We start from the raw sequence: 144,179 nt of genomic DNA on the forward strand, positions 1-144,179 counted from the left end.
TCTTTGTAATAGTAGTAATTCATATTGATATTAATTTCCGTTGGTCTTAGTACGATAGGTGTTTTCTGTTTATTGATTTGTTTATTTAATTGAGAGTATCAATGATAGCTCAAATTCTATAACTTTGAATTTGATATTGTTCACATTATACAAGGCGACGAATTTTCTTCAGCAAAAGATAATTGAAAAAGATGTTAGGTGCGTGGACAGTTCAAATCAAAATGGAAACAATCGGTCAACGATGTCAAGACAATTGCTTTGTGTCACTTCATTTGATTTCAAGAGGAGGGGAATTCCACTCATTTATAAGAGCTGATATACAAATGAATTTTTATAGATTTGACGTTTACATATAGGTATTTTGTAATTTAGAGTGTTTCTTGTGTTGTACTTTTACCAGAAAATTTTCTCTAAAATAATTTGAAGTGTAATTATTATTTACTTAATAATGCATTGTTTTTATTAGTATTGTTTTTCGACTTATGTGAAGCGGTTCCTAACTTGTTTCCAAATAAATACATGTAGATTCTCTCGATGCTAAAACAAGTTCATCCTGTAACTATTCTTCCTGTAATTAGTAGAATTTTTCCCTCTTTATTTTGCAGATTCGTTTTGACTTTTTTTTTACACCCTCCCTGATCAAGGCAACTCTAGATAGCTTTTCTATAATTCCAACATCCTATTAGTTTGATTGTTCATTGTTTTGCTGTTTTCCGTCACACTCAACAATTTTTCGGTTATATGGTGGCGCCCAGTTTTTATTGGTGGAAGAGAGAACCCAGATACAATGTACCTGGGAAGAGACTACCGACCTTCCGAAAGTAAACTGCAAAACTTTCTCACTTACCGGCGCGAGCGGGATTCGAACTTGCGCCCACCAGAGGTGAGAGACCGTGTGATTTTGAGCGCGACGCTTTAATCACTCGGCTACGGAGGCAAGACTGCGGAAAATTATTGAATAACGCAATATATGAAAGTAGTTTAAATACATGTTTAAGAACTTAATTAATCAATCTTAAGATTACATAACGATATACCATTTGAAAATGAGAATAACAAATGATTTAGTAATGAGAGAAAATAAGATAAAAATGCAAGAAGTCAGGGACATACTCAATTAAATAATATAAAATACAATAAAGTACTTTAAGTCGAAATATCTTGAGAACTTGAATATTCCATTGTATTTAAGATTGTTTATTTTTTAAGCAGTTATGAGGTTTCTCTCTAACAAGATACGTATACTTGCTACAAAGTAGAACAATCTGAGAAATATTTGAGCATATGATCTATGAACATAAGAAATATTTTAAAGATTTCTGATTAGAATAGATTCATTTGATATTTTTTTTTAAGATATGAGAACTTTGAGAGTTTGATAAATCTTTATTGACTGAAAAGTTAGATGATTGAGAAGTTGAAATTACATATACAGATGTATATTTGAGATAATTTGAAGAGTAAAATACATGTACATACAGGAACAAACATGACTAACACACTCTGACTGAGTCAAGATATCTTCTGAAAACTTTAGTATTCAATGATTGATAAGGTTTTATGATTGAGAACTTTGAAACTTCAGCAATTAGAATATACGATGCATTTTTTGTTATATATGAGAAAGGTGAAGATAACGAACATTGATCAATCTCACTTCTATAAGCAATACAAAATAGAGAGTTGGGCAAACATGGACCCCTGGACACACTAGAGGTGGGATCAGGTGCCTAGGAGGAGTAAGCATCCCCTGCCGACCGAACACACCCGCCGTGAGCCCTATATCTTGATCGGGTAAACGGAGTTATCCTTAGTCAAAATCAGTGTGCCAAGAACGGCCTAACAATCGGTATGAAACAAGTCAGACGGCATTTGATCCAATGATAGGTTGTATTGGTAAACTAGATCGTTATAACGACCATAGAATTTGCGAAATGCTACCTTTAAACGAGAATGTTAAAACCCCTGCACCATCGATCAATTTGTTTGTCAGTAGCCTGCCTCGATTTAAAAACTGACCATACGTAGAACAAGCTCTTGCGTATCGAATCAGTTGAGAGATACAAACACCATATACAGGTGATAATGGAATATTGCTAAATAAATATGGGAAGTTGATGAAGGAGATGCTGAAATCATCCCGTTTGTCACAAAGCTGAGTTGTTAGTTTGCCGTTAATATCTATTTCCAATAAAATATCTAAGTATGAAGCAGACGTGGACGACTCTTTGGTGTCCTTTATTTCGAGTTCACAGGGATATATCGAATCGACATATGAATGAAAATTATTATTGTTAATAGATAATACGTCATCGATATATCTAAATGTAGAATTTAAGGCCACAGCAAGATATTTTTTCTTCTCACGTAGAAGTTTTTTAATAAATTCTGCTTCATAAGAATATATAAAGAGGTCAGCTAACAAAGGAGCACAATTCGTGCCCATGGGAATTCCAACAGACTGTTGGAAGACCTGATCACCAAAGAGCACGAAGATATTGTCAATGAGGAACTCTAGGATATTTTTTATTTCAACTTCAGATTACTTGTGCGTGGACTCAGAGTGGTGTTTAACAAAGTAGTTTTTTTTTTAATGACTGATCACTAGATATGAATATTTTCGTTTTCCTTCTTTTTTGGAAGAAGCAACTGTCTATAATATCAAAATGCCTAGTCTTTAATTCATCGTGAGGAATTGTAGTGTAAAGTATACATTTTAATGTTTTAAATTTGAGAAGTTTTGCGATTTCAAATTTACTAAAAGTTCTTAAAAATTTTATAGCATCCAGATTTGATTTACACCACTTCTGGTATATGTAGTCGTACAGTACGTTTGAAGTTTCTCCTCCACAACTGTTAATATTTTCGTGAGGAGCAAAGATAGGGGCTTGGTAGAACACTTACTGTATCCAGCAATGTATCTTTGTGGTTTTTGTTAATGAAGTTTAGGAATCCAGTATAGGTACGGTTCATATGGATTCATAAGAAATTGAGAACTATTTCAAACACATGGGACATATCTGAGATACCTTTTCATAACTTCACCAATCTATTATAATTCATTTTGAAATAACATGACAGACAACGATTTGAAAATTAAAAATCCATATAAGAATATCTTAAGCACATGATGAACAACTCATTTGAAATATCTTTTTTTTTTTTTTTTTAAAAAAACAAGTCTATAAATATGATAATCCTATTTATCAGGTAATTATATCATGAAATTAAAAAAAAGTTCATTATCTTCACCTGTAATAAGAAAAATAACATCCGTGTTTCTTCTCAGTTTGATATTTATTCTTTTCTTAAATGACACAGCATGCTAGAATTATATGGCTATTTCAAAATGGATAGGTTACGACTTTGATAAAAAGGTGAAGATAACGAACAGTGATTAATCTCATAACTCATAAGATATACAAATTAAGAGTTAGAAACACGGACCCCTGGGTATACCAGATGTGGGACCAAGTGCCCTGGAGGAGCAAACATTCCCTGTCGACCGGTCACACCTGCCGTGATTCCTATATCTTGATCAGGTAAACTGAGTAATCCCCAGTCAAAAATCAGTAGGAAAAGAACGACCTAACAATGTGGTATGAAATACGTCAGGCAACATTTGACCCATTGGCAGGTTGTTTAATATACCGTTCTTTATTTTACGAAGTGATCGTTCTCAAAGTTCTGAAATATATTCCTATAAGATCAAGAGGAAAACAGTGCATGGATGTGTGCTTCGTGTTCCTTTTATTCTCCCATGAGAAATTAAATTTCTCATTTACAAAGCATGATCTTGGGAACTGCATTTTTAAACTATGTGTACCTGTTTCTTCTATTGGATTCAATAAACTCTATGAACTCGTTTATCTTGTTTTACCATTACTGAATTATTATTAGAAAATGAATTACTATCAATGTCTCCTCATTCAGGCAGTTACTATTGTAAGGTCACCTTTGCTAAGCTTTTCCCAACCCACGCCACCATTTATCAATACTATCAGTACTTTGATTTGTATAGGGAACACGCACGCCTCGGACGACGAAAGAGTTGTCAGAACGGTCACTCACGAAGATATATCTACGACATAGTACACCAAACTAACCGTTCAGCAACCTGATTCATTGTCGGGAGCGGATCAACGCTTCGGGCTCACGCCAACGGCATCATTTTCTCCTCTAGCCACACCGACTGGGAGTGTTCAACATTAATGTCTAAGTCAGTTATGGGGCGTTTGTTAAAACAGCAAATCTATATATTGATACAATCCTTATTAATTCTCTTTTATTCCTGTTGATTTGACAACACAATGTTCAATAAATCTTGTCGATATTTCCCAAGTTAGACAACTTGAAACGGACATGTTGGAGGGCTCCGAATAATTTAATTCAAATTCACAATCTGCATAATAATATTTATAAAAATACATACATATACATGTATATAATAATGTCTTTTACACATCAACAGAACAAATATAAGAAAATAATTATTATTTATTTATTGCTGATAAACTTTTATAAAACCTTTCTGCCCTTTTTTTTTTTTTCGGAAATAAGTCAATCGGACGGGTGTGGTATTCAATAATATGTTCACTATACAAATATCCGATTTGAGTGGGTATTTTAAAGCGTTCTTAGTAATTATACCACCCTTGTCTGACTATAATACTGATTGATAACGTGTCGACTGTTATGGAGCTGTGTATTATTTCTGTAGCATGCTGTTTATTTGTTGTGATTCTTGCAGCTGTGAAACTCTATGAACTCTCAATCAAGAGACCTTTTGTGTCGAATGTCAAACTCGATGGAAAGACAGTGATTGTTACTGGAGCAAATACTGGTAGGTTGTAACTCGTATTATTTGCGTTCTATATGAAAAACTGTTAAAGCTTTTGTATACGTATACCATGCAGATAGTAATTTGATGGGATCGGGCAGCAGGCTTAGCCTATAACTAACTAACTAACTAACTATATTTTATTTCCAGTCAAGGGCCCTCAAGGGGCAGCATGAAAATACATACAAATAATGTACATATACATATACAAGTAAAGAAAGAAGTGATTACATAACACATGGTTATATACAAATACAGTGTCATATATTGTTCAAAATAAATTATGATGACAGGGTTGTCACTAATCCGATATTCCTCTGACTCTTACCCCCGCTTTTATATTGTGCACATGTCACAATATAAAAGCGGGGGTAAGTGTAAGAGGAATCTTGGATTAGGTTGTCACTAACGCAAGAATCTACATCGCACGCGTCCTAGACAGACACAGGCGCATAAGTTTCATGGATTTTGTAATAGCATAGCTTGCTGAGTCTATGAAACAAGTGGTCCTAGATGCAGAAAATTCGTTTCAGACTCAAAGATGTCTAATATCACGAGTCCCACAAACGCGTTCCCGACTCAAGTAAAAAAATCATACCAATATACATTTTTCTACAAGCTGTTATTGTGTATTATTTAAAAACCAAAGATGGCAAAACCTATGTAACATTTTATGCTCTGGTGAACCCAGAGATAATACCACTGAGTTTGATGTGCACCAGTTAGTTGTCTGTTTAGTGTCAGTCATAATGGTATATTGTACATCCACTGCTCGATTCACTTGTAGAGATGATTGCAACATTTTCATCAATCGCGTATATATCCTTTCATCTGGCTTCATTTTTTTCGGACCAAAGTTTTTCCAAATACTAGAAGATTTTGCATTTTTATTTGACTTGATATCGAAGTGTAATTGGCAGAAATGGTAATTAAAACACATGAACATTAAAAAACAATTTTTATGTTAAATCTACCTTATCTTAAATGTTTCTTTATGAAATGTAATGTTTTATATTGATTTTTTAAATTTTGATATGCTTTATTATTAATAATCAAAATTATCAAATTATCAGTTTTTAAACTTCATACATTTTACTGATTGAACAGTTGAATTGTTAGATATACCATTCATAACATCACTACAAAGGGATGATATAAAGTGAGTGACAGCATATGCAATATATTGATGTTAATTGTTTCTTTAATTATTTTCGTAAGATACATGTATATTTTTGCTTGGTGTCAATTTTATTAATATAATTTTTTTTAAAGAGTTATCAGACTTGAATATACCGATATTTGGTCTTGTGTAACTCAAAACATACTGGCACCAGAAAAATACCTGTATATCAGTAATACTTATATCATAAATCATGAATCTGGGACTCCGGGCCTTGAGAAATTCCTTAAGACTACCCTGATGATTTTTTGAACAAAGTCCGTAATCAATCAATCATATAATGAAAAACAATACATTACACTTTGAACATTTCAGTTTTGTGTTTTACTATTAGGGTTGGGATTTTGGACAGCACTAGACTTGGCAAGCAGAGGGGCTCGAGTCATTCTAGCCTGCAGAAACTTACAAAAGGCCGAGGACGCAAGAAAGAAAATCCTGAAGGAACTACAGAGTAATTGTGATGTCATAGTCAGACACTTGGATCTGAGCTCCATGAAGTCTGTAAGACAGTTTGTTCGAGAGACATTTGAACAGGAATCGAGATTAGATATTCTTATCAACAATGCTGCAGTATCAGGTGCTTTAAATGTATTTTAGAAAATTTATCATGCATTTTATGATGTAATTTAAATTTTTCTATGTTCTTTGTGGATTTTGCCCGCAGTTCCTGCTGATCCTGTATATAGGCAGCTCAGATTGTGAATCTCGATATAAATATTTTCTCTGGTAATTAGTTGGTACATGTATTGCTCTAAATAATCATATTGAAGTGAGTGTGCTTTCCAATATTAACTATTACATGTAAGTCTATTTTATGATTATGGATGGTATTAATTTATCACATATTTCTTTAAATTGTTAAAGTTAGAGAATTGGATGCATGGGGTTACTATGAATATAATTCTGATAACTCTTTTGTGTATAGGTATACCCAAAACAATAACAGAGGAGGGTTTAGAATACTCTTATGCTACAAACTATATTGGACCTTTTCATCTCACAAATCTCTTACTGGGTAAGACAATATCAGTGTTTTCTTGGATCAATGTTTAAACTGTAATGTTCACAGTGGTATATTTCAAATCATCATACATACAATCAGTATTTGATAAAATCTGTAATAAATCATAGTAAAAGTGAAATTATGCATTCAGTGCAGACTTTGAATTGTTTAATTACATATTACATCATATATATAATCATCATTTAAGGTTGTTCTACATCTATACACAGTAATGAGTGTTACTCAGTAGTACTGCCATTTAGGGACCTCTGATTTAAAAAACCAGTTATTTTTTAATGTAATTGAACGAGTAATTTTTTTAATTCCATGTATATGGTTGATGTGTGATGCAGAATTTCACTGCCTGTTCTTCAAGATGACTCATTATAGTCTTTTTTTTCTTCAGTTTGACATCCGAACGCTTTTGTTTTCACGGTGATCTATGTTTATCATCGGGAATTCCCCATTTCCCTGATACTTGATATTTCTAAGATAGTCATATAACTATACATAAAATTTCATCGTGGTCCAAGGATGGCATCCATAAAAAATTATTGAATACAATTTAGAAATGTTAAAAATTTATATTTTTACCATACTGCATCCGGTTTCAATCCATATATAATTATGCTCAAGCTGTTTCCTGCACAACACTGGATATGGATATTGATAGTATGATGCCTTATCAAAGTATTGCCAAAGTTTTATTTCATAAATATAAAATTAGATTTTCAAGGATTGACAGGACCAAACCATGCAATGTTTTGCTTTAGATCATTGTTGAAAGTTATAAATAAATATATTTCCCATGTGAAAAAAAATTCAGAAAGGTTGGGTGGAAAATGTATAATTCTAAGTAAGTTATATCTGAAATTAATTATTTTAGATAGATATATATATACATGTACATATGGTAAACAATATTCTGTGGCCAGATTTGCAAAATGATTAATTTACTAATCAGATAGTTCATCTTTACTGTGTTTTTTTTTTTTAAAGACTTGTTGAAAAATTCAGCACCCAGTAGGATTGTGAATCTGACATCAGTAATGAATACTTTTGGACATTTGAATTGTGATGATCTACAGGCCAAGGGTCACTATGATCCTTTTTCTGCTTACAAGAACACAAAACTGATGAATGTTTTATTTACCAAGGAGCTTGCTAGACGACTGGAGGGAACAGGTATGCACATGTAATACATACACATAATGCACTAAATATCAGACCATCCTAACACTCTCAAGAAGAGGAGTGTGTACACATGAACTGTAACACTATCAAGAACTAGAGCGTGACTGTACTGTCTGAACTCAGGGTAAGGAGGGTAAGGATGCACTAGCTGATACTATGGAAAACCAACTTCATTAAAAAATCTTTTTTTCACATTATTTGTCCCAAAATTTGTATGCCCTTGTCTGGAGATGAAGGAGTATATAGTTTTTGGTCTGTCTGTTTGTTTGTCTACAAACACTTTTAAATCTTGGTCATAACTTTTAAGTGAATGGTGATAGGGCTTTCATATTGCATATGTGTATTCATGTACCTTACCTTTGGTGCCAACATTTTTGACTTGTGATCTTGATCTTGGAGTTTGACTTACTTATGAAAAACTTTAGTCTTGAACATTATCAACTTTGCTGCCACACGATGGCATTACTGTGTTCTTTTAAAAAGAAATGAAGGATACATTATTATCAAATTGTACCACTTGAGATTCTATTTGCATTGTTGTATGGAAGGATATCATATAGGCCTAGTATGTATATGCATTTATTGAGAATTAGGTAAAATGGAAAAAAATAGAATATAGCACAAGAACAATTGCCAATCAATAAAATGGAGGTCACACACTGAATTAATATTTTCAAGAAACGCATGTAAACAATAGCATCTAGTAAAGTTGTAAATGAGACTTTTTTTAAAATAAGGGCTGTTCCATTAAAACATATGAGGTACCCGGGGACGGCAATTAAAAAAAAATCTATGGGTGCTTGTCATTGGTAGAAAATTGCATATATGGTGGGTACCTACTGCCGGGAAACTGCATCTGTGGGTGGTTGTTTTGATAAAATCTTTATTTTTTTTACCGAAACTGAGAGGAATGCAACAAGAGAAGGGAAGGGTTGAAAGTAGAGTGTGAAACAAACGCCGTTTTCTGTCTTCATTTTATCTCGGTCGATGAGGTTCCGCGATCCGGTTATCGTTTCCAGTTTGACTCTTAAAATTATAGCGACCGGAAATTAGGATTATCTCCCTTGTCCAAAATGGAAAACGAAACGTGCTCGTGGTCCATTGAAACGGTTTTTGATTTTTTTCTAGCTGCAATAATGTAGCCCTATCCAATTTTTTTTATTCTGACGTTTTCGGGATGAGGCTACAATTCCATAGGATCTCCGTAATGGTGCAAAATAATTTTATGAATAACCGATAATAAACTCTGCACTGTGTATTAGTCCCAAATGTTGTTTACACTTACACCAAAAGGAGTACCAACTTTGTGCTCGGGCATGTCTAATAAAGGTGTTTTTCATTAAATATAATGTACAGCATGCAAAATTCTTCGTCTGCTCGGCCATTCTTGTTATCGCTAAATCTCGTAGGTGGATCTAATGAAAAAGCTAAACATTGACAATCCGCGCGAAAATGTAGTTACTTGAGCCACTTCGACAAAGAAAGGAAAAATCATATTGTTGCAGAAAGAATTTACACTCTGCTGTTCGGTTTTTAACTTGATATTAAATTGAAACCTTTTCAATACCGACGAAATAGCTTTCGCCTCCATACTTGTCCATTGATGTAAATACTACTTTATATGACATATGCAAATGACTTGACAATCGGAAGTTGAAACTTCAGTACATCAAACATGGCGTACAAATATGAATCGAGAAATTGGAATTTCTCGAAATTGTTGAAAACGGTAGAATAGAGCCTCACAAATCTTACGTTGCAGGTTGTAAATTTATATATTGACTAAGAAACATAGAATACCATTTTATTTACGTAAAGATACACATTTTCTTGTTTTTTAATACTCAAAATACCAGTCAATTTTAAAACTTTTAATAGTTGTTTTTGAACATTTACAATACTAGACTTTTTATGAACAGGTAGACTTATAAAATTAATTTAGTTCATCATGTTTAAGAAAGACAGTCTTGATAAAATAAATTGATGGTTCTATGATCAAGCTTCATTGATGGCCAGTTATTTGAATGGTGATGACACCCAAGATACTCTTCTCTTTACTATCATGCTTGGGAACATCAGAAAATAGACCTCTATTCAGGGGAAATAAATAGTCATTCATACATACTGAATTTAAAGAAAAAGTGTATTTCACATTTATTTCACTTCTATGGGTGGTGCCGCATTATCTAAAATTGCTTCTGTGAGTGGTCCCTCATTACATTTTTATGCTTCTATGGGTGGTTACCCAAATTTTAAAGTGCCTTCCCCGGGTACCTCATATGTTTTAATGGAACAGCCCTAAGTAAACTACATGCATCTACAGGCTGGGGCTTTACAATCTAATGTTACTGGTAATTCATATTACTAGACCATTTACTGGTACATTGTTACAATTTTGATTTGAATTAATCGATATTTTTCATTCAATGAATTTATATTTTAATTAGATTTCATTCTGAAGTTTCTTTATAAGTCAGTTAATTTTCTCTTTGATTAAGGTAGCTCCACTCTCATGTAATTTATCAATATCAATGGTTCAAGGTAGAAAAAAGTGATTGATTTGCATTTAATTAATATAGTTTAATTCAATCATAAATCGAAGAAAAATATGTTGCCACCTTTTTAAAAATGTCAGGGTGACATACATATACATAAACAGATGTACACGTATAGGTCCTCTGGAGAATAATAAAACTGATACGGAGACAACACCAATGTTGGTGAAGGGCTGCAAAATTTAGGCCTACACTTGGCGCTTGTGTCTTTTGAGCAAGGAGTGATCTTTATTGTCACATGCCACACCTGCTGTGACACGGGACCTCAGTTTTTTGTGGTCTCATCTGAAGGACCGCCCCATTTAATCGCCTCTTATGATAAGCAAGGGGTACTGAGGACCTAATCTAACCAGGATCCCCATGGGGGTTAACATCAGAAAATCACACATTTTTTATTAAACAGGAAAATAGAAATACATAAAAACTGGATAAAATGACAAAATTTGTTAATTTCAACAGTTTTAAAAAAGAACTACTACTTCACAAATATGTATCAATCAATTGTGGATATCGAGAAATCATTGTATAATAGACATACAATGGAGAGAAATTACCAACAAAGGAGTTATTGTCCTTGACAACATTTTTCGCTCACCTGAGCGAAAAATAGTACAAATTGAAGTTTGCTAAAATCATGACCCCCCAGGATAATATGGGGCCGCAATAGGGTATCAAAGTTTTACATACAAATATATAGGGAAAATGTTTTAAAATCTTCTCAAAAACAACTGGGCCAGGAAAGTTGAAATTTACATGAAAGCTTCCTGACATAGTGCAGATTCAAGTTTGTTAAAATCATGGCACCCGGGGGTAAGACGAGGCGACAATAGGGGATCAATTTTTACATACAGATATATAGGGAAAATCATTAAAAATCTTCTGAAGAAAAATCACTGGGCCAGAAAAGTTTACATTCACATGAAAGCTTCCAGACATAGTCCAGATTCAATTTTGAAAAAATCATGGCCCCCGGGAGTAGGTTGGGGTCACAATAGGGATCAAAGTTTTACATGTGAATATATAGGGAAAATCTTTAAATATGAGCCAAGGTGACTCAGGTGAGCGATGTGGCCCATGGGCCTCTTGTTTTTAATATGATAGATAATATTGATTATTTATAGAATGTATGTACACATTTTAGTATCAAATTGTTTACCAAATTCTCTTATTATATCCAGTAAACCCCTAAAAGATAGACATATGTATTTCTATCATGCACACAGTCTTATGTAGGTACATATGTAATTCCGTACTTGCATTATTATCTGAAAAAAGTATAGGAAAGTGTATCATTTTCATTTATTAGAGTTCAAGCTAATGAATGATCAAATAAAATATGTAGGTCATCGCAATTTTTAAGATGCACGACATACATAAACACAATCATATATCAATTTCAGAAAATTGCAATTTTCCTTAAACAGCATTATTAAAATTTCACAAAAACTAGTTATAATGATATAATAGTATTCATAACAATTTTATGAAACTTTCTGTACAAAGTATACAAAAATATGCAAAATAAAAGAAATCTATTGCATAATAAACTTGATAAAGAAACAGAGTTTTTGTCCTTGGATTCAATATTTTAAAACATATACCGGTAATTAATTATTCAACTATAACTTAGATTTTTGAAATATTTTATGTTTAACAAGATTTTGTTTTACAATGACTATCCGAAAAGACTCCAACAGATTGATGTTCCTATCATGCACAAATCTAAAGAAATCAATAATTTTGCAAAGTCTTATAACGCCACAGGAGGGTGGAATTACTTTTCAAATAAAGATATTACAAAAATCTTTGCGTCACATAATTGTGGAGCTGCCTTAAATCAAACAAGTCATCTGTCATCATAGCTATGTTTAATTCAGTTGTGCCAATTTTTCAAATCAATTACATACATACTGTGAAAGTAAATACCCTGGTTCTATGAAATAATCATTACATCTCTAGACAGTATCATTAACATTACTGTTACTGTTATGACTTTTCAATAAAACATACTTATAACGAACATGCTTATAATGAATTCATGCTTATTGCGAAGTGACATTTATACCTCAGGGCCTATGGGAGGAAAATAACGGAAAAAAATATTGGATATAAAGAAGTTTGGTTATAACAACTGTTTTTCGCTGGGTCTGGAGATTCGCTATAATACTGTGTTCTTTGACCTCTTTATTTCTTTGCACGTAGGTGTAACAACCTCATGTGTTCATCCAGGATTAGCAGCCACGGATATCTTCCGAAGTTTAAGGATTGCCAATATAGTGGGGCCACTTATATCTTTGTTTTTTAAGGTATGTATACCAATAAAAATCTATTTAATGTTGTTTTAAATCTAAATTTATGGAAGTGAGAAAACTTATTATGTAAATGCATAAATACTTATTTTTGAAAATCCCCTTAGGTGATTTTGTGTGGAATGTAACTTTTTCAAATCTCTACATTTGTGACATGTTATCGGGAAATAAGTATGTCTTTTGTTTGATAAAAAGTTTGCCACCGTAAGATTTTCTATAACCTATTTGTTGATACAATTTTATGTGAAGCTTAGGACCTTATCGATAAGCATGCCCCCAACTTCCGTTGTATGGGGAGTAAATGTAGCCCATTGTTCGTATCGCTGATCATTGATATATATATATATATATATATATATATATATATATATATATATTCACAACGTATTTAGTCCCGTGGGGATCCGGGTTAGAATAGGTCCTCAGTACCCCTTGCTTGTCGTATGAGGTGGCTAAATGGGGCGGTCCTTCGGATGAGAAAGCATAAACCGAGGTCCCGTGTCACAGCGGTGTGGCACGATAAAGATCCCTCTCTGTTCAATGGCCATAAGCGCCGAACATAGGTCTAAATTTTGCAGCCCTTCACCGCCAGTGGTGACGTCTCCATATGAGTGAAAAAAATTTCGAGTGGGACGTTAAACAATATAAAAGCAATCATTAAAAAAAAATCGCAACACATATTAAACATGTCATAATTAGAAATAGTTTACTGCACATACCTGACATGAATGCAAACTTCTGAAATAAAGCGAAATTAGATTAGATAACAGAAATTGTAAAGGTACATTTACTTATTGATTAAATTATACATTAAAATGATTTTAATTTCTTGTTTCATTGACAGATGTTGTTTTATACAAACATGGCTCAAATTTTAAATACATACATGTACTGACAAATTGGTGTTTCATTATATCGCCGTACTTAAAAAAAAGTTTTGAAATGATTATTTCACAGTGATATTATTTTCTTTGTAGTTTATTTATATATCATTTATACATGTAGTGACTTCCAGATTAGAGTGGATACATGCATGTCTTTAACTTTCTGCAAAAAAAAAAAAAAAAAAAAAAAAAAATGCAGCGGTAAAACGGTACTTGCATGAAAATGTAAATAAGTAAAACTATTTATCTTTATCTTGTTCCAGTTTGAAAATGTCAGAAAATGGTTCTAATGGGTATATGTACTAGTAACTGCATTCACTTACAGACAGCTAAAGATGGGGCCCAGACCACTATATACTGTGCATTATCAGAAGAAATGCAAGATGCAAAGGGAGAATACATGAGTGACAGTCAGGTGTATGACAAAACAGTGTGGATAAATAAAGACGCTTATGATGAAGGGCTGTGCAAGAAATTATGGGAAACCACTGAAGCCATTTTAGAATCAATTGAAAGTTGATCCAAACCAAGCGATTGATTGGGGGAAAATGAAAGAAAACAATCAGATTTTTTGTGACATAATTTTTCAATTAAAATTAATCTATATTCATTAATGCTGTTTGCGATTGTGATTGTGGATCAGCCCAATTTGCAGTGTGATTTAGTGTAGTTTTAATGCTAGCGTTTTTGTATGTCTTTAATCATCGTATGTAAATCTTTCCGTTTGTTCTGAGGAAAGGACATGTCGTCCTGGGTCATTTTAGTGCCTTTAATAATTCTTGTGTTCATGTTTCAATCATGCTTCAGTTTTAGACACATTTAATATCCCATTCAATGGGATGGAGAAATATGAGTTGTCATACCTACATGTACAATGTATACTGGATTCCTAAACTTCATAAAAAAAAAATCTTACAAAGAAAGATACACTGCTGGATCAAGCAAATATTAACAGCTGTGTAGGAGAAACTTCTAACGTACTGTGCCACAACATATGCCAGAAGTGGTGTAAATCAAATATGGATTCTAAAAAAATTCTAAAGACATTCTAGTAAATTTTATATTGTAAATTTAAACTTTTCTCAAATCAACAACATCAAAACTTTTTTTTTACACTTTACACGATCATTCCTCGTGATACATAAAAGACTAGACTTTTTTACATCATAGACAGTTGAAACAAAAATGGAGATGGGAAATATTTGTTTTTAGTGATCAGTCACTCAAAACATTATCTTGTTAAACATCACTCTGATTCCACGCACAAGTACCCTGAAGTTGAAACTAAAAAAATATGCTGGAGTTTCTCATTGACAATATCTTCATAGTCTTTGGTGATTAGGTCTTCCAGCAGTCTGTTGGAATTCCCATGGGCACGAATTGTGCTCCTTTGTTAGCTAACATGTTTTTATATTCTTATGAAGCAGAGTTTATTCAAATGCTTATACAGTAGATGAAAAAATCTCTTGCTGTGGTCCCCTGGGGATCCGGGTTAGAATAGGTCCTCATACCCATTGCTTGTCGTAAAAGGCGACTAAAGGGGTGGCCCTTCGGATGAGACCTCAAAAGCGGAGGTCCCGTGTCACAGCAGGTGTGGCACGATAAAGATCCCTCCTTGCTCAAAGATCGTAATTTTAGCGCCGAGCATAGGCCTAAATTTTGCAGCCCTTCACCGACAATGATGACGTCTCTATATAGGTGAAAAATTCTCGAGAGACCCGTTAAACAATATTCAATCAATTAATATCTTGCTGTGGCCTTCAACTCGACATTTAGATGTATCGACGACGTTTTATTTATTAATAATAATCATTTTCATTCATATGTTGATTCGATATACATGTATCCCTGTGAACTGGAGATAAAATACACTACGGAGTCCTTTACATCTGCTTTGTAATGAGATATTTTATTAACTAACAACTTAACTTTACATTTTATTGAAATTGAATTGTACACTACTTGACAATGTCCAAGAAATCAGGCCACTGTTTATACTATATACACATGTAGGCTTTTCTGTTTGTTCATTCATATAGTGTATTGTTTTCGATTATTGCGTTTGACGAGAAGAAACGACATGTACCCATAATGTTGCCCTTATTGTCGCACTGGACAAAAATACTACACTTAGAAACACATTCGCAATACCTAGTTTCAATTTTTTTTTTTAAAAATTGTGAATAACCGTTCATTTTGTCTTTCGTCAACTATTCGGCATGACGGATTACAATTGATCTAATTTTCAATATGGAGAGAGACCCTTTATGTAACATAAGGAACATTTAATTTGGAGCTCCATTTGACTTCCTAATAATCAATTTACTTTATATGAAATCAATAGATATAACATAACTAATACACACAATTATTCAAAAATAGCTCTTAATTTCATTTGAATTTAAGATATTGTTCATTCAATTCATGTGCGCAACAATTCAAATCCGCAACTAAAAAGTCTTTCATTGCAATATTTGTGATTCCCCGCGCATGCGCGGGGTTTCATTTAGTATATATTTATATTTTGGTGCCACGTATTTTCCCCCACGCGTAATATATACATGTTGGACATGGAAAAACGCGTATTTACCCCCCCCCCCACCCCCCCCCACCCCCCCCCCCCCCCCCGTAAATAACCGCTTTTACTGTATTTCATCAGAACAAATGAAGAGTAACATGTATGACTGGCAGAGGAAGAGAGTAATATATGTTTTGATCATAATGTTTCTAATTAGACTGCAAATATTGTGTTGATGTGCAATTTTTTATATCCTGTTACGTTTCCTTCGTATTTGTTCAAATCGGCCAAGTAAACGTTATCTAACACCGCAGTACGACATGTATGAGAAATTACCTTGTTGTTATCTCTAGAGTTTATCGTTTATTTAAAGATCATTAGGTTTCCAAGATGGAACGACTATATCGAGACTTTCTTTTTGTTATCCTTGCGTTTGTTGTGGTGACTTGTATGATTAATATTTCTTCCGTATTTCGGTGCACGTCTTCAAAGCAAGATTCTTCTAATGTACTACCATGTGTTGTGTCTCCTATGTCGTGTACATCACATTCAGACAGTGCAAACCAGAGGGCGCCCTTATCGAACTTGACACTGGTGTGGGACGCGACATCAGGTGAAGATAGAATTGAACAACAAATTAATTATAAACCGGAAGTAGACCTTTCCCGTAATAGGATTATTTTGATAACTGGAAGTGGTGATTTTGACGTTCCCAGGGGACAGGAAAAGTTTATTCAAGACGGTTGTTCCATTAAAAACTGTGAAATCCACAGGGATGACAAACAGAAAGTGAAAGTCGATGCAAGACTGTTCAACATGATGATATCTTATAATGAATTATCAATAATTAAAAGAAAACCTGGAGAGATATGGATTATGTATATACTGGAGGGACCCCTGGCTACAAATGATTATGTACTATTAGGTGATGTGTTTAATTGGACAGCTTCATTTCGTCACGATTCTACTATTGTGACACCATATGAAAAATGGTTACCATACACGAACAAAAAGAATCAAACTCTTAAAAACTACGCAGCTGGGAAGAAGAAAATGGCAGCCATTTTTGTATCTAACTGCGACACCAGCAATAATAGAATGGGTTATGTCAATGAATTGCAAAAGTACCTGTCTGTTGATGTATACGGTGCTTGTGGATTTAAACAATGTGATAGGTCTTCAGAACTCCATTGTTTTGAAATGCTCAGAAAGGATTACAAATTCTATTTAGCTTTTGAGAATTCCAACTGCAGAGACTATATAACAGAAAAGTTTTTCCGGAATGCTCTGATGTAAGTACAAGCAGTTTCGAATAATACAAAATTGTGGGGAAAAAGCATAACATTTTATGTTCATCACGATTTTCATGGTTTGGTTCAGATTGTATGATTACTTAACATTATTGCTTTCTCCATCAGAATTACGAGATTGGCTCAGAGAGCATGCTTCTTTATCCACTTTTTATGGTGGTTTCCTGCCACCCATCATCTTTGTTTCATTCAACAGTTCTCTTATTTCCGATACGAATCGCCTACTATACTAATTTTGGTTTATAGTTTATGGTTAATCTGTAGCTTTATTTTATGTTAAACTTTCAGAGCCCACAACCACAATCTAAACTCAAAGTATTTGTTAGCAGACGTCACATCTACCATTGGTACAAAAATTGAAAAATACACTCATAACTTCTAGTACATCTTACTAACAATCGATCACATGAACCGTATATTTATATAAATAAATATATTTATTATTCCTAACAGAAGCCATGTGATATCATACAGCACTTTATTAGGGTGTAAAATTTGAAGAATTCAATCGATAGATACATCCCTTTATCATATACTTGGTAATGATTATGCAGATTTCGCACTGCGCGATACAGGTAAAGTCACAATAGCCGATATCAACGACCGGTCCGAAAACCCATATCACATACCTGTATGATCAGACCGGCGTGCAAAAATGCAAACCAAACCGGAAATTACGTATTCGCTCGTAACAATCAACATATCAACGTTTTCACCATGATATACCGATATAATGTATCAAAGTTTTTACTGTAGTAAATCAATGTTTGAGAGTTTTTAATCATAGTTAGATTAATTATAATTAATGTATCACTTAATGCTATCGTTAATCAATGTATCAAGGTTTTACTATAGTAACGTAATGTACCAAATAGTCCTTTATGTACCTTTGAAATGCTATTACGCAACCCGCATGCCATAAAAAGAATAGTACTCGCATCTGGTGCATCAAAATTGGTACCGTATAAGTTTCACATAAGATCAGCTTCCGAACTCTGTATCAAAATTTTAGGGGGAAAAAATCATAAACACTATATACCGTGTATATACAATATCTAACCATGAAGAAGTCCGCTACATGATGAATAGAATAGCATTTGGCCCTCGGACTGATATGACATGATATGGATTTTAGCATCTATTATTCTTTATATAATTCTGATGGCTGTAAACTTTGCGATATACATGTAGAAATATATTTATTGTATAGTTTAATATTTTCCCTATAGATTTATAGAGAACACCGATGTTTCTGAATAGGTTATTGACAAAATGTCGGGAAATTTATCTGCCCTCGATCGTTACGCGGAAGAGGATCTCGCAAGATAGATCCCCGTTACCACGCAACGATTTTAGGCAGATATAATTCCTGATATTTAGTTAATGATATAGTAATACGTTTAAAGGGGGATATAGTTAGATGGTTATCTTTTTTGTAATTCTAATGTCTGTCTGATCGATTAGATCATGTACCGTGGATGGATACAATCCTCCTAGTTGTGACCACACTACTATAACTGTGCAACAGAATGAAAGAAATAAGCAAGTAAAAATCTGTTAATAAAACATCATTTTCTTTATTTAGTATTTACGTCCATTTTTAACTAAATCATAATTTTCTGTTCTTACTTCTGGAGATTGTGTATTTAACCAGGTATGACGTACTTCCGGTGACAATGGGAGCGCATCCTGACGATTACAAAAGATCAGCTCCACCAAACTCCTTCATTCACGTGGAAGATTTTGAATCTCCTAAACACTTAGCGAGTTATCTAAAGTATTTAGACGAAAATGACGAACAATACAATGAATATTTCAAATGGAAAGGAACAGGAGATTTCATAAACACGAAATTTTGGTGTAGATTATGTGCTATGCTAAATGATCTTAAAAAACCAAATCTCGTCGTTCAAGATCTCGGGGCCTGGTGGAGAAAACCAAATATATGCATACGTGGAGACCAAAGATGGCGGAGGTGACAATGTTGTGTTTAGGTGATTCTGTCTCTGTTTAAATTCATGTATATCTTCAGTATTTCTCAATAACATTCACATCATAAAACGCTTCAGTTGTCGGTATTATCCTCAGATTTTAATTCATGATTTGTAGGAATGTACAAACCGATTTCCATTTCCAAAATGTATCAGAAAGGAAACGTGTCATATCGCATTGCAGCAGTATTTCATAGCGGTTTAAAGTGTTAACTATATGAGAAAAAACAAGTTCTTTAGCACTGTGGCCTTCAACTGGATATGTATATATTTGATGACATTTTATCTATTAATAATACTAATTTCCATTCAAATGTCGATTCGGTATATCTCATTGAACTCGAGTCCCCCCACATCTGCTTCAAACTTTGACATTTTATTGAACATAGATGTTATGGACAAACTAACAACTCAACTATATAACAAACAGGATTACTTGAGCTTCTCTTATATTTTTATAGAAATATTCCATTATCACCTGCATATGGTGTTTATGTCAACTGATTCGATACGTTTGAGCATGTTCTGCGTACAGTCAATTTTTTTTTTATCGAAGCAGGATATCGACAAATAAGTTGATGTTACAAGGTTTTAATAGTTTTGTTTGAAGTCAGCATTCCGCAAATTATATGTCGTTATAACGATCTAATCTACCAATAAAACCCTTCGTTGAATTAAATGCTGTCTGGTGTGTTTCGTAGCAATTATTGGGCTGTTCTTTTCACACCGATTTTGACTGCCGATTACTCCATTTGCCTCATCAAGATAAAGGGCTCACGGCGGGTGAACCGGTCGACAGGGGATTTTACTCCTCCTAGGCTCCTGATCCTACCTCTGATACGACCATGGGTCCGTGTTTGTCCTACTCTAAATTTTGTATTCTTTATAGGAATTATGAAATCCATCACTGTTATCGTCATATTTTTATTAAACAGCAGGTTTTTCCACATCATAGCCAGCTGATACCTGAATAAAATGGATCTCGGAAATATTCATAGACAACTGGGTACATGTAACCAAGAATGGTCAATCACATAAATATTATAAAATACAAAATAAGAGAAGGGGATTAGGGAACTAGACATATCAGAGGTGGGAGCGGGTTCTTTGGAAGAGTAAGCATACTCTATTCGCCAGTCAAACCCACCATAAACTCTGCATCTTGATAAATGGAGTAACCCGTCAAAATCAGTAGACGAAGAATGACTTAACAATTGGTATGAACACCATTATGATTCGACGCACAAGTACACTGAAGTTGTTATTAGAAGATGCTGGAGTTCCTCATTGACACTTAATATTCAGTTTTTGACGATCAGGTCTCCCAAGAGTCTGTTGGAATTCCCAGGGTACAAATTGTGATCCATTATTACCTAACCTGTTTTTGTATATGAGGCAGAATGTATTCAGAAACTTCTACATGAGAAGAAAGAAAATCAATTCGACATTTAAATACATTGATCGATTAACAATATCTTTTAAATTTATTAATGAATATAAGTTACCATACCTTGCTGGATTCCAAAACTTCACCAAAATCCTCATAAAGATACATTGCTGGATCCAGTAAATGTTCTACCAAGCCCCTATCTTTGCTCCTCACGAAAATATTAACAGATGTGAAGGAAAACATATGCTTTTCCGACTCGTATTTGTGTTGCAATATTCCAATTTCACCTGCATATAGTGTCTAATACGCAATAGCTTGTTCTGCAAATGGCCAGTTTTTAAATCGATGGGGACTACTGCCAAGTAAGTTGTAAGAAAGAACTACACTATCTTTGTAATATCAGTTTCAGAGTACTTGTGTGTAGAGTCACTTATAACGCGTAGACTGGTATTCAGCACAGTAAGTTTTGGATTCTTTGAAATGAATAATCACAAGACATGAAAATTTCTCCTTTTTTCATTTTTATTAAAGAAACAACTTTCTATGACGTCAAAAAGTCTAGTCTTTAATTTATCGTGGCCGTGTAAAGTCATACTTTTTGATGCTGCCAAGTTCGATTACAATACAGTTGCGATAACAAGCCTTGCAAACAAATACTCTGTTGCTACAAGTTTTCACTTGTCCACTCAACTCGATTACCACAATGCCACTTGGACATAAAACACTGCTCATCCTTTATGCATTTCATTAATAAATTGAACCCAAAACATACACAGTACAAATTGACAACGGTAATATCTATTACAGTTTTTCATGGTAATACGCTAGATTCACTTCCAGGGATTATGTAATTTAGCAAATATTTCTAAAAACAGTCACCTCAATCCCTCAAAAACGACAGAAATCATTCTGCAGACACAGTTTTACGGTTTGAAAACTCATATAAGAACAGACGCACTTTTGTGCGGCATGTAATAGAAGATCGTATTAACTGCTGGAAAGAAAATCAAAGAGTCTTTTCAGGGCCGTAAATTAACCTTCAATTTGGAGGAGGCAGGAAATTAGGCTGGGGGCCGCCAAGGCCCCCAGACGCTAAGCACATTTTGTGCACACTGAACACGTTTCGTGCAAAATCCTTGATTCTAGGGCCTTCTAAGATGTTACTTGACTAACTCATTCTAAAAAAAAGATTTGGAATGCTTTTTAAGGGAGGTATCATGTTCTTAGTTATTGGAAACAACATAAATTCTAATGAACTTTAAATTTAAATTTTTTTTGGCTCAAAAGTTGGAGGAGGCAGCTGCCTCCTCCGCCTCCGTGTAATTTACGGCCCTGCTTTTGCAAGACATTCTCAGATTCAAACAGATAGCATTGAGTTGGTTGTAATTCAGAGGATGGCATGCTTAGTACCATGCTTCTATTGTCCTGGGAACATTTGCATTGAAAACAAGTCTAAATTTTGAGCTGGAGCAACACCTATTTTTTATTTCAAAAACTATACACTGAGCATGCTGTCCTTTTTCACAATAATACATTTTACAATGTTAGTATTCTTTTCATATTTACATTTCCAACGCTTTTGCCTTTGTTATCTTTACAAATTGTAATGATAGCCATTTCCTCATGAACATACTGCAGTTGTGAATAATTCGCGTACGAATCTTGATAAATACGGTGCGTCTATGGCAACGGCTTGTGACGGCTATTATCCGACAGAAATGAAAGTGAAATGTAAATATAATAATTTGCATTTTTGAAAATAAATGTACATGGGGTATGAACTCCAATTCGTCACTCCGGCGTACTTTTTATAGAGTGCTAACACTCGTCACGAAGTATGACGGTGTTATAGAGCCAGACTTTCCCCCGGAAGTCTGGCTCTAGAGTGAGCCTTCCTCCCGGGGGAAAGGCCCACTCTAGAGCCAGACTCCCCCCCCCCCCCCCCCCCCCCCAGCCTTTCCCCCGCAGAAGTCTGGCTCTAAAGTGAGCCTTTCCCCTGCGGAAGTCTGGCGCTAAAATGAACCTTTCCCCTGCGGAAGTCTGGCTCTAGAGTGAGCCTCCCCCCCCCCCCTGAAGTCTGGCTCTAGAGTGAGCCTTCCCCCGGTAGTTTCGCTCTAGAGTGAGCCTTCCCCCCAGCAGACTTGCTCTGGAATAAACTTTACCCCCACGGGGAAGACTCACTCTAGAGCCATAACACCCTCTTGAAGTCTCGCTCTAGAGGGACACCCCCGCTTTCATCCCCTCCTGCGCAAACTATGAAATAAATTTTAGTTTATCGGACAGGGAATTACCTATCTACCTACTTACCCCCAGGGTGAAGGCTCACTCTAGAGCCAGGCTTCCAGGGGGAAGTCTTATCGTGGGGGAAGGCTCACTCTACAACACCGGCATGGAGTGTCACAGTTCATACCTTCATTTATTGTCAAAACTGAAATGCTCTCCCATTTCACAATGGTACATTTCACAAGCTTAGTGTTTCTATTCATATTTTGTATAACCAAAATAGCGATGTGTTAACAACAATGAACAAAAAAGTAAATTATGCGAAGCAGACCAGAACCACCGCAGATCTGTAGTAATCGAGATGATACCTTTGTGATTGTTTTCAGTATTAATTGTCTCTAAATCATGCTACAATCAAATATATTCAAACAATTTTCTTTCTAATGCATAACAATTTCAGTCTTGCAAATATAATCATCCAACAACTTTTGTCTTTGATTTAAGCTCTACTGACATGTTAAAAGGAAGTCTCCCGTATATGTTTCAGAACCTCGGTCTTACACAATAATGTATTTCACAATGTTAGGAGTCTGTTCATATTTTGTACAACAAAGGTAGCATTGTGTGAACAACGACGAACATAAAAGGGCAAATAATAATAATAATAATAATAAAACACCAGAAAACGTTAGCACTTAAGATGACATCGTAGTGTTTGACACCATATTCCACTATCAAATCTCTGTAAAGTATATCACAATGAAATATTCAAACAAACCTCTAGATTGTTCTTATGTGCCGATAGTGCATGACAATTTCAAGGAAAGAAAAAGTGAACAAGCTCACATACCCCACGCTCCAACATTGCTTGATAATGCCTCGTATAATGAATGGTAATGCTAAGCATTACTGATGGGCAATCAGACGAAAATCATAATAAAATAGTACTCATACATGTAACTGTATACACATAAATGATTAAAATTTGATGATAATAGAAAAGAGATTTTTGTTTCCATAAATTCCTTTCAGGTTTCATTGGTACATGATATTTAAACAAGTCAGAAGTCACAATTTGAAACAATATCAATTTCAAAGAAAAATTGAATGGAATTAAATTTGAATATATTTCTATTCATTGTTTAATTTTGTGTAATTTGTTACTTAAACTTCTGCGAAATAGTTCGGGCCGATAAAACGTTATTCGGACTGACAAGATTCCAAGTGTTATCAGTCCACATATCTGATAGAGAAAAAAGTTTTCAAGAACTCTGTGTGAAACTGGTTTGGCACAAGTTGTTAAAAATATTCTATTTTGGCGTAAGTTCTATGTTTGAAAGAGGCATAACTCCCAGAAAAATTAGTGAATCGGAATTTTTTGGAAATATGCATATCTACACACTGTGTCCTTATTAACTACAATGTTTCCCGAAATTCTGTTAAGCGGACTTGCAGGAGTTGCGCTGACAAAAACAGGACAGACGTGCTTGAAATTCTAAGTTTAAAAGGGGCATAACTCCCGGAAAAATTATTGAATCAAGATTTCCTGGGAATATGCACATCTACACAGTGTGTCCTTATTAACTAGAAAGTTCCACGAAATTCTGTTGAGCCGTCTCAGAGACGTTGCGCTGACAAGAAAGGGACTAATGGGCTAATGGACTGGTAAATGACATTACACCCTAAGCAACTCGTATGAGTAGTTTTGAAAATATTATGCTACAGCCATATTTGTCTTTGCTTGATGCTTAGAGGTAGAGAAAATCTAGTACATGGTTTGATTGAAGTAACATGCATTTATGTGAAATATCATTATATCTAATATCTTTGATATAACATTTTGAATGGTTCATATTGAATTTATAAGGACGTTAGCTCCTCAGATTTTGAGTACAACTGCGCAGGATGCTACAACTAAGTATTCACTGGTTCAATACTGATCCCATTGGTGCAAATATATTACACATCTGTTGCTGAACCCTATGCAGTTGAAAATTTTTGTGTCAATTCAAATTTTGAAAGGGTTTGACATGGATTATATTTTGTGACGGAAGGATTAATTAATCAAAAAGTTCTAAATCTGTATGATATTTCAGCTTCTGTTTCATCCAATATATCTTTTATTTTTATACTCCTATACGTGTATTTCAGTTTTATAATTTATGATACAAGTAGTTGAGACTTTGAGCTAATTCAAATGTTGTAATTTATTAATTTGGTTGATATATTTTTTACAAATAGAACACCAATTCTTAAAAAAGTTTAGATTGATTTACTCGAAATTTTGTATGAAAATTAGCTATTTTGGTCAATAATTAAAAAATTTGATCTCCAACCCTCATTATTTTTAGTTCCATTTTTAATTTTAATTTCAATTATAAGACAAGACCTTGAAAATTATGTGAAATTTTAGAAATTGATATTCCTTCTAATATGTTTCATATCATGAATTTTTTCGTATACATTGTATTAAGTGCAAAAAGGTCATTATTTATTTCCATTACTAGTATTAAACTATTTTACTGTATTGTTAGAAGACATGATTACATGTATGTATCTATTTTATGTAATGATTGATTTGTGTTGTTATACCCCCGCAAACGAAGTTTGGGGGGGTATACTGGAATCACTTTGTCCGTCTGTCCGTCCGTCTGTCTGTCCGTCCGTTTGTCCGTAGACGCAATTTGTCCGAAGTTTATTTCTAATACCGCTGGACATATTTCATTCAAACTTTATGAACATCTTCTATATATTATGTCATTGAAATATTTTAACAGTTATAGAAGTTACGCACATTTTCTTTTCATTTTGGGGGTTGCGCACTTTGTCCAGAGTTTAATTCTAATACCGTTGAACACATTTGATTCAAACTTTATTCTCATCTTATATATATAATGTAGTTGTGCATCTTCTATTTTCATTGAAATATTTTAACAGTTATGGAAGTTACGGACATTTTCTGGTTTGGTTGTACTTGTAGTATTAGACACAATTTGTCCAGAGTTTATTTCTAATGACAAAGTAAAGTTGGCATAACATAATGATCTTTAACAAAGTGAATATAAACTAAAGACTAGAAGAGTTGACCAGGGATTTGCAATCATACAGCCTAAAATGTGCCAAATAGTATTCATTGTTTATGTTAAGCATATTTTTAATATTTCATGTACTGCTGTACTGTAGAATATACACTTCTGCATTCACATTGATTGCCCTGTAGATAATGTGAAAATATCCAATGTGCTTGCATTAAATATTTCCCATCATGTTATATGCCCCGCGGGGGGGGGATTAGTCCCATTAGGACAGTTCTAGTTCACGTTGTGTTGACACCAACAGACAAATAAAGTTTAATTGAATGAATTTCAAGTGCAAAAAGGTCGTGTTTAGAACACTGTAGCTCAGTAACAAGTGTTGCGACCCCTGGTTTTTCTATTTAATTTCCTAATTTTCATTCAATGTAGAAATCAAATATACATTTACCAAAAAATTGACATTACTCCAAATCTCAGGTGCGAACCTCTTTAAGTGCTATTGAAATTTTCACAAAAGTGTCAATTTGTCGTCCAGTAACCAAACCTCTAGTACCTGTTTCTAGATACCATCGTGAAATATAATACTACACATCTATTTGATCCAATAACAAACTTGGGGAATCGCCATCACGGAATGAAATTCTATTGTCAGAATAACTCAGTTCTTAATGCAACCAGAAGCTCTTGGAACCTGTAATGGAGAATTGGAAAGAATGCTCTGAACAAATGTATATATAAAGGAAGAACAAATGGCTTATTTTATCTGAATCTTAAATAACTTACAATCTTGAATCATTTAAAATTTGTACTAAACTGTCCCGTACTGCACATAAGTCTAAAGATCAGGACCTATATTTTACCAGTTTTATCATTGTTGCAACTAACTCCCTAGTACTCGAGTTCTTTTAGATTTGGATAGGATTATATTCCAGCTTTTCAGATGTACAAGTGTAAACTTTCGACCGGTTGCATAGTATTAGAAAGATACAATTATTCTTATAGACGATTGCCTTTAGGATAAATGAGCATTTTGTATTTCTATACAGACGGTTTAGCTTGGCCTCACCTGCATGTCGTTCGTGGGGTACGTCATCGTTATCTGTCTGGATTGAATCTGTGTCTGTTTCCACACCCTCCACCTCAACCAACCAGTAGGTACGGACGATTCCCTTAAAGGCATTCTGAAGATCCGGGTCGTTCTGCAACATAATTTGCTCTCACTACTGCCCCAATTCCCTTAATGAACATTTTGCCTACGTGGCTTCGTTGCACAAAGAAAGTAGTTACACAACTAATACTCATAAGAAATTCTTATCTTACCAATGGATGATCAATTCTCATTTAATAATCGTAACTCACTAATGGTTAGCCATTCTCCGTAACAAAATCGTATCCTGCCAATTGATAACAAATTATCGTAACAAACTAGGTGACAAATTTTTATAACAAACCCTTGTTGCCAATATGAAAGGTGAAGATAACGAACAGTGATCAATCTCATAACTCCTAAAAGCAATACAAATTAGATAGTTGGGCAAACACGGACTCCTTGACACACCAGAGGTGGGATCAGATAGTGAGCATTCCCTGTCGACCGGTCACACCCGCCGTGAACCCTATATCTTGATCAGGTAAACGGAATTATCCGTTGTCAAAATCAGTGTGTCAAGAACGGTTTAATAATCGGTATGAAACACGTCAGACAGCATTTGACCCAATGATAGGTTGTATTGGCAAACCAGATCGTTATAACGACCATAGAATTTGAGAAATGCTGACCTTAAACGAGACTGTTGACACCCCTGTACCGTCATCATGTTTGTCAGCAGCTTGTCTCGTTGTAAAAACTGACCATACGCAGAACAAGCTCTTGCGTATCGAATCAGATGAGAGATGTAAACACCATATGCAGGTGATAAAGGAATGTTGGTACATAAATATGGGATGTTGACGACTAATTCTCCTATCAACAAACTCGTACCTTACAATATACCAATTCCAATTGGTACCCATTCTCTCGGCAAACTCGTAACTTAAATATGGGTAGATAATTCTCGTAAAAAGCTAGTGTCTTACCAAAGAGTGGCGGATTCTTATGATCACAATCTTGTACCTTAACAATGGGTTGCCAATAACAACCTAATATCTTACGAATGCGTAGATAGCTCTCGTAATAATCTCGTATCTTACTAGTGGTTTACCATTTCACATAACAAACTCGTACCTTATCAATAGGTAACCAATTGCAAGTCTCATAATAATATCATATCTTACGAATATGGGTGACCATTTCTCGTAACAATCCGTATGGATGACCAATTTTCATACCAATCTTATATCTTACCAATGGGTTAGCCAAATATTTTTTAACAATCTCGAATCATACTAATGAATGACCGCTTCTCGTAATAAATTTACCAATGATGGTTATATGTAATTTGCATACGTATCTTGGATCTTGTCAATACATGTAGGCACCCAATTCTCAAAACAATCTCGTATATGAAAAGGTTGAACTTGATATTTGGAAGAGCGGATAAAAAGGATCAGACAAATATTAAAATCTCGTATTAGACATGTTAAATTAAAAATGTGTACCATGTATCCTTTTGTGTTTAGAGAACCAGAAGTGATGAAAGGATTAGATTGGTTACATGAGGAATGTATATTGGTTTCAGCTGACAAAGCTTGTTACATAACAATATTGTCTTTATTTGTGAGATTCATTATTACAACCGTGTCTCAAACTAACTTGGTTTTAATTCATCATTTGGTAATCCAACTTATACTACAACTTCCCTTCCGAAAGGCTACATTCTTCAAAATCACGTTTCGGTTTTAAACACCTTAGACATCGCTGTGCATAGGACAAGTGCAACTGAGTTACCGTAGTCGTTTCTAACACTTCAGCTAAAGGGAAATATAACGTTAGAACGATCTAATTTACTGACTCAACCTGTCATTGATTAAAATGCTGTCTTACATGTTTCATACCAATTGTTAGACCGTTCTTTACACACTGATTTTGACTACGGACTACTCCGCTTACCAGATCCAGATATCGGACTAACGGCGGGTGTGACCGGTGGACAGAAGATGCTTACTCCTCCTATGCACCTGATCCAACCTCTGGTATATCCAGGGGTCCATGTGTGCCCTACTCTTAATTTTGTATTCTTTATATGAGTTATGAGATTGATCATCGTGCGTTATCTTCAACTTTTCACACTAGACCAATTTTTATAACAAATTGTACCTTAGCAATATTGTCCTTTCTTTCGTTCATTGTAAATCCTCCAATCGAAGCCAGGATGTCATGGGTCGTCTCGCTCAAATGCACCTTGTTAGCTGTAAATTAAATATATGATATATATTTCTATCTAATAGATGGTGTCCTTGGAATATTTGATAATTTTGTATCCGCGTAATTTACCTTTTCCGAGAGATTCCATTTTAGAGGCCACACTCACGGTTTCCCCAAAAAGACAATACCTAGGCATTTTGTTTCCAACAACCCCAGCCACCACAGCACCTAATTGTAACAACAAATTATGATCAACATTTTGTCTCCAAAACAGCGAAGTCTACTTAAGACAGTATGAAGGCTTACCGGAATGGCAACCAATACGGAGGCTGAATTTGATGCCAGGTAGATGAGGTATTTCCAAATGTCGAAGTTTTCTCATGAGGTCAAACGCCATCTTTGCAATCTCAGACGCATGCCGCTTCCCGTTCTGTCTTGGTACTCCTGTATAGAATGTAAAAGGTTCCTTGATATTGGTGTGCTATTAATATTGTATATATCTATTGACAGGTAACAATGACATGTGTTTACCTGATACAACCATGTAGGCGTCTCCTATTGTTTCCACTTTGTAAACATCGTACATCTCTATCCTCTCGTCAAAACAAGTGTACAAACTATTCAGCATGTCAACAACCTAATAGATATATATGTATAGTATATGCTTATTTTGTTTACTCATTGTGAAAAAACGTGTAAATAATTGCAGAATTCAAATATAAAATGTTCAACATTCTAGGCATTGTTTTCTCCGAACCTGAAGAGGAGAGCTGGAGGAAGATATTTTGGTGAAGCCCACAATGTCGCTGAAAAAGATGGTGGATTGGTCGTAATGCTCTGCGTCCACCTCTTCGTTGCATTTAAGGCGTTCTGCTACAGATCTAGGGAGCATCTGATAAAGAAGAGTGTCTGTTCTTCTTTTCTCCCTGTTTAATGCCTTTGTTCTTGAAAGTATGAAAAATTACGCAATTCATTTTGGGATATTTAAGTGTCATATTAATAACTCACATAGGGCATGTAGTGAACGCGATTAAGTCATTTCAAAGCGTATACAATTATGTTAGCATGGCTGATATAAAGTATTTGATATTTACCGATTTGCAATAGATATGGAATACTTCTGAATTTCCGATGTTAGAAAATATACGCCTACAATCACTAAAGGGCAAACAATAAGGACACCTCCAAAGATACAGGCGATTGTGATAATGGTGTACATATCCTCGGTGCTCCTCAAGGTCAGCATCTCATCTATCTTAGACGCTAACGATTTTTGCGTTTCTCGGACAATATCTTGATATACTGTCATATTGTCGAACCACTCCGTTGCTTGAGTTAGTGATCCAAGAAGTTGAGCACTCTTGTTTGACCGAATCTGAAGCCTCATAGACCTCACAGGGGCTAGGACCAAATCGTTTTGCAACAATTGAATCTCATAAATACTGTACGCTAACTCGGAATATCGTCGGCATGACTGAAATGTAATATTCGCAATATCCTGGGCTTCCAAAAATAGCAGATAATCTTCTTTAGTTCGAAAACCGCCGAGGGCAAAATATGACACACCCAAGCCTCGTTCTCGTCCAATATATTCGCTAGCTACGATGATTTCTTGATAGGCTACCAACGTTTTCCAAACAGAACCAGATCTAGCTTCCGATACAGCATCGTAAAGCCAGTTCATGAAAATATCAATCACATCTGTGTAGAAAAAAAGCTCTTCTTTACTCGTGCGGTTGTAGAGATCAAGCTGGTATCGATGACGGTTCAGAAATAGCAGAAAACTGTCCTTGGTTTGAAATTCTCTCCGATTATTTTTCTTACTGACAGGCCAGTAAGATAAATTCTCAAGTGCCATATCAGTTTCTGGGTATCTTTTCAGGAGGAACTCTTTAGTCTCTGGACCAATAACGCTGACGTACAGAGCGCTCATGTCTCGTTCTCTTTGGATGAAGCGCATCATTTGACCAAGTTCAATCCTGAAACAATGAGTCTCAAGGAATTTGTGATGTATTGAACATAAAAATGGATATTTTGCCTTTACGTATCACTATACACGTAGCTCTAAAATATTTCAAATATCAGGATTTTACTCTGCCTATTGAATATTAACCGCTTAATAGTTTTCCAAATCATTAACCCCTATTGCTGTTTAGCTACGCTTGTCCAATTTGATTATAATCTGTTTGACCTTTGGCGATGAATATCATTATCAATAGGTCATTTGCATACCACCATTTCAAAGAGGCGTTGCAGGAAATTATCGATAATTCAATAATATATATTTTAGAAAAGGGAGAAAGAAAAACAACATCGAAAATGAAACCACAACAATTTGTTATCATCAACATCCGGTTTTACAGAACTCTCTTTTATGAAACAGTTTTGCCAAGTACAATTCCAGAAATTTTAAGTTTTAGCCATTAATTTCTATACATCCTCAGTCTGAGGGTATTCGGGTGTTTATGATACCCTCTACACAAAATATGATTATTAATATATAATACATATCTTTAAATAAACTTACGAGAAGAAGAGAACAGTCCTTGTTTCACTCGCCTCCGAGAAGTTCCGTATCGTATATATGAAGACATTTCCCGTCATGCCCAATAGTACTGCCATTGGCAATAGAACAACTGAGAGCATTTTTAACAACTGTTTCCGCTTTCCAGACTCCGTAATAGGATTTCCTGTCATGAAAACAATAAATTAAAATGAACACCTTGACCTTGAGTCACATGAGTGATTGAAATTGTATATGTATTTACACTTAGATAGGTGTACGTGTCGTACTTAACAGTATTTTTGCGATGTTGGAAACTGGACTAGAATTTTGGCAGTACGACAAATTATATATATACGTACAATAACGGTATTTGACAATTTCCCCCAATTTTTTTGTATTAACATAGTAGTTGTCTATTCAATACAAGAGATACATATATACGTACAATAACGGTATTTGACAATTTCCCCCAATTTTTTTGTATTAACATGTTGTCTATTCAATACAAGAGAAAGTGGGTGATTTTCTAATGCATACTTTTGGAAATATTGACTTTTAAGGCGTGTGTGTGCAAGTGCGTGGGGAAGTATTATTAGAAACATCACGGAGAAGATTATTCACTTACAATATTTAGCGCATTAAAATGATTTAATTCAACTCCCCTTCGCACGTCCACAGCTCAAAGCTTAATTTAATTCGAAAGGATTAAAAATCAATCAAGCTAATTTTCTTATTTATCTATTCTTCGAGTCCAAAAATAAATACCCCATTTCACGAAATTAGAAAGTAAACAATTATGTCGATGCGAAAGTGTGGATCGCCAGCAGACTTTTTGTAATACACCACGGAATTTTACCACTTTGAGCACCACCCTCATCCAATTACGAATTATATAGAAAGTATGATCCCCCTTAAAGTTCTTGTTGTTCAATAAAATTTGAACTTTTCTAATCAAATTTTGTAAGTCTCTACCAGTGGCGGATTTATGGGGGGGGGGGGGGTGTATTCTAACGTGTTTTTAAAAAAAAAAGGGGGGGTACCGCTATGACCGTTTCGTGTCCCGGTAATTTCGCACTTCCTCGCGACGCTTGTTCATTTTCTTACCAATGACGCACCAGTGACGCACAAGAGTAATCAAAGCGCAATAACTCTGATAAGCTGGCAATGAGAAGTATATTCATCGCATTTTCGCGAGGGGATAGATAACAGAACGACGAATTCGATCAAAAAACAAATTTACAGTGTGTTATCCTGGTGATCGTTTTTGCCAGTTCATTGTGCATGAATACCTCGACAAACGTAGTCGCAACTGTTTACATTCTGAGAAAGGTTCAGCATGTCCATAATTGCCAGATTGAGTTGGGACTGAGTCATGGAACCAGCTGAACTGTTCAGAGATTTGCTGGACTTTGAAGAAGGTCGAATCTGGTTGTCCTTTTTCCTGAACCACCCCATGTTGTTCGAGTATCATCAATTCCTCTGATATCTGATTTGTAAGTACAAATACGACGGATGTCACATATAATTTCACAAACAACGTTTGATGAATGACTAATTTCTTTATCCCCCCCCCCCCTCATAAGATGTAGCTTCTCTTTCTTATTTGCTGCTTTAAGCATCATAAATGAATTCATCAAATACTAAAAAAAAAGTATTGTACCAATTAAGACTATTAAATGTTCAAAGGTGAAAGACAGAAAGACTTGCTAATCTTCACAAATTCTCTAAATATTCCAACACGAATCACTTGCTAATCTGTAGAAGACCACTATTATAATTTAGATAAAGTGAAAGACTTACTTATCAGTGGATGGGTACTAGATATTCTTTTTAAAAACGTAAAATACTCTCACTAATCTAGAAGAATCTTATAGAAGACACTTACATAAACGCGAAAGACTTACTAATCATGAAAAATTCACAATAAATTCAAATACGAAAAACTTACTGATTTATAGATGTCCACCTTTTTCAAAATTTCCCGATAAGATGCTCAAGAAAATTGTTCTAGAAATGGTTGCCATGGTAACGTCATGTACACTTCATGGCATTTTGCAAAGTGATAATCAAATAATTTTCAGCGTGACTCTTACTTCTTTTGTCTTATAAAATGTTGTCACCTTGGATACATATATGGAAACTTACCTACGTATTCTCTAACATTCTGAGTTGAAATAAGGAGAATAATTTGTCATTTGACATGCAGTACTGCTTGTCAGGAGTAAATTCAATAATTTGCGTATAACTTGAAGTATGAATTTAGAAATGATTCCAACTTAAGCTTTCATGACACTACGTTCTCCTTCCATGGCGGACAGTATGCTTGAATAAGTTTACAATTAAAGATCTTTGATCCTCCTCTTCACTCAAAATCGACTTTAAAGTTGATGATGTCATATAAGGTAATCATTTTCAATCCTTTGATTAATTATGAACTTCGTCACTGGCACTTCTGTGTTAGTGATAATTGAAATTCAATATCACCAGCTGCTGGCATTTACCTGAACACAAATTGTCAGCAAATTACGGTTATTCGGAACATGTATGAACCAATCAGAAATGTGCTTTTTGCCTTTACTAATCTACACCTCCGGTGAATGGCTTCATGGTTCTATCGTATGAAGTATGGTTTCACCATCAAAAGAGTGCTGCAAGCTTTCAATCACTTTGTACAACCTTTTTATGTTTTTATCGGAATAATGAAAACGTCTTTTGATTGCAAATAAGATATTTTAAAGTCCAAATTTTGCTGTGACTAGATGCATAATATTAGTATGAATACTTAAAAAAACATTCCAAGATTATGTAAATATTAATATATAAAACCCGAGGAATAATTACCGATCCCGCTAAAATGAATTGATAGAAAATGATAAAACAATCACATTGCTGCTTATTTGATGCTGTTGTCATCAGGAAAGTAGTTCGCTTTATAAATTCATTTCATTGTAAACCATTTTACAAAAAGGGTATGTAGTTTTCTGATTAAATGTTACCTGTTACCACTTTTCATAATTTCGATCGAGATCAATTTAGTTTTGATCGGACTTCATTCAAACAGGAAAATCGAAACATTTCTGAATTTTGGCCATTTCATTTCAATTTCTTTTTGGAATATATTTATGCAATATTTGTACATATATTATTTCTTCTATTTCACATGTTTTGTGCAGATTTTAGCCATAGATTAAATTAAAACGAAATTTGGAGATACACGTGTTTTGTTTTTGCTCAATGCTTCTTCTTCTTTACTCTCCCAGCTAAACTTGTCTGGATGATATCTCGTAAATGGTTAGGAGTAAGTTTACAATATTGCAAGGTACGGTACGCTGTAGTACCATGTTCGTAGATGATCCCAAGCAACATGTGGGAAGGAAAGTATGATATATATTTGGGGTCTCAAATGGGGGTGGGGTTTCAAATTTTACTATCGAAGTCTATGAGGAAATTGTAAAACATAATTTCTAATGCCTTAAACTTTTACACTGTCCGTTATCAATGAAATGTGTTATATAGGGGTACAACGTAAATGATGGCAAATAAATATGTGTACTTGAAATCTCCGCCTTTTTTTTAGGTCACCTGAATTCATTCAGGTGACCTATTGCTATCTGTTTTTGTCCGTCGTCGTTCGTCGTGCGTTAACATTTGAACATTTTCAGCTACTTCTCTGAAACCCCTGAACCAATTTCAACCAATTTTGGCATATAGCATCTGTGGGTGAAGGGGAACAAAAATTGTGAAATTCGAGATCCCTGCCCCCCTGGGGCCTGAGGCATGGGGCAAAAACCATCAAAATGAGTGTAATTTTAAAAAATCTTCTTTACTCCTGGACATCAAGAAGCCAAACTGTGGGCATAATTATAATGAGCATTGAGCCCTCTACCAAAATTGTGAAATTCATGGCCCCTGGGGCAGGGGTTCTTGTGTTAGGGTGGGGCTCTATTGGTCATATAGTGAAAATGGCAAAAACCATCAAAATGAGTGTAATTTTAAAAAATCTTCTTCTTTACTCCTGGACATCAAGAAGCCAAACTGTGGGCATAATTATAATGAGCATTGAGCCCTCTACCAAAATTGTGAAATTCATGGCCCCTGGGACAGGGGTTCTTGTGTTAGGGTGGGGCTCTATTGGTCATATAGTGAAAATGTAGAAATTCTTTGAAAATCTTCTCTGTCTCTGGGTATTAAGTAGACAAACTAATAGCATGGTAATGATGAGCAAGGATGCCTCTTTATACCCCCCGCAACAAGTTGTGGGGGGGGGGGGTATACTGGAATCGAGTTGTCCGTCTGTCCGTCCGTCCGTCCGTCTGTAGATGCAATGGTTTCCGGGCTCTAAAGCATTATCCTTTCCACCTACCGTCACCATATCATATATATGGACTACCCATGGGATGAAGATGTTCCCTATCGATTTTGGGGTCAAAAGGTCAAAGGTCAAGCACACTGGACATCGAAGTAGCAATATGGTTTCCGGGCTCTAAAGTGTTATCCTTTCCACCTACAGTCACCATATCATACATATGGACTACCCATAGGATGAAGATGTTCCCTATCGATTTTGGGGTCAAAAGGTCAAAGGTCAAGCGCACTGGACATTGAAGTAGCAATATGGTTTCCGGGCTCTAAAGCGTTATCCTTTCCACCTACAGTTACCATATCATACATATGGACTACCCATGGGATGAAGATGTTCTCTATCGACTTTGGGGTCAAAAGGTCAAAGGTCATGCGCTATTACCAACACCCTTTGGGAGATTGGGGTAAGCGGGGGGTATTCTTAGTGAGCATTGCTCACAGTACCTCTTGTTAAAAATTGTGAAATTCATGGCCCCTGGATCAGGGGTTCTGGTATTAGGGTGGGGCTCTATAAGTCATATAGTGAAAATGCATTATTTCTTTGAAAATCTTCTTCTCTGTCCTTGGGTATTAAGTAGACAAACCAATAGCATGATTATGATGAGCAAGGATGCCTCTTTCAAAATTGTGAAATTCATGGCCCCTGGGTCAGGGGTTCTGGTATTAGGGTGGGGCCCTATTGATCATATAGTGAAAATGCATTTTATTTCTTTGAAAATCTTCTCCTATGCTGCTGGGTATTAAGTAGACAAACTAATAGTATGATAATGATGATCAAGGATGCTTCTTTCAAAACTGAAATTTATGGCCCCTGGGTCAGGGGTTCTGGTGCAAAGGCGGGGCTGACCACATAGCTATTCAATGTTTCTTCCATCCAAAAGTAAAATTCTTATATTTAAACACAAACCTAATTCAAACATTGGAAGGTTGTTACATGATACTCAGGTGACCTATAAGGCCCCTGGGCCTCTTGTTTAAATGGAAGTCAAAACTGCGTTGAATATCCAGCGTGTTCCGCTCTCCAAGAAATTTAAACATGTAGAGATAGTTGAGCATGGCAAATAAAATGTTAAACTCGGAATTTCCATCATGGAGAAAAATTTCAAAATGACCACTGAAAACGTGACATTCTTTTAATGTTGTCCAATCTCAACATTTGATATGTAGGTAGTTGAGGATGGTGAATAAAATAATGACGTAAAATGTTCAAAATGCCCGCCAAAATGCGCCAAGTTTCTGAGTAAAATGGGGAACCCCTCCCATTTTTCCCCAGCGGATTCTGAAAATGCTTTTGAATGAATATCCAGGATTTCACTTGTCCTAGGGGATACAATCAATATCATCTAAAATCCATGTAAGTAAATGTATCATTTTAAAGCTTTAAAGGGAGTGCCATTTTCAAATTAGGTGTTTGAAACATAATTTCCAGTTGGTTTTACATGTTTCGTATGTAAAATATAATGTCTCCTTTAACTAATAACAAACCTTCTTTGCTATACATATCGGGATTTCCTTTCATTTTAAGTAATCCCAGAGGAATGGGCTTTTTTGGTTTGGAAGAGGAATGTTATGTCTAACATCAACATGCAGTTTATTTTGCAGAAAGTGGACTAACACACCCACCCCAAACAAAGTCTCTCTTAGATTGCCATGTAAACGTATTTTAATCATGTGTACAATAATTCGTTTTAGGTCTGTATGCCCAAAATTCAGATTAGTCAGAAAACTTGACTCCTTCATAAAGAATAAGACAGGACATTTATTGACAACATATAATACAATCAATAAAAGAGTCAAAACAAAATTTTACTTAAGGGTATAAAAGTGTGTTATGACTAAAACAAAATACAACTACCTTTCAATCGATGACAATAAATCAAATCACGATATATACATATACAATTTGCAAAATTTTGAAAATAATCATTTTAAAAATATCTTTAATCCGAGTTACTGTTAGTGACAGAAAAAAAATCAGATATACATGTAAAATGACATCGATTAGCCGAACGTCAGTTGCATGCGAACACAGAGAAATGTCACATCACCATATATGTACATGTATGTACTGTTTATTACAGAAGAAACATATTGAATATTCAGCAACAACACATGGCGGGGATGCAGTCTAATGAATTAGAAGGCTACTGTCTGTCACCAATCTAGATTAATTCTAAGGTTGCATTATTGGGTAAATTTTGAATTCTGAAATATTTGAGGACCGATTACTCGGATTATTTTTAGTAAACAAATCAAAACATATATACATATGTACGTAAAATAAGGAGGGATACTTAATATTCAAAGGTCTAGATAATGTTTCAAAAGTCAATGACCGAGCCGACTTCAAGTTGACGATCCTTAAAGTAAACTGTCATGTATTGTAATACGCAATGATCGTAAATATCTATTCCGACTTAGTTTTGATCATTTAAAATCTCGAAAGACCCGGATATGACCATCGTCGAAAACCCACGGTTGATTACGCTTCGTTCCTCTTTCCACCACCCGTGGGTCCATTTATTTCTACTCGCTCGTTCTCTTGAATAATTTTAAATGAGGCAATTTGATTGAGCGCTCATATCACACTCTGAGCGAACTTGTCCAAGACGCTTTTAGCTCAATTTTGGTATACAATTGTTATGAATGCTACCTTTAAACAGAAGAGTTCCGTTACTATAATGATTATTTTGATTGGACGATATTTTAAAATATTTATTCATGAGAACGAGCGAGTAGGAATGAATGAACCCACGGGTGATGGAGAGAGGAACGAAGCGTAATCAACCGTGGGTTTCCGACGATGGGATATGGCGTGAGTTTGGACAATTCTTTGTATAACGTGGTACATGTATATTTTACAAAATTCAAAGCCATGTATTCACATGTAGGCTGTTTTACGATGGTGTACTATAGCCGATCGCAATTGAATGTAGCGGGAAGAAAGGGAAACATACATGTACAATCCGAAATGAAACTACACGTTTTCCCCATTATTGTTCGCAAGGAAGCATTCATAAAAATCAGACAAAAGTGAGGACTATAATCGAATTGAGACGAGGATTTCATATTTGGCCCAAATACATGTGAAGTAAGATATTTGAAAGTATACTTTGAATTTCCATGTTTTGGCTCCGTGTCTCTTTTGCACTGCAGTAGCAAGATACACTTTTAAAAAAAGATTTGTTTAATTGCCGGCGCCAGCGATATAGTGTGTCTGCTCTTAAGTATTACGGGTTTGTATTCAATACCTCCTCAAAAGTTCCGAGTCAGGCTCAATCATGCATACTAGTAATATAAATAAATTACTAGGCAGTGCTACGATCGAGATTACCAATGTTTGAGCTACGATTGGACCCCAACGGGTATATATATATATATATATATATATATATATATATATATATACAGCCCGACTGACCATTGACTTCATTTCTTTAAAATCTAGAAAGTGAACAATGCAACCCACCAGCAATCGTGACAGATGGTAGGACATTGCAACAAAGCGTGTTTACCTCGTAAGATTGACCGGGATGATCACGATTTGGGAGCACGATTAGATGAGATATGTTGAGCTTTGTTGCGATGCAATCCGATCTGATGCGATTATAACGACTGAAAATTAATCGTGTTGATCGTAGAAAATGTTTGACAGCCAAATAATTTTCTATAATCAACGAGGCTGACGCCAAGATTTGGTAAGATTTGATACCATCACCACGGATACTAGTATTCCACGATTAAGACCCTCGAATGTGATAGTGGGAACCTAGCATTATAAAATTGCGAGCGATAGCCATCCCTTAAAAAATTTCAGTAACGAATACAATACAAATGCATGCATGTTGAAAAGGTACAAAATAATTGCCATCAATATATACACACAAATTGTAACTGAGTAAATTCTCATTATGGAGTACAATGTACTTTTCATTATAATGTATTCTTTCAGCGATTCTCCACTGACAAATTCGGCAATACCGATACTTTTAGTGGTTATATGCTTATATGTGTAAGGATTATTCGTTGTGTATTCTACGGTTTTTCTTTTAAATATCAATTGTAAATTTTAGTATTTTGTACAGCGCTTTAGAGTATTTTTAGATAAGGCGCTATATAAGTGTACTTTTATTATTATTATTATTACTTTTATCGTGTGTCGTATAAGGTGGCGATGCTTTGTCTTTTCAACCCCAACGGACGTGTCGCGGTTCTTACTAAAGTGAACCAAGAGTCATTACAAGCAATTCACATTCCAAACCACTACTGACAACATTCTGCATACAAGGACAAAATTACATCCACTAACTATGAAAATACATCTGTCACTTGTAAACGTGAGAAATAAATGGAAAAAAGCTATATCATGTAACAACATATACACAGATAGTGAGTCAACACACGAGCTAACTTGATCATAAATGTACAGATTTTTTTATTAATATTTCATTTTCCAACTTTTAGTCATTTGAATCCGTACTTACATTTCTTTACTGGGAAAGGTTTACATTTACTGCAATACATGGAAACACTAAGAACTATTCTTTATGTTTCCATTTTCAGAAAGAATTTATGGGCGTGTTGGGACAATAATTGAAATACATGGATAAAACCTTGTGTAGATAACAAAATCAGACACACTTTGTATAGTGATTTACATGTACAAGATGTTAAATGCCTCGTAGAAAGTACAGTATACATGTAACTTATACAATATTTCAACCTGTATTTGATGTATTCATGGATTAAACTGAAACACATCACAAATGTGCATTTGACAAATAAAATCCCCTGCGTTCTTCATCATATTTCAGTATTCCAGGCCTTGGCTGCAAATGGAAAACATAGGACAGCATGTAAGTAAAGCGTTTTATAAATAATGTCATGGACATGTACATGTATATCTGTACACTAATTAGATGCATGAACAGCAATTCAGTCATGGGCATGGAAGAATTACCTCCTTTGAAAATCAGGGAAACTGAATAACATTTCATCAAAGTGAAAAGGGGTGAAGATAACAGATAGTGATCTTATTGATAATACAAAATTGAGAGTAAGACAAACACGGACTCCCGGAAACACCCGAGGCGAGATCCGGTGCCGATTAGGAGTAGGCGTTCCCTGTTGGCCTGCCGTATCAGTTTTGAGCTCTCTATCTTGATTAGTTAAACTGAGAAATTCGTATCCAAAATCAGTATCTAAAGATCGGCAATTTGTATGAGAAACCTCATCCAGTATTTAGCCTATTAACAGGTTGTAATTGCAATTAAGATCGTTATAAGGATCATAGAATGAGCCAAATGTTAATTTCAAAAGAGTCCGTTGAAACCCCTCGCAAATCAAATCATTTGAGAAACATAAGCACCATTATTGAAAACGGTTACTCAATTAATAGAATTTGCATGCTCGATTAAGCGAAGTGACACGCTATTGGAACGATTGTGACTTTAGCCTCATTTAAACAAAGAAATGTTTTCTTTGTTGTTTCATCGGTTTATGAAGGTAGCAAGCATTTCAGGAAAAAAATCATAACCCGCGTTAATATTTTTTCTGCAATGATTGCCAACTTCATCACCCGATGAAACAACAAAAATAGACATTTTATTGTTTATATTTATATTATGCATTTTTTTTGGCAAAAATATTAAATAGGTTTACGTATTAAAACATAACCACAGAGTCGTCCACTTCTGCTTCATACTTAGATATTTCATTGAAAGTAGACATTAACGGCAAACTGACAACTCAACGTTATGACAAATGGGATGATTTCAGCTTCTCCGTCGTCAACAGGCGTCTTACAGTTCGGGGCTTTGGAAACAGTTGCTTTTAGAATTGTGACTGAATCTTCTCAATTAAATTTTTCTATTATCATAAGTTATTATTGATTTCTTCTGTAAAATATATCGTATTGAAAATAATGAATCGTGGCATAAGAATTGCGACATGTATTGTGAAGGGGGCGTATCGTTTCTGCCCTACATCTATGATATTTTTAACCTAGTCTTTACGTCGTTATGTGGAATGGTGTTGTAAAGTGTTGAAAAATGTTTTTGTGCTGTTGATTTTGGAAAAGATTTTAATTTTAAATTTGATGACTGTTGTTTCGTTTTGAATTCTGGAGAATCCTCATTTCATTTACATTACTTCTAGAATATGTAGTGGCACAATACGCCTGATTTTTCTCCGTCACAGCAGTTAATATTTTTATGAGGAGTAAAGATAGACTTGGAGAACATTTACTGGATAATACAATCTTTGTAAAGGTTTTCATGAAATGAAGTTTTGGAATCCAATTTAGGTACGGTGACTCAAATTCATGTGCAAGAAGTGGTAAATCAAATGCGGATTTTCAAAAGTTCCAAGGAACCTTTCGTGAAATCACAAAACGTTTCCAAAACCAACAGGGACAAAACACTTTACACCATCATTCCTCGCGATACATTGAAGACGAGGCCTTTTGACATAGACACCTACTTATCTAGATCTTGTGATCAGTCATCCATAATATTACTTTGTTTAGCATCACTCTAATTCTACACACAAATGCTCTGAATTTGACAGTAAAATGATACTGGAATACCTCATTGATAATATCTACGTAGTTTTGGTGAGGTCTTCCAACATGTTGTTGCAATTCCCATGCTCATGAAGTATGTTCCTTTGTTAGCTGTATCAACTGACCTATTTTTTATCCTGATGAGGCTGAATTTAAAAGTTTCCAGGAAATTTCTCGTTCTGTGGCATTCGACTTAACATTTAGGTAAATCAATTGCAACATATCTATTACAAATACGCACTTTCAGCCATGCTTCTCCACCCTAAACTTCCAATATTTATGATGCAATATTCCATCATTACCTGTATATAGTGTTTGTCTTTCAATTGTTTCCATACGCGAGTGCATATTCTGCGTACGATAAATTTTTAAATCGAGACAGCCTACTTAAAAATAAGTTGATATCAAAGGGTTCAACAGTCTAGATTAAATTCAGCATTTTGCAATTTCTATAGTGTAAATGAAACTTGTCTGACTCATTTATAGTTTGGATGCTGTCTGAGGATTTTCATACATTGTCAAATTGTTATTAGACCATTATTTTTCATACCAATTTTGAGCACGTATTAGTCTGTTTACCTTATCAAAATATAGGGCTCACAGCAGGTATGATCGGTCATCAGTGGATTCTTACTCCCCCTCGACACCTGATCACACCCCTGATGTGTTCAGGGATCCATGTTTGTTCAGAAATCAAAGTATTGTATTCATGAGATTGTAATCAATGATCGGTATTTTCACTTTCTCATGTTTAAACGGTACTGTGAATGCTTATCAACATTAACAAAATTCAACCAAATATACATGTACGAATCAAATTCATTCTGAATATTTCATGGAATCAAATTCGAAAATACTAAAACAAAAATCCCCAAAGTCATATTTCAGGCATTTCTAAAAATTCGTTTGGGTCTAAGGGCATAATTTTACTATACTATGGTGACATGGCTAGTAAAACAAGGACACCTACTACTATCTTGACGTGGAGTGTCTGGCATAATATATTTCATCACGTGATAAGTATCCTACTTACTTATCCTGAATTGATAGTGAAAACTAATGTTTAATGTTATGGAGGTGCATGTAAGATTCGGTTTAGGCGTCAATAAAGAATCACTTCTGTTTTTATACTGCTTACCATACACTAACAAGTAAAATGAGGATTACAAAATGAAAACACGACATGCCAGTATGCATTGTACTCACTCAAACGAGGCAGTCGATATCGTGTCGGATGGGATATCTTGCGAGCCCAAGAGCCAGTAGGTACAAACGGACCCTCCAAATGCGTTGCTCAACTCAGGGTCTATCTGAAAAATATTACATTCAAGTTAATAAATATTGTTGAATTGCTTGAACTATAAAAATATTATATATTACAGGAAGTGGCCAATCATGCTTGTACTTGAGAGAGGTTAACGTTGCAACTCTCTCTGTGTTGACTTCAGACATGAAATTAAACCCCAATCATATAAGGAAAACACGAACTTAGAACTAACCAATGATTCGTATTGATTGTACTGTGTATACTCAAACAGACATAAAGCAGTGAGACAAATGTAATCAGATTAAACGCGAATGAGATGTATTGATTGCAGTGTGTATATTCATAGAGACATAAAGCAATTGGCTTTGCGTTAAAAATATAGCTAAACTACCATTCTATAATTTTCACCAATAATTACTCTATAAAATTCAGTTGATAGCTCAAACAAATATTTCGTGAACGATTTTTGTTTGGGACTCTAATAATAAATAAAAAAAATACCCCTTGTGATAGAAGTTTTTGTCATGTAAAACTTATACGATACCAATGTTGATGCACCAGATGCGCATTTCAACAAATAATGTCACTCTCTTCAGTGATGCTCAAGCCTGTTAAATGTACACATATATTCTTTGTGCAGTTTAATAACAGTTATACCAGTAATCGAAGAAAAGTAAATAGGATATGCTAATTGGTAGATGGTTTTCTGTAATGTGTTGATGTCGCAACCCTGTGTACGGTACGTGTCAGTATCGCTAACGTGTTGAAATCGCTACACTGTGTAGATTGGTTTGTGTTGGTATCGCCACCCTGTGTAGAGGGGTTTGTACAACGTTGATGTCGCTATCTTGTATGGATGGGATTATGTAATATGTTAATTTTTCTACCTTGTGTAGATGGGATTATGTTAATTTCTCTACCGTGTGGAGGATTTATGTAATATGTTGACATCGCTATTTTTGTGAATGAAGATGGATTTGTATAACATGTGAATGTCTCTACCATATATATATATATATATATATATATGTGTGTGTGTGTGTGTGTGTGTGTGTGTGTGTGTGTGTGTGTGTGTGTGTGTGCCATGGTTACATCGCCATCACATTCTCTATATATATAGTAGTCTCATAGAAATGAACTTAAAATCTATGGCTAAAATCTTGCCGAGTGTGCAAGAAAGGCGAAGATAACGAACAGCGATCAATCTCATAACTCCTATCTGCATGAAATTCTATATCTGTACCTGTCTTACCTGAACATTGTCCATTCGTTCTTCCATTGTAAATCCGCCAATAGAAACCAGTACATCACGTGTTGTTTGACTGATGTGGACTCTATTAGCTACATTATTAAATGAATTCACAAGTTACCCTTTTGAATTTGTTTTTGTTACGCAGCTAAGCACTTTCACATGGTATATTGGTTTCAACTACTAGTATGTATTCCAAAGAATTTAAATATTCTATAACAAAACATAACGTTTCTTTTGTGGTCCTTACCTTGATACAACAAGGCGAATATACAAGACTGTAGTGAATTATGTGCCTTTAAAATTTAAAAAGCGATTTTTAAAACTTGCAAAATAAGTACTAGTAAATCCCTGAAAGTAGTTTAGTTATGTATATCAATTAAAAGTCATTAATGTAAGATAAGATATGTCCTTAGTACCCTTTCCCAACGACTCCATCTTAGACGCTGTGATGACGGTTTCTCCAAATAAACAATACCTTGGCATTTTTGTACCCACCACGCCAGCAACAACAGGGCCTGTGAAAATATGACAGAACCTTATCACACTATACACAACACGTTGAAAGGTGAAGATAACGAACAGTGACCAATCTCATAAGTCCTATAAGCAATACAAAATAGAGAGTTGGGCAAACACGGATCATTGGATATGCTAGAGGTGGGATCAGGTGCCTAGGAAGAGTAAGCACCCTCTGTCGACCAGACACACCCGCCGTGATCCCCATAGCTTGATCAGGTAAACAGGGTTATCCGTAGACAAAATCAATGTGTCGAGAACGGCCTAACAATCGGTATAAAACAATCAAACAGCATTTGACCCAATACTAGGTTGTATTGGCAAACTAGATCGTTATAACGACCATGGAACTTGCAAAATGCTGACTTAAAACGAAACTGTTGAAACTCCTGTCCCATAAACGTGTTTGTCAGTAGCCTGTCTCGATTTAAAAACTGATCAAACGCAGAGCAGGCTCTTGTGTATTGAATCAGTTGAGGTATATACACATCATATGCAGCTGATAATGGAATATTGCTACATAAATATGAGAAGGTGACGAGAAAGAAGCTGGAATCATCCCGTTTGTCATAAAGTTGAGTTGTTAAATGTGTAACAATATCACAGAACGTCTGGGGGGAAAACCCACAGTACCAGCAAAACACAGAACCTTATAGCACCATTGACAACACGACATGTACAAATATTAGAGAATCTTATCACACAAACAAGACTGTCAAAATATCACAAAACATTACCAGAACAAATTAACAGGTACAACAGGACCCGTATATATATCACAGAACTCTATCAAACTAGCAAGAAGTGGGCCTATGAAATATCATAAAATTTTACCATACCATCAAGAACAAGAAAAATATAATTGCATATCCTTACTGCATCAACAAGAACATAGTCTATAAGATATCAAAGTTTGTCATACTAATATTCCCGTGGTAGTCCGGTTTAGAATTGGTCCTCAGTAGCCCCATGCTTGTCGTAAGAGGCGACTAAATGGGGCGGTACCTCGGATGAGACCGCAACAACCAAGAAACCGTGTCACAGCAGGTGTGGCACGATAAAGATCCCTCCCTGCTAAAAGGTAGTAAGCGCCAAGCATAGGCCTAAATTTTGCAGCACTCCACCGGTAATGGTGACGTCTCCATATGAGTAAAAAATTCTCGAGAAGGACGTTAAACAAAATAAAACCAAACCAAATTAAACCTAAAACACTAATAACAATAGGATTGGTAAAATATCAGAGAACCTTATCACACCAGGGAAGACATATATAAAATAAATACAATAAATATCAGAACCTTATCATGACATGTAGAGCAGGCATGTAAAAATAAAAGAACGATATCACTGCTCCAAAAACAGTTAAATATCTCGGAATCTCTTAAAAGCAACATCAAGGCCTGTCAAATATCACAGAACCTTAATGCTTAACTGTCAGCTACAACAAAATCTGTAAAATTATCCCAGACTCATAGCATACCAGCTGCAACAGGATCTGTGAATTATCATAAATTATTATCATATCACTTACAGCGGGACCTGTGCAATTAAAAAGCGAAGATAACGAACAGCGATCAATCTCATAATTCCTATAAAGAATACAAATTTAAGTAAATTATACACCCTTATCACACCAGCTACAACACTGTCTGTCAAATATTACTGAAGGTTACATACCACTACAACTGAGCCTAGGAAATATTTCATACATGTACCAGCCACAACATTACAGAGTCTTATTACACCCGCAACGAAATGGACCTGTAAAATATCATAAATCTTTATCGCACCAGCTACAAAATGGCCTGTAAAATATCATAAATCTTTATCGCACCAGCTACAAAATGGCCTGTAAAATATCATAAATCTTTATCGCACCAGCTACAAAATGGTCTGTAAAATATCATAAATCTTTATCGCACCAGCTACAAAATGGCCTGTAAAATATCATAAATCTTTATCGCACCAGCTACAAAATGGCCTGTAAAATATCATAAATCTTTATCGCACCAGCTACAAAATGGCCTGTAAAATATCAGAAAACCTTATCGCACCAGCTACAAAATGGCCTGTAAAATATCATAAATCTTTATCGCACCAGCTACAAAATGGCCTGTAAAATATCATAAATCTTTATCGCACCAGCTACAAAATGGCCTGTAAAATATCATAAAACCTTATCAAATAATACCAGCAAGAACCGGAAGTGTACAACAGGCAAGAAATCTTATATGACATGAACAACTACATGGCCTTTAAAAGTGTATCAAAGAATACTATCCTTCATAATTACTCGTATGTATTTTATATTTGCAATGATTAAAACATTTTTATAAAGAGAAAGTGTATGTAACATTTTACCAGGAGATTTGTATGAAAATATAATTTCTTTTAAATATATTTTGATAAAACATGACCTTCCCATAGACTTTGAACAATGTAAAATTCTAGGTGAAATAAATCAAACAGTAATCAAAATTTAGAAAATTTCTATGGTGGATTATTTTTATTTGATGAACCTATCAAACTGATACAATGAATACAAAAATCCCACTATCGATTTACTAGATATGAAGTATGGTTGTTATACATTGAATACCTTAAGCCCCCCCCCCCCCCCCCCTAAAGATAATAAATAACCAAATAGTGTCCTTTTCCAATCACAACTCGTCATACACTAATATTCAACTGTAAAACAGTGTCCTCTGGACACATCGGGAAGATATATGTTTTAAACGGACACCTCCTCCTGAGTAGGAACTGCGTAACCATGTGGATTAGCAATTAAACACCACGCATTTCAGCCCAAATACCATAAAAGCTCGAAGACGAAGAACTCAATGCTCTTAGATACCGTATGTACGTTTACAGCATTGCCCCTTTGACAAACCTATCCTGAAATTGAATAATTACGCGTATGGTAAACTACATGTACCCTAAAATGGAATAAAATGGGATATTTACCCGTATGACAACCTATCCTCAGACGAAATGTCATGCCAGGAAGGTGAGGTATTTCCAAGTCCTTCACAGTGCGCAACAAATTAAGCGCCATTATTCCAATCTCTGCTGCATGACGATTTCCGTTTTTGCGAGGCACACCTGTAATTTGATATGTTCATTTTGTATCACATGTATTTCGTTCATTGCTTTAAAAAACGTTTTTATAACATGCAGTGCAATGGTCAACAATAAAAAAAAAATTAATGCTTCCGATGAAATCCCCGAAATATCAATGATACACCAAATATTGCTAATATACATAAAGTCCCTGTACACTTGAGCGGTGAGCGAATGGTGAACCAACGGTGAAGGTATGGTGAATGTACGCTGAGTGAAAGCTGAACGCAACTTGGTGAGCGATAAGTGAACGGTGGGCGAACGCAGATTGCAAACGGATCGCAACGCAATTTCAGTCAATAATCAAGATACTTTGTGATTGAAATTTATATTTCTGATGTACATGTAATTTGAAAGTTTCTTCCACTCTTGCCTACGTGTTCCTTTTTTATTTTGTCCTCGTTGCAAAGACTGATCCTTTCTCTTTGGAGTTCCGAATGACAATTCAAAGACAAAAAGGATGAACGCTGAATGAATGGTGAGCGAACGATGAACACTTTGTGAACGGTGTAGGCAAAACTGCTGTGAATCGTGGGCGAACGGTGAGCGCATAGGGAATGCAGGGAAACGAACGGAAACCTTTAAAGGTCTGCATCTTACCTGACACAACCATATAGGCATCGCCTATTGTTTCCACTTTGTACACGTCATACATCTCGATCTTCTTATCGAAACATGTGTAGAGACTGTTCAACATATCCACAACCTTAAATGCAACATCGTACAATTTACTCTGTTAGCTACAATACAACAATGGGAGAGAGAGAGAGACAGACAGAGAGAGAGAGAGAGAGAGAGAGGAGAGAGGGTCTACAGACCTGATATGGAGAGCTGGAGGCAGCTATTTTGGTAAATCCTACGATATCACTGAAGAATACTGTTGATTCAGAAAAGTGTTCAGCTTCCACTATCTCGTTACTCTTCAGACGTTCTGCCACAGACTTTGGTAGCATCTGGTAGAGCAATGTGTCAATTCTTTTCTTTTCTTTATTCAAATCCTTTGTTCTACAATTATACATTAATTATAACATTGCAAGTCAATTCGTTCAACCCAGCCTGAAAGTTGCGTTATTGTTAAAAGAATGAATCGGAATCATACCTGTTTGCAATCGTTTGTGAGTAGTTTTGAATCTGCACAGTCAGTCTATACACGCCTAGAATTACCAAGGGGCATACCATTAAGACGACACCAAATATGCAACTGATGGAAATGATGACCTGCAGGTCCTCTTTTTCTCGAATAGACAATTGGTCGTCAATTTTCTCTGCCAGCTTTTTTTGAGTTTCTCTGACCGTCTCTTGGTAGTAAGTCATGTTTTCGAACCAGTAATTAGCGTTGTCAAGAGATGCGTTCAGTCGGCTGCTCTTGTTAGACCTAATCATAAGCCTCATATTGGTGATTTGGCGTAGTAATGAAGCCTTCTTCCGTAGCTGATCCTCATATATCTCATATGCCATTTCTGAGTAGCGTTTACAGGATTGAAAGGTAATATTTGAATTTATCTGAGCTTCTAGAAAATATAAATAGTCTTGTTTACTTTCAAATCCACCTCTGGCGAAATAGGTGACTCCCAGTCCTCTTTCACGTCCGATGTATTCACTGGCAACAATGATCTCCTGATAGGCCACTAGGGTTTTCCATACCGCGCCAGTACGAGATTCTGATACAGTCTCATACAGCCACGACATGAATCTTTCTATCAAGCTTGTATAGAACTCGATTTCTTGCTTCGACGTTCGGTTATGTTGATCCAGCTGGTAACGATGTCTATTGAGATAAAGTAGAAACTTTTCCTTGGATTCGAATTCTTGTTTTTGATTGTTCAGTCTCACAGGCCAGTATGACATGTTGTCTACTGCAGCATCAGTATCTGGGTATCGTTTTAGTAACAAACCTTTGGTGTCTTTACCAATGGCGCTAACATACAGAGCGCTCATGTCGCGTTCTCGCTGGAGGTAACGCATCATTTGACCAAGCTCCACACTGAAGCCAAATGAATGAATTTTTGAATATCCGAATTCTTTCAATATTTGTGAGTACAATAGATATACAGATGATAAACTCACCAGAGTACTCAATATGTTTTACATGGGATGAATTGTACATATTCGTAATGCATCTTATAAGTTATAGTTCCATACTTTATGCATACATACTAGTTTCACAGTATTATCAATAATATCAATAATATAAAGCATCAGATAAATAATTTCAAAATATAAGTACATGCAATACACTTCCCTATATCTGTAATTTGAAATAAAACGAGGAATGGTCATTTGCAAATACATTGATTAACACGAAATTACTTGATACTTCGCTGTCTTGGTCTTTTGTGTTTTATTTTTATGCAATTTAATACATGGTGTTTTCTTACGACTTACGAGAAGAAAAGTGACGTCCGGATCGAAGAAGCTTCGACATAATTCTTGACGACCGAGACGAAAACATTGCTTATCATTCCCATGAGAATCCCCATCGGAAGGAGAACGATCATCAGCATCTTTATCAACTGCTTCCGTTTTCCGGTATTGGTGATAGGGTTGTCTGAAGGTTAAATGCACAGGTTTTACGTGCAATATATGCAAAAGAAAATTTTCAATGATCTTGTTGTTTTCATACCTGCAATACTGATTCCTATAAACATTACTCCTCTAATTGAAGAATTTATTGGAAAGTTTTTTTTATAATCAACTATTTTTCGTAAAATGCATGAAAACTAGTTATCATTTTCTAAAAGATGGTTAATGAATCTAACATTTCCCCCGCTTCACCTTAGCTGCAGAGGTAAAGATCTGCAGCTAGCCTCACCTCTACACAAGGAGTCGCATGAGTTTTTTGCCTGAGGCAAAGATAACATGTTCATGATAAGCGAGTTGAGCTGAGACGCCGTCATTGAACCCGTGGAGCTGTTGATGGAGTCAGCAGTCTTAGACTCTGGACGAATCTGACTTTTCTTCTTAAAGAATAACATGGCTGTTTCCGTCTATAGAAAAGACAATTGTGCATAGAATCACACTTTTTGTTCACAATATTTCAAATTACCATATTTCAAAAACAAAACGAATAAATGATAAGTTGAATATTGGAATAATTATTAAGAATAAATTCAAAGTTTTTCATGTTTGTAAAACAATTCTCTAAAACATTTTGATTTACCCTTATAATACTGGCCACTATTTGAAGACTAGAAAATTTTGGCCATATGAACATGTACTTGCAATCCACATAGCTGTTTCAGAGTGGATAAGCTTACCTATGGACCAAATTACCTCAAAGTCGAACAATGGTGAAAACTTTAAAAACTCATGTAGCGATTCTCAAAGATCGCAGATATGCAGATACCTTCAATAACAATAAGTTAGTGTTTGGTTTTATGTAATAAATGTCACAGATTGCAATCATCCCAAAGATTAGAATATACCGTAAAACTGTATAGATTCATTATACCTATATACATGTACCTGAAAAAGTGAAGATAACGAACAGTGACCAATCTTATGAATCATTTAAAGAATAAAAATCTAATAGTAGGGCAAACTAGGTGGGATCAGATGTTTAAGATACGTAAGCATCACGTGTTGACCGGTCAAACCCGCATTAAGCCCTATATTTTGAGAAGGTAAACGGAGTAATACGCAGTCAAAAACTATCATGTGAAGAACGGCCTAACAATTGGTAATCGGATCAGATACATTTTGTCTATTAAAAATGCCCTTCGGTCTTGGGGAAAATCTATGATCATTGACTTGCCTGAGTTGATGTTGATCAACTCTGAAGAGCAAATATGTTCAATGTTCTGAAGCAAATCAAATGTGAAAAGAGAGGCAAAACTTATTCAAATATCTAGACTAGAACATTGCTGGAACCTAACTTTTGCATCTTTTTACACGGAAATCAATTGATATATACATGTATTTATTAAATATGTTTGCGTCTGAATTTTGTAGTATTGTCAATTTTGTGGGAAGCATATTTCAACTTTCAACTGGAAAGATTTAACTTAAAGTATATTAAATATATATTTTGGAGCAATATGATAAGTATTGAATCACTATCTACACAATTATAGCATTCTGCGCAGCTGAGGAGCTAACTTCCTAACTTCCTTAACTAAATATATGAGATCGATCAGTTTGTTTTCTTGACCTTTTCATCAGCTACAATTTCAAGTATATTGTGACTTTCAAGTGTAATAGGACATTATCATATTATATTGCTCTTGTCCTTTATCCATAGAATTCAGTATTTGAAATAATTTTTTAAAAAACATATTACATTCACAATGGTTTAAGGAAAGTGGTTTTCCGTATTCCTTAGTGATGTCACTGTGTATGTTACTTCTTTCATGTCATTCACCTCTCCTACTCTTATTTAAAATGCTTGAAGATAAACTTTCATTGTGAGTACATATATTTCGTTCCATAGGCAATACGTCGGTGGACATAAGTTACTCGTTCAAAATAGTTGATTTTATCTAGTAAGTATTGTCATCAGAGAAAGTATCTTAATTCTGATGTACATACATGGTGCACACTTTCTGAAAACCACAATAATCCGCATATCCAAAAAATCATATTTTTATCAACAAAATATACTTTTTGCCATACCATTACATATAATTCTGTGGCTCTTTGTTGAACCATATTTTTGTATAAAAAGTCTGCAATACAAGTGATAGTCAGTTATGTCTTCTTACCTTGGCGGTCTATACCAAACTTAAAGTTAAAGATGTTCCTGTCGGAGGCAGCTTCTACTGGATAAAGACATCCGAGAAACATTGCAATCGTTATATTAACCAATGGTATTTGATTATACATTCCATGACGTCATAGATCAATTTTTCATTCGTTGAACTTTATCCAGAATCAAATCTACAGCTTGATTCTCTAATTAACACATCAAGTTGTTGCATCATTATCGGAGACTGAATATTATGTAGGATGGTACCAGATAATTACTAACAATACATGTAATACCATCCTTCGTCAGATAATCTGTGTCCAAAGCTAATTAGTTTGAATTTAAGTTATTATACATGTATCACATTAAATTTCGCTGTACTAGTAATTAACAGTTATATCATATGGTATTACTGAGATAGCACAGTCAGTAGAGATATAGTTTCCTGTGCGCTGGGGGGGGGGGGGGGGGGATCGATGCCTGAACGTGGCAAACTTTTTTTTATTACAATAGACTGCGATCATTACAAGCGATAGTCGCGGATCTTTTAGATGATCTATAAATGCTGAGGCCCCATATCACGGTAAGCTTTGAAACAACAAAAATCAGCATTGTTAAATGGTCTTGAATGCTGAAACAGATACACATTTTGTCGCTTAACGTAAACTACCTACATACATGTATCTGAATGAGTTACAAATTCCCTACGGAACTTAAGACTACAATCAATCAATTCAATATATTACATGTAGATAATGGTCATCTCGGCAAGATATAATGTTTTCGTTCGGTTTGTGCGTGTATCTATGTGTGGGAAACATTATATGAAAAACCTATAAATATTAGATTTCAGAAAAAGATGCATTTTTGATGACCTACAAGAGCTGTGTGTGGAGGAGATTAGTTACAAATAAAGAGAGACTGGGAGTGTTGGCGGGGGTTTCTGGTCTCTCAAAGGATTTTTGTTTAGGTTGTATTCTAAAGGAGAAGACAAGACCTCCCTGTGCGATCTATCCAACAGCAATCTCTGTCAGGGTAAATTTCACTTATAGTATCAAAACCTTGTATTAATAAAAATGCAAAGTTTGAATTCTTTGATTAATGTTGATAAATACTGCAAAACGATTATTGTTTAGAATTATGTATGATTGAATAGCTTAGTGTATGTAAAACTTATACGGTACCAATTTTGATGCACCAGATGGGCATTTCAACAAATAATGTCTCTTTAGTGATGCTCAACCGAAATTTTTGAAATCCGAAATAACAATAAACTTTTAAGGGCTATTTTAGGGGAAAACAGAGTGCCAAAACCTGGAGTCGAATTCGTCTAAGGATAAGAGCTATGCATGAAATGAATTTCTAAATTTTATCACAGCAATTAAATATACATCCGTATTTTCAAGCTAGAAACGAAGTACTTAGCTACTGGGCTGTAGAGACCCTCGGGGACTCTACATGGAAATCCACATGGAAAAAGCAGTGGAGAATGTACAGGATATTTTGAAGTATTAAGAATTTTTGCAGTTGTAGCTGATCAATGATGTTAACGGTATTTAGTTCCAATGTGATTTTATTGTAGTGTTCTGTACCACATGCATACTGAATATTGCATATCACATACTGAATATTGCATATCACATACTGAATATTGCATATCACATACTGAATATTGTATATCACATACTGTATATTGCATATCACATACTGTATATTGTATATCACATACTGTATATTGCATATCACATACTGTATATTGAATACCACATACTGTATACTACATACTTATATTACATACTGTATACCGGTACTGGTAAATAACAGGAAAGACACACAACGGAAGAATATTCACAATGTGTACATATTCATACAATGACAGTCTGATCTACACAATAACAGGGCAACATTTGCATCAACAAATGATATAATTCAATATTTTTAAAATAACCCCGATTTACTTTTATTGAAAGAGAATACTGGTAAACAAATTGGAATGTCTAAGTCACAGACATTGAAAACGGTAAATAGCTCGAGGAGGATGGATCACTTGGTGTCCTTGACGAAAAAAAAAAAAAGATGACAAAAACCAATTACTTACACACTGCAGGGAGGCATTAAAGTATAATCTCAAACAAGTTAAAAGGTGCTTAGAGCAACCAAAACAAAGTAAGAACTACGATTCAGTCGCCTCATTTGCAAACATAGTGTAAGAGAGATAACTTAGTTATAGGCTCTGTGAACACTAAACACAAGAGGAGATCCGAAAGATCGCACAAGGCCCACCTCCGTCGTGAATCTTGCTTTACAAGTCGAATTGGGGCGATACGTGGTTGAACCACTGAACGAGATACCGTGGATATTGTGTGACCGACAAAGCATGAAAATTGAAAATCCTTTTTGTGTTTGAATGTCCCTCATATAATCAATTCCGAAGGACATTCTCGGTGAGCTGCTAGAATCGGCAGAACTTTCGGGCAGTGATACATTATATAATTCGCCAAAAACAAACTCAAATAAAACTGTTAGTGACACAAATTAGATGAAGTATAAGTATAAGAAATACCATAGAACCAATATACGTTATTCTATTGATCGCGGCAGCTCGGTGGTAGAATGTTCGCTTCAAAACCGGAAGGTGATTGTTCGAGCACCGCTCATGTCTTGGCTGTGTGAAACATAAGACGTATATAAATATAAGTAGTGACTGTTTCTTCACCAAGCGTTCGGCATTTAGAAGTGAGAATCATGGGTCTTTTGGATATGACCTTAAAACAGAAGTCCCGTCTCACAGCAAGCGTTGGTACGTTAAAGAACACTCACGGCTACGACCGTAAGCGCTATGCTAAATTAGTGGTACATCACTTACAACAGTTGACGTCTCAAAATGAGTAAAAAATTCTCGGCGAGACGTAAAACAAACAAACAACTTTATTCTTTGTCACATTTTCATTAACAAACCAAAATAATGTTTTTGAAAAATTACACATTTTTGCACTTGAGAATCCAAGTAGGTTTGTGGAGAAGAACATTAATTACAACTGACATACAAAACAAAATCTATCTACCCATAACACACACACACACACACATGTACACACACACACACACACACACACACATTATATAATCTAATGTAAGAAACATTTACCATTACCGGTGTGAATTCAAGTTTTCCGAGAAATAAACTATAGTGTCAGTCTACAATATCCGTAGAATCCACAAACGGCGATAACATAACTGTAGAAGGGGCCTCAACGACTACGTCATCGCCATTACAGACTTTCAAGGTGACATTGATATGACAATTTACTCTACAGCAGTGCTTGTCTGTACCATTTTATATGATGCATATGTGTATAGTACATGTATATATTGTATTGCATTCGTGGTAAAACATGTCATTATTTGATATAACTTAATTATTATTGTGTTCATCGGTGCTGAGACCGTTCCGATGGTACCTGTAACTTGTAGATATTACACTGGTGTTCATGTCTGCAATATAAATCTCACTACCAGCTGGTCCACCTTTGAATTCCTATTGGATTTAATGAACATAGGAGTATTGAATTCTAATAGAGTGAGGGAGTTTCCGACTCAAAGTATGTCGTTTCCACCAAGATTTCAATGGGAAAGTGATGACGTCAATGTTGCTGCTAAAAGGTATGCTAATTTAAACAAGAGGTCCATAGGCCTTGTAAGTGACCTGGGTAATAGTTAAAGGCAACACTAAATCCAAGGGCTACAACGTCTATAAGTTTGGAAAAGACCTTCACACTTTGTTAAGTATGTATTCACTCTTATTCAACATCAACACAAGAAGAAAATATTCAAACTTTATATACATTACATATAACTGAGCTTGTTCCTGAGTCAGAACTCATGTCACGAGTTCAGAAAATTTACAAATAAAATGTTGGTGGGGGCTTTCCAGATCGTCTACAATACATTTTACTATACTGTGCATATTATGACGATATTATATTTGCCTTGTTCTTGAGCCTGACTCTAACTGAGGTGCAATGAATTTTATAATTTAAAGTAGAGGTCGTTTAATACGGTATAACGAAACATACATATGACTGACTGACCATTTTCTGTTCCTCCTAAACATTCATTTTGTTGGTAAAACTAATAAGATTTTATTACCTGTAATGGGCATTAACAGTACATGTATATGACAATATTGATCCCGCCTGTGACCTGGTACCTCTACAGAACCTAGGGTTGCGATATTCACAATTTGGTATATCCTTTTCTTCTTTCCCTATATATGCATGTAGTATTCATATAGCACCAGCAAGATTAAAGAAGTCTTTCAAATGATACAATATTTAATCACCATGACCATCTTGGCTCAACCCTGGCAACACATCCTCTAACCCTGCATGCTGGGATCATGAAAATTACATTTTTTGTAAAGGACAACCTGCTCCTTATACATACCCACTTAGTTCCAATTTAATATCAAAAGCATTAAATAAGTTTTACACATAAACACTATATTCCAAGAATATGGACCTATAGCCCGGGGATCATGAAATTCACGATTTTGGTAGAGGCCTTCCTGTTCTATATGATTAAGCATTTATTTTGCCAACAGTATGTGGTTGTAAAGAAGACAATTTTTTTATATTGGTCAATTTTGGTAGTGTACTTTGCGTTTGCCCCGAACTTAAGGCCCCGGGGTGCGAGAGTCCTAAAATTTACAATATTTCCCTCGTCTATAAGATGCGTCATACCGAATTTGAAAAGAATTCCAAGAGTAGTAATCAAGGAGCTAGAAATGTTCAGCTGTTTACGCACAACGGACGAGGATGGACGCAAATTAATAGAAATAGGTCACCCGAGCGCCCTCAGCCCTGGGGATAATAAAAAACACTATTTTGGAAGAAGAGTTCATCCGTTTCCTACATTTTTCTTTTTGTAACCATGCAATTAGTTGTGCAGGAAAAGATTTTTGTAATTATTTACATTTCCACAATATAACCATTTTGGTCCCGGTCTTGAGGAATAACCTGTCATTATAAACACTATTTAGGGTTCAGGTTCTTCCTCAGTATATATGGATTTACTTTTCCATCAAGTTGTACAGGAGTAAAATAGAAAAATTTTCTAAGTGTATGTATACTTGGTACTTTCATTATATGACCATTCCTGTTCTTCCTTGACGACAGAGTCCATGCCCTAAAGAACACTTCAACTGTTGTAGAGAGCTCAATGTTCCTCGCAAATGCATTTAGTTTTCCTTCAAGATGTGTGGAAGTAGAGAAGAAGATATTAAGAAATTCTGGTTATCATAGGGGTTTCCCCAGCCCAGGAGTCCCAGGGTTGCAATGATTACAAAAATCACAATTTATGTTCCTCTTATCTGTATCATGTTTCATATTGAATTTGAAGACAACTGACCCAGTGATATTAAAGATGTTCAGTTACGGACGACGACCAATGACAATAGTGTCCGCAGTCAAAATCAGTATGTAAAGAACGACCTCACAATTACTATAAAACACGCCAGACGGCACTGGATCTAATGAAAGGATGTATTTGCAAATCAGATCGTTATAAAAACCGTAGACTTTGTGCAATGCTAATTTTAAACGAGACTACTGAAACTAGTACTTAGTAAATTCCAACTTCTTGCTATATACACAAGTGTATACAATTGTAATTGAACCTTTTTTTGGTACAGTAAACCACTAGTATTTTCTATTCTTATATTCGATTCGGTATTTCGTAATTCATTCTATGTTTACTGACAACTGCTGTAAGCAGCATGACAACTGAAGCATATATTACGACCTTGACATTTCAGTGATTACATCAATGATTTCTAATTTTAAAAAAACCCAAACAACCCAATATTATGTAAACATAAATCAAGCATTCGGTCTATATATGATACAAAATAATAAATATTAATTTATCTCATAATGACGTCAGTCCACCTCTGGTTTATACAAAATAGCAATGCTTGTATTGGCATAATTATACATTGACAGTCATTTCCCCAGTAGAATTTGCCAATATACATGTAGTTTTACAATAAATGAAATTCCGTTATTTTTGTAGTAGAAAGAAACATTATTTCACAGATCTTTATTCAAAATTTAAAATTATGCATGTTTAACCTATCTTGGTAAAGTGGCTGTTCTAGAAATCCATCAAATGCGTCCATTACATCCTTCTAAAAATAAACCACTACCTGACCTTGAAAATTAGAACGAACCTTACATCATATCATAAATCGAAAACGCCACAACCACTTCAAAATCGTATTCCATAACACTACTCCATTTGCGATGTGGGGATACATTTTCAATCAGAAAAAAGTGTCTTCCAAAACAATTATTCTAAGATTCATACTTTGTTCTATACATTCTGATTTTGACTACAGATTACTCTGCTTACCTGATCAAGATATAGGGCACCCGGTGCGTGTGACCGGTCAACAGAGGATGGTTACTCTCATTATACACCTGATCTCTTGTCTGATGTGTTCAGAGGTCCTTGTTTATCCTCTTAAATTTGTATTCTTTATAGGAATGCTGAGATTAATAACTGTTCGTTATCTTCACTTTTTCATACATTATTACTGTATATTCTTTACAAAAGCAGTCGGTTTATAAGATGTAAGCAAGGTGAGAAATTGTAAATAATGTTCTTGGTTTGTTTTTGATGTTTTATTCAAGTGAAATAACATGCATGGCATTTCAAACGAAATAACAAATGAAAAGTCTCTCGAACCATTGTCTCGCCGTTTCAATTGTTTACAATTTATTATATCACATTTACAAAATATCACCTTTTTACATTTATTCACTTTTCGAGCTATGGTATATTGCACAGAACATAAATCAAAACCGATAGGGGTACATCTAATTACAATAATCATTCAACTGATCAAATAATCATTGAGAGCATTGGATGTAAACCCCAAAAATATAACATAGTTATGAGCTGTATCAGAAGTAAACAGTTATTTCTGGTCTCTCTTTTGAAATCTGTTCCTCTGGAGCAATGATCTGAAAGAGCAGACGAAAGTAAGAGCACAGTTAAATCACAAGCAAGCGATTTTTAAATCATGAGAGCACAATCTATCTTGCCTACCAAAATCATGGTTATCAATGTTGAATGTATATATCTTTGTATTAGCGTTTTTTCCCCCTAATTGTTGGCAATTTGACTTTCTCTTCATATATGGATTTCAAAGCATACATTCAAATTTAGAAATTAAAAAACGACAATGCGTGATTAAAAAAGAAAGACATGCAAAAAAGTTAATAGAATGCCCCGTGCAACGACTGAAAATATGCAGGAATCCGTAAAAATAAAAGTTTCAAAATAAAATATAGCTTAATACACGATTCGCATGCATTTACCTATTGACAGCGATAATACGTCATCATTAATTTCTTCTGCAAAAACGTAAATCAAATTACATGTAAAACTGTCGTACTTATTTCCGGGTTGAAATATTTTCAGGTTTTAGACTAGTAAAGACAATACCGAGTGTACTTACGTCTGATCCAAATGTAGAAGATGGCGGATTTGATCCCGCCCATGATAATGAATTTGCATTTCCTCTCGGATTATTTCTGTGTTTTTCCATTAACACTTTATGACTGTCACCTGTGCTATCACTAGTATCACTATTACTGTTCTCTTCCACATGAAAAGTTCTCATATTTCCATCATGATAATCATGATAATTATCAGTATATGGTGTCACTGCAGTCTCTATTTGAATGTCGCCGTTCTGACGAGCAATATTCAGTCTATATTTGAGAGGGTTCTCCTGTATTGTAGTATGGCTGTCTACATCTGATGTTTCCTCCCATTCTCCCTCAATATTAATGTCCAGTTTGGAAGAAGGGTCCGGGGAGGGGTCGCCTCTCTGGTATGTTAAGCCACGAGGATCCATGCCCTGTCGTGTTTTTGCTCTATCAAGGTGTTCCTCTACATATCGCCGTCTTCCATTTAAAAAAAAAACAATTTCAAAATTTTGATATTAACTAAGCAGATACACTTTATTAACTTCACCCAAATTTCAAGATTGTAATGAAGAGTGTTGTAAATATACTGAAGAATGAACTTGTACTTATTGGAAGAAAGATCGTTCGAATTAATTCTGCATTGTGCTTTAGAGATAAAAAACAAAAACAAAAAAACAAAGTAGAGTTAGAAATGAGCATACCTGCGAATGATATAAATGACCAGAAAGATGATGACAAAAAGAAGTATGGCTGCTACAACTCCTAAGATAATCGCAATTAGGTCTTTGCTGGATGCCATATCTAGAGACCCGGTGTCCTTCACAACCCTTGCAGGAAACGCAACAGTTACCACGGCGATAGTTTCACGCTGGGGAGTTCCGTTATCTTTTACACTTATGACTACGATGTATTCGTCGCTAACATAGTCCCCCTCACTTCCGGTTAGCGAAACTATACCTTCTTGTGATACGGCAAAAAGACTGAAATTAGACAAACGACTCTTAAAATGTTATAATGGCTACACTCAAAATTCGATGTTTTTCTACAGATACAAAATCCAAACACAGCCTTCTAGGATAGCCTCAAGACTGGAAAGCTTTCTCAAAAGTTGGATTGGTGCACGAATGTACTCACGACAACTCAAAACAGTCTGGTGATATTGTCAGTACAGGGGGATATAGATCCACACGGTCATACACAAATATGCGTCTGTATTTATGGTTGAATGTTATAATGTAACTTATTCAGACACACGTGTATGCAAATATTCCGTGTAACATCAATTGACTTGATTTGCAATACATTATTCCACGGCGTGTTTTAGGTCTTGCCTTTGTTGCATATCCACAGGGTAGATCAAATGTGCTCACGCATGATTTCGTTTTACCACCCCAAACCGACACTGTTTAAATCTTTGTTTAGCCGTAATCGTAATTACCAAAAACATTCCATTAATTCATATCACCACAGCAGAAAGAGTATAATGCCTTCATTAATTTCTCAAAGAAGAGTGCATAGAAGTTTTAAAAAGAAATTATGTCATAATAAAATCATGCTTCCACTATTATAAATTTCTAAGTATACACATGATGAAAAGATTCACATTATATGTAGTAGTTATTGTGTTATTTACCTTTTGTGGGTCACGACAGTATACGTTAGTGAAGTGTTTAGGTCTTTGTCCACGGCCTGAAATTAACATTTTCTCACACTTAAATCGGTATATCGAAGACGCCCTCGTACATACAAATAATTCAGAGCATTTCTACTTAATTAATACGTACATCAATAGAACCAATGTACTGTAGAATCATTTTAATTCGTGGGGACCAATGTTCGTGGGTAAGCAAAATTTTGTTTGTTCGTGGGGACGTAATTTCGTAGGTAAGCGATACGATGTCACTAGGAGAGATAACTCTACTTGGTTTAAAAAATGTTCAAGGACATGTAAATTCGTTGGTAAGAGTGACCCACGAAATCAACGAACATCAACCCCCCACAAACAATGACGAGTCCACAGTATACCAATTTCATCTGACAAATCAGAAAAGACAAGAACGGGTTCAACATACATCTGTAACAAACAGTTATGAAGAATGTATCAAGTCCAACGTATATAAGCCTTGTACATGTAAACATACCTTTACAACAGCGATCTGCGCTCCCTTGACCCTCTTGGTGTTCACGGTGATCTCCCTTTTCAGTATTTCAGGACCATTGTCATTGACATTGCTTACAGTTATTGTTATTGTGGTCCACGTCGACTGTAAAACACGCAAATGTTGCAAAAGTCTCATTCTTGTATTAAACATAAAAGGGATTATGGGAAACCGGAAATAATCAAGGACAGAAGGGGTTCAAATAAATAATACGATTGAAAAGTTTTGAACATATTGTCAAACCCCAACAATACCTATTTCTCAAAGGCTTCAACTACACAGTCCGTTACTTTAGAGTTTTCAAATCTTTAGTTTCGGATACTTACATAAAACTCATCTGAAGCTGTTAAATTGAAGATAAATTGTCTTTGTTCTTCATAGTTCACTTTCCTGGTCAGTACGATATTCCCACTGTGTACAAATAGAATATATTCTTCAGAAAATTTTCAGCATTTTGAAAAACGAAATGCCTTATATAGCAGTGTTGTGTATAGCATTTGGTCAGCCTTAAAACAGAAAGTTATTTTAAGTGGATCCCTAAACCAAAATTGTATTTAAATAGCTCGCTAAAACTATTGTATGACGTACGAAAGAGAGATACAAAGCTTTCAATTACTTTGTGCGTTTTACAGAGTAATAAAAGTGATATTTTGTTTGAAAATTAAATTATTTTTAAAGTCCATATTTCGCTGTGATACCGGTATGATGCATGATATAAATATCTAATAAGACTTAGATTAACGCTCATCATTTTTAAATTTAAAAAAAAAAATGATTTTGGAAATCAAAAATGTTCTTTATTAATATTTCTAAATCTACGACTAAAATATTCAATAAAGATGCCAATTGGAAGAAGGATGTATCAGACAAACATATTTTAAAAAGAAATTCAAATGAAATCACCAAAATCAAAACTGTATGATCCGATCTTCATGTATTATTTTTATCAACTTTCCCTTAATTTCATGCTTGAAAACATTTGCATGTAAAAGAAAAGAGAGAGAGAGAGAGAGAAGACTATTTTAACGTAAATATAGTGGGCACATACACATTATCTGTTAGGCGTCTATAAATAGCCCCACGAGCGTCAGGGGAATACCGATATGATGTATATAATTCACACACAACTGTCTATTTAAGATTGAAAGAGCATAAAACAACAAATTAGTCAGAGGTATTCCATATTCTTTATTTCTCTTAAACTTATGGCATGGAACTAATACGGAACTTTCGAGATACGGATCCCTTCTGACTTTCATCGTGCGTTGAACGTAATTTGTAGGGTATGTGACTTCCGGATTACAATAACAACTTAGTAAACAAGATGGAATACTTCAATTGCTATCAAATTCCTGCATTTAAATTTTACCATTGAAAGAAAGGAATCACTACAACCATTTTATATGAAAATGCATTTGATTAAATCATATGGCGAGGGAAATAAATCTAGGGAGTATCTTGAGGATATTGGTAAAACTTCACGTCTTGCATCCAACGATACGCGTCTAAATTCGCCTTTTCCCTTCCACCTAATTTACACCCAGGTACTAAGCACCAATACTGATTTGGATCGTCATTGTAGGACTGCGCCTCGCTCTTTACAGACCGTCTGCTAGCGAAACACCAATTGTACCTATGTCAACTTTGCCCTACAATTGGTTATTATCACGTGACCATGGTGTATAAACGTCAAATATAATCGGTCGTTCCGGCACATTCCGAAAGTTCCGTATTGTAACAAAATACACATCTTTACAAAGATAAGACCACCAATGATCTGAAAGTCTGAACTAAACACGTTACTGTTATTTCAATTGGCCGAGTGACGGTTGTTTGTAAACACCGATTTAAAATCAAATAAGTTTGGTTAAAACAGTTGAAATAATGCATGCCATGTCGTACAACCTCATGAATAAGTACTTTCGATGATTTAACCGAGTTTTATAGGGCCATGGACACGATTTGAGCTGAAATTTTTCAAATTTTATTTTTCCATTTTTATTGTTTACATTGATTAACTAAAGTATTTCTAATGGTCTACCAAAATTTGAATATCATTCTTTAAGTTACAAGTGAGATACAGCACTCACACTTCTTTGTTATGTAAACAAGGCTCTGTCATGTTTTTGTTTACATTAGACTGTTTAATAAAAATAGCGTGTTTAAAACAAAATGAAATGTGCCAAACACTAGAAACTATTTAATTGTGTTAAGAATTCACTTATAAATGGAAAAAAAAATCTGCTTTAAACGCAACTTTTACAAATTTATTTAACCTATGTAAACAAAAACATGGCACGAGCCTTTTTTACACAACAAGGACTTGCCCATGTACCTTGACTACTGGCATTAAATTTTTTGCTGATCATTAGTAATACCTTAGTTATGCATTCTAAAGATTAAAAATCAAAAAATAAAATTTGAAAATTTTCAGCTCAAATCGTGACCATGTCCATTTAATAAGGTGGAGAAAAATTGTCGAAATTCGGACCATACAACTTTTAGAAATATTGCAATTTTTTATACAAGCTGCTTTAATTAAAGAGTCATTAAATATTATTTTGGTGTGGAGATTCACTCCAATCCGCTTTTTATGAATTACTTACTTGTTGTTAACAGCGAAATGTGTCTGAGTCCCAATAGAGTATGACAGCGATGTCCACTGCAAAAACAAATATTCACAAAAAAAACCAATAAACAAAACTTATTTTGGTTTACTATGGTCAAAATGTTCACCTTTGTACTGGTTTAGAGTAACAACCTACCTGATTATGATCAGTCACCGTAACGGTGATTACGGTCGTTCCTATGGCCTCATTTTCAGAAACAACGCCGTGGTAACGAGGCTGTGCAAATGATGGTCCCATATCATTTCCCTTACCGATAATAGTAAGCTTCAGTAACGCAATGCCCTGCCGTATTGGATTATCTCTCTGTGTTGCCTGAAAGTCATTATCAGTATATTTTACAATATTCTGCAGTTGTCTCCATATTTATTCTTCGCAATAAGTGGAACCAGGAGGGACTACATTATATTATATGTATATGTTTCCATTTCGTTTCCGTGTATATCCTTCCGTCTGATAATAATTACTTTATAGTATTTAAACGCCCTACATGTATAAGTACTTCGGTTTTTTTTGTATTTGCTTCGTTATGCACTCAATCATATATAAGATTTGATACGATAATATTATATGAAATTTTATACAAATTGTGGACTTTGGTAATTGGGGGTAATTCATTGTTTAGCATTACTCTCAGAAGTCTTGCTAGTTGTAGATATTTCTAAAGTAATAAATTGAGATTTTTGCAAATTTTGTTACCATTATGATGCTCCGAATATAGTTCAAATGATTTGTTGAGAAAATGAAATTTTCGCTGCAGGTATCTCAAAATAAAACTTACGAACAAAATCAATTGAAATGCTTAATGTACATGAAAGGCGAAGACAACGAACAGCGATCAATCTCACAACTCCTATAAGCAATACAAAACAGATAGTTGGTCAAACACGGACATACGTTCTAAAATCTTTTCTGTGTCCAAATTAACATATCTAATTCATCTATAATAGTAATATATAATAACTTATGCAACGTAAGCTATTTGTTTTTATCCTAGATGACAGGAATATATCGCATTTTTTGTTCATTTTGGACTAATGAAATGATGAAGATACCGTGCAGTGATTAATGAAAGGTGAAGATAACGAACAGTGATCAATCTCATAAATTCCATAAGCAATACACAATACATAGCTGGGCAAACACGGACCCCTGGGCATACCAGAAGTGGGATCAGGTGCCTAGGAGGAGTAAGCATCCCCCGCCGACCGGCCACGCCTGCCGAGAGACCAATCAGACATCTTCGGTTGGCCTTTATATTTCGCTAATTAATCCGATAACTTCTATAACGAACACAAAATTAAGAGTTGGACAAACACGGACCCCTGGACACACCAGAGGCGGAACCAGCCGCCCAGGAGGAGCAAGCATCCCCCGCCGACCGTACTGTAGTATTAATATCTGTATGAAAATCTACATGTACCATAAAAACTAGAGCAAATATACCCTCAAAGGGGTGTGACCACGATTACGTAAACTTACTTGGATATTTGATTGATAAAATGACAGTATTTGATACGCAACACATAACAACTATCTTATTTGAAACATCTAAACTTTTCCAAAACAAGTCACGAGCCCTGTTTATGTTGCATGTTACGTGACTCAACGATCAGCAAGGCGTCAAAGTTGGCCGCTTCGGTGAAAGAAAAACTTTCCGACGAAAAATATTAGTTCTTCCTTCTTCCTGCTTGCTCTCTAAGTTGATTTCAGATTAACCTGTGTCAAAATGTTCAACCCTACATACATGTAGAAATCTTGGATTTTTTCACTTATGTGTGTAGTTTCCTAGCTAATGACAAGTATTTGTGAAATAAACGAAATGTCAAAATGGCCATATCAACATTATTTTCTCAATCAAAATAAGATAGGTTATGAAATAGGCCCAACGTGAATATTTTGTTTTTGCATTATATGATACCATTCAAGTATATGCTCTAGTGGGGAAAAGATGAGAATATATAAACCTTTAACACTAGAGTGGACTGTCCGTCTGATAGCTTAGCATTCACGCTGACGTCAGCTGTGGTAGCGTCAATAACAAAATGGTTCTGCAGATCTGGAAAAGAAAAGATAATGTAACAATCTACCAAATCCCAATAAGTCTGAACCCGACATACATACAATTTGATGCTAGCTAGCTTTCAATTTCTAGTAAACTTAGTATGTACTTACCAACAAGTTCGTATTTTATAGAGGCATTCAAACTATCTCCGTCGTAGGCTCTGATTGGTGGCTTTACTGCGACTATACTGCCCTGTAACAATACGGGGTGTTTGTTACTCTTATTCAGAGAAATCACATACATTATAATAACAGAATTGACCTGTTGACAGATATCTTAATTATTTTTTCAGATGAATTTTGTTTAAAATATCCCCCCGAGTTGAATTCACGATTATGTATACATGTATATGCATGTATGTCTGAATTTACTTACAAGCTGAGTTTCGGCATCCAGTTTGACGGAGTACTCATCCCTCGTAAACTTCGGATTGAGGTCATCCACATCCAGGATGTTAAATGTCAGAAAAGCTTTAGATTTGAGAGATTCGCCTTTTTCCGGATTATCCTTGTTTACAGAAAGAAAAAAATGCTCATGTAAATACAGAAAAGTACGTCGGTCTTTGTGGACGAAGGAAAAGGAAACGATTGATTGATTTTATATTCTTTAACGTCCCTCTCGAGGATTTTTCACTCATATGGAGACGTCACCCATACCGGGGAAGGGCTGCAAAATTTAGGCCTATGCTCGACTCTTACGGCTTTTGAGCAGGGAGTGATCTTTATCGTGCCACACCTGCTGTGAAACGGGGCCTCGATTTTTGCGGTCTCATCCGAAGGACCGCCCCATTTAGTCGCCTCTTACGACAAGCAAGGGGTACTGTTCAAAGACCTATTCCAACCCGGATCCCCACCAGAAGAAAAGGAAACGAGAAAAATCTAGAAAGACTGACTGGCTAATTATTACATATGTACATTCCGGGGGTCAATGAATCCGGGCAATAAGGGCACTTGTAATCTCAGCTGAGATTCGGCTCAGCTGAATATTTGGACTGACGCCTTCACCGAATCTCTTAGCAGTCCTCTTCATCATTCTTTGTCTGAAAATTTACTTTCAGCTTCGGCCGGTTCTAACAATTAATGTGTACTTATGTGTCACTGATGTTCTCATGAAATAAGTTAGTTGACTATTGACTATTAAACCAACTCTCTATCACTATCACTGCTGCAATACTAACCGTCTAAGTATGTAAATTCCATAAAATAAACTAACACTAAATTTCCCGTTCAAATGATGGCTTTCATGGCGCAAGATCTTATCTTCCGAAATTGAAGAGTTCCTATAGATTAGTGATATACAAGTAGGTATGTGGAGATACTATGTGTCAGTAATTTGATCAAACAGACTATAGAAACCCTTCAATTTCAGAGGATGAAATATTGTGCCATGGAAGTCATCATTTGAACGGAAGATTTGTTGACTGTTTTCATTTTGGTATTTTCGTACTTAGATGATAAGCAATGCAAATTTAATAGTGATAGAGAGTTAGCTGAACAGTCAACACACTTGTGTGAAGTGAACAGCAGTGTCACCTAAGTGCACATTAATTGCTAGAACCGACCGAAGCTGAAAGCAAATTTCCAGACATGAATGATGAAGGACTGCTCCGAGATTCGGTGAAGGCGTCAGTCTAAATACTCAGCTGAGCTGAACCTCAGTAAGATTAGGACACTTGGGCTGAATCTCAGTGAGATTGGGACACTTGAGCTGAATCTCAGTGAGATTAGGACACTTGAGCTGAATCTCCGTGAGATTAGGACACTTGGGTTGAATCTCATTGAGATTAGGACACTTGAGCTGAATTCCAGTGAGATTAGGACACTTGAGCTGAATCTCAGTGAGATTAGGGCACTTGAGCTGAATCCCAGTGAGATTAGGACACTGGAGCTAAATCTCAGTGAGATTAGGACACTTGAGCTGAATCTCAGTGAGATTAGGACACTTGGGTTGAATCTCATTGAGATTAGGACACTTGAGCTGAATTCCAGTGAGATTAGGACACTTGAGCTGAATCTCAGTGAGATTAGGGCACTTGAGCTGAATCCCAGTGAGATTAGGACACTGGAGCTAAATCTCAGTGAGATTATGACACTTGAGCTGAATCGCAGTGGGATTAGGACACTTGAGCTGAATCTCAATGAGACTAGGGCATTTGCTACAAAACAATGGATACATGGGTTGATATAAATTTCGGGGCCTTACTTTGGTTGTTATAATTACAAATATAAAATTCCTACAAAAAGAAACTTGTAAATTTTCTCTGATTTTCAAATGTTGAGATACATGTACAAAGGATATTTAACCCTGCCTATAAATAACTCTATACAAATTTCCACACTGTTTGGACTCAATTGAGAGATCATGGTAATAAATTATGGTAAACTGTATTCATTTTACGTACAAAAACACAATTTTTTTTAAAAAAATTTATTTTTATTTCTCCCCAAAACTTTTGTTTGCAGCAAGTGTGGTTAAATGAATTACAGATGCTGGATATCTCGTGCTTACCTTCGCCTCTATTTCTATAAGCATGGAGTGAACAGTCTCGTAATCGAGCGGCTTTTGCAATCGAACTTCAGTTCTCAATATGTGTATGTCAAAATAATCCTGGAAGAAAATATACCGCTCAAAATTCCCATTGCATGTGACAGATTAGGTATGTGGATTAGGTATGATATACATATAGATTATACCGAGTACGACCCTGGCAATATACGGTAGTGAATACGATCATTCCCCGAGCCCGAGCCGTCCTTGTCGGTGACATTGACATCAGTAAAGACCACCGTGCCTACCGGAGTGTCCTGAATAAAACATCCAAAACATGAAACCTAATTACAGTTAATTCAAAACATTATATTTTACTAGTAATCTCATTAATAACATGACATTTTATATTATGAAATTACTGGTCAAATATAATTGGCATATTACCTCTCGTAAATTGATCATGTAGTGATTTTTGGGAAATGTCGGTCTGTGTTCATTGACATCTTCGAGAAGAACTCTGACTGTAAGCGAACTCTGGAATATGAATATGATATAATTATACAAAAGATGACGCTGCATGTTAGGATCAGATTAATTACCACAATAATTGCAATGGAAATGCTACATTAAAAGGAAAATTATATATTCATCATCACTGGGCTTCAAAAGTGCGATATCCTCTCGCTAGTACCCTTTTTCATATATATATATATGCTATTTTTTGTAATTCACTTTACATAGAGAGTTTATAGAGAGAGAAAAAATTAATACTGCTTGAATTATTTGAAAGATAGTTATATTCGCAATGTGCTGAGTTGAGCAACCATACTAATGAAATGATTTAGAACCCCCCCCCCCCCCCCCCCGGATTCCTACTAGTGATTATCTGAAATGTTTACTGTACTATATTTAAGTAAAACAGGAGTTTGGCATGTGCAAATGTTTATTTTTTAAAATGTTAATTTGAATCTCTGAAATATCAGCTATACGCATGTACAACATGACTGAAAATAGCTAACTTGAACAAGTGCAAGACGCCATTCCATTGTATACTTTGTGCATGTGCAATTAATTTTAAAAAAGGTCATTAAAATCATGACGATTTAGTCCCTGTCATATTTGTTTAAATTCCATGTGTATGTTCACTAGAGATCAATGTCTTCTATGAAGATGAGTGTGTGAATGGGCATTTATGGGATATCATTAAATGTTATTACAGCAATACATTCATGTTTCACTGCGCATACGGTAAGCTCTATCTTGAACAGATACCTGGCCTGTTTTATTTTGATTGTAGACGAATAAAATCACAATAACTACTCATAAAACGGTGTAATGAATCCCTTCCAATAGGGATACTGTGTAAGCCTTATTAAGTCAAAACAACACTTTACTGCAGTCAATTGCAAACTCCTGACGTTTCAATTAAAAAACGTCAAACTATGGGTAAATGGAGAAGAGGGGCTGTCTGGAGGACATTGTCTCGTTTTCGTGGTATTCAAAAAGAAGATAGAAAAATTCCGGTATCAAATTTGAATTTCTCGGCCAATACACACAGATATTCCTTTTTATCAAATTCCCAAGCATATCATCTCCGGGTCCCTATAGGTTTGAAGTTTACAAAGATTTTACTTTTCGAGTGGTGTCATTCTGATTCTTACTGACTTTCTGGTGTTGACATTCTAAGACTTAATTAAGTTACTTTTCCAGCTAGCTAGTGGTGAAATTCTAAGACTTACTTTTCCGGTTGTGACAATCAAAGACTTACAGTGTAGTACTATTCTAACATTACTTTTCTATTGGTGTCATTTTAAAATCTATTTTTCTATTGGTGTCATTCTAAAAGTCCTTTTCTACTAGTTACAAATACGACTTGCATGCTTTTCCAGTGGTGAAATTCTGAGACTTAATTTTCCAGTGGTGAAATTCTAAGATTTACTTTTCCAATGGTGAACTTTTATCTAGTGATGCCAATTGAAGTTTTATGTTTCTAGTTGTGCCATTCTAAATCTTAAGATGCAATTTTACAATTTTCTTTTCTAGTGGTGTCATTTTAAGACGTACTATTCTGGTGGTGACAGCGGTAACATTCTTTGACTTACTTTCCTGCAGCGACATTTGTTAGTTACCTTTTCCGTAATAATCTTTGACTTGTAATACTAATCCTGTAGCAACGCTTGTTACTTACTTTTTCGGTAGTGATCTTTGAATTACTTTTTCGGTAGTGATCTTTGACTTACATTTTTCGGTAGTAATCTTTGACCTACTTTTTCGGTAGTAATCTTTGACTTACTTTTTCGGTAGTAATCTTTGAATTACTTTTTCGGTAGTAATCTTTGACTTACTTTTCGGTAGTAAACTTTAACCTACCTTTCGGTAATGACATCCTTTGACTTACCTTTCTAGTGGTACCCGTTGGCACACAAATCACTTGCAGGATGACGTCAGACATCAGCTTGTTGCCATTATCGTCTTTGTCTGTGTTAAGTTCCTTAATGAGCGATATGTTCCTGGACTCCACGTCTAAGTGGAGGTAGGGGTTTGCCGTCTGTGTTAGACTAACCTCACCCTGGTTCCCATTTAGGGGCAGAACACCTATCACTGACCCTGAAAACAGGATGGGTCCGTATCAATGTGATCCAGTAACATTTGATATAAATGAAATATTTTGAATTACTATATTATAAATCAACAGACATTTAGTAAAGTATGATACGACAGGTTCACATTATAAATTTGATCCGATTTAATCAGGTAACGGTAGGTAATCCTTGTTTATAGGTAACAGTAGGTAATCCTTGTTTATAGGTAACAGTAGGTAAGCCCTGTTTATAGGTAACAGTAGGTAATCCTTGTTTATAGGTAACAGTAGGTAAGCCCTGTTTATAGGTAACAGTAGGTAATCCTTGTTTACAGGTAACAGTAGGTAATCCTTGTTTATAGGTAACAGTAGGTAATCCTTGTTTTTAGGTAACAGTAGGTAATACTTGTTTTTAGGTAACAGTAGGTAATACTTGTTTATAGGTAACAGCGTATAAGTCTTCTAATCAGGTAACAGCGGGTAAGCCTTGTTTACAGGTAACTGTGGGTAATCCTTGTTTATAGGTAACAGCAGGTAAATCTTGTCTACAGGTAACAGTGGGTAAGGCTTGTTTACAGGTAACAATAGGTAAACCTTGTTTACAGGTAACAGCAGGTAAATATTGTTTACAGGTTAACAGTGGGTAAGTCTTGTTTATATGAAACAGTGGGTAAGCCTTGTTTACAGGTTAACAGTGCGTAAGGCTTGTTTACAGGTAACAGTAGGTAAGCTTTGTTTACAGGTTAACAGTGCGTAAGGCTTGTTTACATGTAATAGTGCGTAAGGCTTGTTTACAGGTAACAACAGCAGGTAAGCCTTGTTTACATGTAATAGTGGGTGAGTCTTGTTTATAGGTAACAGTAGGTAATCCTTGTTTACAATGAATGAACATAATCCATTTCCAAAGTGGGTTAAGTTAACTCGAACATGAAGGGGGTTGGCTAAATTCTGAACACAGGGACTTGTCACGATATAGCTGCCTTCTTTATATAGTGACCCTTCTCTACGTAAAACATCGAAAGGAGAATCAAACAGACGATTCTTTCATGAATATTTTTTTTAAATTTCCGATTGACTCTCGTCGCCGGCTGAGTAGCTATGGATAGGAAATATATTCAATTTCAATGTTGAATCATGTTCTGTAGGCATATTATCTTCAATTAAAAAACAACATTCTCTCTGTCTGGCGACGAAAATGAGAAAAATGATTCGTTAAAACTCTGTGATTGAGTTTCGCTATTTATAGATAGAAGGGCCACTGTAGAAGGGATATATTTCATGACAGATCCCTGTGCCCTGACCAGGTGTGATGTGAATATCAGAATCTCCACGAACCATTGACTCGATGAAATTCTAGACTTACAATATGCGTCTCTATGTAGCCGACATGTCATTTAAGGATAATTCTTCTCAAATTCATTGAAAGAGTTGATATGTGATATTTGTTTTTATATGCAACAACTACATGTATATAAAATGTACTTTCTTTTGACACACAAAAATTCGTGTCAAGGATACAATACAATCACAATCAGTTTGTCTGTTATGACTTATTTTCATTGCTTTGCTATGATTTTGTTCTATACTGAAGACAAAATTCTGTACTTTCATATGAGGGAATAAAGTGTTGATTCCACTACAAATATAGGGACTATATAATGATAGATGTAGCTCCCAAGATCCAATCTTCCGAGTTAAATGCATTTGGTACAGATATAAGTAAGAAAGAGTAATGTGGCTTCGTAGCCCAGATGATTCCTATCTGAAGACAATACACTCAAATATGGCGAAAATCTCATTTCTGTGAATAATAACAATGATTTATCCTTAATTAACAGATTAAATCCATTCTAAGTAAATACACAGAGAAAATACTTATAATTCCATATTTTTGTAGTTAATTTGTGTTAATTCTTCTGAGTAAGTCAACTTAATTCACTTCGGACGATAGTGGCTTTAATTACATGCATATCACTGGAGAATTGCGGTGTGAATGCAATGCCGATTCAATATTGTGGGTTAATTAACCCGGATTTATGATACACCGTCTGTCTGATATTTATCATCATTTATTTACATTCCACTTTATTTTTTGAAATAAACGACATTGCAAACCTAAACCGATATGTGTTTGTGAAACACTGATGTCCCCGGATTACAATAAAGTGGAACCAGGTCAAACGTCAATGTGACGGTCGCCAGGTCAAAGATTTTGGTGTCAGTGGAAAGGTCTTGCCACAAAATATACACATACCAAATATGAAAGCTTTACTTCTTTCAAGGTTAAAGTTTTTTGTCACAGACAGACATAGGGACTGCAGGCCAAAAACTATATATGCCTCCGAATCGTCGATTCCGAGGGCATAAAAGTCAAACTATCATTTAAACGACAAAGTGACAATAACTATTAAAGTGGTATCACCTAATCATGCAGGTTTATAAGCCATGATTTGATACCGATAGCAGTAGCCTAGTGGTTGGGGCGTTTGCTTCATTTGAAACCGGAAGTCTCAAACTCGGCGACACGTCAAATCTCAGACGTTTAAAATAGGTAACGACTGTTTCTTTCACTAAATATACTTACACTGTACATAATGATTTGGTCTACGATGTTCTATGGAACATGTAACCTGGTCGTATTCACCTTTCCGTGCAGCCTCCGTGTAATGGCAGGCGACGGATGCGATAATTCGTAAGAAATCGCGGGCTCCGTTTACTCTACAATTTTGTTTTAGATTTGGTAACAGTCGGGCGTACTTTCACAACAAGAGGTATATTTGGCCAAAAACAAAACGCCAAGGACCTTTTGGATCTCGCACGATCTTACTGTGAAATTTCGAGCACGCATACAGTCCATAAGCACGTGCGATGCATGTTAAACTTGCCCTTCAAACTCTACGATTTCCCCCAAGAAACATAAAGAAAAGGACGCAAGTGTGGTGTGCTTCCGACCACAGGCAATTATATCACTCGGGTTCGAATTCACTATTTAACAGTACTTTAATAGTAAATTCGAACCCAAGAGATACAATTGTCTGTGCTTCCGACAGTTAGACATGCGTCTTTTACTTGTCTTGAATTGGGAAGAAACCCGGTGGCCCAAGATGCTAATTGGCCGCACGGTCGATGCAAGTTTCAGGTGCGTGAGGAATATGACGTACGGTACTGTCGCACAAAATAAACAGCAGGGAGCAACTTCGGAGCCTTATTCCGACCCGTAAAAGAAGACATACCCAGTAAGAAGAGGGTAAAAGAAGACATACCCAACAAGAAGAGGGTAAAAGAAGATATACCCAGCAAGAAGAGGTTCGCAGTAACGCGTCTGGGATTTTGCACGTACTTGTTTCGTAGAGGTTGTAAGGAGGACGTGTGCAGCCTTGCGACCTGTGGGTGTGACCACACGCGACTGATAACTTTAGGTGAAAGTGCAATACTCGCTAAGATTTCCGTGGGAGATTTGTGAAGATCACACGGAGAATGTTGTATGCTAGTAATTGCACGCCATCCGAACAATATCAGCACAAACCCGAGAGCCTGTGCGAAAAAAGCATGATGGCTGTATATAATGTAAAGATATTTACATGTAAAATAGTTTACAATACCTAAATAACAAAAATCATAGACAATTTATCGCACGACTGCCAACTACACTTAAGCACCTGGCAATATATAAGTGAACGACAGAGGTCTTTCGGATATTACCTTAAAATGGAAATGCCATGTCACGGCAGGCGTTAAGTTAGCATGCATGATAAAGAACTCCCACTGTTAAGTCTGTAAGCGCCATCACTGTATCCCCTCCAGTGATATATATCACTTAGTAACATCACTAAATGGTAAGTACATGTACCAATAACGGCGTATCATAAATCTGGGCTAACATCATCATCGAAAGAAATCCATGATTGGAATTTACATAGGTGTACTTGTGTACTAAATACTGCAAAATCTTAGTCAAAGTGAGAAAAATCTTAACGTTATAGTGATAATGAATATTACTCGGGTACCCTATCAGATAGACAAATCACTCATATATCATACCAAGCATATGTTTTATCACTCACCAACTGGTTGATTTTCTGGTATCCCTGGTATGAAAAAGTCGTATTCGAATGGGCCGGAAAAAGCACATGGATCTGTGAAGCATGGATGTAACACACTAGTATTAACTGACCAGCAGGAGTATTATATGCATGCTTTTAAACACTACTTCAACTATCCATTATAGATGATACCATTCACACTATACAACAAACATGTCAATGGAGAGAAAGAGAGCATAAGGGGTGAGGAGAGCATTTTGTAAGTTTTATATAAATAGGGGAACGAAAGAATTCCTACCATTTGACTTTCAAGTTTTCAATTATTCAATTTCTTTTTCCGCATTTCGTATAGGATTAGACTTCGATGTTAATTTGACAGATTGACATTAATTAGCTGATCTACGATACACCCGCGTAATATTCCTCGTGCAGTGTAACATGAATAAACGGTGATGTCACAATACATGTCGTCTGCCTGTGACACATGTAATGTTGATGCTATTGTTTTGCGTGGAAAACGTAGAGCACATCTCAAAATGTAAGCATAAATACGAGAGGTAGAGGAGAAGTCACCGGTATCCATGCGAATTTCAACGTCCTCTAATATTCAATTAGCCCACCAACCAAAATATTCTAATCTAACAACTAATTCTAGAACTGACGTGAAACAATGTGTTCATTTTGTGGGCATCCATCATTTTGTATAAAACGAAATCGATTGTATCGTTAAATCAGAAAGTTTTATAACTGCTGTCTTATCTATCATCCGTCAATTGATGTGCGTGCTTATCATTCTCCAGTGGGTATTTGCACTAACATGAAAGTGATAAGTTACAGCCTTTTCTATCAGTGTAACAGTTTCCACGGTAATAATATTTTACAGTTTAACGATTTAGTTATTTTAACGTTTGTGATAACCACAACTCAATAAAAGTGTTTGTTGATGTTGGTCCTGCGTAGACGATAATCATGGGGTAAAGAAGTTGAAATTCTAGGAAGTAAGGATAGGTTTATACGTTTTTAACTAACGTTTTCTTTGGTTCTCCCGCGAATTCTTTACAGAGTGGTTTGGGTATAATCCAATAGCTATAACATCATAGGTCACATAAACTAATAGGAACAATTTCACAATTGATTTTGGTCCGAATGAATAGTTGACCAGATGATCTCTTTCAGAGCGGCAACCGATCGACCTAACGAAGACAAATGTGACGTTTTGGTCGTCAGGAGGGACCCGCTTAATCTCGCGTGATGAAGCCCTAACAAGTCTAAACTACCGTTCCCGGTGTATCACAATCAATACTGAAGAACTCTTAGATGGATGCCGACTAATTGGCGTAAAGTCCAGATTTTGGTCCAAAATGTAGACTCGATTTGATAAATAAACGATTTTGACGATAGATAAATCATTTCCTCCATTTGATTTAGGGTCGGTATCACAATACCAACAGATATGGAAGCTGATTAATTCAACGACTGAAGTCAACTTGCATAGTTTTCTCCCTGAAGATTAATTTCCCTTTGTAGTGTTGTCATAAATCTAAACCGTTTCCTCTCTTCTACCTGACGGATGTTCTAGATATGTTTGTTAGAGCTCTCTCAAAAGATTTTCAAACAAATTACATTTAAATCAAAGCATAGGTAAAAGGCTTTTTCGGGAAAAAAAACACGTAGTATTTCACTTTTCAATTACCAATGAGTACATGATTAAATGACGCTGTCTTCTACCTCCACTTACCAACAATAGCTGCAATGCATTCACAGTGAACTAGTAGCAGGAATAACAAATTAGTAGATTCCGTCATCGTACTCGTTCTTTTCAACTCTGTTAAAAGAAAATACAAAAATCTGTACAAGTTTATCATAATTTCGGTACCGTGCTTCAACTGTCAATCTTGTATGGTTATGTTCAGTGTGAAATCATAACAAGGCTTCATTTTCGAGGTGTTGTCCTTGAGGTCTTATTTTTAGGATTTGTCTTTTTCGCAAATTTTCAAATTTAAAGCACAATCTGTCCATAAAAATATGAATATAAATTAGCCAAAGGAAACGAGACTGTCATTGTAAACATGTTGTTTTTATCTTCATATCTTAATAGCATTAAAATCTTGCTGCCGATGTCTGGTGAATAGATGAGAGACAGATATAATATTCTTAAAGGGTCATAGCCAGTTTACAATCAATGGAAATTGGTTTAAAATCCTGCGTGGAATGTTCTAACTGTAGGTGTTGCGTGTTTACAGGAACTCTGTAATAGCCTTGTTTTGCTTCTTTTTTAAATTCATTTACAAAAGCTACAAAGACGAGAAGTTCCTCAATTCAGTATTAATTTTCATAAGTACATGAATATACACTGTATGTAAAGGTTTTAAAATGTGCAACTGACGCGAGCTTCCTTCACTAAGTTGTTTTATGTGTATGTTAATAGCTTTATAATCGTTTCACATGAAAATGTTTAAAACTTTAATGGCTACAATATATGGTGTAATGAAAAAGACCCACTGACTATAATAAGCTAATCATAACGATTGCACTGAAACATATAAAATAATTCATCCTGACGCATCTCTCCAAATTATCGGCTTGTCACCGTAATCTTCATCACCAGCATCTGTCGAAAGCGGACAATCCAATATTTCTTAATGTCACAACGACATATCATATTCTATAAAAGCCATGTGTACGTTGGTCATCTGCGACCATCATCAAAAGAGCCGAGAATTATCACAATTATTTATGTACAACTTTATGAAATTCAAAGATAACCACACTTAATAATCTCCCATTCATTCATTGTTCGTGAGAGCTGGAACGAGGGTAAAACAAACCTAGATAAACTCACTCTATATTTCAGTCTCACTTTTATAAAAGGAATACATAATGAAAAAGTGAGACTTTTTAAGTCTATGGACCCGGATCTAGAGTCCCAAAACCGAGGAGTCCACTTTTGATCTCAATTTCACGTCGTTAGTTTTTTAACCATGGGCTTTAGATTCACGTATATGAGATCAATATGACATGTATTTTACACTATTAAAATCTCCCATTTTAATATGAAATCTGCTCTTTGTTCTCACCCATTTATTAATATACAGTACCCGATAATCACCGAATGTTCTGATTTCTTCAATGTGCATGTTAATGACGAAATAATTGAACTCCATCGTCGATCTAAATTTAGATAATTAGAAGCCCCTGCAGCACAGTCCAGTTGAAAGCTACATTAATCATAGAATATCATATTCCTCCCTGAAATATCACATTGGATCATATGCAAGGGGGATATTGATCTTCACAACGATGATATCGTTTGAGATTAAAGGCCCATGTTTCGTGATCGAACGTATTTTTAATATTTTGTAGGAGATGTCATGTCGTGCCATGATTTATTCCTGCAATAATTATTTTTCTGTAATATTGTAACAGACAATGGAAACAGAAAAGATGTCAATGCATGATATGTCGTTAAAGTTAGTGCTGCTGAAGCGGAGAATATTGACAGACAATCCAATTGAGATCAATGTGAACGTTCCGAGACAATTTGCGACTATTTAATCTATAAATAAGCTCAATTGTTGTTCCTCTGCACTGCAGTATTGCACTCCAAAGTAATTGAATGCAACACGCCAAAATCTCAAATCAACAAAATACCAGTGAGTCGTTGATACTCAAATCAACTGAATGTGGTAGAAAATTGTAAAACAAAATCGGCCTGAGCGTTCTAGCTTGAACATTGACAGCTCAAAAGGAAAATCTGTTCTTAGTGTTATTTGTATACAAACTCAAACTGATTCCTTCTTATTAAAATAAAATGTATGTCAGTTATAGGAGGATGCAACATTGCATGAACAAACCATTTTAGAGATGTTCCTTATACTATACCATAAGTCAAAACCTGTGGGAACAGTTGACGCTTTCAAAATTTCAGACAATTATCAGGTACGGGGTTCTAGATCTAGCATTACATTAAGAATGCATAATTTAAGGATATAAAAAAGCCAGAATTCTTTAATTCAAATGTGAAAATATGTTAAGTAGACGGATCTCAGTTTATACACCGAATCCCTCCTCGTTTGTGACATACAGTGTCACAATACCCCGATATCTTAAGGGCATGACAAGTTTCATTGTCAAATGATTTTCTTAAATGCCCGCCTCTCAGGTTTCGTGAATTAAAAGGCAGAAGTGGAATTCATTGTACCCCAAACATTGCCTAACATTAGCGACTACCTTCGTTCTGTGTATTTGTTTAACATCCTGCGTGTTCAAATCAACGCTGGAAAAAAAACCCTAACCCGTTTATGGTAGTCAAAAACCACACGGACAGAAGGTAGTCTCTACGATGACAAGATGTTATGATTATTCTTTTCGCATTTGGATGCATTGTCTTTTCTGTATACCAACTACTACATCTGAACAGGTGGCGACGTCTAGACTAATACAGGGATTTTCAATAGTTAGGCATACATTATGCAGGGTCACACTAGGATGATAGAATTCAATGTTTAAATCATATGTAAATGTTGAAGACGCTGGTAATTATCTGAGCGTTGTTTTTTTTTTTTTTTTGCTTACATCCATGTACATTTTGTGTTAATACATGCACCTGTAGAAAATGGGTTCATTATACGTGTACAATGTACATGTATATGTACTAATCTCGGCTGAGATTCGACTCGGCTGAATATTTGGACTGACGCCTTCACCGAATCTCGGAGCAGTCCATACTTCGGCCGGTTATAGCAATCAATGTGCACTTAGATGACACTGCTGTTCGCTTCAAATAAGTGAGCTGACTGTTTAACTACCAATCACTATCAATTTTGCACTGCTGAACCGTGTATGTATGAAAATTCCAAAATGAAACAGTCACTAAATTTTCTGTTCAAATAATGACTTCCATGACACAATATTTTATCTCCTGAAATTAAAGACTTTCTAGTCTGTTTGTCAAATTCCTACTTTTATATTGCTAATTTTAAAAACAAACTGTACGAACTCTTCAATTTCGGGAGATAAACTATTGCGTCATGGAGGTCGTCATTTGAACGGAAAATTTAGTGATAATTTATTTTATTGAATTTACATACCTAGCCGGTAAGTAATGCAGCATTAATAGTAACACAGAGTTGGTTTAATAGTCAATTAACTTATCTGAAGCAAACAGCAGTATCACCTACATGTAAGTGCGCATTCGTTGCTAGAACCGGTCGAAGCTGAATTAACGTAAATTTCCAGGCATGAATTATGAAAGACTGTTCCGAGATTCGGTGAAGGCGTCAGTCCAAATATTCACCAGTAGCTGTAGCTCAGTGGTAGAGCGTTTGCTTCATAACCGGGAGCTGTGGCCCTAAGCACTAAGCATAGGTCTAAAATTATGGTACATTTAATTCGCCTACAGCTGGTGACGTCTCAATATGAGTGAAATATTCTCGACAGGACGTAAAACAATCATTCAATCAATCTTTATGTGTATTCACAGTTGATTCCTGTGTGCGTTATTGGTCACGTCCACTTTATTCTCAAAAATCACTTAGTCCCAAAGATTTGATTGCATAGTCTATTGTGTAATATTTACGTGTGTTACATTCTTATTTTCAACTAATTTGTGGTAAATCATTTTCTGTAGTTTTAAATTAGAATCGCTTTGTATACACATGTAAAAATCTTTTTTCTTTTTTTTTAAAAGACTGATAATTGAATATTGGGAGGATTTCATCCTTTATTCGTCGATATCCTGAAGTTTGAAAAATCCCCGTGTGGTGATAGACTCGATGACGTGAAAGTCCATGTCAGGTTTAAATTTTCTTAACCCGCCTCATTGCCGTAGGAAAACACAACGTGTGGCTCTAGGGGAAACCTAAATTGAATTTCACAAGCCAAACGAATTCCGTTCAAAGGAAAGCTTCACGTCATTGAATTCAGCCATTTTCACATTACTATCAACTTCAATTTTGTATGAAATGACATAACTGAAATTTAACTTTTTTCTCTCGGATATTTATTGCGTCTTTGAATCGATATAGCGCAATACCACACCATTAGCATCTCTGCCGTGTGATTGTGGGTTAATTCTTACCGGTATACGTCACAATCCAATGCCTGATAACGCTTTTTCTTGTGATTACGATACTTAATTAAGCTCTCGAGTTCGATTTTAGAAACCACGGCTGCTTACATTTTGCAAGCTAATGTTTCCATCAATTAAAGTCAGCCTTCAAATTTATTGTACCATAATATGGAGTAGACCTAGAACAACTAGAATAGAACTGATCATAACATTATGAAATAGTATTTACTGGGAGTTGAAATTGATATGGGTATTTAGTGTTTAATTCCACTCTGATCCAACGATTAATATCAATTGACCACAGCAATGGTCATTACTCAAACACCTGGCGTTGTCATATCTCATCTGAGGTCAGTTATCAAATTGTCATAAATTGTCTTTCCTACAAGGCATACACTGAGTTGGTTTTCATCAGGAAATGAATGTCAGATGCATTAGTACATGTATCACTCAACTTTATAGCAGAAAATTCCATACTTTCTTATCTTTAAACATTCTTAGTCGCATTCCTTCTATTATAGCTACCTTTTACAGAATACCATGATCTATAAAGAATAATAATACCGAATACAAAGGAAACCAGATTCGGCTTACAGCGACCTAATGGAAGGGATGTTTTAGTGACCGCGAATCCAGTTATATTCCACTAAAAATTCGGTCATTATGTTTCAATTTTAAACTGATAAGACGATTGGAAGACAGACACATGTGTGTAAGAAAACGATTTAAACTTCAGTGTGGTATTTATATGTATCACTACAACATATAAGATCAACAACATATTCGACCAACATCTTACTCGGACGTTCTTTAGTTTCTTAAGCGATAGTATAATATATACAACTAGAAAACTAACAAGTCAGAAAGGGCCTCGCGATAAATCTGAAAATCTAAATGGGTCTTCCTCAGCCGTAACAAATTATTATGTGTAAAATTTATGAAAATATTCGCAAGGAAACTAAAGTCATCGCGTTTGATAGAAAGTGCTGACGGATGATCAAGAGATGAGCATACACACAAAGTCCTTTAAATTCTATGAAAATCTCAAGTCATTGTGTGCCATAGTAAGTGTATTATCGTATTATAAAATCAAGTTCCATAACTCTGTACAGACATAGCCATCAAAAGGGTGTCGTCCTCTGCCTAATCTAAGTATCATGTATAAAATTATGAAAATCTTCCCAACGAAACTAAAATTATCGCGCACCATAGAAAGTGCTGAAGAACGGACAGAGTGATTACAGGAGGACACCCGCTATATGGCGGGAACAATAGAGTTCATCAAATAAGGCTACCTTATCTTAGAAGGACTTGGAATATAGATTACGTTAATGTATCATGCTAAAGCACGTAACCACCCAGTCGAAGTCGATTTGGGATTTTTAAAATCAGTATTTACCCAAGACGAATTTGCCAAAAATCTTCTATCATACTTACATGTGTATAACATTGCTAATTTTAAATTTCTGTTTGTTTTATAAAATATTCTGGAATTTCAAATATGAATATGTCCCTCAGTAAGTTTGCAAAACGTAGACTAACTTCTAAAATGATGTCTGTTGGATGATGATGGATTTTGCAAACCTTCCACAATTCCTTTGAAAAGACATCAATGTACCTTTACCGAAGCAACACGCAGACCTAAGTCAAAGGCATCATCTATACACCTAACCAAAATGACAGGGCATTCAGAGTTCGATCGAGAGCCACTTACAAGTTCGTATACTTTTTTCTCCGGGATCTCAGCCCTTGATAATACAGACCGGAAATCTGCAAACGGAACCCGTGCTGTTATTAAGGTGAATTAAATGTGATTATATCCTTTCTATAGCCAAACAGCTACAAAGTGTAATTATTTTTCATTACTGGTGCCACAGTGAGGACTAGACTAGTTACTTTGCTATAACAATTACATCAACAGATATATATAACTGATAATGTCCTTCACTACTGATCGATTCATGTGAAATGTAGATTTTAAAAAGTATGCGTTTTCAACGTAAACTGACAACGGTGAACGTGTATATATAATTTAGTCATCTTTGATTGTAAAGTAACTAAGTGGATACCAACGTCCATATTGAGGGAATTTTAGTTGTACATTGCGTCAAAGAAATGGACCTTTTTGGTTTTTGGATGAATTAAGGTTTGCAAAACTCTTAACTAGGATCCTTGGTTCTAGTTCATACTTCAATGTCCATTCTACAATGAACTGAGATCAAAATATACAAAAAGATATTATCATAAAAGGCCCAATATCTTCAAACTGGTTCATTTACTAAGTGTTCAAAATGTCAGGGAATTGGTTGATTTTGGTAAATACTTGTATTTAACATGCTTAAAAAGAGATGCTTAATTTAGCTTTTGTTATATTTATGTATACTCCCCTGTGTGATGTTTGTATATATCATATTTATAATTATTCTGTTTCTGATGAGCCGTTTGGCTCAAGGATGATAAAGATTGATTGATTGAATATTGTTTTAGTCCCTCTCGAGAATCTTTCACTCATATGGAGACGTCACCACTGCCTGTGAAGGGTTGCATTTGGGTCTATGCTCGGCGCTTATGGCCATTGAACAGGGAGGGACCTTTATCGTGCCACATCTGCTGTGACACGGGACTTCGGTTTTTGCGGTCTCATCCGAAGGACCGCCCCATTTAGTCGCCTCTTACAACAAGCAAGGGGGTACTGATGACCTATTCTAACCCGGATCCCCACGGGATAGGATAATAAAAAACTTGAACTAGACATTAAGAAGAAAGTAAAGCAAGCCACTTTGTGTTTTAATGACCTTTAATTAAGATAAGGATTATAGCCAATTTATTCCTCTTCATAAATTACTTAATAAGTCATTGCTAAGTAGACTTAACGGTTGCATTCCAATTGGTCCACTGATGAGGAAATGATCTTCTATAGGATCGTCGTTCAGATTTTGATAATTTATGACATAGTTAAATGAAATAATTTTTAGATATTATGTATTCGCAGACTTGCATATACTTTATATTTCTCGATATTAAGAATTAAAGTATATGCTAAAATGAAACAATCTATCAATTTCACGTTACCATAGTTATAATCGTCAAACGGACGATATCCCCTGAAATATGTCTGTCCCTGAAGCCGCTCTGATGTGGCATTCAATTCCGTTGTCTGAAATCGACGTGCAAAGCGTGCAAGCCGGAAGAAACGAACAGTGGACAATAGCGAAATCCAAAGAGATGATAAATTTCTCACTCCTGTCAGTGACAATATAGGAGACAATGTTCTTTGTAAAATTATTTCTTACTACAGCACAATATAATACAAAGATCAAATCGATTTTCCTATCAACATGTGCTGGGGGGGGGGGGGGGGGAATCAAGGTATCACCTTAGGAATCTGAGTACACTTACACATTTGAACGACATTTTAGTATACTAAGCAGGAAAACAAATATTACTGAAAAACTTACTGATCCCGATGAACTACTTTTCACACATGTGTGTATGACATTGAGTAGTAGCTTTGTATATTCCTAGTTCTCAGTTAATAAGAATAAAGAAATCACCATTACATAAGATGTTCAATGTCCCTTTTTCAAGAAATTTGCGCACTTTTCTCTCATGCGATAATTCAATTGAGTTTTAGGAATATAACTCTGAGAATTACATTCTGATTACCCCCATTTCAGAAGCAGGTTATATGTACAGTCATTAATCCTAGAGGGGCAATAAAGAATGAAAGAAAAAATCGTCAAAAAAAAAAAACACTTTCAGAAACATGGTCATTTGAATACTGCTCTTGTGCTAGAAGGCAATATACAGGGCATGCAAACTAAGCGACGAGTTTGGAAACAATACGATTTGCATTATATTGAATTGGCGAGATAGGGTTATAAATTTTTTCCTGAGTTAATACTAATGATTCAATAAAGCACGACTCAAAGCAATTTCTATCAATCCTGATTGATTATTCATTAATTTCGTAGTTACTGTCCCCATTCGACCTCTCCAAATTCACAGTATTGCATCGGTTTTAATGAACGAATAACTTAAACAAAACAAGGATCTCAGCAAGCGTTCACAGTCCACTTGAATGCGATACTCTCTCCTAAACAGAGTAATTAAAGACATTTCAACGTAAATAGCGGAGATCTCCATTGGGACGTGGGTTCTCTGTGGCAGACGGTGAAAGCAGGGAACCAGTCGGCAAATGAAGAACAGTAGCGATGTAATGTAGAGGAAACTTGATTTCCAATAAAACGTAAGAGAGGCTGTTATTCGTATATTCTCCGCTCTAATTTGCTATCCAATTTAAAATCGTGTTATTAACATTTCGGAGGATCTTGAACTTCTACTCGTATTAATATTTTCTCTGTTACAATTTAAACCCTTGTGACAACACATTTTGATATCATTAAAATTGCAACGCTTAATGATTTAGCGTTACGCTTGTATGCCAATAACAACGCTCAATGATTTAGCGTCACGCTTGTATGCCAATAGCAACGCTTAATGATTCGGCGTTACGCTTGTATGCCAATAGCAACGCTTAATGATTCAGCATTACGCTTGTATGCCAATAGCAACGCTCAATGGTTTAGCGTTACGCCTGTATGACAACAGCGATGCCGAATGATTTACAGTGCTAGCGTATATGACAATAGTGACGTTTAATGATTTATGAGAGTTACGTTTGGATGACAATAGCAACGCCCAAGCTTTACGCTTGAATGGCAATAGCGATGCTTATAAATTATTTAGTGTTACATGTAACTGATATGACAATAGCAACTCTTAATGATTTAATTAGCGTGACGTGGTTTGGATGTAAATAGCAACACTCAATGATGTAGCTTTACGTTTGTATGACAATTGCAATGCTTAATGATTTAGTGTTAGTTTAGGTGATGATAGCAACACTGAACGTTAATTAAGTGCGTATGGTAATAGCAACGCTTAATGATTTTCACGTTACATTCGGAAGACAATAGCAACGATTCGTGATTTAGCGTTACACTCCTATAATATTAGTAAAGCCTAATGATACGATTCCAACAATGTTGAAATTGTGATCATTGGTGATAGTTCTTATCATGCAGCGGTGTGATATAATTTATACCAGTTGCTACGACTTTTAAACGTTTGTTCTGAACACTAGTATAGTGATATTTTCACAATCCTGCATTACAAATAGCAATATCCCATGCAAATCGTGTTTATATTCATTTTGGGTGATATTGTTTTAGCACCATTATCAATATAAGATGCGTCACAGACCACCAAAAAACTGAAAATAAGCAAATTTGAAAACTAAACTGAAACTCAACAGCTGCAAGAGAAGTTACAACTTGTCAAATACTTTCGACAATGTTCTGAGAATCAATTGTTCTATTCTTTACATTTGGTCCAATAATAACACTTTCAATCTTCGCTCTATCATATATTCAAAGATTAACTACATCTTGTCACGTCTGTACGCAGTAACACCAACACACGAGAGAATTTTATTGGCAACCTTGAAGACTGCTATATAGCTGTTTACATCCTCCCTAACATTTCCGTGGCATTAATTCTTCTATAGAATATCATAACCTGATAATTCAACATGGCTAGACTTGTGCTCCAATAACCTATCAAGTAGTCTATAAAATTGGCAACAGAAATATATATACATCTTCATATGATATGAGTCTGAGAAATCACGAATTTGATATACTGATGATTACTGGGATAAGTATTTTAAAGGCCTTGGAGGTATCGGATGGATACAGCCCTGTTAAAATCATTCTTCCTATTTGTGGTCATTGCTTTCGCAGATAAACACCTGCAGAGAATTTTAAAATTTTTAGACTTCCATTAGTGATTATCCCAATCCACTAAAACACATCTAGATTTCATCGCACACATGAAGTAAATATCTAATGTATATTTACATAAATTATATTTAAAATCTGTCGACAGAAAATCGTGCTTTGATTTATTTCATTCGAAAGAAAGTCTAAAGTTTTGCTATAAATATTCAATCTGGCCTGTCAAATTTTGTGGTTTTATCTTAGATGTTTATGAAGGTTAGAATGTCAATAATTTCGATTTACATATATTGATTATGCCCAAGGAAAATAGCTTTTTGAAGTAAATAGGTTGTCAGATTAAGAAATAGGTAGCAAAATTGTTATAACGAGCTTAAACGGTTTAAACCACGCAATTGCACAATTATGACAGTTATAAATCTTACACACTGACAATACAGGCAATCATCGACACACATTATAATTCGGCTGAACCTAAGGTTTTTGATTTGATAGATAGTGAAATATGAAACATTGTCAATACAAATTATATTACATGTTTCCACGAATTCCAAATTACGCAGCTGCCTAACTGGATTAGTTTGGAGATAAACTTTAGCCGATTCTTATAGAAATACATCGTCAGATAGCCAGGATAATTTTGCTAATTATTTGTTATGGAAATTCATTTGTTAGATAATTAATCTAATTTTGATAATCAAGTCACACGATTTATAAACACAAATTACACACACTGTCAATCGCCGATACATGTGTAAAATCATGCCATGGGCTATGTTTCCACTTCTTATTTGTCAAAATCGAAAACTGATCTCATGCATAATTAAACATTCGTTCCTTCGGTAAAAAAAGCTACTTGAAAAGTTTACTTTGTACGTTATGTAATCTACAGGCGTTTAAAAACTGCCATTTTCGTATGAATTTGTTATGAATCACAGTAGAACCGTGGGAATGTACACAGTAAACGGGTTTATAAAAAGGACTGTGATTAACAACCGTGTCCCAGAAAGCCCGAAATATGGGGCAATTATGTCTGGGGCTTAAAATAGCTCCCCTCACTCGGAATGTATTTTGTTACAGTATCTAAAGCAAAAGTAAAAATGATATGAATACGTAAACTAATTCAACCATTCCACAAATATATCTGTATGCAGTATATGTTTAAAGAATACTTACAATTTATATGATGTATGCCATCAATGTGGAACGTTAATTCAAGGTCTCTTTGTCAGTTACTGTAGCCTGTTGTCCACTCAGAGTACTTCCTTAATCAAGTTAATAGGCCATGGATTAATACCCTGTTAGGTCATTTCGCCCAGAAAGCTTTCCTGTCCATTTTATCGGCAAAAACCTGTAAAATAGGAATGTATCACGCCGAGTGTCTTCTGTAGAAAAGGAAACATTTATAATCGATCTTTGTCTATTTATCGTCAATGTCAGACTCCGAGTCGAGTGACCAGTTTTTGATGAGGGGAGAGATATTTGAAGGTGTAAAATATTTGTTATCTAGGGGTATGGATGATTAAACCTAGACTTGTATGTAGCTTTGTAGTGCGCCAGTAGATTAATTTGTCGGAAGACGTTTTATGAATAAAATTGTACTATACAATGTAACTACGTATATCTTGAATTTCTTGCATTTTAATTGCATTGAAGATGAAATAGAGTAATATCACATTTAAATCATGCTAGAAAGTTTCGTTTGCTTACCGATGTGTATCGTTGATGAACTAAAATGGACTGCGTTTTAATAATCCAATGCAAACAACACTTAAACTTCAATATACAGATATAATTCTCCCAGTATATACTCGAATACTTGTAAACAAACAATCAACAGCGAAACAGGCAAAACATTGACGGGATTTTTATTGAAAGAGATACTAAGTAAGGTCCATATAGCAACCCTTTCACGCTGACAAGCACCAGCAGACGACCGATGAATTTACAGCCAATCAAAAATGAGGGTTGTCACAATGAAAACAGCAAATGTAAGGTGAAGTGGAAAAAATTACTGAGCCATGAAAATCCAGACAAGGATAATTGAATTTGGGGAAACAGGTACAATGAATACATATATGTCATTACAAGAACTAGTTTGATGTCTATTTAATGAATACTTGTACAAAGAGAGAGGGTTGGGTGGTTTGTCCTTAAGAAATGTTAAAAGCTTGTTTTCTTTTTAGTGGAAAGTTCATAAAACGCACACAAGATCTGATAACACTTGAAATTGTCGTTTTTACTCGTCTTCACTTTTAAAGTACCTATCTTCCATCAAGATGTAACAACATTTTTCCTACCCGGTAAAAAACGTTCCTGGTGAAGATCTCTCAAAATGTATCATGATGGCAATAAATTAAAAACCGAAAATTCTACCAAAATTTAAGTTGAAATTCGCATGAATTGAGAATGGGATTACAGATTATTGGATATAGTTTCCTATGAGCATACACAATCTGATACCGTATTTTTAAATTGAAGGGAATAGGTCATAATTTTTAAACAAATATGTCGCTATCTTTGACTTACGGTCATGGCCCGTAATTTGAAAATAACCAAATATTGACAACCACACACCATAAATCTGTTTGAAGTTTTATTAGCATTGCTCAAAGTTTGAAATATTTTGACAACGTCTAAAATTGACAATTCTCATTTCACAATTCAACGAACAACGGGCATATTCAAATTCAAATACAAAATACACTCGTTTAATATTTACGAAATGAATATGATTGAATTTTCTCCAATATCCTGAAATAAAAAAAGCATGCACATAAAAGTAAGTAGTATATGCCTTTTTGCAATTTTGATTTTTTTTTTTCGATTTAGTACAGATTATAAATAAATTTCATTTTTGAAAATGTACGATGGTATTTTCCAAAATGAAGTTAATTTTTCATATTTCATTCTACTTTCATTCTGTCGGAATTAAGATAGACGTATTACACATATATTTATCTGTATTCATACGCTCATTTTTCACAACTGCAACGCATTCATGAGGAAATAATTTGTAGAGATACATGTATCAAAGGTAAAAACATTAAAAATGTAAATATTACGAAATATCTATATCGATAATTTTAAACATTCTTTTTTATTATGTGTATGTGATTGATTTGGGGGGTTAAGGAACTCTAGATCAGCATAAGTTTAGTTGCTAAATTTTACGGAGAAAACGGTAATTATATTTATCTAGCTTACGATTATAAATTATGAAGGACAATCCTAGGAGGTGTCGGTTTCGACGCAAACCAAATGTTAGAATGTTTTTACCATTCATATGGCTTCAAAAATCAGATATCTTCAAACTCCATCAAGTTGACCTTAATAACAGATAGATACATTAAGCATGTGTGTACATGAAAAATAAGAAAGAAGTCTTTTTTCAGAAATTTCTTGTCATCAACATGTAACAATATACAGTATATGTAAGAACAGAACGAAAACTATCAATTTTGAAATGATTTTATTACAGGTACTTTAGTACTGGAGTCTGTGCATTCTAGCCGATGCTTTAGAGATTCATTTAGATCTTATTCCTCAGTGATTTATTCTTCTGTAAAAGAAAGAACACCCCTATGTTTTCATACTGTGAAACTGCGCAAAATCAGCGTGAAAGTGTACCTTCTTGATATCATCCTTATCACGCGCTCTTTACATCTTGAAACTGAAAACGATCCATTATGCAATTTTAAAAATGACTGTGCGTATTCCATATTCAGCTTTTGATAAATAATTAACATGAAATGTCCAGTGTTTGGAAAACCATGTCAATGTTACCAAAACTAGAATCTTATCAGAGACACGAAAAACTCAAACTGATCATATTTAACGCAGACCATCTGAATACCCCACAATCATACCTTCATATGTTACCAAAACTAGAATCTTATCAGAGACACGAAAAACTCAAACTGATCATATTTAACGCAGACCATCTGAACACCCCACAATCATACCTTCATATGAGATTCCAATCTATGACAACCAAAATAACCAATGGCTTACATAAATTGTCTGGTGTATTTCAGCCATCAAAATACCCCCAGGTTTACACTAAATTACGCCTTGTCAACCGACTACACGCCTCCCCTGATGAAGAACAAAAATGGCCAGAGAGTAAAAGCTACCGGTACCCATTATCATCATGCCTGGAAGACTGGGCTATAAGTGGAAGTCTCTAGAATTTCTAATTTGACGTAATTACATGTGCTTTCTATTGGTTTGTTGTGAATAAATCCCCATCAGTCAGGGACTGGACGGGTAGCCTAGGTGTCCTTGTGAATGTTTTCCCAAAGTTGCCGGAGAATGGTCCTCTCCATTACGATACACAAAACGAGAACGAAGCCGGGCTTTTATGTCGTGATAACACTCCAGGCTACAACCTTTGTTGTAGAGAAATCTTTTAATGAATTTTGAAATTCAAAATCGCATTTAAGTTAATGGATTCATGACAAGTAGAATTAATGATTGACAATGCGACATTCTGCATTGTATTCAGATATGACTTCTATTTTCTCACTATCAGTAACATAAGGCAGCGCTCTTTACAGAAATCAACATGCGGTCCATTTAAAGGAGAGTGACCGCTTACATACCATCAACCACGCCCGTGATATCATATCTAAAGATTCTTCGTAAGATCATATTTCACAGTGGTATATTTTAGGCCGTTTTAAAGGAATTTGAACCTAATATTTTAATTTAGACAATAGATGTTTCTCACACCCGTCTTACCCAGATCCATTCTGTTTAGATTTCACGTATCGTCCACTCAGTTATTTAACAAAACCTATTCCAGCTCAATATATGCAATGTACAGTATAATTATATTTAGATTGTCCTCTCATAAGCTGGAAATCGAAAGAGGTAGATAATGTCGATATACAGGTACCTGAGTGTAACAGAACGTGTAAATTGTGTACAAATAGATACATGTATATTGAAGACAATATCACTTTATATTTATTTGTCTTTTATATGAAAAACTAAAAAAAATTATACATTCATAAGTATCATTATGGAAACCCGTCAATGCATAAATTATCACAGCTGTACTCAAATAAAAATACAAGTGTTTTGTGTGATTTTGGAAAAAAATTATATAAAGTTTCTGAACTGAACTCAGAGGCCACAACATAAAAGGTTTATATACTCAACATTTCAAGAAACATGTTCTTTATATTATTTGAGACACTAGCTGCAGAACTGTAGCTCTCTGAAAAAATATTTTGACATAACAGAGAGCTACAGAGCCACCCCTTATAAAAACCTTCGATTTACGGCGCACAAAAAGCTGCGCACGGTTGAGGCCTTATATCGTTGTATTCTTGAGTTACTGTCTCATAAATTTAATATCAAAAAATTCTTAACATATTTTCCTACTATACTTGTGTCTAAACATACCTTCAAATATTCATTAAAGCCCCACACGACCTGAAAACTCCCAGCTTCAAATGATTTCGTTTGTTGACGTAGCCATGTTAGGTAGCCGGTCAATTCGAATCCTGATTAATTTCCATACTTGCACAATAACGTCTAGATGTGAACTAATATCCCCACAAATATTTTAGCTAAATATTTTAAATCATATATCATCCCAGTGCCTTTAAATAATAATTATTCAAATAGCTAAACTCACGACAATGCGGCTTTCATTAGTCTGGTCCGGTCTCCATCCCTGTCACACGAGTGTTAAGGACTTTAGTAGCATTTTCATGAATCAAGAGCTTATTTTACCTTTAGAAAAACTTTATTTTTTAATTTCTATAAATTATTGGTATTGATAATAAATGAAGAGCGAATACATAACATATAACGAATTTTATGAATATATACCAAAAACAACAGGGTACGAACTGACCCGGCTACCTAACATGGCTACGTCAACAAACGAAATCATTTGAAGCTGGGAGTTTTAATGAATATTTGAAGGTATGTTTAGACACAAGTATAGTAGGAAAATATGTTAAGAATTTTTTGATATTAAATTTATGAGACAGTAACTCAAGAATACAACGATATAAGGCCTCAACCGTGCGCAGCTTTTTGTGCGCCGTAAATCGAAGGTTTTTATAAGGGGTGGCTCTGTAGCTCTCTGTTATGTCAAAATATTTTTTCAGAGAGCTACAGTTCTGCAGCTATTGAGACACATGCTCTATTTTGTGTTTACAAGTTATTGTCTTTCTCATTTGTGTTAGTTATTATTGTAATACATGTTCTTTGTAACCTATAAGCAGTACTGCTTTTGGAAATAAACAGTACAATACGGGATCATAAGGTCATACGCGCCGTTTCTCAATAACATATAAATTTTCGTTACATTTCAGGTACAATTCACTTGCAATCTGCCTTCTTTCTACAAAATTAAAAAATGGACTTGAGGTATATCACCATGCAGGTTTAAAAGTTTTAAAGGAAAGATATTTTGATACAGAATTTAGTTCCGGGCAAGCAAAAATTAATGTAGATCAACTCCTATGTATTACATAATGTTGTGTATATGGATTGATTGATTGTTTTACGTCCCGGCGAGAATTGTTTGCTCATGTTTGACGTCACCAGCTGTAGGTGAAGTACCACGAATGTAGACCTTTGCTAAAGCGCTCAGGGCCGTGGTGAGGGTTATATAGCGTTCCAACGCCTGCCGCGACACGGGACCTCCATTTTGTAAAGGTCATTATCCGAAAGACCCGTAATTCTCATTTCTACATTCCGAGCGTTTGGCGAAGGAGCAATCACTACCTAGTTTTAACCTTTTAGGTTTAAAGCGTCCATGGCACGAGCGGGACTTGAACTCATGGATATACATGTATATTACTATAAGTTATTGTTGCAAAGGAGGGGAGAAAAACCATTGGATTAATCGGGGATCAAACCCGGGACTGTTGCATTTATTTGTTATATACGTTAGGTGATCTAACCACTGAGCTAACCAAGCCGATATACAAATTATGGTATTTCTAACCCTTTTACGGGAATCATACGATAACGGACTCTTCATATCAAAGAGATAAAAATAACCCTGAATGTGAGATACGTTGCGTATGACCTCCACGATGAATAATCTGATATGGACGGAAAGTTGAGGATATGTATAATAATATTTTGAAATTGAATACTGTCAAATGTACTTTATTTAGTAAAAAAAAATTGCAGTTTTAGTACAAAGTAATCTGAAAAATTAAAACCCTGCACAACTCGAACCCATACCGTCTGCCTGTTAAACAATTCGGCTACCCAGCTATTGACAGTTAGATTTAGAAGGATTGTATAAGTATTGCTGATATTTTAATTTTAATTTATGTTTCAAAAGAAAGTCAGCCATTGTTATGAGGTGTTATTCCTCCTTAATATAAACCACCATGATAACTTGTCAGAGAAACTACATCACCAATCGAACCATTCCCTAATGAATTACTACAATTTATCTAACATGAGTATCAAATTTCTTGGATTATAAAAACAAAACAAGTTACCCTCCAAACCTCGCTGTCCTTCCTTTATCAGCAAATCCTGTACTTCGTTGATCACTCGAATTCTTTGTCTGATACAATCATGAAATGAAAAAAAAAGTATTGGGATTCAACTGAGGGGGAGGGTGGATGGAACCACAGTATATGTACACGTTTATAAGCTAGTTTGCGCTATATCACTAAAATCAAAACAACACGTACATGTATATATCATTAGGTTCCTACGAAGTCTCAACATTTCGGTAAGAATGCACAGTGCAAATTTCGTAAATGTACAGATATGTTTAACTTTGATATACTTATCATAAAAAAAGATACCCCCCCCTCCCCTAAAAGTTAAAATGAATTCTGAAATGAAGTGTTTCTGCACGTATATGTGAGTCACATATTTAAGCAGATCAATTAAAAAGTATGTGTACATACTGATTCGCTTACCTTTGACTGTCATAATATCACTATTCCAATGCACGTGTATCTGCACCGACTGTTCCAATTTCTGTTTACTATTTTATCGCCTCTTTAAGCATAACAAGATAATGATTTATTTTTTTTTTTAAAATATTACAAATTTTTATACATTTTGTTGAGTCATGACCAAAGATCAACGTTCGCTGGGGATTATATACTTTATGTATGACTAAAACGGCGTGCAATTCTATCCATGTGAATACCAAAGAGAAATATTTTAAAACATGGTATACTCCCCTATTGGTAACATGAATATAGAAAGCTGAAAGTCAGTGAACAATCCCCCTACACGTGATAGAATGTTCTACAGTCACTCTGTAAGGTGAAATAAAAGTAAAGAACAAGACTGCAAAAACAACTGGCAAAACAGTCTTACAAAACAAGAACCGGGGCTGTCTTTAACCAAAACCTAAGAAAGCAGGGGGGAATGAGTTTGAAAGAGATTTTATGAGTTTCGGACGGGAGAAAAGTCCGATTTTATTGATTTTGTTTAAGCTTTTACATGAACGGATGAGATAATCTTATTAGTTGATAATCGTTCATGCCCCTTAAAGTCGACCTTTGAAATGTTTAATTCAAAGACAACAAAATAATTGTACGTACGCGATACCCGAACTGACCTAGACATTATGGTGTCGTGTTTGGCTGTCCCTTTTATTAGATTATTCTCAAAATTTTGTCTAAATTCAACAGATACCGGTATTACTTACCTTAAAGATATTTTCATTACAAAGAGAGATCAATTGATGTAAAAAAAAATTTTTTTAAAGGCATTGCATCTTTAAAATAGATGAAAAGGTCTGTTTGACAAATATATGTGTCTATTTTCGGTAGAGAAACATATATTTTGAATTTCAATAGTAAGAGATATTTTAGGTGTATTTGGTGAAGATGTATCTTCAGTTTATTTGGTGAAGAGATATCTTCAGCGAGACTGTGATACCTACTACACTTTCCTGAATTTAAACCCTCGCAACAAACTACAGAGTGGGATAAAATGCATGTAACTTCCGGGTTTGTTGGTGTTTTCCATTTTTAGCTTTGTCTTTTATGTTAATATGATACCTTGTATAGATACTTGGTCTTGATTTCAATAGGTTTTGTAAGGATATTACGTTCATCTTACGACTTGTCGCGAGGGAATGCCGCTCGGCAGAGCTCTTGTTCGTTTTGCATAACTGTGAGAGCGCCACCTACAGTCACCAATGCGGTCTGTACTTTAGTCAGATTGGAAAAAGCATTGTATGCTTTATAAGACCAATACAATTATTGCCATTGTCTTATCTGCATGTTCAACACTCATCTGAATCTCCTCCACACGTCCGCGATAAGTCACGGACTGTAAATATTTTATAATCTTTTCTTATAAAAATATCGGCAAAACACAAAAGGGAGAAATAGTGCAAGCATAAACCATCTTTAAGAGACCAAGTCCTGACAGAGTCTGAGATCTGGAATGGGTTCTGATCAATTCCTTTCAGGCATTGATGTCATTAACAGATTCTAACGTGCAGAAGAATTGAAAGCACGTATCAATCGGTACTTAGGGGGGAAATCAATGTTTATATCTCCTCCGTTGTTTACTTCAATAGATACCAGTAGTAAACCACCCATAGTCGCTACAGTGACTATACATATTTTTGGCATGAGTTCTGCGACAAGATTTCAGACTGTCTGGTGCGTCTGTTCAAAGTCCTGTTTACATCATCTTCTATTATATATTAATATCAACACTTGGAAGTTCACGATATACATATATACGAATGGTATGGCCTATCAAATGTCGTGGAGACGTTGTATTCGTTACAAAACCTCCTACCCCATCTTTGACACTTTTTGTATATACATTTGCCAAATTATCTGCTCTTATAACTTTAGGGTTTTACTAGTCATAATATTGTATTTATGATTTCTTATATTGTGGATTGTGGCATTTTTGTAATGTTTTATTAGTCACAATTCCTTAGCATGGATTGTAGTACTGTGTTTTTAGTTTGTTATAATTTTAACCGTTTTATATGATTTTTTGGCATAATACTTTGTCATTTATTAGTTAAATAAATGACCATTCTAATTCCTCAAACCGCGTGTTGTGTTTAATTGTGTCAAGCAGAGTACCACCCTATCAGTTATCCATAAAGATGTTGTATATGAATTTCATTTTATTGCAGAGTGAAGAGGGCCCAGAGGTTACAGACCACTCTTCGCTCTCTAGAGATCGCTTTTTAATTTTTATTTTTTTTTAACATAAAACGCTCTTGCCAGTCAACAAATCTTCCTTTTCTTCTTTTCTTTTTATTGTGAAAATTTGAACGAAATACAGACGTGTTGACCACAGATAAACAAATACATATAAACAGGACTGAAAACCTTTTTGGCGGAGGTAATAAAAACATCATGGGAAACGTGTTAGTAATCAAATCGAGGAATTATTGATTTGAATATGGCAATAATTCCGAACTGCATGTTTAGTTAATCTGCACCCTTTTGACAGGTCTCGGTCCCTGTTGACAATGCTGTCGTAACACGAATTCTCTCTGTGACTTTAATAGTTATTCTATATTTGTATGCATGATTTTTCCAAATATGAAAGAACCTTATGCTACAAAATTGGATTGTGTGTTGACTTTCATTTATTTCAAGTGCATGCCTGTTTGCTTATACGTGTTATTATAAATTGATATTGAGGAACATTTCCATATCAACATTCTCCATGCAACTTTTGCTGTTACGGGTAAATTAACTTTACCGTAGGATGTGAATTAATAAATTACTGACGTGTGTTCCTTGATGAAAAATAAATTTCTCTTTTTCAATTTCCTAGCTAACAGATTTCAGAATTACAAAAAAAACGATCTGAATCTTTTAAATGTATCATATTCCATGTTTATTTCCTAGGCTGTCAAAGTATGGCGTTAGAGGTCAGATGATTTTACGTTTTATCGGTCCAGGCAATCTATAAAAACCTACTCAATTGCATCGCCATTTAACCGTTTGTCACCTTAGCATGTTATATTCATGTCAAAGAGCAATTCCATTGTTTGATTAACACCCGTCATCCATGTCATCAATGCAATGAACAAACGACTACCAGCGGTTCTTATGTAAAATAAAACCCTGACACTATAGTACTTCGAATACGAGGGCATTTGACTCAGATTTCACACAATAGTTATGCACGGAGTGTACGATAGATATATACTGATATTCCCACGTATCTCGCAGAATTTCAATTCTACGTAAAAACATTACAATTAGAGGTATATTCAAATGCAAATTTATTTATATATATATTTTTTTTACATTTATTCATTTCAGCATCGACGTAATCGCCGTGCATAAAAGGAATGATTTACGTTGGTAGGTTGTAACATAAACAGGACGATACCGCTAACTTAAAGGTTTATATATGGAGAGAGAGAGGGGGAGAGAGAGAGAGAGAGGTCAAATATATACTTTCTCATGGTTTTTTTTTTAATTATTTTTAAAACAACAATTGTTGTTTATTGACCAAAGGAGCTCTGTGGCCCATATCTACAGTGTACAATACAGGCAAATGGCAGGAGATTCAGAATTATTACAAAATGTAAATATATATTACCTACTACCGGTAAAATTTATACTAGATGTTATGAGAGAGAGAGAGAGAGAGAGAGAGAGAGAGAGAGAGAGAGAGAGAGAGAGAGAGAGCAACTGAATCATGGCAAGATCTCAACATGCCTCCATATTCTTTACTGACTTTTACATTAATACATACCTTTTAATCTTAGCTTTTAGAAGTACATTGATATCAAGCGACAAATTATTGGGGAAAATAAGACTGTACATACCTACATGAATCCACATCCTATGACATAGTCTGTTGATGGGCTAACCCCAGGATCTGATAGTGGACAGTCCAGTCTATCGTACACTGCGAAATGTGATACATACAGATATCAAAATAAAATATTAAATTTTAGCGCCAGCACGCAACGTTCACACAGAGATGAGAATAAATACTGGCTGTATAAGGAGCAGGCTTATACCTTGACATGAATGCACTCTCTTGGGATAATCTGACTTCTATTGACTGTTTACCTGAAGTGTTTGAACTGGGCATGCCAATAAGAATACCCAACACCCGGCGTCAAGTATTCGGGGGAAAAAAAAACATGGTCTGTTAGTGCGCTCCTGGCGATGAGTTTTTGTTTGGGCTTTTATCGTGAGATCTGGATCAGTATTTGAAAACCCTCAGTTAGGAAGAGTCCGCGAATTCCACAAAACTGTCATTCCGCCTAATCGCTTTCTAATTGGATTTCGTGTTTTATTTTCATGAAGTCCTGCTTGTATTTAAAAGCATTGATTTTTGTGCGTCTAGTAAACATTTTTTTCTATTAGAAACTGACCAAGATTCATCAAAATATACAGTTTTATCAGGGTTCAAAGTAACAAAATGTCTTGCAATTGCGTTAGGCTATCTATTTTCTCTTCCGTCATGCGCGTTCCAAATCATGAAATACACCTTTATACGTTCCGCTGCAGCAAATGCTTCACAGCGAGTTCTTTATATTGCTAAACTTTGATTTGACACAACAGAAATTCATTTTCATTTGGTGCTAACCTGATAAACAAACCCTTCATTCGTAAAGTCAACTCAATCCTACACAGATATAAAATAAATATAAATACTACACAACGAATGCACATATTTACTGATGTACAGATTTATTGTGAAACACCTTTACTTATTTACAACAGAAGCATGATTCAAAACAAAGGTTCTTCCGCTTTTTCACACGCTCATACTTTCGTACTTTAAAACAATCATTCCATTTTTAAATAGTTACAATATACAATCCTTTATAGTATCCATTCATATTTTATCACAGTCTTAACATCCCGGACGGGTACATTGATTTATTTTACAGACGGTAGAGGGCTCTATCGTCGACCTGTCCCAGCACGACTTCCGGAGCTCCTGACACTTCCCATAGAGCTGGAGCTGCGAGAACTAGCAGGGGAGCGAACCGCTGAAAAACAAGAAAGATAAATGTGTATATCATACTGATGCTTCATCATTAAAATAAGAAGTGGGTGATAAAGAAGTTCGAACTGGGAAATGCTGACCAGTGCGACACATAATGCATGTACATGTAACTGGCTGTTGAAGCAGTCATTATGAAATGTTGATTGCTTGATGGTTTATGCTATAAGCACTGATTTCTTAATTGCGCATAAGTTTGGTTGGCTATTTTGATTAGTCATCAAATGAAGATGATGCTCTCGTTCTATTGATTGTGTATTGTTTAACGTCCCTCTCGAGAATCTTTCACTCATATGGAGACGTCACCATTGCCGGTGAAGGGTTGCAAAATTTAGGCCTATACTCGGCGCTTACGGCCTTTGAGCAGGGAGAGATCTTTATCGCGCCACACCTGTTGTGACACGGAACCTCGGTTTTTGCGGTCTCATCCGAAGGACCGCCCCATTTAGTCGCCTCTTTACGACAAGCAAGGGATACTGAGGACCTATTCTAACCCGAATCCCCACGGGACTGTTCCCGTTCTTAAGATATAATGGATTAACATTAATATATAGTAAACATACACGTCATTCTGTCAGCTTTGAAAACAAACATAAATTGTTACATGTAACTACCTCCAAATTCCGCACCAATCTGTACCGGTGTAGGCCGTCCACTACCACTAGGTGGCGTTTTGATACTGGGACTACTACGGACGGATCCTATACTACTGCGGGCACTTCCAGGCTGACGACCGCTGGGGGTTGGGGGAGGTAGATTGGCCTAAACAATAAAACATAATGTAACTGATTGCACACCTGAAATCAACAAATTTACATAAAGGAATCTTTACACCAAATGCATCTAATCTATTTTCTCTAGGATTTTTGTTACTTCTCTGGGAAACATGTTAGATCACGCACCAGAAGTTTGTGCAGATGTGGTCAGTTTGATTTGCATACAGTTAATCATTATTTCAGTATGAACTTGTTCCAATTTTTTTTTTAAATTTTTTTTTTTTTACATGAACACTTATTTAGAAAAAATGTCTAATCCATGGCATAGATGCAACATGCATACAATGTTTTTCTATTTTGGTCAATATAAAAAAAAATCTAACTTTTTCTTTCTTGGTGCTAGTTAACTTTCAATTTTAAAAACCACTTGTTAAAACAATTTGCTCCTCAATGAAGACATCATCATTTCAACAAATTTTTGTCCCCGAAAAACAAAATGATTTCCCCATCTTCTGACCCAAAGGTAAAAAAGAAAATGGTAGGTCACAATGGTGAAACTAACAATAATAAAGCATTGACCAGTACGTGTGATATGATTTAAGTTTAGTCAAGGAGAGGCAAAGTTCCTGTTTCTAATTGAAAGAAAACATCACACTGATCAGACTTTATTGATTACATGCAGAATCTGCAGATTAATTGGTATTATGCTTCAATGCATACACTGTACCTGGTCAATAATAAATTCATTACATCCAAAGAATGGATAACATTATCTATCAACCACGCAATTTTGAACAAGGTTAGACTCCTAGTTCAGTGGGTGCGGGCTTAATATATACCAACACCATTGACCCATCCCCCCCAAAAAAAAATTCTTATGACTAAAATTAAAATTTAGAGACACTGTCATCTCATCTCTTGCTGATATCCTGAAGTGGTGTATAGAATATTCATGGTTGATGAAACTTATATACTTACGAATGACCTTGTGATGTGTATTTGAGCAAAAGGTAGGAATGAAAGTTTTTATCTTAGATGTAAGATCTTTCGTGGGTATAATTCTCTCCCTAATTTTGTCCAGGGTTGTGATAAAGGTTGTATATAATGCATGCAAGATATTGATTTGAGTTTATTTTAAGCTATCATTGGCAAGTTACTTTTAATCAAATAGAAAGTTACCTGGAAGATCAAATAATACGCCCCTTAGAATATTTCCAGAACATGTATGTTTGCACTTAAGACGGAAGTATTTTTTCTGATTTTCATATAAAGTATATACATTGTACATGTAGTAAATCTTGCACACAGTTTTTCATTTTTAAGTATTTTATTTAACTTGCACTATATCTCAAATCAATAATATTTTTTGTTACAATTTACTTTGGATCTAAATTATTTATTCATGGTTTCTGAAGAAAATGGCATTATATTTTTTGAAATTTTCCATGTATATTCCTTTGGGAAAGGTGGAGCACACACTTGCCTTTGTACCAAAGCTGCAATTGATAAAAGTGTACAAAATACACGAGTTTGAAAGGTACGCAAGTGTGTGTTCTATATTTTCTGATGCAATATATGCCTCAAAATTGGCTCAAGTCCTTTGGAATTTTCTATATGACCTTCCTGTGAACTTGGAACATGTCATATGTTAAAGTTGATACTTATTTTGAGATAGACATGATCTAAGTCACTAAATAATGCCCTACAGTGTTGTCCATGATGATTTCTCAGAATGGGGCTATGTATGGTCCATAACCTATCCTAACTTCTCTTTTGCTCTATATATATCAATATGTGTCCTTGGAATGCCCTCTCTTTGGAAATAATCATTTCTATATCGATTTTATTTTTGGTTAAAAAATCTAACCTGGGAAAAGTACATGTTGACAGCCTCGCTGATGTCTGGGTGCTTCTGAATGACGTCCCCGATCTGTTGCATGGACTGTCTGTTAAAATCTCGCAATTCACGCACATCAAAATCTTTCTGTGGAGAGAAAAGGCAGAGTACCGGGTATTAATCTAGCAAAAGAAGAGGGATAACCCAATTACACCTAGGTCAATAAAAGCAACAAAATAAAATCAAACCTCTTCATTTGTCTCTCCCTTGGACTTCTTGGCTGATCTTAGTTCTCTGGCATACTTTGAATTCTAAAAAAAAAAGAGAAAAAAAAAGATAAATCTCCACTGAATGACTTCAAACCTGCCTATGTTTACATGTACTGATACAATCAGTCATTTCTCCCTAGTTTGCAGATGTCAGAGACATAATGAATAGGATTGTTCACCTGTTTAGCAACTCTCTCCAACTTTGATCTCTGATCATCAAGTTCCTTGTTCAGCTGCAATCTTTTGTTCTGTATTAGAATATTGTAAAAATATTTGACAATGTAAAATTCATGCCTGGGAAAACATAAACACATACATGGATGTACATTGCACATTCTCACAAAATATGTGTACTACATGTATTCTGTAATGTACATTGTATTAGATTTACTTGACGATTTAATAATTTAGAGATATCTCTACTCTACTCTATTCAATACCTCTGTATTTCATGCTGCGATTTCAGTACCCCAACAGTTTCACTTCTGTCACTAAAATCCTAGCCAGCTAAGTTTAATTATTGATTAATTATGATTCCTCACCTCCTTCTCTTCGATCATTTCCTCATATGCCTGCTCATCCCTTGTCAGGTTATCAAGAGTGTTACTCATGGTCTGCAGGTCCTCCTGAAGCTCGCGAATCTGTCGTCTCTTGTACTTAAACTTGTCCATAACCGCCCTCATCTGCTCCTCCAGTTGTCCCTTCTCTTCCATCTCGTCACCTAGTAAGACAGATATAAAATCAAGCAGTCAAATAATTTTCATAATGATAGATTCACATAAATCATACATGTATTCGAGAACAGATAATTGACCAGATTAAAATGAATGGACCACATGATACCGAATGAAGTTTCATAAAAATCACACAGCCTGTTTAGTAGTGTTGATCCTCACTGTTCACTACCTACGTGCATTATTGTCTGATATAGTACTTATTATCATTTTGCACTAGCCAGCATCAAACACTCACTGGATTCAGTAACTTTGTTGAAGCTCTTTCTGTAAGTCTCGTTACGGTTGTTCATCAGCTTCAGTGTATTCTCCAGGGCTCGGATTTCTTTCTCTGCCTTCCGTATCTTGGCATCCAGATCATCTCCCTGTCTCTGTAACTCTTCCTTCTCTTGGGCAGCCTACAAATAACATCCAGATCCATACTATTACATATACAGACACATTACAAATAACATCCAGATCCGTAATATTACATATACTGTCACATTACAAACAACATCCAGATCTGTACAATTACATATACTGTCACATTACAAATAGCATCCATCCAGATCTGTACAATTACATACACTGACACATTACAAACAACATCCAGATCTGTACTATTACATATACTGACACATTACAAATAACATCCAGATCCATACTATTACATATACTGTCACATTACAAATAACATCCATCCAGATCCCTACTATTACATATACTGACACATTACAAATAACATCCAGATCCGTACAATTACATATACTGTCACATTACAATTAGCATCCATCCAGATCCGTACTATTACATATACTGTCACATTACAAATAACATCCATCCATATTACATATACAGACACATTACAAATAACATCCAGATCCGTACTATTACATATACTGTCACATTACAAATAACATCCATCCAGATCCGTACTATTACATATACTGACACATTACAAATAACATCCAGATCCGTACTATTACATATACTGTCACATTACAAATAACATCCATCCAGATCCGTACTATTACATATACTGACAAATTACAAATAACATCCAGATCTGTATTATTACATATACTGACACATTACAAACAACATCCAGATCCGTACTATTACATATACTGACACATTACAAATAACATCCAGATCCGTACTATTACATATACTGACACATTACAAATAACATCCAGATCCGTACTATTACATATACTGACACATTACAAATAACATCCAGATCCGTACTATTACATATACTGTCACATTACAAATAACATCCAGATCCCTACTATTACATATACTGACACATTACAAATAACATCCAGATCCGTACTATTACATATACTGACACATTATAAATAACATCCAGATCTGTACAATTACATATACTGTCACATTATAAATAACATCCAGATCCATACAATTACATATACTGACACATTACAAATAACATCCAGATCCGTACAATTACACATATACTGACACATTACAAATAGCATCCATCCAGATCCACATTACATATGTATTACATATACTACCCCCATTAAAAATAACATCATTATATCAGATTTCTCGACCCATTACAAATAACATCCAGACCATTAGATATCCCAGCCCATTACAAATAACTCCAGATCATTAGATATCCCAGTCCATTACAAATAACATCCAGATCATTAGATATCCCAGCCCATTACAAATAACTCCAGATCATTAGATATCCCAGCCCATTACAAATAACATCCAGATCATTAGATATCCCAGCCCATTACAAATAACATCCAGATCATTAGATATCCCAGCCCATTACAAATAACATCCAGATCATTAGATATCCCAGCCCATTACAAATAACTCCAGATCATTATATTAGATATCCCGACCTGTTACAAATAACATCCAGATCCATACTATATATATGTATTACATATAATTATTGTCCCATTACAAATAACATCCTAATTCATACTATTATATATACTGTTCCATTACAAATATGCCACAATATATGTAAAACTTTCAGCTGTGAGATGAAAAATACTATCATAATGAAAACATTCCACAGATTTCCCCCCGATACATTTTCTTTTTTACCTTGATGACATAGTAGGCTTGTGATCTTTCTTCCTCCCCTTCTGGTGGTGCCATAGAAACCATAAGAATTTCATATCTGTAAAATATACACTTCTTTTACATATAGCCCTCTGACTAAATTCACGCGCCATCTACAATTCATGAAATTGTAAAGTATTTCAACAGATATCCACCTGCTTGATCAATCTTATTAAAAGAATCAAACAATAGCAATACTCATTTGAATCATTCTAACACATGCTGTATGAGAAGAAGAAAAAGCTCAACATCACTCAGCATTCATAAATAAAGAAGACAGTGCTAAAATTTACAGGAGTGTGCAAGTTACTACACTAGCACAGAATTCAGAGATTATATATGAAAACAATGTGATGAGAGAAACTGGAGAGACTGAAAATAAATCTTTTCTAAGACAAGGCATGCATCTGAATTCCAAATTACGTACTGAATAGACACAAGTCAGACATGACACAAGAAATTCTCAACCATTGATAGGCACGCTGTATTGCAAACCGTTGTAAAACAAGGCTTAAATACAGTGTAAGGCTCTCACTACCCAATGATTACTGCTGTACCATATATCAGGTTTGTTTTCTATGTACAATGATTTTTTTGCTTATTAAAGCCTAAAACTGTGTATCGAATTTACAAAATTTGACTTAATATAGAACGACAACAAATATATTTGATTTTGTAAGTGCTTTTGAATTACTTACAAATGTATGCTAATTTACTGCTTTTGAATTACTTACAAATGTATGCTAATTTACTGCTTTTGAATTACTTACAAATGTACGCTAATTTACTGCTTTTGAATTACTTACAAATGTATGCTAATTTACTGCTTTTGAATTACTTACAAATGTATGCTAATTTACTGTTTTGAAATTGAAAGAATTTCTGTATTGTATACTAAAAATTATGATAATCATGCTCATTAGACTTGACAGGAATTCCTGAGCTGAATATCAACAGTGTATATTTTTGTCCTCTGATGTATATACACTTATAATGCCATACTTACTTTTTAAAAAGTTCATTGTAAATCACCTAGGTGGTAAATCAATACATCTCTCTTCATAAAGGGCAATAACTCTAAATATGCATTCTGATTTATCATCCTCTGTAGTCAAAGATGCTTGATAACAATGCAGACTTTAAATACACATGTACATTCCTGATATATGGTATGATACGTTGAATAAGATGTGGTTACAATTAAATAGATAGCTAAAGAATGCTAAAAAGTCAGAAAAGATTAGAATGATTCACATGCTTGAATACCGTAAAGCTTGAAGACTGCAAATATTCGAGAGGATTACTTCCATGTGCTTAGTAAGTTACTTGGGTATGATCATTAAAAATCATATTGGGTATAGGAAAGATATTAAACAATCAATATTTCAGAGACATGCTGACAAAGCCTAAGATCTATGCCATCCTCTGACCAACCTCTTCCTTAATTTATCAATCTTAGCAATTCTTTCCTGCAGTTCAGCACTAATTTGTTGACGCTCTGTGTTGGCAGAACGGTGCTGGGCCTCTAACATCTCCTTGTGGATAAATATTTCTTGTCGCCTTTCTTTCATGGCCTGGTGGAAATTATTGTAAACAAATTAAAAATCAATCAAAATATGCTGGCCATCTGAAGATAAGCTGTGACAATCAGATAGGAAACCTTTAATGTTTCAAACATCACTGAACATATACATGCATCAATACAAATATCCCAAACCTATCTAGTATTCCATTTCACAATTCTGATTTATAAAATACTGCTGATAAAGAGCAATATTTTATTAAGATTTCATTTTTGGTACGTAATTTGTGTTTGAAGTAACACAGGTTTCCTTTCTTCACGTTCATAGCTAACTTCGGGCCAGACATTTATATGCTATAAAGAACAGACCTGCTTTTTAATTTTTCAATCTTTGAGATTCGTTCATGTAACTCGGCACTAATTTCCTGCCTCTCAGAAGCAGCTGCTCGGTATTGAGCGTCTAACATCTCCTTGTGTATACCTATCTCCTGCCGTCTTTCACACATAGCCTTTAGAAACAAACTCAATTACATGCTGTTCAAACTTTAAAGTCCTTAACAATCAACGAATAATATATACAAGTACACAATATACATTTGCATGTTTGAAAGTAATTATCAGTATCTCATACTGGGCTTCGTGCCACTGGTACAAACACATGGTCTGTCAGTATCTTAATTGAGGCTTACATCCTATAGGCATTTTTTATTCTGAGTGGTCTCTAACATGAGAAATTGTAATGAAAGAATCAGACATTACACGGTAAAAACAAAAGTAAAAACAGTCCAAAGAATGCTGGGGAAGAATAAAATGAAAATTATTCTACTGTAAAAATCAACTATATGTCTTTACATGTACAATGTGCATTTGAGGACTGAAAATCTTTTTTTTTTAAGAATATGTCTGTAAATTCATTTTTATATCTGAATTCATAATATTCTCAATCAAAATTTCATTAAAGAAATATGGAGGATGCTGCTGGGTATTCAATAAAGCATCATTACATCTGTTAATTCATTTTATATGAGTTTATACTAAACAGGTCTGACTGTTTCACTTTTTAAACATCCTAATACTCATTTGTTGAAATGGTATCTAGCTGCATCAGTAAGACTTTACATCCTATCTTATTAAGTTCCTAACTGACTGATTATATTTCTAGGATGAAAATGACATTACCGTTTCTAGCTGTAGTCTTCTCTTCTCCAAATCAAAAACTTCATCAGCCTTAAAATTCAACATCCCTCTCAGTCTCTTAATCTCGAGTTTGAGAATATTCTCATCCACCATCATGTCCTACGGAAAACAAAACATGTAACAATTAACCTTCAATCAAGTGCTATCTACATAATCTGCATCCGTTTTCTTCTGTGACTTAAATAATTTCAAAACTTCCCTGCCATCACCCTTACCTGCTTGTTCCTGATGATTTTCCTGAGTTCTTTCTCAGAGCTATCGTTATACAGGTTCAGTTCCTCAATCTTGCTGGTCAAGTCAGTCTTCTCAGCTCCAGATTTCTCCAAGTCTCTCTTGACTCGACGGATATCATCCTGAAAGTGGAAGGTATGAAGAGTTTGAAATGACCACGCATACATGTATCAATTGAAGATTTTCCTCATATTTATAATTTTATGTGTACATCCACCCATGTTTTGTCAGTAACAAGCCGTTTTGTGTTTCAATGTTTGTAATTCTTAATAAAAACACTGCAAGAAACTTGTGATATGGTATGTTGCAAGTGGGGCTATTAAATTACACTCAAGTGACCTTTGAACTAAATCAAACAAGTTAAATTACATAATATTGAATAACTCTTAGGATGTCTGCATTTGGGGGACATAAAACCAGGGTAATGATGGTGTGATTTTTGCATACATGCAATTGTTTTGTAAATTACCCCAATAATACATTATTTTTATACCCCTAGAATACAAATAACTTCCATAAAACACAACAGATTTACCATTTACGGAATATATATTTATGGAGTAAAATATTTTACAACTCTTTTATAGTTGAAATTTTGCCACTTACAACTTAGATTGAAAAGTAGAGCTTAAAGACATACTTTCTACCACTTGGTCACATCACAGTAATTTCAAAATTCATACCTGCAGTCTTTTGAGCTGAAGGGTCAACAGAGTGTGTGTATTATTTCTCTGGTCCAAATCATCATTCAAGTCCTTGATTTTAGCCTCCAAAGCAATCTTTTCCTCATTGCTTCTCTCCCCTTGCATTCTATTGATCCTTCTTTCTAGTTGCTGCACTGCAAAGTCCTAAACAGAGATCCCAGAAAAGATGATTTTATACTGAGTTATCTGTGATGCCTTATGGCAAATAATATATGTGTAATTCCTATTGACAAACAATACATTATTACACAATATCTTGCATCACTCTACTCTATTTGCTATTCACCATGTACACAGTGTATATTTCAATAACTTTTAAATCAGCAATATAAATCACAAGTACCTGGTTGTATATGATTTCCTGCTGTTTGAGGGCATCTGTGTCCACTTTTGATATTTTGCTGCTTAGGTTCCGAATGGCAGCTTGACTTCCCTATATTAATAGGAGATGATCATTAATACTATAGAAAATAGATCAATGTTTATTTATTCTAGAATTTACTAAATCTACAAAAACTAAATTATCCCTTGACAAACCTGAATTTCAGCCTCTGTGTTTCTCTCAGTCACTTTACTCTCATGAAGCTCCTGGGTTTTTCGGAACTGAAGATCTCTGAGTGCTTTCAGTTTCTGATCATATTCCTTCTGGACCTTTTCTTCCTCCTCTAACAGCTCATCCATGCGAGCTGCTCGTTCCTCTGCACTCAGTGTGGATTCAGTAGCAATCTTTAACTTTTCTACTAATGTTTCCCTCAAATCTTTAGCCATCTGAAGTCTAGACAAGTTTAGATTTGTTTTTAATTGTAGAAGTTATATTTGTACATACACAAGGTATACATTTTCTAATGCATAATTATTTGAATTCATAGAATCAATCGTAATTCTCAAAGCAAAAAAAAAAAAAGTATTCAGTAACTTTAAGGCTTTCAGATACAAACACCATTTCTTCAGATTCAAGACACACTTACTTATTAGTTTTCTCTTGAACATCTTTTTTCAGCATGCTAACCTGTGACCTTGTAACCTCAAGGTCAGTGGCTGTGCGATCAACAGTGCGTTTTAATGCATCCAACTAAAATAAAAGAAAACACAATGTTTGCAGCACATTTTATCCCCATGCAAAGTCTGGAAACATTAAAGAATTTAGATATAAAACTTTCATTCTTATTGAACAATATATCAAATCTTTATTACTTCGATGCTTTTCATTTTTAATATCACCATGGTTTTTGTTTTTAATCTAAGCAGAAATTACAGATTAGAATTACCTCATCCTGGAATTGCACTCTCTGAGTTTCTGCTTCCTGATAATCAATCCTGAATTTGGCCGATAACCTCTCTGCCAGTGAGATCTTCTTTTCTTGCTCTTTGTTGTTTTCTATTTCATTGTCCAAGAACTGTTGTTTTTCTTTTATACTTTCTTCTCTCTTTCTTACTTCTGCTTTCACTCTTGCCAATTTCTAAAGATAATTATAGGAATATGAGGATGCTATTTTGGGAAACTTGTTTCAGCTGTCCTGTAGCAACATTTTATAAATCATATTGTAAAGAGATAGATCTTTTTCTACAGCCATTAATACCCAGAATATGATATGACATTTATATGGCAAGCTGAATTATAGGCATTAATCACAAAACCAGTCCCTAACAAGAAGTCTTAGAAACCTCTAGTAGTTGTGGAAATGTTTTCTTATAGCCATTACGAAACAGAGAATGTCTTTATTCACTACGATGCGCCAAACTGAAATTAACAAACCGCTGCAAGAAGATCCATTTCTTTGTCACGGCGCTGCATTTGTTCAATCGTATGTTCCCATTGCTCAATCAAATTCTGACGTTCTTGATGTGCTTTCCGGAAATCCTCTGCAGTTTTGTCTAATTCAATTTGTGCTGTTAATGTCTCTGTTGTTTCATGTTCAAGCACATGTTTTTTCTGCCTGGATTCATCAGTAAGTCTTTCCATTCTTAGGGACAATTCCTAAAAAATATCAATCAAAGCAAAACCAAATTACAATCACACATGAAAACTGCCGAGCAGTCCTACCAACATAACTACACCTTGGTAAAAATAGAACTCAACAGTAACAATCAATTTGTAAATAAATAAATTGTGTGTAATGTATGGATTCTTCCTGAATGGCTGAATTTAATTAGATCTGATGAGTATAGTACTTTCAACTGTCTGACTTTGACTGGGTTGGCTTCTCCTCACCTTGATTTTGCTCTCATCCTGTCTTGTATACTTCTGGATTGCCATGGCATCCTCGTCTTTTCTAGCCGATTCCTCTAACCATGCCTCCAGTGCCTGTTGGTCCCAGTTCATCTGGGACTTCATCTCCTCCAGCTTCTGGGTTTGTTTAAAGATGTTGTTCTACAAAACAAAGGCAAATCTGTTGTTCACAATAGTTAAAAGTCCAATAGTAAAACTTTAGAATAAAAAACTTATATTGTATTTTATGAAAACTAAACTTTATTCATGAATTCTGGTCTATACAGGTAACTCTCGAATTATCGCCACTCAATTCATCGCCATTTTCGTTATAACGCAGCATTTTTCTAGGAACATTTTTCCTGTTACTTAAAACTCTCGTTAAAACGCCAAATTCGCTATCGCCATTTGCCACAGTGTTTTCATTACAAAAGTCTATTTCAACATGTTAATTATCTTGATAAACCGCCATAGGTGCACATGGTCAGTGAAGCAGTAAATTGGTCATTATCGATCTCCGGCGTACACCTGGACAGAAGGATCCCAGTAATCGCTGTACATATTGAATAAACAAGAAAATTACTCGAGATGAACTGTAGTCAAGTTGTTTATACATCATAGAAACACATTTCAATTTAGCTATGGCTTCGCCACGAAAGAGGGTCCTGTTAAATTTCGATGAGAAAAAATCATTACGTACCAAGGACATCATCCAAAATGTACCCATCAGGATATTGCAAATCATTTTTCTGTTTTATGGGAAAAGTCTATAAAAAGAAGGACAGTGGGCGACATCTTAGCAGCAAAGGATGCAATTCTTGCAGACCCTGACCCAATCTCTGAAGGCTCGCCTGCCAGGAAACGGCACCGCAGTGCACTTAATACTGACTTAGAAAAGGCGTTGTTTATGTGGTTTACGCAAGTCAGGACAAAAGATAACTCTTACATATAAAAGAACGGTAACTCTATTTCTTCAAGATGGCAGTAATTCAATTCATCGCCAAATTCGTTATAATGCCATAATTTCATAAGAACAAAAGGTGGCGGTTTATCGAGAGTTGACTGTAGTATAATTTTACAATATATTTTTTACAACTAAGTAAAGTTGATATATATCAGTTAATCAAGCATATGGTTATAATAATATTTTGGGATTCATCTTCATTTCATAGTTCTAAAAACTTACGACTATATAAACATTACCTCAAAAACATTCTTTTTTTCTTTTAGTTCCTCCAGGTTTTTTTCCAGTTTTCTGACCTCTTGCTTCAGACGGCCTTCTTCTCTCTCAGCTATCATCAGCATGTGATTTTCTGTTTCAATTTCTTTTTTACGTGCATTTGTAAGACCCTGTTAAATACATGAAGAAGAATCAATACTGATGCATTTATTTGGTAGTATCCATATGCCTGGTATAGCCTTCATTGCTGGTAAGGGATCAGTGTTAACAGGTGATTTTGATAATTACAAATAACCATCTCTGAGTTTGTAGGTGATGTTCCCATCAACAGAGAAGAATATTACTAATACTTTTATGATTAATGTAAAGCATCTTTGGATTTTATAAGAAGATATGCTGCCTCTTGTTATATCTACATAGAAGATGCATATGATTTAATAATATGAATCACATTTAATGAAAACATTCTTCCCTGTGTGTGTTGCAATTCTTGTTGAACAACCTCACTTGTGTGTGTTGCAGTTCCTGTCAAACATTCTTACCTGTGTGTGTTGCAACTCTTGTCGAACATTCTTGAGATGTTCAGACATAGCATGTATGCGGTCATCAAATTCTTCCAAATCATTTGTAGCAGCTACAACCTTCTTCTGTTTATCTTGTATCTACAAATTTGAAGTTAAATGCATATTGATTTTCTATATAATAAAATAGACAAGCAGCCAGATCACAATGAGAATATTATATTGCATGGTTTTGATTGACCATGCATAGTTGAAAGTAATTATTTGAAATTGACAAATATGTTAATTTTTACAATGTAAGATCTAATATGTTTTACGGCGTGACCGTGTTTGAGGGCGAAGCAAAAAAGTTTTGACATTAGTATCTATATCCAAAACAGGACAAAAACAACCCGAAGTTAGCACGCAGACGAGGCTGTATCAAAGCATCCTAATTTTTGGACATTTGATCCACCTCTATATTGAACGAGGGAAATATAACGCAATTGATGTAAACAGTACATTGTGACGTCATATTCAGCGTCGTTATTTAGCAACTTCACAAACAAAGCGTTTGAACCACAACAAAAAACATGGCGTTAATCGTGGAGTGATTATATATGATTAAGAAAATAAGATTTATATGCTTTTACGGATTTTATGTGTAACATCTCAGAACGACGTGAACTAAGGTAGACGAGATTCAAAATGGAGGAATACATGTCCACGCGCTAATATTCGAATCGACGCCATTGGTACCAAACTTTTCAAGTTCCATAGGTATGGTTTAATTTTTCATTATTTTCCTATATTTTCCTTTTAAACATGTATATACGTGTTACCTATAGGGAGAGCTCCGCTCTCACGGCCCTCCGGGCCGTGAGAGGGCTTCGCCCTCTATAAAAATAAAAAAAGAAACTTTCGGAATTTACATGAATGCTAAATTTATCACATTTCCTTTGTCATATCATGTAACTCCTTACTCTGTTTACTAACCCGTAATTTTGAAATAACTGTGTATACGGTATAAACTATTCAAGCATTCATAAATATTTATTGTGTTCTACTGAACTGTATACGACCTAAAGACAGGTATATATGCAGTTATGCAGACGAGTTACAAAAATGCGGCACCATCAATAATCATAAACAGGTTCGTATCCATGCATGATGTGTACCTGGTCTTCCATAGCTTTGTTTTCGACATTTGCCACCGGCATACTTAAGCCTTCGTCCCATTCTATCTCACTTAAAATGCTGTTTGTTCCTCGACTCATTTTGGTGGGAAAGCTGTTTAATTCTGTAAGAAAAACATTCACCAATATATGTCTTCCCGAAGAATGTTGTGTATTGCTTTGGATACAAACTGCCCGGATGTAAATAAATAATACTTGCATTTCGAGTCCGACTTTAAACTCTCTGGCGTGCCCGATGACTTATTACTTTCAACTGACTGCCGTTTTTTTAAAAAAAAAGTGGAAACACAGGGGTTAAGCCCGTTTTGGGCCCGAACTCTGTGATACCATAAATCTATATTTATGGTATCACAGAATTCGGGCCCAAAACGGGCTTAGCCCCTATGAGTGGAAAGGTGTGTTTCATATCAAATTATGCAACACGTATATATATACGTTAATTGTGAGGGTTTGCCGATTTAACAAATTATCCTACTGTTTTATACCCCAATGACCATAATACAAAAATCCTATTTTAAAAATTAATTTCTTTTTTAGTAAAACCACAAGCACTATTCACGCTCTCTATTCTATATTTACAATTGTACATTGTAAATATAGAATAGACGGTGTCAGAATTTAATAAGACGAAAAATTTGTGACAAGCCCCTGTGGTAAAACTTTGAATTCGTTTTATATTAAAACATATTTTATAATAATCAACATTTTACGATATATATACAGTGTTCCAATACAAGATTGGTACAGTGTAACGTATATCAACATGAATTATTAGGATGTGCTCTTTGATTAAAGTTGATGGAACTACCGTTAGAGTGAGCTCACTAGGCTTTACACGTCAGAGCGTACCCAGAAAGGATCAATTCAGGGTATATATAAAAAAAATAATCCTACTTTTGGTTCATGTACCCTATTGGGTCCCGGATTTGGTTTTAGTCTTTACAAAACCTCATTAGTTTAATATCCGGTCTTAATCACTTTGGGGCTAATTACTTCCATGCTTACATTTTCTTGTAACAATAGAATATGTCACTGGTGCATGTGATATGTACTTGAATCGAGTAACACAGAACAAGCATCAATATAACGTAACGTTATTTATTTATTTTTGTTTGTTGTTTGTTTGTTTTTGTTTTTAAATTAGGCCTATGTTTGTTATTTTGTTGTTGTTGTTGTTGTTGTTTGGGTTTTTTTGTTGTTTTTTTTGTTTTTTGTTTTTTTGTTGTTGTTGTTGCTTTTTTCAAAGATCGGTCCAAACTGATGATATGCATAATGTACATCTCTTCAGTGCGAAGATGTCAAGTCTTTCTGTGACACAAGAAGCGTTGAATTCTGTTGAAACAAGGGTACTCTATAGTCATTTTTTCATTGCATTGCGAAATAAAAACTACAATAAGTTGCTTATAATTACTGAACATTTTCCCGATATTTCATAAACGGCGGTTTTTTGTTTGTTTGTTTGTTTTTGTTTTTTTGTTTTTGTTTTTTGTTTTTGCATGTAAATTTCGATCCCAAGGCAGCAGTGTCTTCAAAAAATTATTGTAAATTGTTCTTAAGATTGCAACTTAATAATTGAAATAGTATGATGATGGTGGTGTAGATTTATAGTGCAGGTTGTCCAGTAGGTGCCCTGCTACATATGTACATTAGGTTTGTTGCGGCGAGGCGACGATGGTGGTCGACCCTCAGATCCCCTGGAACCGGGTACGGGTCTTCTTGAAGATCCGGGAATGATTAGGTCCTCCAGAAGGTGGTGGGTGGGTCCATCTCCTCTTCCTCGAGTCGATCGCCCACGGATCCCCACAGTATATAGTCGGGGGAAGGGCCTCCTGGAGAAAGCTTGCTATTCTTAAATAGTATATTTCATCTACATGTATATATATTAGGGACAGGTCTGCCCAGAAGCACGCCATGTCCATGGCTAAACTTCACGTGGCAAAATCGGTGCTAAGATAGGGAAAACACTGTTTAGGTTGACTTTGAAGTTTAATTTCAGCATTGCAAATAAATTTAGATTTGAATTGTAAATCTGAAAAATTCAAACCTAGGTAACTGGCCAAAAATAAATAAATAAAATGTGACTTTGGGAAAATTGTTCTCCCCTACAGGTCTTTTCTTTTGTTACCCTGAACTGAACTCCCCACCCACCCCCGGAAATTGGGTTTCATCCAATCACTTTTTAGGGGTAGAATTGAAACTATGGACTAACATTATTATATTAATACAATAACATGTAATGCATACAAATAAAGGCAAATATATTCATTTTCTACCTAGTCTAGGGGTGGTTAGTTTAGACCCTCCAAACCCATACTGGCGTGTCTGGCATAAAGGATATTTAGTTTAAAAGAAAACGGAAAAATCAGCTTAGTGTACTGTAAATCGCTCAAAAGGATGATAAGAGTCATCACACGCTCTTTCACACATTTTCTACTCTCTCTCTCTCTCTCTCTCTCTCTCTCTCTCTCTCTCTCTCTCTTACTTACTTTCTCACACACACTCTCTTACTCGCTCTTTCAATATTTGTATGATTTGATAGAACCCTATCGTTCACCAACTCACATTTACAATCTTCGAACTGGTTTATAGTTTAGAATTCCTCATATTAAAACGTTTCTTTCCTACCACTGTCAAACAATGGAACAACTTGCCAGACTATATTAAAAATCCTTCTGGAATTTCTTCTTTCAAGAGTCTCCAAAATTCGTATTTTTGTAAAATGAAAATTAAAAAAAGGTAATTAACTTTTTCATTTTGAAAACGTTGGTGTAATACAAGAAACAATGCTAGCGATGTTAATTCAGATCTGTATAATCAATGATTATCAGATACTCCTATGTGTGGAAATTGTACTAATTTTATTGAAGGTGCACATCATTACTTTTTTATTTGTTCTAAATATGTAACTTCTAGAAATACACTTTTTCATGTTATACAGAATATTCCTAGTAGCGATGATAATCAATCTGAACTTGAATTATTGTTATATGGTAGTTCCAATTATGGACTTTTATCTTTTTTATAAATATTTGAAGAAGTACATGCTTACAGTGCAGCGCTAGAAACAAAACGTTTGCTAAAAATATCTTGCTGTGGCCTTCAATTCGACAGTTAGATATATCGACGACGTATTATCTATTAACAATAATAATTTTCATTCATATGTTGATTCAACAGTCTCGATTGAAGTCAGCATTTCGCAAATTATATGATCGTTATAACGATCTAGTTCGTCAATACAACCTATCATTGGGTCAAATGCTGTCTGACGTGTTTCATACCGATTGTTAAGCCGTTCTTGGCACACTGATTTTGACTGCGGATAACTCCGTTTACCTGAACAGGATATATGGCTCACGGTGGGTGTGACCGGTCGATAGGGGATCCTTACTCCTCCTAGGCACCTGATCCCACCTCTGCTGTGTCCAGGGGTCCGTGTTTGCCCAACTATCTATTTTGTATTGCTTGTAGGAGTTATGAGATTGATCACTGTTCGTTATCTTCACATTTCATCCCAGTGAACTCGAAATAAAAGACACCACAGAGCCATCCATTTCTGCTTCATACTTAGAGATATTTTATTGAAAGTAGATATTAACGGCAAACTAACAACTCAACTTTATGACAAACGGGATGATTTCAGCTTCTCCATAGTCAACTTCCCATATTTATGTAGCAATATTCCATTATCACCTGCATATGGTGTTTATATCTCTCAATTGATTCGATACGCAAGAGCTTGTTCTGCGTATGGTCAGTTTTTAAATCGAAACAGGCTACTGACAATCAAGTTGATGGTACAGGAGTTTCAACAGTCTCGTTTAAAGTCAGCATTTCGCAAATTCTATGGTCGTTATAATGATGTAGTTTGCCAATACAAGCTATCATTGGGTCAAATGCTGTCTGGCGTGTTTCATATCGATCGTTAGGCCGTTCTTGGCACACTGATTTTGACTACGGATAACTCCGTTTACCTGATCAAGCTATAGGGCTCACGGTGGGTGTGACCAGTCGACAGGAGATGCTTACTACTCCTAGGCATCTGATCTCACCACTGGTATATCCAGGGGGGGGGGGGTGTTTGTCCGACTCTCTATTTTGTATTGCTTATAAGAGTTATGAGATTGATCACTGTTTGTTATCTTCACCTTTCATCCTACATGTAAAAAAAAATTGCCTATTGTTTTCTCAACTGATTCACTACTCGAGAGCATGTTCTGCGTTTGATCAATTTATAAATCGAGGCAGTCTATTTACAATTAATTTGATGTCGGAGTTTCAATAGTCTCGTTTAAAGACGTTTAAAGTTAGCATTTCGTCAACGCTATGATCGTTATAATAATGATACAACTTGCCATTAGGTCACATGGTGTCTGGCGTGTTTCATACTAATTGATAAACCGCTCTGTGGAAACCATTAATGATACAATATCCATTAATGATATAAAGTTGCATTAGTGGTCAGGATCAATCCATATAAGATCTGTAAAATCCAGGAGCGCTTCGCACTGGGGGCCTCAATGCGCCCCTGCCTTATAAAGTGTCGCCCCCGTAACCACAATTCTTGGATCCGCCCCTGTAATAATGACAGGAAAGAAGTGGAATTACATACAATTAGTCAAGATAAATTGAAATGGGGGAAGGGGGAGGTTTGCACCCCTACCCCCGCCTTCTAAGGGCCTGCAACTTGTGTTTGTGTAATCGAACGAACACTGATGAGTTAAAGACAACACACTTACAATACTTATATGGTATATCGGCCTTTAATTTGATATATATAGCAATGTATGGATAAACAGATGTTCTTTTGCACATGATACACCGGATTTTGGTGGTGGATTTCATTTATCTGATTTATCATTCGACACAAATAATGCAAAACTTCAATTTATTATTCGGGTACAAGTAATACAAAACTTCAATATCTGACAACCAAGCCCCTGTAGTAGAAAGATCAAACTGGAAGCACAAGTTATACCGGGTACAATGTATGTTGTTACAAGGTGAAGGTCAGTTGATCCGAGTGTGTATTGAATTTAATTATGTAGTGCTTAGCTTCGATATATCCATTTTCGCGCAGTTTATCAGGGTCTCTGTCCAAGCGGTTTTTGAAAAGGTGACTGGGTGAGTTTTTTTAAAGGTAAAGTTCTTGCTCCAACAACAAAAAATATCCACGTCTTTTTTCTCGTACCTTCATTCGAAAAATTGAAAAATCCTTTCTACCGACAATTAGTACACCCGAGCACAGCACAAAACATCTTAATGCAATATCATTTACAAGCCGTTAACTTGATAATTGTTTTTTTTTTTGGTTTTTTTTTTTTTTGGTCTGTTAAATCTAATCTGTTTATGAAATGGCTAATAGATGTTTTCAAACCCGAGGGCACATAATGGCGCGTAAAATAGCGAATTTCAAAGAAAATAGTTTGAATTTCATGGCTTTCAAACTCGAAAACTACGCAAAATATTTCATTTAAAGTAGTTTTAGGCATGAAAAGAATTAATTTTGGTGAAAAAATGAAAAAAATGAAACATGCGTTGTGTCCTTAAGAGTATCTGTTAAAATATGTCGAGACTGTTCCAAGTTTATAGATGACCTCAGTGCTATAAAGCTGTAAGGTGAGCATATGTGACTTTAGGTGAGCAGGCGCTTAATAAAGTGGTTTCCGAAAATTACCTGGAGTGGTTTGTGATCTCTCTCCACCAATATGTAAAGACCAAATGAAATTTTGTACAACCAAACGATATGGCTAAAGTCTCCTTTTCGATCTGAGCGTAGTTTTGCTGTCTCTTAGTTAAAGCACGTAACCCGTATTCAATAAGCTTACCTTTCACAAGAGCAGCACCAAGGCCCTTTTGAACTTACATCCACCCTCCTGTGATGTCATCAGATTTTGCAAAATCATGATCAATGATTTATTTAGATTTATGTATGATAGGAACATAAATTTTGTTGGAGTCTTTTCCTACAGTTATTGTAAAAAATCTTGTTAAAAATAAAATATTTCAAAAGTCTAAGGTACAGATGAATAATCAATTATACGTATCAAAATATTGAATCCAAGGGCAATAACTTTGTTTCTATTGATTTCTTTATCAAGTCTATCATGCGATAAATTTCCTTTATCTTAATATACAGACATTTTGTATATTTTGGTGAAAATACAGTTTCATGAAATTTTTATGAATGCTACTATATCGTCATAGACAGTTTGTATGGAATTTTGATAATGCTGTTTAAGGAAAATTACAATTTTCTGACGGTGATATATGATTCTGTTTATGGACGTCTCACATTTGATAATTTGTTAGTTTTAACTCAAATGAATGGAAAGAAATACACATTTTAAACTTGTATCAGATAAAACTGTGAGTATGGAGTTACCTTAAGGTTAATGTTTTTTCGGGTCATAGTAACACAGGACAGGTGTTTCTGACGACACACTTTAAAATTTGAAAGCTGTCTTCCTGTGGTTTGTCCCAGTGGAACCAGAGTGTTGAACTCACTTCAGATAAGTACGTTTCCAAGGTATTGGATGAAAACAAAATGAAATGTTTGGATTTCCGAAACATTCTGTAGAGCAGGCATATCTTTAAACAGAACGATTTTTTTTCAGGATTGGGCTGGATCCCTTCAGGAGTAAGTACATGACCTACATATGCGACATGGCTCTTGCGAAACTCGCATTTCTCAGGACTCAGTTTCAAATTGTAGTCACGGATGCCATTCACGACGGCTCTTAAGCTTAGTCTATTACCATGTTCCTTCATGCCTTTTCCCTATATCAGTATGTTGTAAATCATCGCCTCACCTCCTTCCAGATCCCTGACCATATCTGAAATTGTGCGTTAGTAAATTTCAGAAAACAGAGTTTATGTCAAATGGTAGCCATTAAACATGTATCGCCCATATGAAGTATTGAAGGTGAAGAGTTTCGAACCTTCTACTGTGAGACCAATTTGCCAAAAGCTAGATGTAGCGTCTAGTTTATAGAACACCTTGACTTCAGTGATCCGCTGTATGGCGTCCTCCACGGTCTTGAGCGGATAATGTACTCTACAAATGGTTTTTTCAAGATGATAATCCTTGAGATCTATACAGATATGCAACTTTCCATTTGAATTAAGCACAATCACAATGGAATTAACCCATGCTGTGGGTTCGTTCTTTAGAACGATAACACCGACTTGTTCCATGCGATCGGAGTGCTAATAGCACATGATGAGGTGAGTGCATCATGGGAGGTACCAATGGATCAATCTTGATTTCTTTTTATCAGGTAAGGGTTCTAAGCCCTTAAAACATCACCATATTCAGACTGAATGTCTTTAGGGATGTTTGTTGTTTCTGAACAGCCAAGCTTAATTGTAAGCTCGCCTAACGAGTCCCATAGCTGAGCAAGAAGCAGATCCTAGAATGGGTTCCAAAGGCAGATCAAAACCTTCAAAAGTGTTTTCACTCACGCGTTCTTGATATTCTCATAGCAGTATAATGTTTCTAACGGGTTTTACTTTATGAATTTCAGCAGAACATGTGATCTCTCTGTATCTAGAACTAATGTGCAACACCCACCATTCATTGTGCCTACACGTTTTCTAGTACATATAATAAATCAATTTATATCTATATTTTTAAAAAATAAAAAACATATCTTTTATGTAAAGTATTTTTAATAGTATCAATGATTTTTAATAAAAATGCATTTTGTTTCTTTTTGACAATGGAAACGAGGTTTAAGGCATTTTTTCATCCGATCCTGACCAAATAGATAAGTTTCGATGTTCGTCCGGGAGACAAGAGCTTACTATATCCAGTTTGAACATTGCTTTTGTGACCCGACAATCAGTAAGGTGGAGTTAACTACTCCTTTGGATGTACCAGTGTATCAAATATGGTGTCAATCAAGCAAATGATTATCAAAATAGAGAAAGCAATATATATTACATGTACCATGTCCAATATGACCCTTGCCCACATTGTATGTGAATCCAAAATCAAAAAGGTGCATCTACTCCTCACGAGGTACCAGAGTACCTAGTTTGATGTCTGTCAAGGACAGGGTTCTTAAGATACTAAATGGGCAATACATTGTATCTTCATATGTCCAGAGTGCATTGACCTTTGACAATGTGACCTCAAAATCAATAGGGGTCATCTACTCCTTAGAATCTACTAGTGTATCAAGTTTGGTGTCAATCATGCAAATGTTTCACAAAATTTAGAAGAGACAATGTATTAATATATGACCCTTAACCTTTGCTACGTGAACCCAAACTCAATAGGGTTCATCTACACCTTATGGTGTACCAGTGTACCAAGTTTGAATTGTGTCAAACAAAGAGGCCTTAAGATATTGACCGGAGAAGACTTGGTGTACAGACTGACTGACCCCTTTAAAGGGGGCAAAATAAATATTATTACCCAAATCATTATTAATCATAAATTAATTATATTGAATATCTATAACGAATAGATGAATAATAGCTTTGTAACAAGAACCCCGGATATATATATATATATAAGAAATTTATGGGTTTCCTCAGGATCATCGTACAATGTACGTTAGGACTACAAATTGATGAAATGGGGAGTTTGCAACGAATCTTTAAGAGAAGATACATGTATATGTGTAGGCTACATAATTATGTAAGCCTTATGTTTACTTCACAGCACAATATCCACTTTTGAGTCGCTTCAACAGAAAATACTGGAAAGTTTGAATATAGGCCTGAAATTACACAAAATACGTCAGGTAGCTACATATTTTGTAGTTTTTTCTTTTAAACAATTAAGAGGCCCACATACCTTATCGATCACCTGAGTATTAGTGAAAAGTATCACTACTCCCAAAGGCTATGAAATCTGGAAAACAATTCCTGTTCTGAATGTCTAAGCTAAATTCTAATGTTCAGCAACAGTATAAACAAGATGTGTTCTTAAAACTTCGATGCCCTCAAAAGTGCATACACTGATGAAAGGCTTTACATAATATAATATATGTATCAACAGTAAAAGATATGAATAATTTGAACCAATGCTAGAGTCAAAACCCTTGGATGTAAAATTCACCAGTTTCTGCACATCCCTTTCTGCTATTCCTAAGTATGCATTTAGATTTTATACAGTAACAGCAAACTTAAAGAAGTCCTTCAACTCAATTTTATAATTTTGACACCACACTGAAACCAAACCCTTACCCTTAGGACCATGGAATTTACAATTTTGGTAAAGGACAATCTACGTCTTCTAAATATTCAGGCATTAAGTTTCAATTTAGTATCAATGACACTAAAAAGATGTTATTTAAATGTTTTACATCTAAACACTATATCGTAAGTTTGGCCCCACCCTGGGATCAGAACCCCTACCCCGGGGATCACGACATTTGTCATTTTGGTAAAGGCCTTCCTGCTCTACATCACTATGCATTTAACTTTTCATACACATGTGCGGTTGTATAGAAGATTTGTTTATAAATTGTTCATTTTTTGGTAGTTTTTGCCTCCCCCCTAAGGCCCCAGGTGTGCAGGAGTCCTGAAATTTACAATTTGTATCCCCTTGTCCCAAAGATGCTTCATACTAAATTTGAAAAGACTTGGAATGGTAATTATCAAGAAGATTCTGAAGTTAAAACTTTCTTTTGTTCACACATTGAATAACTGACCATTTTGGTCCCATCCCGATACCAAAACCCATATCCCTGGGATCATCAAATTTACAATTTTGGTAAAGGACTACCTGCTCTTTCTAAACATCCATTTAGTTTCAATTTAGTATCAATAACACTAAAGAAGATGTTATTTACTAAGTGTTTTACACAAAAAGTAAACTCAGGTGACCTAAAAAGTAGTTCACGACTGCCCGATAGAGACAAAGAAAATTGTTTTTAGTATTAAATTGGTTTGGTTGGTTTTAGAGTGCCTGAAGTGTGGAATATTGAGTGTTTACCTTTTATATGAGTTTGGCTTATTTCGGGCAGGCTGACATAAATGTTATATAGTAACATGTAGTGATGGACGATCGGTCTAAAATCATAATCGATAATCGTTTTGTAATCGGGAGTAGAAACCCGATCGATTTTCGATTAATGATCGTTTTTCTACATTTAAAAAATTATATTTTTCATTCAATATAATGTTTAAACCTTCTGCACCACCATGTATGTTACTTTTTCTACATGAATACTGCATAAATGAACAACACCATGCAATGATTCATGCATTATTTTTTTTATTTAACACCAAACTACAATAAAACTGGCACTAACCTTGGGACTGAAACATATACCGAGTATCTATAAAAAAAATTGCACATATAAAACTGTGCTGAACAAAACAAATATACATGCTTTGTTTTATTTAACAGCAAAATTGGCACTATCTGGAACCGGTGTTGTAGCATAGAATCCCCCCCCCCCCGCATAGACTTTCCCCCGGGAAAAACGGCCCAGGGATAGACATCCCCCCCCCCCCCCAGAAAGATGGGCCTGTCATAGAATTTCCCCCTAGGAAGAATTAACCCGGGACCAATTTTCACCCTAGGAAAAACCGCCCCAGTATAGAATTTCCCCCCAAATTACAGTACGCTTTCCCCCCTTCTTACAATTTAGCTATATATCCGTTTCCAGTCTATTACTAGAATTCTCTTGCTTATCTAGACCCAGGGATTCTTCTTCTTATTTTTTTTTTTAATTTTGAGCAGAGTCTTGTGTATCACAATCATCATCTTATCTTTGTTTTTTTTTTTTAAAAAGGAAATTATTCAAATCGTATAATGGTATATGAAAATTCATTCATACATCTCATGTCTTTGCTGTTATCTACCAGTATCTAACATTTGAAATAGTGAAGTTGGGAAGAAGTTAATGTCTTCTTAATTTAAAATTTCGAATTTAAATAAACGGGAAAATCAAATTACTTTTATTTATACAGTGCATTTAATTTGCTTTTTAGATATTTTAATTGTGTATCTTTTAGTCGACTTTTTCCAAAAAACTTTAATGATATTGACCATCGTTATCTAAAGTCTTTTGGGAAGCAAATTGTATTTACTATATGCAATTCAAAGTTTTCAGCGTGTAAACCCAACTTCAACATCTCAAAAAAAAAAAATCCTTTATTTTATGAATATCGTAATATTAATGAGAGCATATCTATTTCATTGAACTATAACAATTTAACAGCACATATTTGTTTCTTTTTGTAACTTTTTTTGGAGATACACTGTAACATGTACCTCTTTATACCAATAATAACAAATTTCATTGATTAGTATCTTCAATTGCAAGAGTTTGCTTCATTCTATATTTATTCAAAAGCTTCTACATGAGAAGAAAAAGATTCCGGTCGATGAAATCCGGAAACAGGAGGGGGAAAATTTCAAAACCAGGGCGGTTTTTCCTCCCGAGGGAAAATTCTATACTGACTTTGTACATAGGAGGGAATTATATGCTGGGGCGCTATTTCCCCCTATGGGGGAAGATCTATCCCGGGCCCGTTTTTCCGGGGGGGGGGTTTATGCGGGGGAAAAGTCTATGCTACAGAGAAAAGAGTACCAATTCATTTCCCATAGACCTCAATGCTAACCTTTGGCCCTCTCACTAATTAACTATATCAATTTTAAATAAATAACCGCAAACACTTTAAAGTTCATTCCAAGTGTTGATAAAATACGACAAAAAATATATAGGGTCCCGTGCCTTTTATAGGCCATATTTGTACTCTTTTACAACACATAGCAATCTGCAGTAAATTACACACTTCATTTTAAGCACATCCCTACCATGGTAATTTCCTCAGTCATTTCTAGATTTTGTACGATAATTTGTCATCCTGACAATTAATTTGAACCTCTATAATATTTTTTTCAATTCCAAATAATTTCACTCTTGATATTAGCCAATCACGCAACACCTAGACATTTGTACCTCCGCTCCATCTTGGGGTAAACTACGTCCGGGTTACGCATGCAGGGGTTTGGTACTCTCATTCCTATAACACTGGCATGGTCTTCACTCCCACGATCGCCATTTTGAAATGAACTAAAATACGAAATCGACTTGGTCCTTGTTATCCGCCATTTTTATTTTTGGTTTTGACAGCGACTTTCGATTATAGAATTTTATAATCGATAATCGGAAGCAGAAAGGGTAAACCAATCAATTTTCGATAATCTATCATCGTCCCATCACCAGTCACACGGTTACTGGTCAAGTTCCCTTTCCTGGATTTAAGTAGAAGTTTTATTCTGGAGTTCATTCATCAAAGAAGACGCGAGTCTAATCATGGCTGTAATCCTACACTAAGTATGTGACAACACAGGCTATTTAGGATATCACAAAACAACGTTAATCTGGATCAAAGTGAATATTAGGTTTATAAATAAAACAGTTCGTGTCTTCTTTTAATTTGTTTTTCAGTATTGTCTTACGAAATGATATAACACATAGATACTTCATCCGCTTCAGAGGCAAAACGATACATTTGTTTTCAGTAATAAGGATCATCGAGAATATTTGAAAAATTGAAGTGAACGTGGGTTTTAATGGACATTTGATAGTTTATACCTTTGAACATATTGTTTGTCTGCTTAATTTTGTTGATGAGAAAACGAAACAGTTGATCTCTGATTATATTCGTCAAACAGGCTTTTATCCTCTCTCTTTTGGTCACATGACGATAAATAGTCCTTACCGTGTATATATATAAGCCCGCTTGAGCTTCTTGAGGAAAGTGCTTAACTATATATATATATTTATCCTGTAGCATTTTCTCCTGTTCGATTATAAATCTTGGAAAATGAACATAGCGCGTTTTATTAATGTCCTCACATTTTGCGCTGTGCAGTATGTGAAGTGTGAATTGAATACGGAATATTTTCCCGCCAGTTTTCAGAATTCTGGACTAGAATCCTGTCCTGAGAGGTACCATTGCCAGGGAAGATCTCGCTATCCCAACTGTCAGTGCGATTCTGATTGCTTAACATACGGGGACTGTTGTCACAACCACAGAATCAACCACACAGTGGAAAACAAAGCAGCGATTCCAAGATTGACATGTGAGTTTAGAGATGCTATTGACTATGAAAATTTCATTTACATTGTGAATTCATGTCCTTCTGGCACTGATTCATATCTTAAAGAGAAATGTGAAACCGAGGACGATGTGTTTGCCCATCCATTCAGTGGCCCGAGTTCGGGATATTTGTATAAAAACATATATTGCGCTATATGTAATTTTGATGATTACGTCATGTGGAATCCAGAACTTCAGTGTCATTGGACAAAAAATGCACTTCCGGAGAATTTGTCTGCATCCTCCTTACATAATGATACCAATTGTTACGTGACATACTCGCCTCCAGAAGGAAACCTGAAACAGCGAACTTGTTTTCCAATCAGTTCTAATGTGACACAGTGTCAGAACAAAACGTTGATAACGCTATGTAAATTCGGATATTACGTGCCTCTATTTGCATTTAAAATAGTCTTTCGAAACATCTATTGTGCGAAATGCCAAAACTATCCAGAATCAAACATATTTTGCAACATGAAAGATACAAAGTTAATTCCTCGAAGACCAATTAGAGATAATATCTACTATAGTTACAGAATTCTATTTGATCTAGATTTGAAACAGGAGACGAGAGAGACGCGCTTCCGAAATATGGTGGTTGGGAAATCTACTAATTCTCTATCTAATGTCTGTAACACTGATCATCTGCTGGACCCACTCACAGGGCAATGTTATAAGATACTGTGCAAACCTCCGTTTGCATATCAAAATGGTAAATGTTTATTGAAAGAACGGTTTACTAACGACGCAAACAATACCTCATCAGCATGCCTCTCTCGAATTTTTCGCCAAAATGAGTTCGAATTAATCAATTCCACAACAATTTTTGTTTTCTCCCTCAATAGAACGATGCATGATTTTACGCTCTCGGAAAATGAAAGCAATGCATACGTTTGCATAAATGGAACGAAAATTGATGATCAAATAACTTATACAAGACTGACAATCTCTTTTACAAAAGAAGAGAGCCTGTTGTCTTTCGTTGGTGGAATTTTGTCATTAACATGTCTGCTGGTGTGTTTAAGTGTTTATATTTGTTCCCCTAAGCTGCACAATGTTCCCGGCAAAAACCTTATGTGCTTGATGGCATCCTTGTTCGTTGCGCAATTGTTACATTTGATAGCACCATTTATCTTCGAGATGAAAAACCAAAGTTTATGCAAGGCCCTATCAATTGTAACGCATTTTGCCTTCCTAGCTGCTTTCTTCTGGATGAATGTGATGTCTTTCGACATATTTTTTACATTTTCAACGGGTTTTACTAATTTGGGTGAAAGGGGGAGTTCTTCAAAGCGTGTGCGATTTTACTGGCTCTATGCTTGGTTGGGTGCTGTTATGATAATTGGGTCTGCAGCCTCAGTTGAGTATATTTCGGATTCAAGTTTTAAACCCGGATATGGTGATGGAGTCTGTTGGATTTCAAATAGCAAAGGTCTACTTGTCTTCTTTCTGGTCCCCATCGCAATTCTTTTGTTTTCAAATTTTGTTTTCTTCATCATATCTGCCATAAGTATACACACATCATCCAAGAAAACTTCCCGGATTTTGAAGAGAAAGAACACTTGCAAATTATTTATTTACATAAAACTGTCGGTTGTGATGGGGCTAACCTGGTGTTTTGGTTTCTTTGCAGCGGTAACCAATAGTCAAACGTTGTGGTATTTGTTCATTTTTTTCAACACTTTACAGGGTTTCTTTATAGCAACTTTCTTTGGATGTACGAAAAAGGTTCTCCAAATCGTCCGAAATGGCGTCTCTTCATTTTACTCCAATACCAGGTCGTTTACTGTTGGAAAAGTTTCAACTCCCAAGCTTGAAAGTGAGGAAGGTAGGAATGCTTCTGGGAAATTCGAAGCTCGATATCAGTGTAGTACAGAAACTTTGTAAGACAGTTTCTACATGTTAACTCAGAATTTAGTGTTGATAATGCTTCATAATTATTGTTAAACAATTGAAATATTACAAACAAATGGATCAAAATACATGTACATAGATACAATTAAACGTTTTGAGAGGTAGGTCAAGATTCAAAAGGTCAAAAGTCTTGGTATCAAATGAAAAGCCTGGTCATGAGGCATCTATATGTAAAATACCAAAGCCCTACCCCCTTGGTTCAAAATACCGGTATGTAGCCCAGGTTTAGGTGTTTTTAAAAATAGGTCAATGGTCAAGGTCACTAGATCAAAAAGTCTTCGAAAATGAAAGGTCTGGTACCGACTACTGAGGCATTTATAAGTATCACATCATACAACCCCGAAACCGGGGTCATGACAATAGCTCTCCAGACAGTCGACCCAGAGAGCTTAAAATTATTCTGCTAGAAACATGTCAAAACTTCACATGGATATTCTCACACGTATCTATATACCAAATTTCAGTTAATATGCGCTTCTGTAGTAGATATAATGAACTGAATTATGATGGAAAACGGTAACACGATATACCAGAGGACATCATGTTCTAGAGCCCTTAGTATTAATCGGGTGGTACCTTGGGGACATTTGTTACATAGCCCTACGAATAGTGGTGGTATTATATAACCACCTTCAGTTCCCCATCAAACACCTATTCACACAAGCAGAAGTTCCTCCGGACCCCCATGTCGCCAGTACCGGTCAGTCTCTCAAGATCGGTCAGGTGGGCATCACAGTTGTTAGGGTCGTTAGGGTTCCAGACGAGTGATTTGACCGTGGGCTATATGAGCAATACAGAAAGGGGGGTGTATTTTGGTCGCTCGTGAGTAAGACAGGTTATTCTTCTTCATAAGCAGGTCAAGGTCGAGATATCCACTGGTTAGGCATGTCAATGCAGACTGTATGGCTGATGGTAAGGGTGGTCCATAGTTTTTAGGCAGTGTGCGTTGGTCGAGGGATCGGGACTCGAAATAGATCGGGGCAAGTAAACCCTTAGGAGGCTTCAGTACAGCAGGGTCAGAAGTTAACAGTGTATTTCATGAGGTCAAGATACAAGCAAAACAGAGTAGCTGTGTGCCGATGGTAGGCAGTGGGAGTTTAGTCTTCGATAGGTGTAGGTGTTCAGAAGGCCCGTAATGAATTGGGGGTCAGTGACACATGCCACCACTAACAGTGGTGCTACCAGTCCGGAGGACACTGAGGAAGGTGTTAGTCACCAGGTGGTTGGCTGGAGAAACCGGGGCTAGTGTCGGTTGCCATAGTGATATGACTTCTCGGGGTAACTCTGGATATTCTTTGGGTTTTGAGATTGACATGACTGTTGAGGTATACTTCCACATTGTCTGAAGGTCAGGGTGTCTAGTTCTCTGATGTAGAATATGAGTCTGGGGAGATATGCTTCCAAGTGTAATGTTGGAGAGTCTGGGTTGTTTAAGACAGGGATCTACGCATGCCCATAAATTTGTGATTAGGTCTGTGTAGATTTTCCATGCGAGAATAAAATCATCCAGGCTTCAATGGTAGTGCTAAAGACTGTTGCCAAAAGACAGTTCAATCATTACAGATGCCCCAGCCGTGTATGAAACAGTGACATATCAGTTCTCTGGGGAGTCTGTCCCCAAGATACCTGACAAGTGTACCACTGTGTGCTGGTCCGGTGGTGGTTGTGTTGTGTCTGGGTCTACGGATGATGGCACTGCGCATGCGGGGGTTGTGTCTCTGTCCGGCTTAGTCAGGATCGCTGATAGTAAGTGGGATATGAGTGTTCTCTCTCAGACTGAGAGACTTCCCCCTGGTAAAATTCAAAGTAATCAACGGGATGGGTTTGTTGCTAGTGGCTTAGCGAGTTCTCATTGGTCGTGGGCTGATGGCTGTGTAGTACAGGTTCCACTGACAGTAAACTAGGGATAACCCACGTTCAGTCATCGCAGGGAGGTACGAAAGAAAATGAGTCATGTGAGAGGTGTAAACTCCTCCATCCTTACAGGTTATGGAATGCGGGGAGCAACAGCTTGGTCTGCAGTAATCCCACCGTTGGTAGGCGGGGTCTTTCCTTGTAGTGTTCCATTTGCTGACCTGGAAGTTGTGATGTCCTCTAGTGTGGTGTCCCACGTCCTGGTGCGTCTGTCCACGATGGTACCTGTCCTGTGACGTTTCGTGTGATGAAGTTCGTGATCGTATGTGACTCTGTGATGCCACTTTCCTGTTCATGGATTTCATGTGATGAGCTGTGTGACCGTGACATTTTGTGTTGTGAACATATTTTTGGTCTGTCAAAGTGTGATGATTTTATTGAGTAAAGTTGTTTATGCTGTAAATTATAGGTGTAATTCATTCATTGTTTTGTAAGAATGTCTGTATCTATTGTAAGCTACAGTGCTGCGGGTTAAATTTGTCGGAATTGGAACATTCCTCTTCAAAATGGGGGGGGGGGGGGGGGGGGGGAGAGAGAAATGTAAATGAATGATTTGGGAGTGGATTTTAGGATTTCCGGTCGGACTCGGAGTCCTGTGATATTGCACGTGTTACTTTATCTCTCTTACCTGCGAACTCTCAAGACGAGCGGGCGTGTTTTGTTGAGCGCAGTACTCTAATTATTGTGGACGTTTAGTCGTTGAAGTTATGTTTATCATTTAATATATGTTTGTTTTCTGGTGCTTGCTTTATAGAAAATCGCCCAAATCAAATTAATTCTGTGTGGCTATATTTTGAACTGTTAAAATCTTGCTAATTTTATAGTAAAATTTATGCATGTCCATTTAAGAATTAATATGATCTGTGTATTGTTTTAATGTGCGGGTTTCAATACTGACCAGAGAGGGGGTATGGCGGTAATCATATTAATAAGTTTTTCAGATAAATCTATCAGTGAAGTTTAAAGTCTTTCTTTTTTGGAATTGGGAATCCTGAAAATGGGGGAGTGTAGTGAAATTGGGTATCTAAATTAGGATAGTGGAGAATTGCCAGGGGGACCGCCCCCTTTTTACTGGAAATGGGAATTCCGAATTTCCTCCTAACTCAGGGATTTAATAGAGAGATATGGCCGCGTGCCGACTGCTTAAAGAATTTTGTCCATATTCGTCGTTTATTGTGTGTTTTCCAACATATATTTGTTATTCTATAAGTGATCATGTTTTTAGTGTTGTTTTTCGGCCAGAAGATCACTTTACAATGAAGCATAATTAGATAAACAAGGAATTTCAAAGCGGAACTACAAACTGAGTCTCAATACAATTTAAAATGTCAGGTTGTAAATTCTAAGTTCGAATTTAAAATGTAAATAATGCAGTAAGTTGAGATGGAATTAAGGATGTCATATATTTATTATAAACAAGATGTAAGGATTAAGAAAGACGAAAGCAAATAGATTGATTTATTGTAAATTGGTTAACATAGTGGAGAATTTTTTCACTCATATGGAGACGTCAACATTGCCGGTGAAGGACCACAGCCACTTGTTTCTGTAAATGACTTATGACCTCTATATACTAATAACAACACAAGGTACCTAGCTTCAAATGACACAGAATGGCACCCTCTGGGAATGTCGGCCTTTTGAGCTTCCAGCGAATATGCGATGCAAATGTATTTACTACCGTTCTCTTGTACAATCATTCAACTTAAAAACCATGTATGACATGACTGCATTCATTGCCTCTTATCGCCGAAAACTGCAACAAAACATGGGTCTACAGCTCGATTTTCAGTTTTATACCACGAAGTGCTATGTACTGATACCGCGCAGAATACGTGGGCGATTTTGACTGGCTAGCACGCTCTTCTAAAATTACGTTTGGAATTCTTTAGAGTTATTTATAGAAAGATAGAGTGTCAGAGATGAATTAAAAATAACCAGCAAAAGGATGATTTTAATGGTGACCATTAACCACAATTGATCTTATTTTATATACATGTAATTTAGTTACTAAAATTAGGGGGGAAATGCTACAAAAAATAAAGGGGACTCCATCCCCCCATATTTTTTCCACAGACACCTGATATATAGGCCTATACAACTAATGTATAACCCCCCCCCCTCCTTTCTGATTTTTTGCGGTGAGAATTCCTCCAAAATGTGTGGATTCCTTGTCTCTCTCATCCCAATTTCGATTGATGTAGTCGTTTCCCACTTTTCACAAGCTTTAGAGATTGGCCTTCTACTGGACTGGTATAATATAGAATATACTTATTATAAACAGTATAAGGCAAATATAAGGCTTACAAAAAGCATGTTCACGATTACATAAATCGAAATTAGGATGGAATAGACGGGGAATCCACACATTTCGGAGTAATAATCGCCGCCCCAAAAAATCAGAAAGGGGGGAGGGGTAGTGGTGTCCATACTTCGGATGCCTGTGAATTTTTCCATATCGGCACAGATCCGTAAAATTAGGGATGCGGGGGAGGGGGTTCGCCGGAGAAGTTGGAAGTTGCACATGGCTTGTTTAAATTTCCTGACGGACAATGATAAAAATATAATAGACATGATGAAGATCTTCAGAACCTTAATTAGTGTGTGCATGGGTGAGGGGGGGGGTGGGTGGGTGTTATAGTGTTCGTCATAGCTGTCTCAATTTTTCCCCCTCAGGCTGGGAGGGGTCATTCTTTGCTCCAGGGCTTCAATTTGTAACTTCCAAGCTTACATGCATTGATAACTTCTCATTCACTACTACATAGTACTATCAAAAATAGTGGAGGGGCCATTCTCGCAATATATCTGCATTTGCATGCATGAAAATAACAGTTAATGTTCATTGTCAATTAAAAAGGTTGACCAGTCGCCTCCGAAAAACATTGATATTTGCCTGCAGCGTTCTTGGTACTTATGGTGGGTTTCATAAAACTTCAATGTAACAACAGTTACTTGTCACATCAATACATACCACAAAGTCAATAACACATCACTAAAAAACTTTCATTGCTCTATTTTTGCATACAATGTACTTCCAAATAATCTTTTATCTGTATTTTCTCTGATTTTCCATAGATCTGAATGAAACATGCAATTGGCAGAAATATTTCTCATACTAGTTAACGAAGTTGTATTTACAGTAAGTCATAATTTCATTATCATAATTATTATCTTCATCAGAAATGATTCCGACACGAAAATATTTTTAAATCCCCACTCGGGAAGTCTTAGCTTCTATCTTCTGACGACATGTAAAATCCCGAAACGTACGAACAGCTTTGGGTTTTTTTGAGAAACTAAAAATAGCGTACAGTGTCTTCAATAGCACATTTTCGAGTTAGTGCCGGAACGCGTGTTTATTCTAGATTTTATATAACGTGATGACGTGATTTCAAGATTTGGTTAGCCTTCGATACTTCCGGTAAAATAGCATTTTTATTTTGTTAACAAAGCAATATTTTCAAGATTTTTTGGTAATAAACATTGTATCAATTTATTGTGATAATAAAACAATGAGACTTTATTTTTCAACACAACGAATATACAATTTTCATCCTGTGCGGTATCAGCACATGTAGCACTTCGTGGTATAAAACGGAAAATCGAGCTGTAGACCCATGTTTTGTTGCAGTTTTCGGCGATAAGAGGCAATGAATGCAGTCATGTCATACATGATTTTTAAGTTGAATGTAGTAAATACATTTGTATCGTATATTCCCTGGAAGCTCAAAAGGCCGACATTCTCAGAGGGTGCCATTCTGTGTCAATTGAAGCTATAGGTACCTTGTGTTGTTATTAGTATACACTACAGAGGTCATAATAAGTCATTTACAGAAACAAGTGCCTGTGGACCGCCCCTATTTACAATCGCCTCTTACGACTAGCAACATTGGGATATTGAGGACCTATTCAAACCTGGATCTACGTGCACACGGGACTGAAAGCAAATAGCAAATTGAAACATAAAAATGTGATATGGAATTAAGAATGTCATGTCAGCTAATAAAATGAAATTTAGAATTAAGAATTGAAATGTCATTATAACTTTACTTTTCAGTTCAAATGGCTATCGAATGCCTTTCGATTCGCAATTTCTACCGATAACTCTGGGTAGAGATTGCGTCTTTCGATTAAACATTCAATGAAATGTTTAATTTTATGTCGGCAAGAATTTCAAATCAGACACCTCTCCTTACAACACTATGTTACCTAGTTTTATCGTAGAATCTATTATTATTTCAAAAGTATTATTATTTTAAAGTTAATTACGCTGCGGTGGTCTAGAGATAGAGCGTTCGCCCCGCATTCGGAAGGTCGGGGTTGACAGTTCCATCGCCAAACACTCGGCTTCAAGTGTAAATGTCACGGATCCTCGGAGATGACCTTAAAAACGGATGTCCCATGTCACAGTAGGTGTGACACGCTAAAGAACCCTCACTGTTGGCCGTAAGCGCCGAGCAAAGGCCTAAATTTGAATCTCAGTAGATTTGGGTACACCATTTCAATAGAACATATTACACTGTAGAAAAACAGACCTCGTAAAACTGATGTCGCTGTAATACGAACAATGTTTTTTTTATAGCAAGGTTACCCGTCTTAAATAACTTATAAAAATTACGTCACTACACAGTATACTTTTTGTTTATTTTTAAACATTTACATAGTTATGCACAAGTACGGTTTTGTTTTCAAATAAACTGTCATTTTGTACATTACTGTACTGTTTGTTATAAGGACTATCATTTCATTGACATTATCAATATGCAATGTATATGTATAATTCCAAGAAAAATCAAAACTACTTCTTTGAACCAGAAAACTTATTATAACTGCTTTACCTTTGATTGATGGTTTCTGGTCACAAACCACTTCCTCCCCACAAATCTCGCGTCCAGACGTGTAGCTAGTCCTGAAGGTGTCAGTTTAATGGTTATTGCCATTATATTATATGTGTGTCCATGCGACAAACAGCACCGCCTGTCCGTGAATGTCACCACCGTTTCGTAAATGGCGTCTTGCTTAACAAACCAAAAACACACATTAAAAAAACCTAATATGTAATCGATGATTATCATTGCTGATGATTTTACTACACAAAAGATATAGAGAAATACAAATACTGTGATATACATTACCCAAAGTCAGGAACCAGAGTATAACAAAAAATATAGAGAAACACAAATACTACAGTATACAATACACAAAGTCAGGAACCAGAGTATAACAAAAAATATAGAGAAACACAAATACTACAGTATACAATACACAAAGTCAGGAACCAGAGTATAACAAAAGATATAGAGAAACACAAATACTGCAATATACAATACACAAAGTCAGGAACCAGAGTATAACAAAAGATATAGAGAAACACAAATACTGCGATATACAATACACAAAGTCAGGAACCAGAGTATAACAAAAGATATAGAGAAACACAAATACTGCAATATACAATACACAAAGTCAGGAACCAGAGTATAACAAAAGATATAGAGAAATACAAATACTGCGATATACAATACACAAAGTCAGGAACCAGAGTATAACAAAAGATATAGAGAAACACAAATACTACAATATACAATATCCAAAGTCAGGAACCAAAGTATAACAAAAGATATAGAGAAACACAAATACTGCGATATACAATACACAAAGTCAGTATCCAGAGTATAACAAAAGATATAGAGAAATACAAATACTACACTATACAACACACAAAGTCAGTATCCAGAGTAGAACAAAAGATATAGAGAAACACAAATACTACAGTATACAATACACAAAGTCAGTATCCAGAGTAGAACAAAAGATATAGAAAAATACAAATACTGTGATATACAATACACAAAGTCAGGAAGCAGAGTATAACAAAAGATATAGAGAAATACAAATGCTGCAATATACAATACACAAAGTCAGTATCCAGAGTATAATAAAAGATATAGTGAAATACAAATACTACAGTATACAATACATAAAGTCAGGAACCAGAGTATAACAAAAGATATAGAGAAATACAAATGCTGCAATATACAAAACACAAAGTCAGTATCCAAAGTATAACAAAAGAGAAAAAACTACATACATGCATACATACACACACACACATGTACATACACCTATTTGTGTTAACAATGTGCTATTACTCCAAGGCAGCATTGCAGCTCTGTTTCCATGTAAATCATAACAGAAAACATTTTAGGTGGAAAAAAGATTGTCATTTATTTAAAATGACGAAGAATGTGAGTCCTAAAAATACAGAACGAAATTGGCTGGGGGACATACCCGCATCTTGACTAGAAATGCAATATATAAAAGTAATACACAACAGCGTTCACCCAGCCACAATATTGTTACAATAAACAAATGCGATGATGCGATAAAATACAATATGAATCCTTACTGGAAACAAAAGTGGTGCATAAAAAATATACCATACAAAAAGAACATGTACATCACATGTACATAATACAATGCACATATTCTGGAGGACTAGCGCAAGGAAATTAAGTAATCAAAGTGTTAGTATAAGTGATAAATTTGCAGAGTTTTTCCCAAAGTGATAATATTCTTAAAATGAACAGATTTTTGTATTTAATAATATTAATGTTTGTTATGCTTTCCAAATCAATAACACAATTTCTGTACGAACGTAAAAGTGATTATGTTTGATTGAATTTTTCATCCGAAGGACCGCCCCATTTAGTCACCTCTTACGACAAGCAAGGGATACCGAGGATTAATTTTTACCCCGATACTCACGGGAAAAGAGTGTATGTGCATAAATTCATCACTACAAGTTTTGTAGGGCAGTATTTATATTAAAACAATATGAGGTACAATTAAAAAGATCGAGGAAGGTACCGGTATTTCTATAAAGTATGAAATTATCTATTGATATTACTCAGCTACCAGCAAGTAGTAAACAATGTTACAACGTTTCATATACATGTTTATCTCGTACAAGTAAATCTCTAAAATTTACAAGAGGCCCATGGGCCACGCCGCTCACATGAGACACCTTGACCCATATTTAAAGATTTTCCCAATAATTTCTCTTTTCTTGGTATCGGGGTAGAATAAAGTCAAAAAATAAAATCCAATGCTCAAACTTTTATTTATAGCGCTTTCGTCCTGCGGGCTCGTCAGTAGATTTTTTATTTTTATTTTAATTTTTATTAGGCTTAGTGAAAATCTAATGATGAGCCCGCAGGGCGAAAGCGCTATAGATAAAAGTTTGAGCATTGGATTTTATTTTTTGACTTTATATATATGTATATATATATATATATATATATATATATATATATATATATATATATATATACATGTATATTGAATTACTTTAAATAGCAATTAATTTGGTGGTGTGGAATTTGTGTCAACTTATGCTGTGAGAAATTTCTTGTGTTGAAAAATATGATATAGCTTTTTTAATAATATGATGCATCACGTCATGACCAAATACCGAACTGCATATGCATTATGATTTATCATCATTTCATTAACAAAGAAAATTTACCATATGATATAACATATGCCAATCTAAAGCCTTTAATGTTGTTTTTATTGTTATGTGTAAATGAAATATTTACTGTTTTCTAATAACACTCTCTGTATAATAGCCTTTTGATGTGATCAATATAATATGGAATCATCGACCTTGGAAAAGTGTATTGACCAAGGATAAAGGTTAAATATCAGTTGGTCGATGCACCTTCAAGAAAGGCATTTTTGCATGGTCAAAATCATACAGGATGTTTAAGATAATATCCAACGATTTGTTTCTTACATTGTCAGTAATTTTGATAATTTTAATATCATTTCATGTATGTACTATTACCGTTGTGAACAGCCCTTATCAGTATAGAAAAAAGTCAATTATAAATTTACAAAATATGTTTAAAATGGCATTCATAATGCATGTCTAAGCAGTCATTACATGTACTCAGTTCAAGGTAAAAAATAATCACAAGTGGGGAGAAGTTTTGTCTCACTTGAAATTTTAATTTACATCATTCTTATAAATTGTTACATTTGAGATGCCTAGATGATCGAGCGGTCTAGCATTGATCACACGGTGCTGATAGGTTATGAGGTGGCAGTAGTGGGAATCTATATACAGTGTATATAGTGAATCTCTTTGTGCTCTACCAAAGAAAGAAAGTTAGTTAATGGTCTGATTTTCTTTTGAAATATATATTGATAAATCATATCCCGTGTAAACAGAAAAACAGTTGATAAATGAAATTAATGTTCAATGAAAACAATCTACTAAAGTTAACTCACAAAAATTACTTACTAGTATTGAGGACCTCTTCAAAAACCTCGGGTTGATTTTTTCTTTTTGTGAGGTGACGTATAAGAATTGTTTAATATGGTTGTAATATTCAAATAAATGTCTTCCGATTTACTACACATGTTCTTGTGCCTGATAACCATTATGTTTATTATGATACATGTACAAGTGTATATGCAATTGAAATTCATTTCCAAAACTACAATCACAATCGATGTTTTCACGGTCGTCCGCGCTAAATCATTATCTCACAATCAATGTTTTCACGGTCGTCCGCGCAAAACCTTTATCACCCGTGTGGTACTTAAATATAAATACAATGTATCCATCGGGTTTAGAGTCAATTTCAAATCAGAATATTCTTTGAAATTCTAAATATCATGCTCGATTTTGCAAGGCGTTTGAGTGTAAAACTTCAAGTAGATGGGTATTTATATAAATGTTAAATTCAGGGTATTAAATTACATTGTAACGGCAAACTAACAACTCAACTTTATGACTAACGGGATGACTTCAACTTCTCCATCGTCAACTTCCCATATTTATGTAGCAATATTCCATCATCATCTGCATATGGTGTTTATATATCTCAATTGATTCGATACGCAAGAGCTGTTCTGTGTATGATCAGTTTTTAAATGAAGGAAGGCTATTGACAAGCAAGTTGGAGTTACAGAGGTTTCAAAATTTTCGTTTAAAGTCAACATTTCGCAAATTATATAGTCTTTATAACGATTTAGTTTGTCAACAATCTGTCATTTGGTCAAATGCTGTCTGAATTGTTTCATACATGTAGCAATTGTTAGGGCATTCTTTACACATTGATTTCAACTTCGGATTACTCCCCTTACCTAATCGAGATATAGGGCTAATGGCGGGTGTGACCTGTCGACAGGGGGCGCTTTACCCCTCCTTGGCACCGTATCCCATCTCTAGTATGTTATGGGGTCCTTGTTTACCGACTCTTTATTTTGTATTCCTTGTGGGAGTTATGGGATTGATCACTGTTCATTATATTCACCTTTACATGATGATCATTAAATACTAGTAGTAAATTGAAAGATATTTATTTGAATATCATAAACGTCTTAAGAAATCAACCAAATGTTTTTGAAGAAATTCCCATTAAGTATTTTTGTGCGACAGCAGATTATTTGCAATGAACATAACTCCATTTACATTATGTACCAATAATTTTTCTGTCGTTTACAGGCATATAATATTTTAATATATATTTTGAAAGAAACTCGGATCATAATCTACCTTTGTGAGTATAGTAAGGAAGTGGAATGGGACACCGACATCATATGACGTACTTCCTTTTAAAATGAAATTAACCCCAGCTTTTGTCTATCTGCATCTATTCAACTGCCTATCATTATTGGCGTTACGGTTGCCACACTAGTTTCCTTTATTCTTATTAGCCTTCCTTGATACATCAATAATAATACTTTTCTTATGACATATATAATTGTAAGGAATAGGGAGAAGAATACTGTATATCACATCATGTAATTACAGATAAGGCTTTATACATTGTAACATATATAATTGATATTCTAATCTCAACTATTTTACCATATTCCAACAGAATTCCAAAATGTTATGAAAAGAATGATTTTTATACTCCCGTCATTAAACGGGACGTATTATGTTATAGCGCTCTCCGTGCTCCGTCTGTCTGGCTGTCTGTCCAGGGTCATTTTTTCGGACTTTTTCCCGTAACAAATGCATGTGCGACTTTAAGATTTGGTCACAATTTCTCCCTCAAAAAGCGTAAGAGTGAGATTGCATTTCAGCTGGATTGGTCCATCCTTGACCTACTTTAGGGCTATTAGTAGGTTAAACAGTTTTCCGAACTTTTCTCGTTACAGATACAGATATTGCCCTGAAATTTACTCATAAGCTTCATTTTGGAGGAATACAAGTTAATTTGCATTTCAGCTGGATTTGCCAGTCCGTCCGTGACCTACATTAGGACTAACAGTAGGTCAAACAATTTTCATTTTTTCATTGTGGTTACAGATATTGCCCTGAAATCTAGTCACGGGCTTCCTCTTGGAGGAATACAAGTTCAGTTTATATTTCAGCTTGATTGATCCGTCATTGACCTACTTTCGGGCTAACAATAGGTCAAACAGTTTTCCGGGGTTTTTCTCATAACGGATACAGATATTGTCCTGATATTTATTCAAAGGCGTCCTATCTAAGGAAAACAAATTCAGTTTACATTTCAGCTGGGTTGGTCTATCATTGACATACTTTCGGGCT

General features: G+C 35.3%; 7 protein-coding genes across 17 annotated transcripts; 3 read left to right on the forward strand and 4 right to left on the reverse strand.

The window, feature by feature from the left end:
* Positions 1-4,577: 4,577 nt before the first annotated feature.
* Positions 4,578-14,579, forward strand: LOC125658235 (retinol dehydrogenase 13-like). 4 transcript variants are annotated; one of them, XM_048889416.2, is made up of 6 exons: positions 4,578-4,843; positions 6,355-6,597; positions 6,946-7,035; positions 8,023-8,208; positions 12,975-13,078; positions 14,291-14,579. In XM_048889416.2, exons 1-6 carry the CDS (start codon positions 4,696-4,698, stop codon positions 14,483-14,485), a joined length of 966 nt encoding a protein of 321 aa, XP_048745373.2. In that variant the 5' UTR covers positions 4,578-4,695; the 3' UTR covers positions 14,486-14,579. The 4 variants fall into 4 exon arrangements, with proteins under 4 accessions (XP_048745373.2, XP_048745375.2, XP_048745376.2 ...); XM_048889418.2 differs by having other exon boundaries at positions 4,587-4,843; positions 14,229-14,342; XM_048889419.2 differs by lacking the exon at positions 8,023-8,208 and having other exon boundaries at positions 4,589-4,843.
* A 2,036-nt stretch (positions 14,580-16,615) lies between these two features.
* On the forward strand, positions 16,616-19,871 carry LOC125658230 (glycoprotein 3-alpha-L-fucosyltransferase A-like). Of its 3 annotated transcripts, none has more exons than XM_048889407.2 (3): positions 16,616-17,775; positions 19,258-19,339; positions 19,448-19,871. In XM_048889407.2, exons 1-3 carry the CDS (start codon positions 16,874-16,876, stop codon positions 19,451-19,453), a joined length of 990 nt encoding a protein of 329 aa, XP_048745364.1. In that variant the 5' UTR covers positions 16,616-16,873; the 3' UTR covers positions 19,454-19,871. The 3 variants fall into 3 exon arrangements, with proteins under 3 accessions (XP_048745364.1, XP_048745362.1, XP_048745363.1); XM_048889405.2 differs by having other exon boundaries at positions 16,623-17,775; positions 19,258-19,335; XM_048889406.2 differs by lacking the exon at positions 19,258-19,339 and having other exon boundaries at positions 16,623-17,775.
* A 6,718-nt stretch (positions 19,872-26,589) lies between these two features.
* On the reverse strand, positions 26,590-33,697 carry LOC125659084 (uncharacterized). Its single transcript, XM_056149340.1, has 10 exons — positions 33,532-33,697; positions 32,264-32,426; positions 30,831-31,715; positions 30,494-30,680; positions 30,268-30,373; positions 30,043-30,180; positions 29,866-29,964; positions 29,689-29,780; positions 27,499-27,631; positions 26,590-27,123 (listed from the first exon to the last, which is right to left on the reverse strand). Exons 1-10 carry the CDS (start codon positions 33,695-33,697, stop codon positions 27,098-27,100), a joined length of 1,995 nt encoding a protein of 664 aa, XP_056005315.1. The 3' UTR covers positions 26,590-27,097.
* Positions 33,698-40,020: 6,323 nt separating this feature from the next.
* LOC125660374 (uncharacterized) lies at positions 40,021-52,296 on the reverse strand. The gene is made up of 10 exons (XM_048892177.2): positions 52,134-52,296; positions 51,707-51,869; positions 50,421-51,305; positions 50,140-50,326; positions 49,922-50,027; positions 49,166-49,303; positions 46,102-46,200; positions 45,686-45,774; positions 44,373-44,476; positions 40,021-41,433 (listed from the first exon to the last, which is right to left on the reverse strand). The coding sequence occupies exons 1-10, from the start codon at positions 52,294-52,296 to the stop codon at positions 41,415-41,417; spliced, it is 1,953 nt and encodes a 650-aa protein (XP_048748134.2). The 3' UTR covers positions 40,021-41,414.
* Positions 52,297-60,626: 8,330 nt separating this feature from the next.
* LOC125658946 (cadherin-7-like) lies at positions 60,627-97,312 on the reverse strand. 5 transcript variants are annotated; one of them, XM_056149344.1, is made up of 20 exons: positions 97,251-97,312; positions 96,819-96,886; positions 90,511-90,685; positions 79,205-79,291; positions 77,488-77,559; positions 73,241-73,449; positions 71,287-71,376; positions 71,046-71,156; positions 70,861-70,959; positions 68,728-68,859; positions 68,463-68,544; positions 68,255-68,346; positions 66,426-66,602; positions 66,267-66,322; positions 63,987-64,071; positions 63,643-63,765; positions 63,135-63,190; positions 62,203-62,481; positions 61,528-61,978; positions 60,627-61,030 (listed from the first exon to the last, which is right to left on the reverse strand). In XM_056149344.1, the coding sequence occupies exons 4-20, from the start codon at positions 79,269-79,271 to the stop codon at positions 60,971-60,973; spliced, it is 2,241 nt and encodes a 746-aa protein (XP_056005319.1). In that variant the 5' UTR covers positions 79,272-79,291; positions 90,511-90,685; positions 96,819-96,886; positions 97,251-97,312; the 3' UTR covers positions 60,627-60,970. The 5 variants fall into 5 exon arrangements, with proteins under 5 accessions (XP_056005319.1, XP_048746373.2, XP_056005318.1 ...); XM_048890417.2 differs by lacking the exons at positions 96,819-96,886; positions 97,251-97,312 and adding exons at positions 61,388-61,423; positions 91,045-91,267 and having other exon boundaries at positions 60,807-61,030; XM_048890416.2 differs by lacking the exons at positions 96,819-96,886; positions 97,251-97,312 and adding an exon at positions 91,045-91,267.
* Positions 97,313-101,972: 4,660 nt separating this feature from the next.
* LOC125659003 (coiled-coil domain-containing protein 39-like) lies at positions 101,973-116,892 on the reverse strand. Of its 2 annotated transcripts, none has more exons than XM_048890484.2 (21): positions 116,684-116,892; positions 115,548-115,667; positions 115,029-115,175; positions 113,829-113,987; positions 113,373-113,594; positions 112,885-113,076; positions 112,585-112,688; positions 112,154-112,391; positions 111,960-112,049; positions 111,596-111,760; positions 110,897-111,034; positions 110,664-110,780; positions 109,397-109,536; positions 107,945-108,020; positions 106,104-106,263; positions 105,674-105,852; positions 105,311-105,379; positions 105,111-105,173; positions 104,893-105,009; positions 102,924-103,071; positions 101,973-102,295 (listed from the first exon to the last, which is right to left on the reverse strand). In XM_048890484.2, exons 1-21 carry the CDS (start codon positions 116,780-116,782, stop codon positions 102,207-102,209), a joined length of 2,832 nt encoding a protein of 943 aa, XP_048746441.2. In that variant the 5' UTR covers positions 116,783-116,892; the 3' UTR covers positions 101,973-102,206. The 2 variants fall into 2 exon arrangements, with proteins under 2 accessions (XP_048746441.2, XP_048746440.2); XM_048890483.2 differs by lacking the exon at positions 109,397-109,536 and adding an exon at positions 109,854-109,993 and having other exon boundaries at positions 116,684-116,891.
* A 13,837-nt stretch (positions 116,893-130,729) lies between these two features.
* Positions 130,730-133,839, forward strand: LOC125660118 (G-protein coupled receptor Mth2-like). Its single transcript, XM_056150755.1, has 3 exons — positions 130,730-131,603; positions 133,253-133,435; positions 133,676-133,839. The coding sequence occupies exons 1-3, from the start codon at positions 130,850-130,852 to the stop codon at positions 133,837-133,839; spliced, it is 1,101 nt and encodes a 366-aa protein (XP_056006730.1). The 5' UTR covers positions 130,730-130,849.
* The last annotated feature ends 10,340 nt before the right edge of the window (positions 133,840-144,179 follow it).

The sequence above is a fragment of the Ostrea edulis genome, chromosome 9, assembly GCF_947568905.1.
Source record: "Ostrea edulis chromosome 9, xbOstEdul1.1, whole genome shotgun sequence".
Classification (NCBI taxonomy): domain Eukaryota; kingdom Metazoa; phylum Mollusca; class Bivalvia; order Ostreida; family Ostreidae; genus Ostrea; species Ostrea edulis.

Bases quoted from the DNA above. Each gene is read 5' to 3' on its own strand.
- LOC125659003 (XM_048890484.2), bottom strand. From the start codon at position 116,782: ATGAGTCGAGGAACAAACAGCATTTTAAGTGAGATAGAATGGGACGAA. The intron at 113,988-115,028 runs GTAATGTTTATA...TTTGTTTTGTAG, and splicing joins AAAAAAAGAATGTTTTTGAG to AACAACATCTTTAAACAAAC. The intron at 113,595-113,828 runs GTGAGGAGAAGC...GATATTTTTTAG, and splicing joins AGGATGAGAGCAAAATCAAG to GAATTGTCCCTAAGAATGGA.
- LOC125659084 (XM_056149340.1), bottom strand. From the start codon at position 33,697: ATGGGGTGGTTCAGGAAAAAGGACAACCAGATTCGACCTTCTTCAAAG. The intron at 32,427-33,531 runs GTATTCATGCAC...TTTTCATGACAG, and splicing joins TTGCGACTACGTTTGTCGAG to GAAATCCTATTACGGAGTCT. The intron at 27,124-27,498 runs GTGAGGCCAAGC...TCTCCATTACAG, and splicing joins ACCCCACGAACGACATGCAG to GTTCCAAGAGCTTCTGGTTG.
- LOC125660374 (XM_048892177.2), bottom strand. From the start codon at position 52,296: ATGTTATTCTTTAAGAAGAAAAGTCAGATTCGTCCAGAGTCTAAGACT. The intron at 51,306-51,706 runs GTAAGTCGTAAG...ATTTGGCTTCAG, and splicing joins CGGACGTCACTTTTCTTCTC to TGTGGAGCTTGGTCAAATGA. The intron at 45,775-46,101 runs GTACTAAGGACA...TTAATAATGTAG, and splicing joins GATGGAGTCGTTGGGAAAGG to CTAATAGAGTCCACATCAGT.
- LOC125658946 (XM_056149343.1), bottom strand. From the start codon at position 79,271: ATGACGGAATCTACTAATTTGTTATTCCTGCTACTAGTTCACTGTGAA. The intron at 71,377-73,240 runs GTAAGTCAAAGG...TTCATATTCCAG, and splicing joins CAACGGGTACCACTAGAAAG to AGTTCGCTTACAGTCAGAGT. The intron at 64,072-66,266 runs GTAAGTAATTCA...ATTTGTACACAG, and splicing joins CATTTCGCTGTTAACAACAA to TGGGAATATCGTACTGACCA.
- LOC125658235 (XM_048889416.2), top strand. From the start codon at position 4,696: ATGGAGCTGTGTATTATTTCTGTAGCATGCTGTTTATTTGTTGTGATT. The intron at 8,209-12,974 runs GTATGCACATGT...CTTTGCACGTAG, and splicing joins TAGACGACTGGAGGGAACAG to GTGTAACAACCTCATGTGTT. The intron at 13,079-14,290 runs GTATGTATACCA...ATTCACTTACAG, and splicing joins TTATATCTTTGTTTTTTAAG to ACAGCTAAAGATGGGGCCCA.
- LOC125660118 (XM_056150755.1), top strand. From the start codon at position 130,850: ATGTGCTTGATGGCATCCTTGTTCGTTGCGCAATTGTTACATTTGATA. The intron at 131,604-133,252 runs GTAGGAATGCTT...CAATCATTACAG, and splicing joins CAAGCTTGAAAGTGAGGAAG to ATGCCCCAGCCGTGTATGAA. The intron at 133,436-133,675 runs GTAAGTGGGATA...CCATCCTTACAG, and splicing joins CTTAGTCAGGATCGCTGATA to GTTATGGAATGCGGGGAGCA.
- LOC125658230 (XM_048889405.2), top strand. From the start codon at position 16,874: ATGGAACGACTATATCGAGACTTTCTTTTTGTTATCCTTGCGTTTGTT. The intron at 17,776-19,257 runs GTAAGTACAAGC...CTGATCGATTAG, and splicing joins TTTTTCCGGAATGCTCTGAT to ATCATGTACCGTGGATGGAT. The intron at 19,336-19,447 runs GCAAGTAAAAAT...GTATTTAACCAG, and splicing joins CAACAGAATGAAAGAAATAA to GTATGACGTACTTCCGGTGA.